General features: G+C 34.9%; 15 protein-coding genes, 1 non-coding gene and 1 pseudogene across 30 annotated transcripts in view; 4 read left to right on the forward strand and 13 right to left on the reverse strand.

Moving 5' to 3' along the window:
• Window positions 1-19160: 19160 nt before the first annotated feature.
• On the forward strand, window positions 19161-30556 carry LOC133315580 (histone H2B). 4 transcript variants are annotated; one of them, XM_061517226.1, is made up of 2 exons: window positions 19161-19674; window positions 29892-30556. In XM_061517226.1, the coding sequence occupies exons 1-2, from the start codon at window positions 19227-19229 to the stop codon at window positions 30326-30328; spliced, it is 885 nt and encodes a 294-aa protein (XP_061373210.1). In that variant the 5' UTR covers window positions 19161-19226; the 3' UTR covers window positions 30329-30556. The 4 variants fall into 4 exon arrangements, with proteins under 4 accessions (XP_061373210.1, XP_061373211.1, XP_061373213.1 ...); XM_061517227.1 differs by lacking the exon at window positions 29892-30556 and having other exon boundaries at window positions 19212-19274; window positions 19326-19925; XM_061517229.1 differs by lacking the exon at window positions 29892-30556 and having other exon boundaries at window positions 19227-19241; window positions 19305-19925.
• On the reverse strand, window positions 21292-23330 carry LOC133315600 (glycine-rich RNA-binding protein 4, mitochondrial-like). Its single transcript, XM_061517253.1, has 5 exons — window positions 23200-23330; window positions 22984-23052; window positions 22785-22891; window positions 22628-22651; window positions 21292-22529 (listed from the first exon to the last, which is right to left on the reverse strand). Exons 1-5 carry the CDS (start codon window positions 23312-23314, stop codon window positions 22503-22505), a joined length of 342 nt encoding a protein of 113 aa, XP_061373237.1. The 5' UTR covers window positions 23315-23330; the 3' UTR covers window positions 21292-22502.
• A 3381-nt stretch (window positions 30557-33937) lies between the features above and the next one.
• On the reverse strand, window positions 33938-34878 carry LOC133315604 (histone H2A-like). Of its 2 annotated transcripts, none has more exons than XM_061517256.1 (2): window positions 34557-34878; window positions 33938-34377 (listed from the first exon to the last, which is right to left on the reverse strand). In XM_061517256.1, the coding sequence occupies exons 1-2, from the start codon at window positions 34797-34799 to the stop codon at window positions 34138-34140; spliced, it is 483 nt and encodes a 160-aa protein (XP_061373240.1). In that variant the 5' UTR covers window positions 34800-34878; the 3' UTR covers window positions 33938-34137. The 2 variants fall into 2 exon arrangements, with proteins under 2 accessions (XP_061373240.1, XP_061373241.1); XM_061517257.1 differs by having other exon boundaries at window positions 33945-34377; window positions 34587-34878.
• Window positions 34879-37804: 2926 nt separating this feature from the next.
• LOC133315593 (uncharacterized) lies at window positions 37805-40104 on the forward strand. Its single transcript, XM_061517246.1, has 3 exons — window positions 37805-37958; window positions 38030-39428; window positions 39519-40104. The coding sequence occupies exons 1-3, from the start codon at window positions 37805-37807 to the stop codon at window positions 40102-40104; spliced, it is 2139 nt and encodes a 712-aa protein (XP_061373230.1).
• Window positions 40105-44505: 4401 nt separating this feature from the next.
• On the reverse strand, window positions 44506-46584 carry LOC133315594 (uncharacterized). Its single transcript, XM_061517247.1, has one exon. It carries the CDS (start codon window positions 46582-46584, stop codon window positions 44506-44508), a length of 2079 nt encoding a protein of 692 aa, XP_061373231.1.
• Window positions 46585-48238: 1654 nt separating this feature from the next.
• On the reverse strand, window positions 48239-49227 carry LOC133315601 (histone H2A-like). The gene is made up of 2 exons (XM_061517254.1): window positions 48954-49227; window positions 48239-48702 (listed from the first exon to the last, which is right to left on the reverse strand). The coding sequence occupies exons 1-2, from the start codon at window positions 49164-49166 to the stop codon at window positions 48463-48465; spliced, it is 453 nt and encodes a 150-aa protein (XP_061373238.1). The 5' UTR covers window positions 49167-49227; the 3' UTR covers window positions 48239-48462.
• A 7371-nt stretch (window positions 49228-56598) lies between these two features.
• On the reverse strand, window positions 56599-56672 carry TRNAV-AAC (transfer RNA valine (anticodon AAC)). The gene has a single exon. It is a non-coding gene; the product is annotated as a tRNA-Val (tRNA).
• Window positions 56673-56807: 135 nt separating this feature from the next.
• On the forward strand, window positions 56808-64322 carry LOC133315579 (THO complex subunit 4A-like). Of its 7 annotated transcripts, none has more exons than XR_009752106.1 (6): window positions 56808-57016; window positions 57117-57272; window positions 60549-60617; window positions 60700-60881; window positions 62885-63779; window positions 63882-64322. XR_009752106.1 is itself a non-coding variant. In XM_061517224.1 (6 exons), exons 1-6 carry the CDS (start codon window positions 56858-56860, stop codon window positions 63072-63074), a joined length of 726 nt encoding a protein of 241 aa, XP_061373208.1. In that variant the 5' UTR covers window positions 56808-56857; the 3' UTR covers window positions 63075-64322. The 7 variants fall into 7 exon arrangements, 6 of the variants coding, with proteins under 6 accessions (XP_061373208.1, XP_061373205.1, XP_061373204.1 ...); XM_061517224.1 differs by having other exon boundaries at window positions 62885-62964; window positions 62995-64322; XM_061517221.1 differs by having other exon boundaries at window positions 62882-64322.
• A 270-nt stretch (window positions 64323-64592) lies between these two features.
• On the reverse strand, window positions 64593-80540 carry LOC133315583 (uncharacterized). Its single transcript, XM_061517235.1, has 11 exons — window positions 79981-80540; window positions 79735-79819; window positions 78973-79169; window positions 67626-67708; window positions 66673-66718; window positions 66492-66548; window positions 66303-66357; window positions 66123-66223; window positions 65942-66005; window positions 65715-65848; window positions 64593-64928 (listed from the first exon to the last, which is right to left on the reverse strand). Exons 1-11 carry the CDS (start codon window positions 80059-80061, stop codon window positions 64755-64757), a joined length of 1077 nt encoding a protein of 358 aa, XP_061373219.1. The 5' UTR covers window positions 80062-80540; the 3' UTR covers window positions 64593-64754.
• A 3970-nt stretch (window positions 80541-84510) lies between these two features.
• Window positions 84511-92533, reverse strand: LOC133315607 (UDP-glucuronic acid decarboxylase 5). 3 transcript variants are annotated; one of them, XM_061517261.1, is made up of 13 exons: window positions 92296-92533; window positions 91594-91705; window positions 91083-91169; window positions 90827-90914; window positions 87549-87640; window positions 87209-87273; window positions 87015-87103; window positions 86536-86613; window positions 86309-86402; window positions 85545-85611; window positions 85395-85458; window positions 85236-85276; window positions 84511-84987 (listed from the first exon to the last, which is right to left on the reverse strand). In XM_061517261.1, the coding sequence occupies exons 2-13, from the start codon at window positions 91678-91680 to the stop codon at window positions 84802-84804; spliced, it is 1038 nt and encodes a 345-aa protein (XP_061373245.1). In that variant the 5' UTR covers window positions 91681-91705; window positions 92296-92533; the 3' UTR covers window positions 84511-84801. The 3 variants fall into 3 exon arrangements, with proteins under 3 accessions (XP_061373245.1, XP_061373247.1, XP_061373246.1); XM_061517263.1 differs by having other exon boundaries at window positions 92400-92521; XM_061517262.1 differs by lacking the exon at window positions 92296-92533 and adding an exon at window positions 91934-92268.
• A 2664-nt stretch (window positions 92534-95197) lies between these two features.
• LOC133315606 (UDP-glucuronic acid decarboxylase 5-like) lies at window positions 95198-100632 on the reverse strand. Of its 2 annotated transcripts, none has more exons than XM_061517258.1 (13): window positions 100471-100632; window positions 99809-99923; window positions 98932-99018; window positions 98737-98824; window positions 98248-98339; window positions 97871-97935; window positions 97694-97782; window positions 97095-97172; window positions 96886-96979; window positions 96499-96565; window positions 96341-96404; window positions 96223-96263; window positions 95198-95631 (listed from the first exon to the last, which is right to left on the reverse strand). In XM_061517258.1, the coding sequence occupies exons 2-13, from the start codon at window positions 99896-99898 to the stop codon at window positions 95446-95448; spliced, it is 1041 nt and encodes a 346-aa protein (XP_061373242.1). In that variant the 5' UTR covers window positions 99899-99923; window positions 100471-100632; the 3' UTR covers window positions 95198-95445. The 2 variants fall into 2 exon arrangements, with proteins under 2 accessions (XP_061373242.1, XP_061373243.1); XM_061517259.1 differs by having other exon boundaries at window positions 100341-100472.
• A 1496-nt stretch (window positions 100633-102128) lies between these two features.
• LOC133315595 (uncharacterized) lies at window positions 102129-107196 on the reverse strand. The gene is made up of 3 exons (XM_061517248.1): window positions 106681-107196; window positions 104137-104304; window positions 102129-103850 (listed from the first exon to the last, which is right to left on the reverse strand). The coding sequence occupies exons 1-3, from the start codon at window positions 107194-107196 to the stop codon at window positions 102129-102131; spliced, it is 2406 nt and encodes an 801-aa protein (XP_061373232.1).
• Window positions 107197-111951: 4755 nt separating this feature from the next.
• LOC133315585 (uncharacterized) lies at window positions 111952-118541 on the reverse strand. Of its 2 annotated transcripts, none has more exons than XM_061517238.1 (7): window positions 118411-118541; window positions 117466-117850; window positions 115990-116159; window positions 113947-114042; window positions 113174-113430; window positions 112759-112979; window positions 111952-112508 (listed from the first exon to the last, which is right to left on the reverse strand). In XM_061517238.1, the coding sequence occupies exons 2-7, from the start codon at window positions 117823-117825 to the stop codon at window positions 112140-112142; spliced, it is 1473 nt and encodes a 490-aa protein (XP_061373222.1). In that variant the 5' UTR covers window positions 117826-117850; window positions 118411-118541; the 3' UTR covers window positions 111952-112139. The 2 variants fall into 2 exon arrangements, with proteins under 2 accessions (XP_061373222.1, XP_061373221.1); XM_061517237.1 differs by having other exon boundaries at window positions 117466-117845; window positions 118411-118521.
• A 7448-nt stretch (window positions 118542-125989) lies between these two features.
• Window positions 125990-134770, reverse strand: LOC133315596 (disease resistance protein RPV1-like). Its single transcript, XM_061517249.1, has 8 exons — window positions 134606-134770; window positions 134304-134533; window positions 131422-131841; window positions 130144-131242; window positions 129730-130011; window positions 128312-128950; window positions 127342-127518; window positions 125990-126049 (listed from the first exon to the last, which is right to left on the reverse strand). Exons 1-8 carry the CDS (start codon window positions 134768-134770, stop codon window positions 125990-125992), a joined length of 3072 nt encoding a protein of 1023 aa, XP_061373233.1.
• LOC133315569 (disease resistance protein RPV1-like) lies at window positions 126290-132895 on the reverse strand (annotated as a pseudogene).
• A 1740-nt stretch (window positions 134771-136510) lies between the features above and the next one.
• Window positions 136511-137161, forward strand: LOC133315572 (uncharacterized). The gene is made up of 3 exons (XM_061517208.1): window positions 136511-136635; window positions 136747-136909; window positions 137024-137161. The coding sequence occupies exons 1-3, from the start codon at window positions 136511-136513 to the stop codon at window positions 137159-137161; spliced, it is 426 nt and encodes a 141-aa protein (XP_061373192.1).
• A 956-nt stretch (window positions 137162-138117) lies between these two features.
• LOC133315571 (ubiquitin-conjugating enzyme E2 7-like) overlaps window positions 138118-142347 on the reverse strand; it is a 5467-nt gene continuing 1237 nt past the window's right edge. The window contains exons 4-6 of the mRNA XM_061517207.1: window positions 142316-142347; window positions 140627-140704; window positions 138118-138428 (exon numbers count right to left, since the gene is read on the reverse strand). The exon at window positions 142316-142347 is cut by the window's right edge and continues 69 nt beyond it. Coding sequence (XP_061373191.1) covers window positions 138351-138428; window positions 140627-140704; window positions 142316-142347 — 188 coding nt within the window. The 3' untranslated portion in view covers window positions 138118-138350. The remainder of the gene's footprint in view (window positions 138429-140626; window positions 140705-142315) is intronic.

A 142347-nucleotide genomic window follows, 5' to 3' on the forward strand; every position in this document is an offset into this window, starting at 1 on the left:
AAAAAAGCTGTTTGGTTCGGCAAAAGTTTACCGGAGAAATTGGGTTAAATTTTCTGAGTGTATGTTTAGTTGAAGATAGAATTTTGATGGAAAAATTGTTTGAAATTACAAAACTATCCTTATTTAAAAAACCTGTTATTTTATTACAAAATACGAACCACAATAAAATGGAGGAGGGGTATATTTGTCACCCCATTATCCACCTTTTTCAGATATCAGATTTCCTCACACAATTCCACCCGTTGAAAGGTAATCTCCAACAGTGCTAAAATCTGATTTTTACACTTCCTCTTGCATTGCAGGGCAAGTGGGATTGATGGCAAACTTTAACAAAAATCCCCAACCAAACGTTGATAACTCACATTCCCACCATCACTTGGCCAGGAAAGTTTTTCCTTCTCCCCAACCAAACACAACCTAAGAGATTATTACATCACTCTCACTAGTTTCATTTGATTTTTTTATTGTACACTATAATAATTACTGTATAACTAGGTCTGAGCTTGATATTATTGGTTTTTGTTTCAGTAAATTTAGTTAAATTATTATGATTACTTAATGAAGTATTATTATATATTTTTAAAAATTTAAAATAATGAATGACTTGGTATTAATAAAACCCATTCTCTTGAATTTTAAAAAGTAGATATAAAGAATTGTTTGTCTAATGGCAATCGAGTTAGACTCCAAGATTTGACCTACTCAAATGGTAGTGGGTTTAATTTCTTAGGGTCATATTTTCTCTGAAAAATGAAGAAGCTCAAACTCGAAATCGAATTAATCGGCCCAATTAGAATATCAGAACCAATTGTTATCTACCAAAAATAAACTTAAGGTGGTGTTTAGTATATGGTATTATTTAGAAATCCTGGGAAAGTGGGATTGGGAAAAAAAGTTTCCCTCGTTTGGTACAAGGAAAACTAAAAATTTGTCGGGGTAAATTTTAAGACACATAATTCTCGGACTGAAATACCCTCGTGAGCTATTCTGATATGTTGAGATCACAAACATTGACTTGTGTTTTGTGTCCTTGTTGGCAGTTTCCCTTTCTCCAAAAAAATGAAAACAAAAACGAGAACGAAAAGGAAAAGGGTTTTGAACAATGATCGTGTGGATTCCACGTTGTCGAGGTGCCCATCTGATTTGATTGCTCTGTCATTGTTCTTGTGGTCTGGCCAACGACACGATCAACTTCGGGACTTTGATCGAATGGTCCTTGTGCTTCGTCGCCTCACTCATCGTTACAAAACCATCCAAGCTATTATCTTGCAGTCTGTCGTCTCAAAAACCCTAAACCCTCGTGAGTTTTTTTGTTTTTGCTGGAATGATGGATTTGGGAGATAAATTATGATGACAATAACATCTTAATGACTTTGGTGAAGATCGATACAGTGTTGGAAGAGGTCACGGTCGTTCGTTGCGCAACTGTGTATTTTTTTTTGTTTCTAATTGTGTGTTTCTAAAAAGCTGTGTTATGAGGTTATTTTCGTAAATTCATCTCATATTCCCAGCAAAATTTAATCATCTACCAAACATGCACTTATGAAATTTAGCTAATATTCTCAGTAATATTTTGACCTACAAAACAATTTTTTCATTACATTCTCAAAAAACTAACTTTTCCACCATGTTCCCAGTAATCGTGATTCCCGAGTAAAAATAAATTGCCAGTAAACGCCCCTCTAGAGGTTTTGGTCTAAGTTGTTGACCAGAAATGTATATCCCGTGAGGGGATGGGTTATTGCTGTCTAGGCCAACTTAGAGGGTGTGTTTGGTACACGGTATTTGTGAATATTACTGGGAAAGGATCATTGGTAATCATTAAATGACATGTTTGGTACAAGATAACCGAAATTTTTACCCAGATATCTTTGTTTACAGGTATTTTCATTTACAAAGAAAAGTGTCATTTGCGATTACCAAAAAAATGTGGTATTTGACAAATCTCACTTCTACGGAAAATGGAAAAGCAAATCTGAGACAAAAATACCCTGCAACTGGTATATATTCAGCAAAACTTCCCTATTTCCTCGCTCCTTTTGTTTGTTGGCAGTAAAGCTTCACAGCTGGTGAGTTTACTTTGATTTGTTGGTCAGCAACAAACCGATTTTGTTTTACTGGTTCTCGACGGTGAATTGTGTTACTTGGCTCCATGAGTTCAATTTCTTTTTTCCCCATTTTTTAAAATTTCTAGTATTGCATGTTTCGTCTTTATATATGAAAAAAGGAACGACTTCTTCCTAGTATTTTGTCATTTTAGTCCTGAGGTTCTGATGTGAGCTTATGAAATAAGTCATTTTAATTATTTTTTTGGGAAGGGAAGCTTCGTCTAAAGCGTAACTGAGCTATACACCAGCGCTACAAAAATGGAACTCGTTTTCTAGTCTGTGCTTAGATTTGTACAAATGGGTCATCTTTTTATTTAATTTTTTTTAAAATACTAAGGGGTTATTTTTGTAAAATAACCCATATTCCCATAAATATTTTCGGTAATATTTTGACTAAACAAGCAGTCTTTTGGTAACATTTTCAGAAAACTCAATTCCCGACCATATTTTCAGTAATCATGATTCCAAGATAAAAAAAAAAAAATTCTCATGTACCAAACGCCCCCTAAAAGTGTTGGTACAAGAATAATTAGTTATTTGTGAAATCGATTGAGGAGAATGTATGATGGTTTCTGTCATATATACAATGTAGAAAATAGGGTGGTGCATGACGTTGATGCTGAGGAAGAAGATCCAAATGCAATTTGAGATGGAGAGTAGGACCCAGACGTGTGGTGAAATGTTACAAAAAGTGATAGAATATTTTATCAAAAATAATTACTTGACATGATAGTGGAAATATTTTGTGAAAAATAATATTTTTGTCATGTAGTGAAAAATGGATATTGAACTTAGAATGAAGCTCAATGATCTAGTTCAGAATAAGAATTTGAATTCGAGATATTTAATTAGGGAAAATATAATGCTTGATCATCTAAACTTATGTTTGTGTGTAGAAATCAATCTTCAAGATGTAGTTGTTTCATTATATGTTCCCTCTTTCAGCTCAAAACATAATAGATTTGCTGATAATTAATTATTATAGTTTTGTTATACCAGATAAATCAATATAATAATATTTGATTTATATATGAAAAAGTTATATTTATAAAAAAATTTATTTACAAACTACATTATGTACTAAGAATAGTATATTCCAACAATTGCGTACTATCACTGTTACATAATGTAATTTGTAAAAAAAAAAAAAATTACTTTAGATTTTAGAACTTTGAGCGATGTGGTTGAAGTCTTGAAGACATAGAATGCGACCTCTTCTCAAGGGCCAGAGCAGCTGAAAATGAAGTGTAACACCAGTTTTGATCCAAACCGATAAAGACGGATACAAGTACAACCTTGAACTGGTCAATGAGGACAAAAATATGAAACATTCTCGCCGATACAAGGACCATGGCTAGCAGAAGAACAATCCTTATTTTCTTTCGTTTTAAGGAAACCGGGGTTTTGGTCTGATTTTTCAGGTCTATGAATGGAACAAAAGCAAGAAATTGTTATTCATATGGAACATAGAAAAATTGATGCTATTGTTTTTTTTAATGCTTGAGTAGGTTTTCTTCCATAGCCATAGGAAAAGTGCAGAAGACCCCAAAAGCAAAAGAACAGTGAATTAACAGTCCTATATAATGACATTAAAAGTATAGAACATTACAGCTAATCCGAAATGAATTAGTTTTAAATTATGGGTTTGATTACTATAATGTTACATGATATAAGAATATTTTCCTACCCTCACAATAAAGAAAAGAGAGAAGGTGGAATGATGAAAGAGAAAAAAAAATATGTGGACACCACCTCTTAATTGTGTGTATAGAAAAATTTTTATGAGTTATGTAATATGATAATAATAAAACCCTTAAATTATTTAGATCATTCATTGGCATGAGCCGCATTACCATGAGGACTCTCCTTAAAAAAAACAAAAACAAAAAAAAAACACACACACACAACGAAATATTACAACTATGTGCGCTATCGACTGTTGTTCTTACCCGCTATTATTTTCATTTTTTATACTATTGCACATTCTTTTTTATTTATTTTGGTAAAAAATTGTACATTCTTTTAAGCACCTGATTGGTACGTTCGGCATCTACCTTATGCATGCTATTGCCAAAAAGATAATGCCGTGCCAAACACTGAACTCTTCAAATTCAACCATCTTGTACTTGAATATATTTTTTGTCATTTTTGTCAGCATATGTTTTTTGATTTTTTTTCCAGACTTAATCAGCTAGTTCATATGAAAGCAATGGTTGCTAAAATTCAAAGCCACGTATATTCGCACTTAATGTCCATTTGTACGCTATCTGTTGGGCCATATCTATTAATGTCAAAACTAGTAGCTGGTCTTGTTAGCTGCCAGCCTGCCCACTTGCACCGCTTTAAAGAAAAGGTTATTTTAAAAATTGTTAAATTGAGCATGTAAAAAGTAAAAATATATTTTAAAAATGAGCATCATCATTATATTTATAAAAAAATTTATTTATAAATTTTTACAAACTACACTATATATTATGAGTAGTATATATTATTTAAACATTTACTATTCATAATATATAGTATAATTTGTAAAAATTTATAAATATAACGTATCGCTTTACAAATATTTAATCTTTTGTGTTTGAATATATTTTTATATTTTAACAAATCGATTAAACATATTAGTTGTCGTTGAAGTTATTTTTTTTAGAAATCTTTTTAGTTAGTTTCCCTCAAATGAGAATAAAGAATGAATTAAAAAATTTAGATTACTATAAGTCCAACTCCAATTCAATGAGTCGATTACTATAAGTCTATAAGTCATTTGAGGGACATCCTTAAAATCAGATTTTTTTAAAGCCTCAGAGATCTTACTCGCTGCACAACTCACATACCATGTAGTGTATTTGTCTCACACACTAGACAAAAACAATTATGACGCATTATGTCACTCATCATCATAGAAATTTCCCTACTTATTTATATCTCTCTTTAACGATTGAAGTAACACATTTTATACAATGATTTCAAAAATGTTACTATGTCAAAATACACTAAGACGTGTGCCGTTTGACACCATCTCTCTTTGCTTTTAGCGTTTGCCTAAAACTACGCGTGACCCTCTTCAAGAACTTTGATCTATACAAATACCTCTTTGAGCACTATTACATTGAGATACTAAGGAAAAGAGACATAATCTCAACACACAAACCAGTTGAGACATGATTAATTTGGTGCATTTAAAAGACTGTTACCTTAACTTTCAAGAGTATAATTTCACTGGCCTCTTGAAACTCAAATTCCTCAACTAACTCGAAAGTTTTTTTTTTTTTTGAGATATTTCAATCGGTTTATTATTTCGTGACTAGTACGATTCGAGGAGGATATTAGAATTAAGACTTTAAATCCTTCCCAAAAATAGTACTGGAAAGGATCGAACACATTCTTTCACTCCACATTTTCAATTCTCTTACGCCAACTGGGCTACCATATCTGGTAACTCTGGTAACTCGAGAGTTAATATTGTTAAACTTCGCCACTAAACAAGTGATTTGCTGGCTTCAAATATATCATCCCTGCAGTTTACATAAAATTGACAACAAAAGAAATTCTATTCTGCAGGAGAGTTTTTCAATCTTCACATGATACTTGCAATTGACCAATATAACAATAAGGGCAATTCGATTCTCATGTTACAGCAAAATAAAATGAGTTTCTTGCGGAGACATCTCAGGTGGCGCCAACGAAATTTTTTCTCTCACCTCTATTTCCTGTAATAGTAGAATCATATTACCCTAACAATAAAGCTCATTTCAAATGGCATCGAGGGTTATGAACAAAACAATCCCCTTAAAATGACGGACTCGTGCTCATGCTATTTAAGTTGCAATAAATTTTTCAATGCATGCAAAAGTTAGCCAAGGAAGAAGCAAATGTGTCTGTATGCAAAAACTTGTTGTTACAGATATATAAAGATATTAATATAGTTTTTGGGTTGAATTAATTATTTATATTATATCAGAGCCTCAATACAGGTTGAATCCTCACCGCCCACATTTAATTAATAATTAAGTAAGTGTTGTGAGTTTCTTAGCACATGTAGGTGGTCGTGAATTGTCCATCCTTTAAGTTCATTGAGCTATCGTATGAGGGAGACGTGTTACATATAGGGGTGTAAATGGGCTAGACCGGCCTACATGGGTCAATGGTCTAGCCTATATTAGGTCAAACTTAGCCTATTATAAATAGTAAAATAGAACAGGCTTAGGCTTTTAAAAAAATATATTTAAAAAATAGATCATAGGCTTTTTTGTACATGTTGGACCTACAAGCATTCATGTCAGCTTATATCATATTATTTATTTTAAATAAAATAAATAAAATTATTATTTCAATAATTTTGATTAATAAAGTAATATTATTTTAGTTATTCTTTTAATTGTTGAATGTTTAATAGGTTTAAACTGGCAAACAGGCCTAGGCCAAATATTTTATTTTTTAAATATCTATCAAACCAAACTTGTAATTTGAGGTCTACATAAGCTAACAAATCAGGTCAGACCTAATATTTTTTACAAAGACATGACCTATTTAAGTCAAAGTCTAATCTAGTCTAGTTTATTTATACCCCTAGTTAGAGATATATAAAATTATTAATTTAACCTCACCAAACAGCTTAAACTTTTATGTTGAATTAATTTATATGTTACAACATTAATTAATTGGTGAGTGAATTTCAAAATCAAAAGTTGGAATATGTGGTCCTATTACTTAGTCTATAATTGTGCTTCCAATAGCTTATTCCTAGATTCTTCATAATTGACTTAGTATGAGCCTTATCCAACCGATGCGTGCCATGTGCAATTGAGCACCAATCAAGTGCTGTCCATGACCCTTTTTACCTTTCCTCTTTAGCAAGGAGAATCAGAGGACCCATTTTTGGCTTTATCATTTTGTCATCTTTCTGTTTTGAGGTCACGATTTAAGAAGCAAATTCAGTATCGGCTCTCAGCAGAATGACATTCCAATCGCATGAAAAATAAATATTTCATAGAGTGAAATCCTAGACCACATTCTTTTTTAAAAGAAGAAATAAAGTTTGGCAACAACTGCAATGTGTAGATGCATTCACATTCAACAATATAATTATATAAATTCATAGAAAAGATGCTAAAAGCATATATGAAAAGAATGGGCCAGCAAGTTAATGCTCCAGGTATATGCTTAGAAGATCCTCTTTCTCGGCCACCACTAACCCCATTCCAAACCCAAAAGGAAAAAACCTTCTCCTTTATAGTTCATAAAACTCACCCTCCCTTGTTCTCTTTGAGCAATCATCAATTCATAGTCTTGGTCTCATAATTGGCTAGCTAGGTGTTCTATTGCAGTTTCAAATGGGGATTTGGATGGCAACAAAGACATGCAGCTGCGAGATCAATGATGGTGAAGACGAGGACGATGATACAGAGTTTGTGATCAACCAATGATAACTGCAAGTCGCTGAACTTGTTTGATCATTTGGGCAACTGAAGATCCTTTGGCAATGGCACCCTATAGGAACAGGATCACATAGATGATCCTTGCTCCTACATACCTTTATTTTCAGAACAAAGACAAGGTTTTTAAAATATTTTCTCTTTGTATTCAGCTCCATGAAACAATATTAAGGATGTTATGGTTGCTTACTAGAGTTTCTAAGCTTTTTATGTGTCCTATTGTAAACCCTTTTGCAATGCTATCGTCTTTTTTGCTGATTTTTTTTTTAAAAAAAAAAACTTTTCATATTATAATTTTGATCTGTGTTCTGGCATTTAATAAGCTACCTAGACAATGGGATTAATTTGCGAGATATAGTATATTCTTAGGTTTGCATCCTCTTTTTCAGTAATAACGTGTTGTGATGTTTCAGTGTCTCTGAATATGGTTCACTATAATCTTCTTAATATTCAAGAAATATTATTCGGATATATGAACTATCAATGATTAAATATGGTCTAATTGTATTTACTGCTGCTAGTTATGAAATGGCAAAGCTAAAGTCTGCACTCTTTAATTTTTTTTAGTTTCGGGATAATTCTACCGAGAGTTTAAAGTTGAAACACTTCTAAAGTTTGGAACTTTCATCTTGATCGTTAACGTCTTGTTTATAGTTAAACCAATAAAATAAAATAAAATGAAAAATAGAGGATTCAGCCTGAACTAAAAGTTTCTAATATTTTGTATTAAAAAAAAAAAAAGTTTCTAATATGACATTTTTATTGGGCGTTTGAACGATATAATACATAATTTCTTCCAAAATCCAAAGCTTTTTGACAAGAACATTCATGATGAAAGTGAAATATCAAACTAAGAGCCCACTACCTTGGATAACAACTTCCTTAATTTGAGGATCTGACGCAACCTTGTCATTTGTAGATTATATGCATCAAGCTGTGGCTTAAAGAAGACAACAATGTCACTGTTTCTTTGTTTTCATCATAGCCAAAACCCCATATGGCACAAATAAACAAATAAATTTGTGAATTTGCTTCTACCAAAGTTTATCATCCAATTGGACCTATCCTTTGTATTGTTACTCCAAGTCTCTAATTGTGTAATTATTGAGCTGGACGAGAAAGACGGAGTAGAACAGACACACTTTGTATAAGTTGCATAAGCATACCTGAGAGACGCCAGTTTTGCAGAAGTTAGATTTTGATCTATTCTCTTATGTGTATGTACTAATACACTATTACTAGTATAGTAGCGTTTGGTACCCATAAATAAAGAACAGGTTATGATCTGCTCTTCACAGGGGTGTTTGGTACTCGGATTTTATTTCTTTTCCCGGGATAGCTTCCTATCAGGCAAATGAATCCATCGTTTGGTTCGTCAAAAATGAAAAAAACCCCGAGTTGAAATCATTTTCGACAAATCCTATCATGTGTTATCTACAGTACAAAAATCCGAGAGAAATATAAAACAAGGCTTACGATATTTGACGGAACTATCCTTAAAAAGTAAAGCAGGTACGGACCTCTTTATTAATATCAACTCAACCTTCCCACTAATATAACACAACACACCCTTTTCTTTTTTTAAAAAAATAACGTTAACCTGAGGTCAATTTTGTCAAATAACATCTCTTTCCCACTAATATTTCACAACTAACCAAACACATATTCAGTAAAATTAACCATATATTCCCGAAAAAAATTTACCATACCAAACACCTTTTAATAATATTCCGGAAAACATATATTTTTCACTGTATTTCAGTAATAATTGTTTCTTGGATTTTAAAAAATTTCTCATCTACCAAACGCCTCCTTAATGTTTTGTTATGTTCTACTCCTCCTAGTGGAATTAAAATTTACTGGTTTTTAACTCGGAAAAAAGAAGTATTATTTAAAAGGACACAAGTTGTGTCCTTTTAGATAATTTACACAAAGTATGACTGATCATATTTTGTGTAAATCTGAAAAGTTACTTTTTTCTCTCTCCTCAGTCACATCGCTAACGTGTAAAGTGAAAAAAAAAAAAAAAAAACTTTTCAGAATTACACAGTATGACCGGTCATACTCTGTGTAAGTCACTAAAAAAACACAACTTGTGTCCTTTTAAATAACACACACTAAACACTTTTAACTCTATGTCACGATTTGTTTTATTTTTAAAATACATTAAACACATAAATTATATTTTGTCCCATTTTAACACGTTTTTCTCTATTTTAGGAGCCATCGGACATGGACAGCAGAAAATCAGAAAAGGTGAACTTGGGTGAGGGGTAAAAACTGGCTAATCTAATTCGCACCCACCCGCAACACATTGATTATTAACGAGCCAGATTTGTATTAAACAACCTAAGTTCACCACTCCAAAAGCTAGTTCAAAGGGTGGGAGTGTCCAAGGCCTTATAAAGGTCATATTAGTTGCTCATCTAATTAATGTGGGACTATATATCTCAACACACCCCCTCACGCAAGAGCCTTTTTAGGCTAGAAGCGTGGAAATTGCACAAGCCCATTTTTGGTTTACCTTTTTGTGCTTTTTTTTTTATTTTAATTCCACTTTTTAAAGCGGGGGACGGTGAGGCTCTGATACCATATTAAAGAACTTTGAGGTCACCACCCCAAAAGCTAGCTCAAAGGGTGGGAGTGCCCAAGGCCTTATAAAGGCCATATTAGTTGCCCATCTAATCAATGTGAGACTATATATCTCAACAGATTGACCCTTGTTATATATTAAAATGCTAGCACGGGCCTGTGTTGGCCTATAGACCGGTGAGCTAGCCCACCAACCTTTTTATTTGTTTTTTTCTTTTTTTCTCTTTGTCTTGTTAAGAATTTCGTTTAAAATTTCTTGGAGCTGTAGACTTCAAGATTATCGAAGTCATTTGGGCTCGATAATTTTTTAATTATTGGGCAAGAAAATGAACTGAAAAAAAAAGTTCAAATAATATTTAAATAGTATACTTTATAAATTATTTATTAAAGTGATATAATTTGTCATACCAAAAAAAATATTGATCTAATTTGTCCACTTTTAATTATTTTTCATTATATGAATCATACGAGCAAGATATGTACCGTTACGATATGACTAACACATGTCATATTTATCGATCCCACGTTATCAAGCTCAAATCGCTTGAATAAATAATTTGATTTATGGATCATATACTTGAATATTATAATCTATATACTCTTTTAAGATTAGATTTATACCTCCAAAACATAAGCACAGCTTGGAACGCCTTCTCAAGTATATGAATTTCCACTTCATAACTTCTCAATGATCTCTTCTTGGATTACCAAAAAACCTCCCCATCATTTAGCATGAAAAGACGTAAAACCTTTTATTTATTTCATTATTAATAATCGTTATGTACCTGATGTATGCTTTATGTTAATAATCCATAATTATCTAAATTTAATGAAGATCTTGTGATAATAAAATTAAGGAATCATTTAATCTCATGTTGTAGAAGATACTCCTCTCATGTTATAGACCCAACGCATGGTGGGTCCCATCATGTGTTAAAAAATAAAATAAATAAAAAACATGTTTATCGATATATCTACAATATAAGATAACTCTCTCCTAGTATATGAGAGAATAATTTCCCTAAAATTAATTAAAACGTTAAAATTATAAATTTAATTTAGTCGTGACGGCTTGTTAATCTCATGATTTGTTGGGTCATTTTAGCTGTGACGGCTTGATGACCCATGATGATTTGAGTTTATTAAAAATCTTATAATGATAAAATAATGAAATCAATTTACATAGGGATGACTTAGCCGTGACGACTTATGGACCCTGCATGTTTGTATTCAGAATCATTTTAGTTGTGACAGCTTGATGGTCTGAAACTTATTTTAATTTATCATAAACTCTATAATAATAAAACATGTAATGTTAAAATTATTCTATCATATAGAGATGATTTGGCTGTGATGGCTAGTTGATCTCGCGTATTTTATTTTGGGTCATTTTGGTTGTGATAGCCTGATTACTTGAAATTCCCAAAAGCAAAATCCTATCAGACTATTTTTAAAAATCAACCAGCACACATTAATATTTTCTATAGAATGGCGTAGTTTTAAATTTTCTATTACACTGAGGGATACGTTGGAGCCGAACCCTTTCCGTCAAGCCCTAAAATAAAATTTTAATAATTTAGTTTTATTTTTGCCTAAATAATCATATATCTCTTCAGGAATAAAGCAAATACTTTTAACAGCTATTAATAATTTGCACAATTAATTAAGCGTAACTGTTGTTTTAATCGGATGAGTAAGGGGTGCAGTGAGATTAAGTTTCTACCTTCCCTATACATAATTAGACTCCTGAACCTTGATCTAAAATTTTAAAAGACCAATTTGCAAAATAAAAGGTTTTTCAATTTTTTCCAAATTAAATAGAATTGGTGGTGACTCCGTATTTTTTATTTGTTTATTTTCAAATTATTTCGGGTTGTTACACCCTAATTACTTGTGCTATATCATGTCGTGTAAAAATCACAGCATACATGAGACTATCAACTACATATGAGTATGGAATAGCTAACGTGTCTTTCTTTTCTTCCTTGGTAGATGGACATGACTTCTTACTCGATTCGATGTGAGTGCTAAGAGGAGTGTTAACTGATTTAGCACCTTGCATGTTGAATTTTTAAAACACTCACTCAATATATTTTTCCTATGACAACCATGGTTTTCTGGTGTTCATGTCACGAACAATTATCATGCCCAAAATTTGCATGGTTGGTCTTAAGTCCTTTGTATCAAAGGATTTGAATAACTGCTATATTGCCCCACAATCAACATATCATCAACATAAAGCAAAATAATAATGAATTTATCATTAGGAAACTTGAAGTGCACACTATGCATGAGTTATTTTACATCAAATATCCACCATAAGTGAATCAAACTTCTTGTACCACTGTTGCAGTGTCTGCTTTAGCAAATAAAGACTTTTCTTCAATTTGCAAACCATGTGTTCCATTCCTTTAACTTTAAAACTTTCATGTTGCATCACATAGATTCCTTCATCTAAATCACCATGAAGAAATGCAATCTTCACATCTAACTTATCAACCTCGGGTTCCAAGTTAACTGTTGAACCCATAATTACTCGAATATATGTCATCTTCACAATTGGAGAGAATATCTCATCAAAGTAAATTCCCTTATTCTATGTGAAACCTTTTACCACCAACTGAGCTTTGTGTTTCGCCAGCTTGTCATTAGCATCCCTCTTGATCTTATACGCCCATTTTATTCTTCAATCCTTTTTTACCCTTGAGAAGTTTTATCAAGTCATAAGTGTTATTCTTATACAGGGATTTCATCTCCTCCAGCATAACATGTATTCAATTGCCTTTGTCATTATGGATAACTACTTCATGAAAGCACTTAGATTCCCCTATCAGTAAGAAAAATATATTCATAAGTGAGATATCTATGTGATTTTGCAATCTCTGCTTGTGGAGGATGTTCGCCCTGCTCAATAATCTCATGATCAATATTATCCATTGTCTATTAACCATCATTATCAACATGCTCTTCGTGAACCTCTTCACCTTCAATGGCACCATGTGAAGAATAATGAACGAATATAGGATCAAACATGACTTCTTCCTTCTAAGTAGGCTTCACAATTTTCTTTAAGTGTGTAATATTCTCAATTTCGAGGAATACTATATCTCTACTTCTAAAAATCTTCTTCTTTTTAGGATCTCATAGTTTGTAGTCATTTTATTTATTACCATAACCCATTAATATGCAAGGAATAGCCTTGTCATCAAGCTTTGACCGTTGCTTCTTTGAAACATGTGCAAAATTCTTATAACCAAATATTTTTCAGAATAGAATATAAGGCATTTTTCCTTCTTCATACCCTTTCTGAAATATCTGAGTTTAACAGAGCTGAGGAGATTGTTCATCAAATAACAAGTTGTGCTAGCTGCTTATCCTTAAAAGGATTTTGGCAAAGCAACTATCTTCAACACACATTTTGTTGGGAATTCAAGTGCAAGTAATAAAAGTCTCACATCGGAAATGAATGGGCTAAGCATGTATATATAAGTGAAACGACCCATAAACCCAAAACCTTGAGGTTTTAGGTTGAGAAATGGTGTTAGATCCCCTCGTTGTGAATTTGTCGTCTAGGTTCATTTGATGCATAAATGGTAGTCTCCCCTAATTGGGCTCCCCTTGCCACTGCACAACAGTGGTATCATAGTCAATGGTTGATTGGCCCGAATGTACCGAGTATTTGGATATAGTGGTTTGAAGACTTCGCAAACTCGTGTTACCCACTCTTGGTTGGTAACCCCATTAATAATCGAAAGGGGAGATTGTTAGAAATTAAAGTGCGAGTACTCAATACTCTCACATTAGGAAGGAATGAGCTAAGCATGATACATATAAGTTAAATGACCTATAAAGCCAATGCATGAAAGTGTTTGGTTAAAATGTGGCATCAGACCCCTTGTTGTGGGTTTGTTGCTTAGGCCAATTAGATGCGTAGATGGTAGTCTCCCCTAATTGAGATCCATTTAACTGTTGTCCAACACATTTGATCTTGTCAATAACAATGTGGTTGTACCTTTCTGCTATCCCATTGTGTTAAGGAATTTTAGGAACTACCTTCTCATGTTTGATGTCCTATCTAGAGTAGTAACTTATGTCTTCATTTTCTTTAATAAATTAGGGCACCTAGTGATGAATAGGCCATTGGCCCACCAAATTAAAAGGAGGGTCATGGTCCCCACACTTTTTTATAACTATTATATTTATGAGAATAAAATTAATTTAATACACTTTTGAGTTAAAAATATATTTAAAAAAAAACTTAACAATACAAGTTTAAACATTTATTTAACTACGTATCAAATGTTAAATCAGATTGTAGACACTGTAGTATAAGAGTGACTCATAAATAAATTATTGCAACTAAATTTAAAATTTTAGAAATAAACAATGATTATTCATGAGTTATAATTGAATATATAATAATGGGTGAAATATGAAGAAATAGAGTGATATGAAATTGAATGACATAAAATTATTATCTCATTATTTGAATATTTTAAAAATTAATGTAGTGAAGTGTTTACTTTATCATTTAGAAAGCAGAACGAGTAGCAAAAAGATTATCAAAATCATTTGACGAAATGATATATAAAATATTATGTTAGGTTACATTCAATTTCATTCAGTTTTAAATAATTTTAATAATAATAGCTAACATTGTTTTATTAAATTTTCCTTTCATTGTATCTATCTTCGACAATTTAAGCATAACCTAAAGCTAGACATTTAAAGTTTCCTAGTGAGTAGTGACTACTCAAAAGTGCTAAAAAGGTTGAATATGTGACTTTCATATTTAAGATGAAATAAATTAAATATTAAAACTATTTTAAAAAATGTCCCCTTATTATTTTTTAAATGCACTTTCTTTGATAGGTTGATATTTGATTGATTATGGATAAACAAGAATAACATACTTCACACAATAACCGATTAAAGTATTGAAATTAAATAGTAATGGTGAAAAGAATTGCAAACTCAATGTATCCTGATTCAATCGTCATCACATATGATTTATGTCTAATTCACAAACTTCTAAACTTTCGAATGCTTTAAAACTTTATGATTTATCCAATTTCATGAGTGTTTAATAATATTTTCAATTTTCACGTTCCACCACTCTCAAATGTGAAAAATATGGTAAAATAATAATGCAGGAATGTGCTCACATCCTCAAAGTATTGATATAGGACTTGAAACATTATAGTATATAAACTCAAATTTGCTGGATATGCGTATGAGATTTCAATGAATGTTTACGAAACTCTCTGTACTATGTAGTATATAAAAAATAGAACTCCTCGAATGCGTACAATAACCATTCAATATTGTTTCGGGCCACAAGTAACATATTTATATTGTTGGAAACGCACTACCAACAATGTATTTAACTACATTTCCATATGTATTAATTTTGTACATTACTTATGTACTCTAATATATTATTCATGTATCTTGGTAAATTTCTTGAATATCCTGATACATCCTTATGTATCTAGATTTATTATTATATAATGCATATAGTTATTGAATATTTTTTGAAAATGTGTTGCTATTAACACCAGAATAATTTCTAAACATCTTTTTATACATTTGTGGGAATTAAACACAACTTAATACACTAAGAAGCATCAAGACTTTGTGGGGGAAACAACAGGGTGATGAAGCCCGAGAAGTAACAATAAATGAAGCTTAAAACTTGGAGGATCATGTTGAGGACACTTACTCAAGCCCAAAGGTTAGAATGCCTAAAAGGAACAAGGTTCAGCCCAAGTGGATGACAGATTATGTGTTAACTAAATAGCTGACACACGAAATGGGTAGGAAGGGTGTTGATGGAGAGTTGGTGAGTGGGGGAAAATCTGTTAAAGGTAGTGCTGTGAGGCATGTTCTTCTAAGCATTTTAATGTCAATTTCGCTTCTCTGTTAGTGGGTGTTGTTGGTTTTGTATAAAATGTTGGTTCCATTTTCCTAAATGGCAGGGAGACGTTTGTCAGCAACCTTTGGTTGAAGGAGGAGCCTACCCTTGAAGAAAGGCATTTTTTAGTGTTCTTTTTTTTCCTTCTCTTTCATCCCTGTTTCTATCAATTAGTACTTTCATTGAGAGTTTATTTTCTTTCTTTCACCATGCTTTCATTCTTGATCTCAACCTCCATCAACAACGCTCACCAGCAATCATTTCAATCTATTTTTGCGGAGATGAAATCTGGTTTTGCAACGATAAGAGCCACATGTGAGAGTGATATGTTGTTTTTTAAATCAAGCTCTTCAGTTTCATCTAGAGGTGTTGTTGACCTTGCTTCAGTTGTTAGGAAGATGGCTTCTTAGGATTCTGGTATTTGGCAGAATGAAAAAGATGGTTGTGGTGATGACGTTATTGGACAGGCCCAACAATTCATTCAAGCTCAAAGTAAGGTTAACATCATCTTACGGACTAGGTTCATGGCTCTAATTGTGCACATTGTGATGCTTTGGCTCTTAATTTATGTATTAGATTTGGCTTAACTGATGCAACATTGGCATTTGATATCACGAGTTGGGGAATTTTTGTTGTGGGTTAGTGTGAGGATGGATGGAATGGATTAACATGGTTGCTTGTTATTTTAGTTGTTGCCTCATCAGATGAACCTACTTAGGAGCTTGCCTTAAGCCAATGGGATGGTTTATACCTGGAAGATTCATCCTGTGAATATTTGACTGATGTTTGCATGCATATCCACAATTACACCTCGAGGAAAAGGTATTTGTGAAATAGGAAGGTGATGATAGGCATCAGGACTTTATGGGGCAACAACATGAAGCACAAGAAATAACAGCAGATGAAGCCCAAAAATTGGAGGATCATGTTGAGGACACTTACCCGAGCCCAAAGGTTAGAAGGCCCAAAAGGAACAAGGTTCAGCTCAAGTGGATGGTAGATTATGTGTTAACTAAGTAGTTGACGGATGAAATGGGTAAGAAAGGTGTTAATGGAGAGTTGGTGTGTGTGGAAAATCTGTTAAGGATAATGCTGTGAGGCATGTTCTTCTAAGCGTTTTAGTGTCATTTTTGCTTTTCTGTTAGGGGGTGTTGTGGTTTTTGTATAAAACGTTGGTTCTATTTTCCTAAATGACAGAGGGACGTTTATAAACAACTTTTGGTTAAATGAGGAGCCTACCCTCGAAGAGAGGCATTTTTTAGTGTTCTTTGATTTTTTTTTTGCTCTTTCATCGTTGTTCCTATCATACACCGAAATGATTTCTAACATTTTTGGAACACGTAATTGAATCTATGAAAATAGTGTATGATGTTGAAACCCTTAAAAATATTTTCATGTATCTCGAAATAATTTATGAAAATGACGCAAAATAGAGCTTGCATTTTAAAATTCATTAAGTGTTTGTGCTTTTATGAGAATGGGTAAGATATAGTATTACTGAACCATTGTGAATTTTAAAATAGATTCATGTTAGTCATTTTGAGAGACTAATGTGAGTCTTCTTTGAATTTAAAAGGGACCACGAGTCAACTTTTTTATTCTTAAAGTATTAAATTGAGTACCGTGATTTTTTTGTTAAGAACACAAAATATACTTTACTCTTTTCCCCCGCAAAAAATTGTATTTGCACTTGCACACAATTACCTTTGAGTCATCGTCGTCAGGGATGTTCAAAATATCAAAAAAAAAAATGAATTGTTTTAAGAACCACATTTAACTGAATCAAAAAAACTGGTTTTTTAAAACAGTTCTTGAACTTGAATTGGTTTTAACATTTAAAAAAAATTCAATTATGATCCAATTTAAAACTTGTTTGTAACCGGTTCGAACCGAACCACTCACGCATTATATCACAGTATCTTAGTAAATCAGTTTTTCGCTGCTCTTCAATCTGCACTATGAATAAGCCAACAAACAAAGACTTCCAAGTAAGAATTTTTTTAATGAAAACCTTAATCATGAAAACAAATATTAATATCTCAGTAAATCAGTTTTTCACTCTCTCTCTCTTCTTCCATGAAATCTTCCAAAATGGTTGGGTTTGGTTATGTAAAAAATCCAGTTCGGTTCGACCCACGCCTATCCCGAATCATCGTCGATCGTTATTTTGCTCTTCTAATCTTTTCTTGTTACTTGTAATCTTTATCACAATTCATATTTTTCAAAATAACCATATAATATTATCTCAATAACTCGTAACAAAATTAAATGAATAAAAATGAAAAACCTGTCGCCGTGCATGTCCATTTACTAATATAATATAATATATTTGTTACAAATAGCATTGTTTTATTAAATATACGGATTTAAAATTTCGATGATCATTTTTGTTAAATAACATATTTTTCGAATACACACTTTAATAAAAATTGAAATGATTTTTGAAAAATTGAAATAAAAACAAGAGTAAACATCATTTTTAGTCCCTGACAATATTTACGAAGTCCTTTTCAGTCTCTGACAATATTTACGAAGTCCTTTTCAATCCCTGTCAATAAAAAAGGACCAAATTGGTCTCTGAAAGTACAAGAAAAGGGTCACTCTACATATTTGGGAATTGACATAAGGACTAACATGGCCCTTTTTTTTGTAACTTCAGGGACCAATTTGGTCCTTTTTTATTGTCAAAGACTAAAAAAGACTTCGTAAATATTGACAGGGACTAAAAAAGATGTTTACTCTAAAACCAATTTGGTTTCAAAGCTAAACCGCGCTAGATGAAGCGGAAATGACCATTTGAGCGCGCACCGAAAACTGAAAAGTTTAAATTTTAAATTAAAATTTAATTAACCTAGAGTCATTAATTCCACTACCTACCAGAAGCGATTCCATTCAACTTGCAAAGCAATCGCCAGCTCATCAATCCCCGCATCCAAGACGAGTCAAAGGAAGATCTTGACCGTCCATTCTCGCGCTCTTTCTAGGAATATAATTTAACGGACAAAGAAATTCCACGTCATCGATCCGCGTGAAACCTCATTAGCCAATGAGAACGCGAAAATCCTTTTATATATCAATCACCGCAAGCACCATTCGATACGCAATCCAATCTACTTCGTTTCTGCAATCTCATTCCCAATCCGAATCCCTAACGTTTTTCAGAGTTCCAAATTCCTAATGGCTCCCAAATCAGCAGCAGAGAAGAAGCCTGCGGAGAAGAAACCCGCAGAGGAGAAGAAATCCACGGTGGCGGAGAAGGCACCACCGGCTGAGAAGAAACCAAAGGCCGGCAAGAAGCTACCAAAGGAAGGTGGTGCCGCCGCCAGCGACAAGAAGAAGAAGAGAAACAAGAAGAGCGTGGAGACTTACAAGATCTACATCTTCAAGGTTCTGAAACAAGTCCACCCAGACATTGGTATCTCGAGCAAGGCCATGGGAATCATGAACAGTTTCATCAACGATATCTTCGAGAAGCTTGCTCAGGAATCTTCTAGACTCGCTCGCTACAACAAGAAGCCAACAATTACTTCAAGGGAGATCCAGACCGCGGTCAGGCTTGTGCTGCCCGGAGAATTGGCCAAGCACGCCGTGTCTGAGGGAACAAAGGCTGTAACCAAGTTTACAAGTTCTTGAACAATCTTGTGGTTTTTGTGTGGGGTTCTTGTTTGTTCCCCCAAATCTGTTTTAGGTGTCCATTAGACTTAATGACCTATGTTTAGATTTTAATTAGTGTTTTTTTTTTTTTTGGAATTTGCATCTGAAGAAATAGGGTCTGGTCGATCCTTTTGTGTATGGAAATGGTAGGATTGAGTCATTGACGATATAGGACCGTATATTGTTCGTATGTATTAGTTATTTGAATTAATAGTTTTTCTATGAACTCTGTATTTTAGTTATTTGTGAAATAATTTACTTTTGCTTCGAATGATTTTTAGCGGAATTGATGCATCGATTCGCGAAATATTATTTTTGGTAAGGAATCATATGTCTAGTCTTTTTAAAAAAAAAAAAAGCGAAGCACTGACTTGTTTCAAGTCAAGCGAAATTGGGAGTTTAGCATTGGCTAGTTACTCGTGACCTAACTGTCTAAACTTTTCAAAAGCAGATTCATCCCTAAGGTTGTAGATTCGCGTTTCGAGTACTTCGTAAGATTAAAGATTCGTTAAAGACTCAGCAGAAAAGCTATTGCTTGATGAGGCCTCACTTGCTTTAGTTTAAAGCGCTCTTTAATCTTTTTAACTGCATTGTTCTTCATGTTTTAATAAGAATTTCAAAACTAAACCATGTATAATCCCAACGAACATTGTGTTCCCAGCATATCTTCATTTTATTGCTTTTTTTTTTTGTTAATGAGAATTTTAAATACATTTTTGATTCATGAGAATTTCTAGTTTAGTAGCATGTTATGCGCTTGTACGCAGCCACGGATGTGACAAACAAATTTTACATGACAATGACGTCGCCATGTTATAGGCTGAATCTAGTGCATTCTTTCACCCCTGCTGTGCATATCACGGAAGGCCGGTTTTATGCAACCTGTAAATACCATAAGACCAGGAAAAGATAAAGATCTCTTGAATCAATCGGTTAATTTATTTATTATTTCCATAAAATCACTTGTGTATTGATATATTTGAGATGTCGAATGTCACTAGATTAACGAAAACAAGGGTTCATACATTTTCCATTATATGTGTCGATGCTTAGCTCTTAGCATGATTTTTCTATGCATTAGTGCATCCCATTCTGACTTGAATAGTAAATGTCAGACATGCTATCTACCTTTTTCACAGCTGAGGGCAAACTTAATAGGATGTAAGTTTGTTTGGACTTTGCAGATCAAGGGAATCTCTGTATTGAGTGTTGTGTAAGATATTTATACCAATTAATTTGTTCAGCGTTGGTAATTACTTATCAGTGAGAACAGATAACTAATCATTCCAATTTCCACTATCCGTGAATTCATATAACGATCAAAGTATATTAAGGCGAACAGCCGAACCGATTTTCAGTACATAATCGAGAACAGAAAATGGCGAACAAAGCACAAGTTTTAAACTGACTGCCAGTGCGGCATTCATCATTCCGCTGCTAGTAACATTCTACGGCAAAAAAAGAACAGATGAAGTAACAAATAGCAGAATCCCAAATTAAAGATATCAGGTCAGTGATTGTAGATTAATCTTTCAAGGTCGAAGAAATTCAATTCAAACCATCCACAATGAGACTATCTACAACGCCATTAAGTAAACTAGCGTTGGATGGCTAAAAGCTAAGAATATTTGTATGTTCTAAAAATAGACAAGATCAAATAATCAACGAAATAGAATGGAGAACGAAGTGATTTACTTTTAATTTCTTCACTGTATTGATAAATGACAAGTATGCCAGTTGAGGTAGAGAATATGCACAACTGATCATAGAAACCGCAATGTATGGAGCTGATTAATGCACGCAAAATTACGTAGCTCAGGCCTCAGGTAGAAGTACACAGTTAACAGTTTAGGGAACAGCAGTACTAAGTTTGGCATGTAAGCAACCACACCCCCAGCTTCCACATCCCTTTGCATCCTAATGTACCCTTCTTCACCCCACTCGGTTCTCCATGAGTTTTTAACCATGAGTAACCAACCAATACTTGGTACCATCATCACCGATACCATGATCCACAGCAAGTCAGAGCGACTGGCATCAATGCTCAAACTTTGGAACGTAGGGTGTGCCTAAGTTTAACACCTATAAATATAAAGGTGCTCATATGCATGAGATTATTTTGAGTCTTAAAATTTAAGATATAATATAATACATTCTGCATTGTCTAAGCAAATTCCAATTTATCACGGGGCGAGTATGGCTGGAGTAAAGGTAAATTTGTAAATTTCCCACCACCATTCGTTGGATATATTCAAATTATGGGAGTACCTTCCATTGTCAAACCTAGCAGGAACCTAATGGCAGCTTTTAGCCTATTCATTAAATGTATGTATTGGTGGTGGAGTTTGGATGGGAAATCCACCACACAGCCCACGTTTTCAATCCTACCAAGATGATTTACTCCTCATCTTGGAGCCCTTCCTGTGATTATGCATCCGTTGATCATAGGCTCCAAGATGAGGGGTAAACCTTAAGAGGATTGAAAGCATTGCATTGAGGTGTATTTCCCATCCAAACTCCACCGCCAAAATGAATAAGAATGGCCATAATTTTACACAATGATTATTTCCAAGAGGAAGAATATAACATGAAGCTCTAGTGGTAGGAAATCTATCTTTAATCAAGCTATAATCACAGGGTAATAAATTGGAATTTGATCAAACAATTTTATAGCTGAATGCATTATATAATATCCAAAAAATTTAAGACTTAAAAGTTAAAACCAATCTCATGCACATGAGCACCTTAATATCCGAAGGAGTTAAAGATTAAGCCCAATTGACTATCTCTCACCCTACTTTACAATCTTTGAGCCACTAACACCATCTGTTAGGAACGTACAAAATGCTCAAACTTCAATACTCAAAAGTCCATATTCTCAGTTTTTAGCGTACACAAAGCTATTATTTGTGCGCATAACTCACCCGAATGAGTCTGCCATCCAGTATCTGACAAATAATTAGGAATAAGTTTCATAACAATGTTGGGTGAAATAAAAGCAAACTTTTTAGCCAGAAAAAAAAAACCATATATTTTTAGGACAATGATATTCATATCAAACAACAAGGGAGGAAAAAAAACCTGGCCGTGCATTTCTTTGCGAGCTGTGGCTGCTGTGGTTTCAGAAGTGAACCGCACGAATCCGTATCCTTTTGATTTCCCAGTCACATGATCACATATTACTTTAACTGCAAAATAAAAAAATAATAATAATAATTAGTTGCAACATAACCAATTTGGGAATCCAAAGTAAAAGGGGGGAAAAAACGTTGATTTTTACCTTCAATGATAACACCGTGTTGCTCAAATGCATCTCTCAGAACAGTTTCATTCGTATCGTAGGAAAGCCCTTTGTCCCAGAACAAAAAATAAAGAAAAAACTAACGATTAAAATTGAAACGCGGAAATCAATTTCGGCAATGACTATTTAATCAAGAATCGAAAGATGCAATTATTATTAAAAAGTAAATGAGAAATGAAATGAGTTGGAAAATACCTGCGACGAACAATTTGGTAGATGAATGATGGCGCGCGCATAGCAATCGCGGTAAGGGAGAACTCTGAAAAAGAAGAAAAGCACTTCCATTCGCTATTGCAGTAGCTATGCGCATGACTGAACACTGTCGATTGATGTCGTAAACACGGTTAGCGTTTTCTGCATACCAGATCACAACGACAAGCCGTTTTAATACCAAGTTCGAAGCCATCCTGTTAACCACGTGACCAAACAAGGCCCATGAAGACTAAAGGGTGAAACTCAAAAGATTAAGGACCTTGGACTTGGAGTAGATTATTGGTCATAAGAGCAATGTTACACTTCACCAACCCAAAAAATATGTAATGGCTTTGTTCATTTTTAACACTTGATTTTAAGAGCAATGTTATACTGTTTGGGGGGAAAAACATATTAGTTTGGTTCATTTTTAAGACTTGATTTTAAAAGCAATGTTACACAACTAGAAAAACAAAAAATAAAATAAAATAATAATTTTTGGGTGAAATAAAATAACAGGGATGCAACAACATTTTAACAGAAATTATAGGGACTTCTTGAAATCTGTTTCGGAAAACTATTTTTTGAGTTTTACAAAGAAAAAAAAAATTAATTTGATAAGGCCTATTTTGTAAAATTAATTTCAAAAATTGTAACTTATTTTGTTTTCAGAATCAAATTTATAGAACATATTTGAGTTATTTTTGTTTTGTGTTTTGACGGTTAACTTTAAAAAAAAAAAAACACTTATTTCATTAACTATTTTACAAAAATAATTTTAAGAATAAAAAATTAGAAAAAACACAATCAAATATACTCATAATTCTCTATTTTATTATTTTAGAGGGGAGCGAGTGAGATAATATTTTTCTAATTTTAATGGATGCAACTTGATTGACTTTTCTTCTTTTACTATATCGAAGGCAGAGTTTTGATAACTTTCATTCAATTGTGATGTTAATAGCTGAAACCTTCAATTGTACCACGAGCAGTTGCCACATCTACATTTAAATGTTGTGATAAAGATATCGAGTTTCAATTCAAAAGACCAGACCAACCATTTTGAACTTCAAAGTAAAAGTGAGATAGAGAGATTTTAATCTAACCATCCAAACTTATATCAAGATAAAACCCTGACGCTCATTGAGGTGGTTCTTAGTTTGTTTTTCATTCTTGTTTTCAAATGATGTGATATTATAAAAAAATATTTTCACTTTATTTCCTATTTTCAACATCATGATATTATGTTCGTTAGGTGATTTTGGGGATACTTTTGGTTTTGATCTGCTCATTCAAGCATAAAGTTAGATTGGTATAATAATTTTTTTTCCTACACCCAATCCAAACCCGCGTAGACCTGCACATACATGAAAATTTGTTAAAATACCAAATAAGACACAAAGTCTAAACATAAGGACGTTAAAGAATAACAAAAATATGTCTTAATGTGCTACCAGACATGATGTGGTGGTATATAGGTTGGGGCCAGCTCGCACCTCCTCCAATTCTCCATCAAGTTGCGGATGAGTATCTCACAATTCTTCACGAACATCAAGATCAGTCACATTTATTGAAGCCTTACCTTTGTCTACCTCTACAATATGGTATCTAGGTTTTGGTGGTGTACTTATTTTGAGGCTAACATTGTAACAGCTCCTGGCAAGCTTTTAGTCACCTCTAACCGTCGTTATTCTAGCTTGTAGGTCTTTGAATTTAATGAGTAGATGCATAGTAGATATTGTTGCTCTTAGTTTCACTATAGATGGTCTCCCCAGGAGGATGTTGTATGTTGATGGTTTTGGCTTTGGGAATGATTCCAAAGGTAATCTGTAAGTCAATTGTTCCTTTGGCTTGTACATATTCACCATAGAATCCTAACAACCCTGTTTGGTAGGGAGTTATTTGTTCTTTTGGGATATTCATTCCTTTGAAAGATTCTTATAAGATGATGTCGGCATAACTACCATTATGAATAAATACCTTTTTTATGCGTAAGTTGGCCATGTGTGCTGATATGATCAATGGATCATCGTGATCTTGCACCATGTCATCGTAATCATCTTCATCGAAAGGTATCAAAGAGTTTTTCTTGGATGTGGTGGAAATTTTTTGTGGTTAGAGACTATCATGATGGCTTTTAGATGTCACTTTCTATGGGAGTACAATTCTCCCCCACCAGCTGCACCTCCGAAGATACTTGCCAAAATTCCTGTTGCATTTTTGGGAAGTTGTGTAGTGTTTTGTTGTGCAGTTGGATGTTGTGGTTGGCGTCTATTTTGCTGGGAAGAAGATTTGCGTTGGCCATCTCACTAGTAGTTTGTTCGTCCATAATTTCTTTTATTTTTTATAATTTATCTTAAGGGAGTTTCTATCTTGATCAAAACTTCTGTCTCGTTTTCTAAATTGTGTCTCCTTTTTGCAGTTGGCCACAAATTGTATGAGTTTTTCCTATTGGATTAACATCTTGATGGTGTTTTTTAGGTCAAAACATTATTATGTTAGATGACCATAATTAGCATGGAAATCGCAAATATATGGTTTTATCAAGGTTATCCCTGTGGCGAATTGGGGGTGGCCTAGTGATATCCATAAATTCTGCTGAAAAACTTGTTTCAGGATGCGAGATCTATAAGTATTCGATAGGGTGAACTTGTCAGACTTTTTGGAGTCCCTGCATTTTCTTTTTAATTCTTTTATGGTGTCGGCCATCTCTGGTTTTTAAACTGGCTCCTCGCGAGATCTTTGATAATCTTTTAGGTTTATGATTTTTTTTTTATCTAGCGTGCAATTCTTCAACATATTTTGGTCTTTGCTTTGCCAGGGATGTTGAGAATGGCCCATTTTGTAAGCCATCCGTGATGAGATTCAAAGAGACTTGCATATCTAAGTCTCTTACCAAAAGGGCTTCGTAAAAAAAAAATGTTTGAATAATCTTGTTATGGACCCATATAAGGGGGCCATTACGTGATAGGCCCAATAAGGGGCAATCCAAGATCTGAATCAATTGTAATCACGGATATATATCATTCAAGGATACTAATCCTAATACGACAGCATAGCAAGCAGGCATGTGCCCTTACTAGAAGCTCCAAAGGCCTATCCACACTACCCGCAGGTAACCTCTATAAATACAAGGTAAACCCTAGAGGTACGTTACGCTCTCTCTTTTACTGTTATGCTGTTACTGTGCGTGCACACACACCCCATTGGCTAACGCCATTATAGTATTATTTGCACAGTGATCTGCTTGACTCAAGGGCATCTCCTTCATAGATACATTGGAGAGGGCACTAGATCCAAGATAAACATACCAGCCTATTGGGCTGGACATTTCTGTCCCAATGACAGAACATTGGCGCCGTCTATGGGGAACATCTTCTCTGAATTTGAAGTTCCCCCAATCTGACAAAGGATGGCAATCCAAACAAGGAGCAGTAGCCAGCAGTTACCCCAAAACTAGAATCAATCGCTGGATCCAGTTATGGAAGAGGTAAGTCAGCCTCAGAACCGGCTAGGGAACGACGTGGATTATGATTACGTCCATGTTAGCGAAGATGTCTTCGACACCGCTTCATATCATGATAGGGGTCCTGATCCAATCATGGCTCCAGTGAGGAACAACCCTCCCCAGCACCCCGGGGATCTTGCTGCACGTATTGCCAATTAGCCGATCTAGGAAGCCTGTTAATGTGGTTGAACTCGACATGAGAGGAAATAATACCGAGACCCGAACCTGATGAAGAGCTATAAAACTTCACATTGGGAAAAGATCATGGTCAATTTACCCGAATTGGTAAAACCATAGATCCTCAAATTAAAGAAGAATTAGCCGATTTTCTCAAGAGCAACACGAATGTGTTTGCTTGGAAGTCGTATGAGATCCCGTGCATCGATCCCGGCTTCTGCTACCACAAGCGGGGATATGATGGCCAAACAACAAACAACGGTCAAGTATAATAAAAAAGTGAGACCAAGAATCTTCGAGAAAAATGACTTGGTACTCAGGAGAGCAGACATTGGCAATAAAAATGCCAGGGATGGAAAGCTAGCTGCAAACTGGGAAGGCCCGTACCGGGTTAAAGAGAAGCTCGGAAAGGAGCTTACGTCCTAGAAACAATAGAAGGCAAAAGAGTTAAGAGAACCTGGAATGCGGATAAGCTGAAGATATATTACAATTAAATCCGGAATCCACCTTCGCCCATTTGCAGTAGTTCTATTCAATTATATTTTCCTCTATTAGGGATTTAACTAAAGCCGAATATGCTGGCAAATTCATTTAGTTCTCAATTTGATATCAATAAATGAGAAAATTTTCTTTTTAAAGATTTATCCTTGTCTATTTCTGATGCATCAATACAAAATCCGAGGTACAGATACAATTTGTCAGTCACTCTGATCAAGTCAAAATGCTCCCCAGTTTTGGTCAAGATACCAAATGGGACAGATGACAATATTGTTTTTACCTCAGATAAAATTGAATTATGAAGATCAAATTCAATCAAGTGGTTGAGTCAGTAAAGACGAGATCCATTATTAATACAGGCTTACCAGAATGAGTAAGTCAAAACAAACATGCATCATCGAGAATGACATAAAGCGAAATCCGTACAATGCTTTGACCTCGGCCAGGTCAACAATAAGAACTCGTAAAATGCACAGGTTTAGTTGAGTTGAAAGATTACAGCAATGAATGGTGTAAGACACTCGAATATAATTTAATAGTATAAAGCTCGTAAAATGCACAGGTTAAGTACATGTATCCAAGTTTAAATTACAACCGATAAACACGGGGTGCAACTTGGATAGAGTTTATTACATAACTCGGAAAATCTCGGGTTTCAAAAGTACAAACAACCCAAGTTGCAACTCAGATATCACGTCGAGTGGCAACTCAGACAAGGTTTGAAGTATTCATTGACGGTGGGTCATTTTGTTGGGGAGAAGTTTGTGAAACAAATGAAGCTATTCATCGATGAGATATCTGACTATAATTTTTGGATTTGTTATGGGATATAGTCATCTTGCTCTTGGTATCAACCACACTTTTAATCTGTTTGTAGTGAGTATCGAAATTTATCGTCCCACAAATGGTGCCAATGAAGATGTTGAGCTGGATGACACGAGGTTGAACTTGAAGATGTTGGTGTAGAAAAAAAGGTATTAGGTGTTTAGCGGGATGAGAGAGGTAAATGCGAGATATTAAAGGTGTTGCTTTCATGTATAGATTGGTGGAGATGAGGGTCGAGAAGTCAGTGGTTTATAGTGATCGTATATTTTTTTACTATCTTTAGTAGCCAGAGCGAGATGATTTTGCTAAGGTTGAATGTTGTGATTTTTATTGTAAAAGTGTGTCTTCGTTTATGTTGCTTTTGTGTGGCTCTGTCCATCCTGTTGGTGGAGAGAGATAGCCTAGTATATGCTTTGCTAGGCTATGTCAAAGGTACTGATGCATTTGCTTTACATCTTTGAGTATGTTTACAGCAAGTACGTGCTGGAATGTTACGTTGGATCTTGCGGAGGCCCAATTGCATTGAGCAGCTAATCTCGCCGTCGTGTTCTCAGTTATCTTATTAGTGTTTGTTGCGAGATATTCAGTTGTACACGAGATAAATGCATTTACATCTGGATTAAGCAACAGTTTTGGACCTTTATTGAGCTGGGCTTCAATCTCGCATTAAGAAGGTCTATATCAAATACAAAGTAACAAAAAATAGTAATATTACAAGTGAAAAATAAAAAATAAAAACCAAATAACTTATGAATTTTTTAAAAATTTTCTGCGAAATGACATTTTTTTTTTTAAGTTTGTGAATCATGACTTTGTCAATGAAGCACTCGACCTTTTCCTCATGTGTTTGAATGTTTTTTTTAAGCTTTACTCAATCCCTGACTTATTTAGTTAGCTTGAGTCATAATTTATGAATTTACGAGTTAACCCTCTAACATCGCTAATTATATTTACGAGTTTATAGATTACAAAAAAAAATATTACGAGTTTAGATGAATGTGTGAGGAAAAAAAGCCAATAGCAATAAAATTTGTGGCCAATAACATTAAATTTAAACGTCAGTAATAAATATTTATGGACTTAATATTTTATGCTTGCAGGTACGTTATGATTTTAAATTTGAATACTGTTGTAAATGTTTTTGAATCTATATCACATAATTTTCTGAAAATATAAAACTTATGGTTTTCATGCCTTTGGATTTTCGAAAAGTTTGGGGGCGGGTTTACTTCATTTTACTAAACCGCGCAAGATGAAGCGGAATTGTCCATTTCGGCGCGCAACGAAAACTCAAAAGCAGAGGAGATTCTAAAATTCCAATTTGATGAAAAAGACAGATCAAAAGCATCTGAACCGTCCATCACGGAGTACTCAAATGAATTTAAACGGTCAAGACAATCGCCAACTTATCGATCCACATGCCCAAAACCTCACGGAACATCGTGACCGTCTCTTTTCGAGTACTTTTGGAAAAATTATTAGACGAACGAAGAAGACCCACGTCATCAATCCGCGTGAAAACACTTTAGCCAATCAGAACGCCAGAAACTTTTATATATCAATCACCGCAAGCAACCATTCCGTATCCAATTCAGTTCACTTCGATTGTTGCAATTTCATTCCCAATCTCAAACCCTAATCTTTTTCCGAGTTCCAAATTCCATCTTCCTAATGGCACCAAAGGGAGCAGAGAAGAAGCCCGCGGAGAAGAAACCCGCAGAGGAGAAAAAATCCACGGTGGCCGAGAAGGCACCACCGGCTGAAAAGAAACCAAAGGCCGGCAAGAAGCTACCAAAGGAAGGTGGTGCCGCCGCCAGCGACAAGAAGAAGAAGAGAAACAAGAAGAGCGTGGAGACTTACAAGATCTACATCTTCAAGGTTCTGAAACAAGTCCACCCAGACATTGGTATCTCGAGCAAGGCCATGGGTATCATGAACAGTTTCATCAACGACATCTTCGAGAAGCTTGCTCAGGAATCTTCTAGACTCGCTCGCTACAACAAGAAGCCAACGATTACTTCAAGGGAGATCCAGACCGCGGTCAGGCTTGTGTTGCCCGGAGAATTGGCTAAGCATGCTGTGTCTGAGGGTACAAAGGCTGTAACCAAGTTTACCAGCTCTTGAACAAAATCAGGGTTTTGTTTGGGGGTTGTTTACTGCAGACTTGTATCCCCAAGTCTGGTTTAGTTTTCCATTAGAATCATGTTTAGATCTGCTCCAGTATTGCCTTTTTTTTTTTTTGCTAAAAAAAAATTTAACTTGTAAGTGAAGAAATGGAGTTTGTTGGATCCATGTGTATGGAATAGCTTTTCTTTGAATCGAATATATTTTGGGAGATCCGTTTGAACATTATTAAGTGCTGTACTTATTTTTTTATTTGCCAATGGTTACAATTAGATTATCAAATAGGTTCTTCTATTTTATTTGAATTTTTAAATTGAGAGTCAATTTCCTTTTATTTTCCTCTGTAGTACACAATTTCTTTTTAGGCAGATTGATTTTTTATTTCCCTCTTGTCTGCCTAGAGGGCTGAGATTGACCTTCTTTGTTTCCCTTGAGAAATAAAAAGAAAAAGAAAAAGTGATGTTTAAAATTGAGTTTTTTTATTTAAAATTTTAATTTTTTATAAGCTCTTTATTCTGGTTCGCAAGTTCCATTTGATTAGAAAAGCTGAGATGTCACAAATAAAGCGAAGCAGGTTGTTGATCGTCACGCAGGCCTCTTGCTCGTAGTTCCTCAGCCACTGTTGAAGATTGCTCGTAGTTCCCCAAAGGATTGCTCACTGCCCCCCGTTAGGTATGGAATCAACTTATTCCTTGTTCCTGGAGAGACTAGTTCTTTAGCACCACTCTTTAGGACTGCTTAACACTCAACCTTCAACTTGCTCACCATAGCATCCAAACAGATCATTGGAGAACTCTTTTCTTCACTGCCTGTTGGAGTCTATGAAACTGCAGGAGCAAGCAAACTCATGGGCCGAATGTTACGTCCACAAAGCATTGTCCCACTATCGTTCATAATATTAGCAGGCTTGTAAATGATATTTCGAGGAAGCAAATTCCAAGGGTGGCCTCAGCTGTACAAACAAGAATGTGTCTGAGATGAATATCAAATGACACCCTCGAGATCAAGGGTAGGTAAAATAAAACACAGCTTCTCCAAGACCAGCACCATACGTAAAGACTCTCATAGCTACTGAATTAGAGGATTTAATTGTACAGTGGATCTCAGTACTCCTTACACTGCTGAGCTTTGGGGCATCCTCAAATTTATGGAATTCGCCTGGTCAAAAGACTTGGCAAATCATCATTAAAAGTGATTCTTTAGCAAAATCACATTGTTTACCAAAACTCATAATACTGCTTGAGAGTCTCATATGTTGACTCAGCATTTAAACATTGTTGGAAAAAGATTGGGTAATGCTTTGGCACATATACAGAGAAGGCATTTTTTGTGCCAATTGGCTGGCAAATTAGATATTAGATCAAGAAAAGTAGGTGATTTCTATTAAGTTTATTTCTGTTCTAGTTCGGCCGGATGGCCCTGCCCAACCAGTTAAATAGCTGCCAGTAGGGCCACCACTACTTAGCATGTGGAGTGTACGAGTCCCTTATACATGTGTACCCTCATGCTTCCAATGCACACATGTCTTTTTACACGTCAGAGATCATGCCGTCTCACACCTAGTGGGGCTCACAGAGTCGTAAACGGTTATGACATCAAACTTTTCACACTTCAAGGGAATCTCCAACTTCTTATATAAAGGGACCTTAACTCCCCCGAAAAAATTATTCTTCATGCCATAATCGTTGTCAAAATTCACCTCACTCTTTTCATTCTCAGCCACTTTAAGGCTAGTATGATGGCTCTATAGAGATTTGGTTTAGAGATAACAAAACTGGTTGAACCTGTTAAATCAACTTGTCAACCTATCAAAATGGGGCAAATTGGATTATAAATACCAACCCAGTAACCCGATTCAACTCGCTCCGTTTGTAGGAGGGTTAAAACGAGTTAAGGGCAGGTTGGGGTGGGAAGGGTCAGCCCGTGAGTTAGGAATTTTTTTTATTTTAAATCATAAAATATATTATGTATTATTAGGTTAATTTTTTTATGGTAGCTGTATCTAATCAGCATTGAGCTAGTAGGTCCAAGAAGCTAAATATTCAAATAGAATAAAATACATAAAATAAAAAATAGAGGTTGAAGAAGAAAGCACAAGTGCAAAAAACACTATAAATGAGATTAAATTTGTGGCTGGAATTTGAGCATTTACTTGGTGAGCCTTAGAATAGCAGTTCTGTTTGCAATTTTGAAATTTTATGCTTTGATCTTTAACTGTTTAGCATACAGTTGCCATCAAAATATTTAGAATTTTGGACTATTGCGGGCAAGAATTTGATGCTTGTGTCTTAGGTAGTGTTTGGTTGAAGGTTTATTTTGGGATTGATGGGAAAGTGTAAGTGGATATTAGAAAATACCACGTTTGGTTCAGGTTTTTTTAAAAAATACCAGTCAAATAGGATAGGTGGGAAAATGACTTTTGTGTTGATTTTTGGATGAAATTCACTCTTACAGAATACCACTTGAGATGTGGTATTTTGAGATAACTGGGAAGTGAAAAAAACAGGTGCAAAGTTTCTCCCGAACATAGATTTTGCATATTTAAATAAATTTCCCTGATAATATTTGGGTCAACCAAACAACTTTTTTTACATTTTTCTACCAAACTCACTTTCCAACCATTTCTCTGGTAAAAAAAAATTTCTCCGGAACCAAACACTACGTTAGAGATTGTATTTCTCCTAAACCAGATAGCTATATGGTAGGTGTTATCATCTCATATTGTCAATTGGCTTTCAACCAACTCGAGAGTATTGTTTCCTAATTAAGGAGACTGTACAACATTTCAATCCATGTTGTTTGTAATAAAGGTCCAATATGATTATATTTTATTTTTTTTGATAACAGATTATATTTATTTCACTCAAAGTACTGAGTGCATGGTGCTCATTGTTGGAATATTGAGGCAGTTGCTGACAGAGAGGATGTCAACTTAAAACAATACTTCAGTGAGTGTTTTGATTTTGTTGTACATTGTTGAAGACAATTATTTTTATTTTAGACAAATGTCTCAAAATAACTCATTTGAAGCCTGTTTTAGAAGCAAGTTTTATTTCTTAATCACTTGCAAAAGAAATTTTGGTTTAAATTATCTGGAATGCTGTTTCTCGAGCAATAAATCGGCAGCTACATGTAGCTTATTACACTTTCAATTTTACGGATCGGCCTATTCTGCCATCTTTACTTTGATTTATACCCCTCTCTCTTGTATCCATCACATCGACGTACTTCACTCTTACCAAAAACAAATCCATACCTCATGCTGGAATTCAGTTCAATATCCTTACTTCATGGCATAGCTCTCTTTTTTCTTTTTCTTTTAGTGGTCTTTCTTGTCCGTGAGTAGACCAGTTTTTAGTTTTCCTTTGTTTTCTTGAGTGTCTTGCCCTTGCTTTTAGGGGGGTGAATTGTTGCCATTGGTTGGTGGGAGCAAAACAAAATGAGAAATAATCTTACAAGGAATTTAAATAATTACATGGTAGCATGGCAACGCCTCCACATTATCAGTTAAAAATTTGCCCTGGCGTATAAGTAGGCGTTTTGCACGAGTGATGCCACACTCACCCTCATAAATAACTTCAATCAAAACACTTAAAAACTAGACAAAGTTAAAAATCTTTTAACACACGAACACACAAGGAGGAGAACTGAGTGCCAAATCCTAAAACGAGCCGTCTTAGCCATTCATTGAAAAATCCTAAACAGAGATATGATGTGATGCGATCATCACATTCTTTCAAAAGCATTAACTTATACGTTACAAAAAAGGCCTAACAGAACATTTACAAAATAACAATCAAAAGCTACTATCAAGCTTTCTTGGGAGACTTGGTAGCCTTGGAGGGAGACTTAGGCTCTTTAGCAGCCCTTTCATTCTTCTTAGGCAATAGTACAGGGTTGATATTAGGAAGAACACCACCATGAGCAATGGTGACACCAGCAAGCAATTTTCCAAGCTCCTCATCGTTCCTCACCGCTAACAGAACATGCCTAGGTATAATCCTATTTTTCTTATTATCTCGAGCAGCATTCCCTGCCAACTCCAACACCTGCACCCACAAACATAAGCCAAAACAAAACAAAACAAAAAAAATCATTCATATTCACTACCAATTCAAAAATCAACAACTAAGCCAAATCCATAACACAATATTCAAACATATTTCATAAATTTCTTTACTTTATTCCATCATCTTTTAAATCTGAGAATTCTATTCAACATAACAACACGAATCAAAGATCTAGTAAGTGAAATTACCTCAGCAGCGAGGTACTCCATGACAGCAGCGAGGTAAACAGGAGCACCAGTTCCCACGCGCCGAGAGTATCTTCCCTTCTTCAAATACCGACCGATCCTTCCAACTGGGAACTGAAGACCAGCCTTCACGGACCTTGACACGGGCTTCTTCTTGGGCCCACCTCCTCTCCTTCCTCCGGCACCTTTCTTCACCTTTCCGGCACTTGCTTCCATCGGAACCCTACCGGATATTTTGGGACTCGAGAGAAATGAAATGGAATAGAATGGAATGGAATGAGAAGTGTTGGGATGTAAGAGTAAAAACGGATATGGTGGTAGAGATGCGGGGACATAGATTTATGGAGCTTTGGACAGCGTAAAGTGACACTATGGATATACAAGTAAACACATTTTCGACGTTGGATTCAACTTTATCTACGGCTGTCGAATGTTTTGTATAGTAATCCGTGTGACCTCCAAGTGGACCAATGTAATTGAACGCCGCTATAGTAATGCAATATACCACATTCCTTGGGAGTGGATCGTGAGATTTTAAACTGAAGAGATCATGTGGAAGGATTTTTAACCGTTGATAGACAAATCAATGGTTATAAGACATGACGGAGAAAAAATATTGGAATAAAAAATAATTGTTGATTATCAAATTGTAATAATTCAATTGATCTACTCGAGCTGAGTAACTAATACTCGGAGGATATTTTTACTATCAAAATTTTTTACCATTAATTTATTACTTATCTAATCACCATTGAATCAAAGAGAGAGAATGCTAAAAAAATTTTGAAAAAAAGAGAAAATATTGATCCAATAATAATTAGATAGGTAGTGAGTTGGTAGTAGAAAATTTTGGTAGTGAGTTGGTAGTAGAAAATTTTGATTTTATAGCCTTGATTTGATTTTCACCAATCTCATCTTTAGAAGGGACATAAAATCTTAATATGTGCATTATCTGTATTTGGAATTAGTCTCGTAGTCGATTCAAAGAACCAAAATTTATAAAAATACCCAAAAAGAATTCTTACCTCAAAGAAATAATTAAAATTGATAGAAAAAAAATATTGTTGAAAAAACCCACTCATGCACACTTGAAATATCACATGAAATGATCCATTTTGCACGTTGGTCACTTGAAATCTCACATGAGATTATCCATTTTGCACGTTTCTGTTTGCCATCTTCTTTCTTTTTCTTTTTTCTTTTGTTAGGGTGTAACTCTTTGCCATCTTTTTTTTCACAGTGAAATAGTATTTATGAATATTAAAAAAAAAGGGACTCATGTGATATCATCATTCACACGGATGTTAATAAAATTCATGTAAGGAGCCAATTATATTTTTCTAATTTTAATAAGAGTTTCACTTTCTTGCTACATCAAAACATAAAGTTTTTTCTTATAATCTTAAAATAATATCGTTTTAGGATTTGAGAAAAAAAAATGTAGATATTTAAGTATATTTAATGATATTAGAATAAAGTAAAATTTATAAAAAAAATTAAATACTAAAATGATGATATTTTGAAATTATCGAAAATAACTTTATCTCCAATTGTAAAATAAATATTTTTTCCTTTAAATAAATAATATACCGAGTCTTTAATGCTATAACATTGAAAATATGTTGTAGATTTATTTTGTGATTTTTGTGGGATGAATATAATATAGAATTTGGTCTGTTTGAAAGCGATGGTATAATGACACATGGTCATATACTGTGAAGCACGGATACGCAATTTTGGGGAGAAAATGCGCGTCCGACACGGACACGCGTCCGACACACAGTAGACTTTTTGGGACACGCGAATTTGACCATGTCGGACACGTAGTCAACACATTTGGACACGTTTTGGGACACGTTTTTACATTTTTTTTGGCAAAAAAATAAATAAAATTACAATTAAAAAAATAAAAAATATTTAAAAAAATTTAAGAAGTGTGAAACTGGAACCCTAGCCTTCGTTCCTTTCTCGTTTGTTGACGGCTTGACGCTGGAAGTGGAGGCTGCTGCTGGTCGTTCTCATCTCCGGTGGCGGTAAGTCTCTTTCGATTCTCAAATCTCTGGTCATCTTCTTCGTCGTCTACATCTCTCCTGGAAGTTGTGTTTACTTTAGTTATATTTATTTTCAAGAACTGTTTGCCCAAACAAAGTATAAAGAAGCAGCTGAGCTTGCTGCTGAATCTCCGCAAGGAATCCTTCGTACACCTGACACAGTTGCCAAATTTTAGGTTTCTTGATAAGATATATAGCTACCCATGAATTTTCTAATGCTTGTATGTGCTTGAACTCGGAACAAAATGGTTTTTATGAGCTTGGTTTTCCTTTTCAGGACAAAGATGAAAGAAGCATTTGAATAATGGCAATGTGCATTAAAGAGGACTTATTCTTCTTCTTTTTTCTCTTTTTATCAATGCGTTGAATATATATGTTGCCCTGCTTAGTTACTGTGCCACAACCAAATGTTCTGCATATTCATACCAAAAATATGTATAGATTTAAGGGCTGTAAAAATGCATTTTGTGTGTGGCTGAATGTTCCTATGTCTACCAAATATGTTATTAGTCTTGTGCAATGATGCTATCAAATATGTTGTTTTGGTTCCTCATTGGTTTTCCGTGGCTGAGTAGTTAGTTTCGTATTTCCTTCAATTTTTGCATTTAAATTTTCTTAAATTCATCAACAACAGCAACTGCAACATAAGCCTCCCCCTTCTCAAATTCATCAAATTTGGGGGACAAATTCACTTTCGGTGGTTGGTAACCCAAGTAATATGCATGTGAAGCATACTTCACATTGGATAAACTGGAATGTAAGGACTACAATATTGGATATCCTGATAAATTTGGTCTTATTTGGCATTACTTGTTTTCTTGTTGTCGTTTATTTTTCAAGCATTATTAAAACTTGTGTCTTGATATGCCTTCATATAGTCCTTCTATTTTTATTTTTTTTATTTATGTATTTTTATTTAGAAGATAATAAGAAAAAAATGTAGGAGCAACGAAATTACAATTAACTGGTCATTTACCACATTTTCCTAGTTTTCTGGTTAAGGTTGGGTTGCATTAATTTTTTTGAAGAATTTAGAATTGTTCTGTTACAGATTTGTATGTTCAGTCCTTGGTTGCATTTTTTTTAGTCCCCTAACTGAACATCTATTATTGTAAACGGACCTGCACTGTATCTGATGTTTTTTGTTTGACACATTTATAGAATAACAAGATGGATCATTCAAGTTCTGCCTCGGCCAGTGCCAGTAATAGTGCCACTGCTGCTACTAGTGCTTCTGATGCCAATGAATTATTAGATAAACCCTTATGGAAATATGTTACCAGAATAGATGCTATAGTGGAAGAGGAGGAAATTTATCTTGGCTGTGCAACTTTTGTAAAAAAGATTATAAAAGTTCATATACTAGAGTGAGGGCTCATTTGTTGAAACTATCAGGTAAAGGAATTGGGAAATGCTTAATGGTGCAAAACAGAGATCTGATAGAGATGGAGAAATTAGAACAAGAAGCTGACCAGATAAAGCAATCTAATGCACCCATAAAAGTACCTTTACCTCCTTCTAGCTCTTCCACGTGCCCAAAAAAAAGAAAAACTACAGGTTCTCTTGAGATGGCATTTAATGTTGGGGAGCGAGAAGAATTAAATTACCTGATTGCTAGAATGTTTTATTCAGCAGGATTGCCATTCAATCTGGCAAAGAACCCTTACTTCCAAGCTTCGTATACTTATGCAGCAAATCATAATATTGGAGGTTATTTGCCACCGGGATATAACTCACTGCGAACCACTGTGTTGCAAAAGGAGAAAGAAAATATTGATAAGTTGTGTGAACCTATTCGAGAGTCTTGGGCTCATAAAGGGGTGAGTATTGTAAGTGATGGGTGGAGTGATTCACAAAGGAGGCCACTCATTAATTTCATGGCAGTATCTGATGGTAGAGCAATGTTTTTAAAATCAGTTGATTGTTCGGGGGAGATAAAGGATAAAAATTTCATTTTCAGTTTGTTTGAACTTTTGTATTCTATTTATGTGTTTATTTTCTCGAGGGAGACTAATGATAAAAATATCATTTTCAGGTTGCTAAAGGAAGTTATTCAAGAAGTAGGAGAGGCGAATATGGTTCAAGTAATCACAGATAATGCTGCAAATTGTAAGGGAGCAGGGCAACTTATTGAGCAGGAATTCCCAACTATTACTTGGACACTGTGTGTTGTTCACGCATTGAATTTGGCTGTGAAAAATATTTGTGTTGCAAAGAATGTGGAGAGCAATCAAATAACGTATGAGGAATGCAGCTGGATTTATGATATTGTAGGTGATGTTGCTGCAATAAAGCATTTCATTATGAATCATTCTATGAGATTGGCCATCTTTAATGAGTTTGTGAGTTTGAAGTTGCTTTCTATTGCTAATACTTGTTTTGCTTCAATGATTGTGATGCTGAAGAGATTCAAGTTAATAAAGAGCGGTCTTCAAAATATGGTGATAAGTGAAAAATGGAATATTTATAGAGATGATAATCTTGGGAGGGCCAGACATGTGAAGGAAAAACTATTGGATGATTGTTTTTGGGATTCAGTTGATTACATACTTGCATTCACTGCTCCTATTTATGATATGATCAGAGCTTGTGACACTGATAGATCTTGTCTTCACTTGATATATGATATATTGGATGCAATGATTGTGAAAGTGAAGAAAGCTATATACCATAAAGGGGGGAAGAGGATGGAAGAGAGCTCCTCTTTTTATGATGTGGTGCATCGCATTCTTGTGGATCGTTGGACAAAAAACTCAACTCTACTACACTGTTTGGCACATGCTTTGAATCCCAAGTAATTTTTTAAATATGATTCAATTTAAAATTAATACTCCTCTTTATATAATTTGACAACTTGTTGATTTTTTTTTTGCTTCTCTTTTAGATACTATAATAGTCAACAATGGCTTCAGGAAGATTCTAGTCGAGTTCCTCCACACATGGATTTAGAGCTTACTCAAGAGCGACAAAAATGTTTAAGGAGATTCTTTCCTAGCATGGAGGATCGAAGCAGGATTAGTTTGGAGTATGCAGATTTTATTAGCAATAGTGAAACCTTTGACGATTTTGATGCCATCAATACTCAATACACTATGGATTCGAAATCTTGGTGGCTACTTTATGGTACCTTTACACCGATGCTTCAAAAAATAGCATTGAGACTTGTGCAACAACCCTCCTCTTCATCATGTGCTGAACGCAATTGGAGTACTTATTCTTTTGTGCATTCCATCAAGAGGAATAAAATCACTCCAAAACGTGCTGAAGACTTGGTTTATGTGCATAGCAACCTTCGACTCTTATCAAGAAAGACTCCTAGTTATGCACAAGGAACAAATCAAACGTGGGATATTGCTGGAGATACATTCGATTCACTTGATGATATTGGAAATCTTCAATTTGCTAGCCTTTCACTTGATGAGCCAGAGATAGAGGCCATGATTATTGAAGATGGAGATGAAAATAATTGAACTGTGTGTAATCATAAGTAAAATAATTTTTCTATTTTTCTACACTCTACACTCTTGGGATGTTCTATTATTTTTTTTAATATTTATGTTATGAAATTTAAATATTTTATTGGTTATATGACTTATTATGAATTCTTATATGTATTAAATATAAATTATATTATATATTAAAATTTTTATTTAATATCAAAACGTGTCTCAACGTGTCCAAATATGACATTTTTTAGAATTAACGTGTTGGCGTGTCGTGTCGTGTCGTGTCCCGTGTCCGTGTCCGTGTATCATTGGTCATATATAAGATCTTATAGAAATCTCAATATTAATAGTATAGAGTATTTGATATAACACTGTATAAAATAATATGATTTGGAAATGGTAGTTTATCTCAATTTACGAAATATTTTAGGTACATCTATCGCATTACTAACTTGGTGTGACGGACCAATTAGAATGAGATATTTTATGTAGTGTGTATATGGAAAAGAAGAGAGAGAGAGAGAGAAATTTAATCCAAATGTCAATTTTTGAATGAAAGTTGCATTTACATGTCGTGTGTACTGAAAATACTCTCCTCTTTTTATGGATGGCAACAATGTTTAGATGAAAATACCCTATGGTGTATTGTACCCAAAAAAAAATAAAAAAATACCCTATGGTGTGATATTGATTTTAGTCTCCTTCGAATGTTTCGATGGGTGAGGGTGAGAGGGTAATGAATTCGACACTCAAACAATATGGGTAGAACACAAAACTGAAGATTTGAATTTGTATTTACCAGAAAAGGAGATCATTTATTGCTAAAAATAGTGAAAATAATCATAACGAAGATTGTGTATAATTTTGTAAAGCTCGTATGTCTAAAGATTGCTTCACTTCAAATTTATATTATTGTACACTTCAAATGATCATTTGCAAAAAGAAAAAGAAAAAAACAAATCTAAAGCAGTCCCGTTAGTCGCACTAGTATGATTGGTCTTGCAGACTGAATGAACATGACTTATTTTTATTGGGCCATATGACCAAAAAAAAAAAAAACCTGGCCTTTTGTGTGATCTTTCAAAATGCAGCAAATTAAAAAAAAAATTATAACAAAAAATGTAATTATAAAGCCACTAGATTTGATCTAACGGTGAGGGACTTGGTAGTTTATATTAGGTTATGTGTTCATAATTTAATATATATTTTTTTTAAAAAGTTAAGAACTTACACTGTCCACTCATAATTTAATTGATTCGCAAGAGTGCCCAAAAACGTAATTATTAAAACTTATTTTCTTGGGCAACAAATTATAGTGAATGTTGAACAAAATATCATTTTATTTGCATGGGTCATATACCTCATTAAGTTGTTCGGTTCCATATTGTTCCTCCACTTAAGTTTTTTTTTTCTTTTTAATTGTTCCAAGAGAAAATTTTATGACTTATTCCCTTGTACTTATTTTTTCTTAATCAGATGCATTCCTTATGTTTTTCTTTCCAGTTAACTTAGGAAAAATGGATAAATTAATCTTAATATTTAACGGCATTCAAGATGAACTTAGATGGAAAAAATCATGAGAAGGTAAGTGATAATAAAATAAAAAATACAGGAGATTAAATGATTTTAAAACAAATCACATGCGGTTTTAAAATCATTGGCCTTTGTCTGGTCAAGGTGTTACATATTTGAGGTTAACGCCCATTCAATGCAGTTATAAACTTATAATAAGTGTGTTAAGGGACGCGAACCCTTAATCGGTACCAAACTCAGTCTCAAAGAGAAGATGATAAGAAGAAAAGAGGAAATCAATAGTATATTTCAAAATACCAAAACCAAAATGACAGATAGGTGCTTTTGTAATACACGTGTAGCTTTCCAAGCTCTATTCCTAACAACTACACAATGTTGTATCTGATTACTAACTCTCACATACAACTCATTGGGCTTGCTAACACTTACTAACATAATCCCTGGCCCATGAAGGGGCCCCAACAAACCTCCTACTCTTGGGCCTGCTATCAGTTACCTTAACATTCGCCCCTAGTGCAACAGAAAACTTGTCCTCAAGGTTTGATGTAGGCAAAATAAACTCAGGATAATTCAAGATGAGATCTTCTTCATTTTCCCAAGTAGCATCTTCTGGAAGAGCATTAGTCCACTGAATGAGCCACTGTATATGATTGCCTTGGACATCCTAAGTAACACGCCTCATCAATGCAGCCAATGGTTGCTGAATTGGACGGTTCTCATTGCTGTCAGCTGGTAATGGTAGAGCTACAGTCAGCCCATCACCTTTGTAAGGTTTCAGCACCGAGATGTGAAAAGAAGAATGAACTTGGCACCCTTCAGGCAGTCCAATTTGATAAGCTACATGGCTTAATACCCTTACCACTGGAAATGGCCCAAAATACCTCTTGGCCAATTTTTGATTCTTGCGATTGGCTACTGAATTGCCGGAATGGATGCAGCCTCACTAAAACTAGATCTCCTACTGCAAAGCTAGCATCACGTCTGTGTTTGTCAGCTTGCGCCTTCATCCTATTCTGCGCACCTTGCAAGTGAGCCTTCAATCTCCTCAATAACTCATCCCTGTTGACCAGAGTGGTATCCACTGCCTCAACTCAGACTGACCCTTTTGGATATGGTGGAATCATTAATGGCACCTTGCCATAGAGAGCTTGGAATGGTGTCATTCCAATTGAAGAATGTGTAGCTGTGTTATAATGGTATTCAGACCATCCTAAAACTCCAGCCCACTTATGATTTTCATCATGACAAAAAGCTCTAATATATTGTTCCAAGTAACGGTTAGTTACCTCCGTTTGTCCATCCGATTGAGGATGGTAAGCTGTGCTCGTCCTCAAGGTTGTGCCACTGCATCTGAAAAGTTCAGACCAGAATTTGCTAACAAAGACTGCATCACGGTCTGATACAATAGTTCTAGGAAACCCATGTAATTTCACCACAATCTCACAAAACAGAGAAGCCACCTTGGCTGCTGTGTAGGGATGAGCCAAAGCACCAAAATGTGCAAATTTTGTTAAGCGGTCAACAACTACAAGGATGACAGTATAACCTTTGGAGTGTGGTAAGCCCACTATAAAATCCATGCTTAAGTCCTCAAACACCCCATTAGGAACAGGTAGCGGCTGTAATAAACCCATGGGAGGAGAAGTTGATGTTTTTATCACTTGGCAAGTGTGACACCTCTTGACAAACTCTTTCACATCATTCCTCATGCCAACCCAATAAAAAGAAGCATTAAGTCTCAGAAAAGTTCTAGTTATACCTGCATGACCACCCATGGGTGTGGAATGTGCCTATCTAAGCACCACTTCCCTCAATTCTGAATTGGGTCCCAACAAAAATCGCCCCTTATGGTAAAGAATTCCATCTCTTTCTGTGATATCATTACTCCCTAACTCCTGCCTGTGCAATTTACCATGGATGCTAATCAATTCAGGGTCAGTAGAGTTCTCAACCTTGATCTGCTCCACTAGCTGAAAAATAGCCTCTGAGACTAAGGACAAAGACATATCACTGTGGTCTTCCTCCATACATCTAGATAAGGAGTCAGCAACAATATTAGTTGTACCAGGTTTATATTCTATGACAAAATCAAACCCCATCAACTTACAGACATATTTTTGTTGCTCAACTGTCTGGACAGTTTGAGCGAGTAACTCCTTTAAGCTGCGATGATCAGTACGTATAATAAATTTGGACCCCAACAAATAGTGACGCCATTTCTTTACCGCTTCCGTCACTGCATACAATTCCCTAACATAGGTGGATGCCACACTCATTCTTGGACCCAACTTCTTGCTGAAAAAAGAGATAGGGTGATTTTCTTGTTGAAGGACAGCCCCTATGCCTAATGATGAGGCATCAGTTTCCACAATAAAAGGCTTGGTGAAATCGGGCAGAATCAAAACTGGTGTCCTTGACATTGCTTCCTTTAACACCTCAAAAAATTTTGCAGCCTCTTCACACCAATGAAAGGCATCAGATCTCAACAAATCAGTCAAAGGTGAGGCCATGGTAGCATAATTCTTAATGAATCGTCTATAATACCCAGTGAGACCAATGAAACCTCTCAACTGCTTAAAAGTCTTGGGTTGCGGCCACTGCATCATTGCCACTATCTTCTTAGGATCAGCCTTAACTCCAGCCCTGAAACTACATGTCCCAAGTAATCAATTTCAGCCAAAGCAAACCCGCATTTACTGAGCTTAACCATAAACTGATTTTTCTGTAAACAGCCCAAAGTGACAGTGAGATGATGATAATGTTCCTCAAGAGATCCACTGTAAACTAACATATCATCGAAGAATACGATGATGAATCTTCGAAGGTAAGGACGAAACATATGATTCATGGCCGCTTGGAAAGTTGAGGGCGCATTGGTAAAGCCAAAAGGCATCACCAAAAACTCATAATGCCCTCATGAGTCCGAAAAGCAGTCTTGGATGTATCCTTAGGCACCAAAAGAATTTGGTGATATCCACTACGCAAATCCAATTTGGAGAAAACCTTAGCACCATTGAGTTCATCAAGTAATTCATCGATTGTGGGAATGGGAAAACGATCCTTTATAGTGATGCTATTCAAGGCACGGTAATCAATACACATTCGCCAAGAATTATCTTGTTTCTTCACAAGCAAAACTGGAGATGAGAATGGACTCCTGCTTTCCTTTATTAAACCTGAACCCAACAATTCTGATACCTGCTTCTCTATCTCCCATTTCTGATGGTGTGCATATCGGTACAGCCTCACATTAACCGGCTTGGCACCCTCAACCAGATGAATAGCATGGTCACAGCCCCTAGGTGGTGGCAGCCCTGTGGGAAACTGGAAAACAGTGTGAAATTGCACCAAAATATCCCATATGGCTGCAGGAATTTGAGCCTTCAATTCCTTTAATTCAGGTGAGACATCTGAGACTCCTTCTCCTGCCAAATGAAAACAGTTTGGGGCCCTTATATTTCTGGCCACACCAGAATTTTCACCTGACAACACCACCCTCCCTCCTTTGAACAAGAACTCCATAGACATGTCAGTATAATCATGAATAACTCGGCCAAGGGTACTTAACCAAGACATGCCCAATATTATGCCCAAATTGGCTAACTCCAGGACCCACAAATCCACAGAAAACTCATACCCCTGAATATTTAATAGAACCCCTATGCATTTTCTTTCACAGATTAAAAACTCCCCATTGCCTAGAAACACACACATCTTAGGCACCTTGACAGTAGCTAAACCAGAAACATCAACTAACTTCTTTTGGACAAAACAATGTGAGCTACCAGAATCCACAAGAACAGGTACTAACCTTCCCTTAATCTCCACATGGAACTGAAGTGCTCGAGGATGTCTTTCCCCTGCCAAAGAATGTAAGGCTGCCACATGAGACTCCTCAAGAATAGGGTCAGGTTGCCACACAATATGCTCTTCTGCCTCAGTCTCCAATTCCTCAGAATCACCTAGCATCAAAAACAACTTTCCCTTACACCGATGGCGAGAGTTCCATTTTTCATCGCAGGTATAACAAATTCCCATATCTCGCTTCTTCTGCATCTCCTCATGAGACAGTTTTCGATAAGGAGTTGAAGAAGGTAAAGCAGGAACACCTGGTTTCTGAGTAGGTAATACTGTAGAAATTGGACTTGGTTGGTCCACAGTATAGGTGTGTTTAGCAAAACCTTTCTTAAGCCCTGAAGAAAAAGATGAACGCAGCTCCACGAAGTGTGCATCATAGGTAATAGCCAGTTGCATTGCTTGATGGAGTGAGGTAGGAGAATGAAGTTGGATGGCTCGACGCAAATCAGGCAACAAACCGGAGACGAAGAAACACATCAAAACCTCATCACTAAACTCAGTGACTTGATTAATCAAAGCCTCAAAGTTTCGGATGTACTCACTCAATGCACCTTCCTGAACCAACTTGGAAAGAACTCCACGTAAATCCTGATAAGCAGTACCCCCAAACCTCTGACGAACCGCAATCTTCAGATCCTCCCAAGTATGAATGGATCCTCCACTGAAAAGCCACTGAAACCAAGGACTAGCTAATCCCTCCATTTTCATCCCAGCCAAACGGACCTTGATGTTCTCCGGCACTTGCTGTAACCCAAAATACAACTCGGTGCGAAAAATCCAGCCATTAGGATCGGTTCCGTTGAAAATTGGAAGCTCCATCCTAACCGATTTCAGCCATGAACGCGGATCGTTAAGATCCATGCGTGGGATATGTATTCCCCCAGACTCAGTAGAAGATGAGGCATGAACTCCTTTCGAATAAGCATGCTCTGTAGCATGAACCTCAGCCCCAAGCACCGCTGCATGAATCTGTTGGAGTTGAGAATTGATGCCAACGAACTGGGTTTGATGATCGAGAAATCGTTGTTCCACCCGCGATTGCAGATCCTCGAAGTTTCGTTCGATTCGGAGTTGGAAAGTGCCAAACTCCTCAGCCAATTCCTGAACCCTCATTTTGGATTTCCAAAGGAGCTCTCAATGAAAGCACCAATGTTAAGGGACGCGAACCCTTAATCGGTACCAAACTCAGCCTCAGAGAGAAGAGGATAAGAAGAAAAGAGGAAATCAATAGTATATTTCAGAATACCAAAACCAAAATGACAGATAGGTGCTTTTGTAATACACGTGTAGCTTTCCAAGCTCTATTCCTAACAACTACACAATGTTGTATCTGATTACTAACTCTCACATACAACTCATTGGGCTTGCTAACACTTACTAACATAATCCCTGGCCCATGAAGGGGCCCCAACCAACCTCCTACTCTTGGGCCTGCTATCAGTTACCTTAACAAAGTGTAGGCTTGACAATTTGTTTTTTTGTTTTTTTTTTTTTTATTACTTTGGCTGTGTGATATTTTTAGGACACTACTTCCATCTTAGCATTGTTAAGAATGAGAGAAACCAAAAAAAGACGAGAACATTTCTATCGGGTCAATTGAAATACCACTAATAAATTTAACATTAAGACGTTGGGTTTATAGATTTTGTTACTTGTATTTTTATTTTTTTTGGAATACAAGATTTTGTTACTTGTATTATCATATTCATTCTGTAATAATTTAGTGTGAGCCATGTAGAATATCCTAATGAACAAGGAGCACGTTCTCACTATATCAGTATTTTTATTAGATGCTAAGTTCATAAATTTCGTAACTTTGTAAAGAGCAATGCTATGTTGACAGCTTCTTACAATGCCCATCACGAGTTGATAATGATATTACAACACAAGTTTCGATGACTTATTGACTCTCAAATTTTTTTTTTAAAAAAAAAACAAAAAACCATCTTCCATAATAAGCAATTTAAGATGTGTTTAATTTCACTTTTACTTATCTATAGTCACTTCATCCTTATTATTTTTTCTTATTATCGTGGGATACATTTCATCAAATAATTGAGTCAACAAACACATAACTGGCTTGTGCTTAAAATCAAAACTATTGGTAACTTTGACATGCTTAATGTGAATCGAAACGATATTAGTATCATTAAATCCTCCATATAAATGATTTCACACATTGTGCTGTTCGATTCTGATTTTGGTAAACTCTTCTTCTTTTATAAACCACAGGTATCTTGAGGAGGTAATTATGTTCTGATAAAATAATCCAAAATAAAGACTTTAAATCTTTCCCAAAAATAGTATTAAAAAAATTAAACACGTACTCTCACCCCAAATACTCAATTCTCATGCACCACTAAACTATCATCATTTATCATTTGGTAACTCTTACTCTTCTTTGTTGTCTTAGCATTTTTCTACCGTAACTGATCATTGTTTCAATAAAAGTTATTCGTTTCAGTTTCAACAGTAGTTCAATATTCTCAATATCCCTTTGAATTTTGAGTCTTCGAGTATCAACATACATAACCATTCCAGTAAAACAACTTGTCAATGATGTCACAAAAACAGTGGCGAAATAGAGAGCTGCACTACACCGATTCATATCAAGAATTGATGTGTTCTTTTGGCTTAGTTAAAAGATATAGCAAAAAAAAAATGAAATAATAATGGTTAAAATCTTTAGCCAACATTAAGGCGCTTAGGACAAACAATGCCATCATCATCCTCCTCATAAATAACACACCCAAATAAATCCAAACACTTCAAACAAACCGAGTTTTAATCTTAAACAAACACATATGCGCACATCTGAGTCCACGTCTTTAAATAAGCTGTTTCCAATGATTCATTAAAAAAAATCCTAAATTAAGATGATGGAATCATCATTACATTGTTTCAAACGCATCAACCTTTTCAAGTTACATAAAAAAGGCCTAATAGTAGATTTACATATAGAAATCAAGAACAACAAACTCAAAATTAAAATCAAGCTTTCTTAGGAGACTTGGTGGCTTTAGATGGAGACTTGGCCTCTTTGGATGCCCTTTCAGACTTCTTTGGCAACAGCACAGGATTGATGTTAGGCAAAACACCTCCATGAGCAATGGTAACACCAGCAAGCAATTTTCCAAGCTCCTCATCATTCCTCACTGCTAACAGAACATGCCTAGGTATAATCCTATTTTTCTTGTTATCACGAGCAGCATTCCCAGCCAACTCCAACACCTGCACCCACACGTACACACAAAAGTTAAAAAACAAAACCCTAATTCCCAAATCAGGTTTCCATAATGTCCAAAAATTCCTTTCGTGCAAAATCAATAGATGAATTAAACAATTTAAACCCATTTCATAAATTTCTTCCCTTTTATTACATCATATCTCAAATCTGAATTTTTTAAAACAACACAACGAACCCGGTTTGTTTTGCCGCAATTTTAACAAACATGAATCAAAGATCTAGCAAATAGAATTACCTCAGCAGCGAGGTACTCCAAAACAGCGGCGAGGTAAACGGGAGCACCGGTTCCCACGCGCTGAGAGTACCTTCCTTTCTTCAAATACCGACCGATCCTTCCAACAGGGAACTGAAGACCAGCCTTCACGGACCTTGACACGGGCTTCTTCTTGGGCCCACCTCCTCTCCTACCTCCGGCACCCCTCTTCACCTTTCCGGCACCAGAATCCATCGGAAACCCAACCTGAGATTTTTTTGTTGCGAAAAGAGGAAATGAATTGAATTGAATTGAATTGAGAAGTGTTGAGAAGTAAGAAGAATATACGTGGACATTTATTGAGCTTTGGACAGCGAGAGGTGACTCCAAGGATACACAAGTAAACGCATTATAGACGTTGGATTCTACCTCATCTACGGTTGTGGATAATTTTGTGTAGTGATCCGTGTGACTTCCAAACGGACCAATGGAATGGAACGGCACTATAATTATATGGAAAAAACATTTATTTATTAATTAATTAATAATAAATTGGGATAGGATATTGTGACAACCAAATAATATTATTACCAATGTTACTACCACATCTTAACCGTTGATTTCCGTCAATCAACGGTTATCATTTATTGCGTATTAATAATTAATTAATGAGTTTAATTTGAAAAATGATAACTGTTGATTGGTGAAAATCAACGGTTAAGATGTGGTAGTAACATTGATAGTAACATTATTTGGTTGTCACAATATCTTATCCCTAATAAATTTGGCCCAATAAATTTCATAAAATAAATTATAACCGATGATTGACGGAAATCAACGGTTAGTATCTAAAATAAAATAAGTTTTCTTTCTTTCTTTATTTTTGTCATTTTTAGGGTTTTGTTGAAATCAGATCAAAATATTTATTTTTTGATTAGATACTGGGCAAAAAAATTTATTTATTGCATTTTAATTAAATAATTACGCATTTATAACAGTTTTGTAAAAAAATACAAATCTACTGCACAATGTGACGCCACTTTTGGGAGTCACATGTGACGCCCCATTGGGGGGTGAGACGCCCCAATGGGACGTCACATGTGACGCCCAAAAGTGGCGTCACATTGTGCACCCTATATAGTCCCTCACCCCTCTATTCACTCTTCACACCTCTTCTCTCACTCTTTATATATCTTCTCTACGAAAATTCCTAACATTATACATACTTATCTTTAATTTAGTATTTGAATTTTATTTCTTATTCTATTTAAGAATGAGTTCACGTCCTGATTCTGTTCGTGTTGTGTTATATTACAATGGTAGGAAGGTAGAAGGTCAACGAGGTGTCATGTTTGAAGGTGAAAAAAGCCCAACACGTATCTAATGCAATGCAACTATTGGCGAACTGCATCAGAGAATTCGGCAGAAGTTAAGTCTTCAAGGCAACCAATGTATCACTCAGATCACGACAAGGTTATGGCAATGTGATAAATACATTAGTTTGCAAGTGGTTGACAATGAAGACGTGGAGATAACATTGGAAGAATTTTTCAACCAGTTAAGGACAGATTTTCTGGAGTTGTATGTCAACATCACCGCAACCGAGAATGTTCCCTTACCGGTGAGGTCAGTTGATTTAAATTCTCCCCGTCTTCCATCTTCGTCTGCCGCTCATGCGTCTCCAGTTGGTAACTGAAGGAGATGAAAATGATCCGACTTGGAAAATGCACGACGAAGACAACGACGATGATGATGAAAATATCGCAATGGAAGAACGTCTTCTGACAGAGGATGTTAGTGCTTCCGAAGGAGATGAAGGTGCTGAGATAGGTGCTTCTCAAATCCCAATATTCCATGAACCAGTGGTCGCGCAAATGCCGCAATTGCATGACGTTGCGTCTACCCCATTAGGTATTCTTCATGAAGGTAATTGAAATAATGTGTATATAGCTGAATAGATACCTGATTTAATACCTGAATTGGAAAGTTTGTATTAAAAAGTTATAATCCGCAGTTGCAGGTGCCGAAACTGTTATTCCTTTTTGGGAAGGAATTTCGCATTATTTCTACATTGATTGGAGTTATCAGAGCGAACAAGAATCATGCACTGATGGTTCGGTCTCAGGATTGGGTTCAATACAAGGTCAGTGGCAACTGGGTGACAAGTTATTTGTCAATCAAGAATTTGCAACAAAAAAAAGATGTCCAAATGGCACTTAAGCACCACCTCATTAGGGAGCATCAAGAAGCAATGGTAATTGAGAGCACGCCTGCAAAGTTATCCTTGAAATGTTGTGCGTATGATAAGGGTTGCCCGTGGCGCGTTAGGTCCATGAAACCAGTGTTTGGTGAAAATTGGAAGATTACGAGATGGGGTGGAGATCACAATTGTTTGAATGAGCACATTTCCTAGGGACATAGACAGCTCGATGCGGACGTTATTGCAGATCTCGTCATAGGTACGTATTTATTTATTTGTATGACATGTCAACGTTTACGTACTGCTGTGTAATTAAATGTGTTCGATGTTATCGAGTCTGGGTCCTCTTCAATGCAGGGATGATAAAGGAAGAATCATTTGTGTCAATCTCTTTGGTGCAAGAAAGGATAACATCTAAATATGGTTTTGAAGTTTCGTACAGAAAGGCATGGTATGCGAAGCAGAAAGCGATGACAATTATGTACTGTGATTGGGAGGAATCATATGCTTTTTTGCCAAGGTGGTGTGAATACATGCTTCGCTTTTCTCCAGGTTCATTTTATCATATCCAAACAAATGATCTTTATGCGGAGTAGAGCTTAGTTACTGGAAAAAAGGTGTTTCATCGCATATTTTGTACGTTTAGACAGTGTTGTGAGGCGTTCAAATTTGCCAAACCCGTCATACAAATTGATGGAACACATTTATATGGAAAGTACAAAGGCAAATTGTTGGTGGCCACAACCTAAGATGGTAATGATGAATGTTTACCGATTGCTTTTGCCATCGTTGAAGGCGAGACCTTGGAAGCATGAGACTATTTTTTTGTTAATATTCGTGCTCATGTTACTGACATGTTAAACATATGTTTGATATCCGATCGGCATCGTGACATAATATCTGCTGTGGAGAATAACCCTAATTGGCAGCCACCAAATGCATATCACGTCTTTTGTATTCGTAATATTGCAAGCAACTTCAATCAAACGTTTCGGAATTAAGGTTTGAAGCGGATGTTAAAGAATTTAGGTATACTCATTGACACGATGCGTATTTATTTCTTTCCATTATGTTTCTCAATTTATGTTTAATTCGATGATGTCCATTATTTGCAGGTTATACTCCGGCCATGGTTGATTTTGAAATGAATCTTGCGAGCTTCCGTAAAAGTAGTCCTCAAATTGCTGAGTGGATTGATGCCATCCCTAAGGAAAAGTGGTCGCGAGCCTACGATAGTGAAGGACGGAGGTACGGTCATATGACAACAAATTTGGCAGAATCTGTGAACAAAGTTTTGAAGGGAGCCAGAAATATGCCTATAACTGCATTGGTTAAGTACACATATAGCAGATTGGTTCATTATTTTGTTGAGAGAGGAACAAATGTTGTTGCACAACTTGAATCAGCTCATCATCACTGCAAAAATGTTGTTGAATTGGTCAAGAAGAACCAGGTAGATGCAACAGGCCACCACATTCGTGCATACAATGTGGAATATACTGTCTTCGAGGTTGACGCAGGTTGGGAGCGTTCATATTATGTCAATCTCCCACAGAGATTCTGTCAGTGTGGAAAGTTTAAGGCCTTTAAGTATCCGTGTAGTCACGCCGCTGCTGCTGCTTTAAGTGTTAGGCAGAGTCCGTTCACGTACGTAGACGATGTCTTATTGACAACTAACTTGGTCGAGGCTATTCTTTTCCGTGGGAGTCAATCGGAAATGAGGAAGCAATACCTGAAATTAGTGGTCCAAAGATTATTCCTGATGCCACTATGTTGCGTGCAAAAGGTCGTCCAAAGTCAACTCGCATCCGCAACGAAATGGACGAAGTTGAGACAAGTCAAAGCCGTATCAGGTGTGGACTTTGCAAGGAACGGGGCCACAATCGTCGAGGATGTCCAAATCGTGGGAGAAACGACTGAGATACTTCGTAATTTTTTTCTACATGGATATTTTATTGCTTGAATTGTAATGTACGTTATGTTGGACTATTTCATTTCCCTTATGTATGTTTTTATTCTCTTAGTATTAACCGTCTTGATTAGTTACTGTAACATAAATGCAATAAGGGTGACCAACAAAACATAAATACTAAAGCATAGTAAGTAGTCTAAATAATATAATAATGTACCGTCCACAAAATAACAATATGATAATGTGAATAACTAATACAAAAAAGCCCAAAATGGCAATGAAACTACGACCACGGAGGCCATGGCCTATGTCGTGCATCCCTATCTGGCTGTATACGTCTGTCCCAAACTGGGTCTCCCTGATGTGCCTGTGGTGGTGGAGTCTGGAAGTCATCCATCGTTGCACGCATGAAATCATCTGCCGATCCGTGCCCACCAATATCTAAAGATTGGCTTGGATAATGTGAATAAACATATCCTGCACTACTGCCATACACCTCAAATGGCGTGTATCCCTGACTGCCAAGATCTGTGGCTAAAGTCTCCTCACTGTCATGGCTGTCTACGACAAGGCCTAGTGCATGATACACGTCCTCGGTATCCTTCACAGACCAATAGGGCACATCGGCATCAAGTCCCTGTGAAAACTGCTGGAAATCAGGCTGTGAGTATGCCTGATCCGCCCCTGCCATAGCTAAGGTTGGCAAAACGGGCCAACCCGGCTCAACCCGACCCAACCCGCGTTCAACCCGAAAAAAACGACCCGGGTTAGGGTTGGCATATGAAGAGGAATTGTTGGATTTGGAAAATAGAGCAAAACAAAGGTAGTAAGCTAGTAGCCATAAGAAAGATGATGATTAGAACATTGTTGTTGTAGCATTTGATGAGGCAATGTTATTATTTTTTTGTGAAGATCATTGTTTGCATGTGTCAGATAACCAAGTTGAACGATTGATTGATACATGAGCTTCTTATCATGCTATTTTTACTAATGATTCCTTCACTAGGTGTAAGGTAGGAGATTTCGGAACTGTGAAGATGAGTAATATTAGTTTCTACAACATTGTAGGAATTGGTGATGTTTGCATAACATCAAACATTGGTTATACACTCGTACTAAAGGATGTACGACATATTCCTGAGTTACACCTCAACTTGATATCAGTGATTGCTTTGGACAAAAAAGGTTTTGAGAGCACTTTTAGGAATGGAATTTGGAAGCTCGCTAAGGGGTCTTGGTGGTTGCCAGAGGAGATGTCCGTTGCAATTTATACAAGGCTATAACGAAAAAATGTCCGAGCATATTGAATGCAGTAGAGGATGATTCTTCACCTGGTTTGTGGCACAAAAGATTGGGTAACATGAGTAACAAATGTCTGCAGATGTTGAAAAATAAGTCTATAATTTCCTTTGCCAAAGGTATGCATTTAAATACATATGATTTATGTGTTACTGGCAAGCATCACAGAGTCTCATTCCAAAAGTATCATGATATGAAATCTAATATATTAGACTTGGTGTATTCTAATGTTTGTGGTCCATTTGATGTTCCGTCATTAGAAGGTAATAGGTATTTTATTACTTTTTACTACGATGCTTCATGAAAGTTGTGATTATTTCATATGAAATATAAGGATCACGTGTTTCAGTATTTTCAATAATTCTATGTCATTGTAGAAAGAAAAACATGAAAGTTTCTAAAATGTATTCATATTAATAATGAAGGCGAGTATACTTCAAAAGAGTTTGAAATTTATTCTTCTAAATATGGCATCACACATGAGAAGATAGTTTATGGAACCCTTCAACGCAATGGGGTAGCAAAGAGGTACAACCGCACAATTATTGAGAAGATCACATGCTTGTTGAAGATGGCTGCATTGCCAAAATTCCTTTGGGGAAAAACTACTATCACCACATGTTATTTGATGAATAGACCTCCCTTAGCTCTGTTAGGCTTAAATATTCCATAAAAGGTATGGAAAGGGAAAGATGGTTCCAACTCTACTCTGAATGTATTTAGTTACAAGGCTTTTTCACATATTCCAAATGAGTAACAATCAAAGTTTGATGACAAGGCTATTCCTTGTATATCCCTAGGCTATGGCAATGAAGAGTTTTGCTACAAACTACGGATCCCATAAGCTATTTCTTTAACCAGAATATTGGTGGGTGTTATTAGCTTGAACATGAATAAAAGGTCCAATTTAGTGTCTTATTGCAACGTAAATTGGACAAGCCGATGAAAGTAGCCAAAAAACTTGAGAGGTGAACTACGTTTTTTGAATAGAGTCAAAACATACTTGAATTCGAATTGTGAATGCTTCTTTTTTTCAAATTGCACAACTGCAACAAGGTTTGTTGGCATTTGGATGCTTAGGATGGCTATTTTATTTTTCATTATTCTCATGAAAATGTGAAGCTGGACTGATATTCAAGATTTTTACCTCATCATTACTTACTATGGTACTGCCTTTCTTGGCTGTGAAACTACTCATAGTAGTGGTATGCAATGCAAAGTATATATTCAGCGTAAAGACGCACCCATAGGAAGGTATAGTTGAGGTGGTGAATGAATGTTGTGTTGTCTAAATGGCTCTTTGGAGTCACTGTCCTTGGCAAAGATGATGTTGTAGAATTGTTGAATCTGAGTTGCAAGGAGAGCAATTTGATTTTGCTGATCATCAAGTCTTGTTTAAAGACGCTGCATTTGAGCTTGATTATATTCTCATATTCACTAGTATGCTTTATAAATACTAAATAAAAATCATCATACATTAACTATGAGTTTTGCCACTATTTTCTACTCCTCTAGGATTTTTTTTATAATCATGTCTTGTCATTATTTATAAGTAATTAAAAGTAGTTATTATATGTCATTTAACCAACGCTCTTCGGACACCCACTATCATAGTTAAAAAGTAAAATTACACTTTATTTTCTCAAGACAAGCTCAAATTATGTTGCTTTCCCTTCTATTTCTAAATGTTACATTAATCTTTTTTTAATGTGAATAATTTTTATTTTTGATTATATTTGATTTGAAAGATTTTCATGTAGAAGGTTATAAAAGTGGAAAAAATTCTTGCATGTGTAAATTTCACCTGATTTAATCATATGCAATCTTTATGTTTACTTCTTTCCTTACAATATTAAATAGATGGAGTTGAATTAATATTTATAAGTCATGAAAAGAGAAATAGAAAGTTAATTTTTATAGTAATTTAATCATGTGTAACTTTTACGTTTGCTTCTTTCCTTACAATATTAAATAGACGAGCCCAATTTATATTTTTAAGTATTCATGAAAACAGAAATAAAAAGTTAATTTTTATAGAATAATCTCTCCTATAAAATGTTAATTTTACCGTTGCAATAACTGATTTTGAAAGAAAGTCTCATGAAAGAAAATATAATATCTCCCATTAAAAGTATAATAATACTTTAGAAAGAAAATATTTACAGGCGACCAAATACAAAGTTAATTAGATTTGGCATCAAAGAATTCTTCTTGCCGCAGTAAATAGTTGAATTTGTCATTAGAATAATAAAATTTGAAAAAAAAACACTGCTAAGAGGCGTCGCCCGGGTTCGAACCGGAGACCTTCAGTGTGTTAGACTGACGTGATAACCAACTACACCACGACACCAATTTGAAAACCCAAATCTCAAAAATGATAAATTACTTTTAGAGATACTTTTTGTTTCACTGGCAACGGTTATAACCTTTATATCCCTGTCACTACACCACGTTCACTCTCAGATCCTTTCTTTGCTTCGCTTCGGTCTCGTTGTTTCTCTCAGCGTTGAAGGTTGAAAAGATCAATACGCAAACATGTCTGCAGCACTCGATATGAGCCTCGACGACCTCATCAAGAGCAACAAAAAGTCTGGATCCGGAAACTTCAGAGGCCGCGCCCGACCCGGACCCGGACCCGCTCGCCGCTTCTCCAACCGTGCCGCCAACCGCGCCGCACCCTATGCCGCCGCTAAGGTACTTTCATTCCATCTATTTCTTTTATCTTTTATTTTAAATAAAATTTCATGGAGATTAAACCTATTTTCCGTTCGATTTGCTCCATCGTCGCTTTTAGCCGCCAGAGACTACGTGGCAGCACGATTTATATGCAGATCCGCATCTGGCTATGGCAGCTTACCCAGCTCAAGGTGGTCGTGCATCTTCCATAGAAACTGGAACCAAGCTTTACATATCTAACTTGGAGTATGGTGTTTCCAATGATGATATTAAGGTACTATCTCTTTTTTTGTATAGCTCAATGCTTGCACATGTCTTTGTTTGGCGTAACCTAGAACTTTGATCATTTAATTTAATATGAGACATGACAATTAGTAAAGCGATATTTGGTATTTTGTTAGGAATTTTGATTGTATGTTGTTAATTTGCGTAGTTTTTGCACAAAACACACGGGTTACAGTGGGGCTGTGGTGCTATCCAGTAGCCTGCCTGATGGTATGTGAGGAGTGTGTGAATGTACATTTGTGCAAGCAACATTGATCTTTAGCATAGTTGATGCATTATTATCTATGTTATCAAATAATAGCTGCGCAATGGCGCTGTAGCGGTACATAGTGCACTCTTTTTGCGAAAAACACTATGTGACCTGATGGTTTAGTGTAACGGTTGTAGTGTGCGGCCCAAAATTGCTGCCAAATCATTCCTTATAGTGAAGAAGGGGCAAGCCAAGCAAAGAATGGTTACGCTAGTTTGGAGCACTGCGGTTTCTAATATTACACTAGAGAAAACCCTAGTTCACTTCTAAAATGAAGCCATTGCTCCTTCTTCTCTGGCGTTTTCTTTTCAACTCCATCAGCTTTTCAGTTACGCTATGCAACAATTTTCAGTAATGGTTATAGGGGCTGGATTGTGGCCAATCGCAGCACTATAGTGAAGGAAGAGGAGATCTCATATTTTCCCCTGTTGTCCCATGCGCATATTAAGTAAGGGGGTATGATCGACTTTATATGCTCCCTTTTTTTCCTAATAATGTTATTGTTTGATATTGGAATCCTATCTCTCGACTCCTACATCTCTCCACTCGCTCCCTTGCCTCTGTTTTTTCTTGACCCACTCAAGTATTTTCTTTTCTGTTTTGCATCTTTCAGGCAACAGGTTTCTTTCGCTCTGTTTACTGTAGGGGCTATACTGCTACCCGTTATAGTGTTTTTAGGGCTGGTCCGCGATTGATACTCTTAAGTATTTTGGAAAAGTACTCTAATGATTTTGCATAAGAAGCATTTGACTACTAGTTGCAAAATAATCAATGAAACCTAGCAACTAATATTATTTATCACTACTAGATTTGGATACTGCAATATATATAGATGATTAATTGATACATAGATATTTGTCTGTATTGAAATGGTATAATGATCAGTTATGATAGCTAGTGATGGGGGGTGGGAAAAAAGGATGTGTCAGAGACAATTTATATGGTATGTATCCGTTTAGAAGCATTAATCTTAAATGAGATATTGACCAAATAAAACACATAAGGTAATTGATTTAATAGGTTTTAAAACCCGCCAAAAAAAGGAAATATTAGAGTAGTTTTGGTTATAGCCAACAAATAAATGATAATAAAATGAGTTAACCGTAGTAGTAATGATGTCATATTGCTCCGAAGAAAATTATTTAGCATGTGATGTAGTATTCCACAAATTACAATGACGAGTCTTCCAATCACTGTCTTGATCTGGTCCTCCATTATGTTTGCATGGATACATCCATGAATATACTGTTGGGAGTTAAATAACAATAGTCACCTAATTAAAACAAATCTTTAAATTTTTAAAATTCAATTATTGAAATAGTATTTTAAATCAATGAAATTTATTATAGTTTTTATGATATTAATAAATAAATATTCATACAATAACAATGACAATCATATGTTTTAAATCAATTATAGGATTAATGGTACCAAATGCTGCACGTGCCAGGACTCCAAAGGCTTGGTGATTCGAACAATTTTTCCAATGGATGCATGCATATTTAAAACAGACACAGTTCATTGTTCTGTTTTTTTTTGGGTTGGAAGTTCCATCTTAGGTGGGCTGGGCCTAACTGACATGGGTCGAGGTTCTTAAACCCTACTTGTTTCTTCTTCAACGTTTGAAACTTCAACTCTAGACTGGCTTTTCCTTCTTTCCACATGCAACAATGGTGAAATCCAATTCCAACAGCTCCAAAAATCCAGAGGGCATAGACCTCCTCAAATCTGACTAGCCTCTTTCGCTTCTTTGCTACACTGATTAGCTCCTTCCTTGAATGTGAAATTTACTATGGAAATGGTGGAAATTTGTATTTGACAGTATTTAGTCCCTTCCTTTATATTCCTTGAATTTTGTTAGTATTTGACAGTATTTGTATTTCAATGAATTTCTATTCCAGCCTTTATGTTTCACTTATTTTTTGAAGCTTTTATTTATGTGTATTATAACTCATAATTTAGTATGGCATTTATGTGGGCTTCACCCGTAGTGGCTATACTGCTACCTTCCATCCTGCAATAGCTCATTTTTGGCTGCGGCTGTAATGCACTGCTGTCTGAGATTGATAACTATGATTATTTTGTAGTTGTAACTTATAAATCGGCTTTATTTTGTTACTGTTACTTGTTTTAAAAAATACGAGGATGGTTGTATACTTATAGTCATGACTTCATGCTTCTAGGTAGGGTTAGGGTCAGTATTTAGTGAATTTCATTTTAAATCAATTTTATGATATTTGGTAACCTTTTTTTTTTTTTTTTGTTAAACCCATTGTACAATTAAAAATTTTCACCTTTGCAACAATATAAAAGACTACATAAAGAAGTTAATGTCTTGGTATCTGCTTCAAGGTAGTCAAAGGCAAAACGTGCTTTTAGAGCTCTAGGGGTTTTTAACGTATTGAGGCGTGAGGTGCCAAAAGGCACATGCCTTAATATTAGAAAAAGAAAAAGTGAAACATTTGACTATTTTGCCTTGATTTTCGTTTTCCATATAAATTAACTACTCAAGCATATCATTATTTATAGTAAAATTAAAAGACTTAGATGTTCAGTTTTCAAAATCATAAGCTGCTTGTTGTTAATAGCACCAAAGATTGACAACTACTTATACTTTTAACATTCTTAGTATTTTACCCCTTCTAGCATCATAGTTATGTAGTTAGATGGCTGGGATTCCGAAAACCTTTTTTATTATTTTTTTTCCTGTTACCGGTATAAGATGCTAGTGTCATGTCTCTCACTTGAACTAGAAAGGCACTCCTAACGCATCAAGAGATGCTGATCCCTTCTAGTGCCTCGCCTCAGTGTCTTAGACATGCCTTTTGGTGTTTTTGACTGGACTACTTTGCTTTTACTCTACCCAGGAACCTAATATGCTGAGTTTACTATTTTATTGAGAAAGGAAGGCAAATATTTAATTACAATTATATATTCTTATAAAACAAGAGAATATGTGGTACAGACTTACAGTTTTACAGTCAATGTTTTAAATTTTATTTTCATACTGTGCAGGAATTGTTTTCTGAAGTTGGTGACCTGAAACGGCATACCGTTCATTATGACAGGAGTGGCAGATCAAAGGTATCTTGTCCACTGGCATAATCTGGTCCTTCTGATCAATTCTTTCTGTCCTGCTGTTGTTTAGAAAAACTCTTTTTCGTAGGGTACGGCAGAAGTAGTCTTTTCGCGACGAGCTGATGCTATAGCTGCTGTAAAGAGATACAATAATGTTCAACTAGATGGCAAACCAATGAAGATAGAGATTGTGGGAACAAACATTTCCACACCTGCTGTGGCTCCTGCTGCAAATGGAGCTTTTGGGAATTCAAATGGAGTTCCTCGAAGGTATGCACTTGCTTAATGACTTTGTGCTTTAATAATCTGCTCCAATTTAATCTGATTTTTGGTGGCGTGAACCTTTCTCGCATTCTATGTTTAATTTGGATTGTCTATTTTTTGGATGTTTGAATGGTGTTTTTGGGCTTGCATATATTGCTGTGTGATTTGATTTTTTTTTTTTTAATTTGGTGCAAAACTTGATTGAGTCATGTTTTTTGATGTTATCAATTAGTTGATGACTGTTATTAGTTGTCCCTTTGTTGCAAGCTTTTTTCAATCTTCAGAATGGCTTAAAACTTTTGAAATTTGGAATTTTGAGTCAATTACTTATTGATCTTTTGACATAATGGAAGTCTCTCAACTTCTGTGATGCCTTGTTGCAAGCCTGCTCTTGAGATGACTATCCTGTCATCATGTTTGTGAAAGTGTAAAGAACCACTTCAACCCAAAACCTTGAGGTATTGAATAAAGGCTTTTTTTAATGGACACACCCCCTCACGTAAGAGCCTTTTGGGCTTGAAACGTGAATATTGCATAGGCCCAATTTTTTTTTCTTTTACCTTATGCTTACTTAATTCCGCAAGTGGGGGGCGATGAGGATTGAACTCATGACATTATGGTCACTGAAGCTCTGATACCATGTAAAGAACCATTTCAACCCAAAAAGGATGTGTTAGAGAATAATATAAATTATTAAAAAGACCCTTACCCAACGTCTTAAGGTTTTGGGTTGAAATGATTCTTTACATGATATCAGAGCTTCAGTGACCATAAGGTCACGAATTCGATCCTCACCCACCCTCCACTTGTGGAATTAAATAAGCATAAGATAAACAAAAAAAATGAGCCTATGTAATATCCACACTTCAAGCCCAAAGGGCTTTTGTGTGAGGGTGTGCGTAAGAGAATATATAAACCATTAAAAAACCTTCACCCAATATCTTAAGGTTTTGGATTGAAGTGATTTTTTACAGAAAGTGACCTGGATCCGTACTTGTCAAGATCAGCGTTTTAGCTTGTAGGACAGTACATCGTACGATCCTATGAGTTTTCCACTATGGACGAGCCAACTCGGTCAAAGGATCGTGAACGAATGGTATCACATAGGATCATCGTTCAAACTCGTAAAAACATTAAATCATGTGATTCCTTTGTCGGAGAAGAGTGTGTGAGAGAGAAAGAGAAGGGACTGGAGTGAAAGATGATGGAGCGGTAGTCGTAGGAACCCATCGGCGATGAAGAAGGAAGTGCGAGACATCGGCCATTGATGAGAGAGAGAATGCGTTCCTTATTAGAGTTCAGATCGGCGAAGAAGAGGGCAGTGGAGTCCTTCGATGGGCCACTGAAGAGAGAGAATCGGTTTCCTTACGTGTGTGTTGAAGAAAGAGAAAAGGACGGAATTGTTATTTTTGATTTTGTATGGCACAGCCACCCATTTCTTATCTCATTCCTTTTCAAATTTTTTTGTTATTTAAATTTGCAGTTTTTTATTTCCACTATTTTTCAATTATCAGATTAACATTTTTAATTTATTTATTTAAAACTATAATTTTTGGTAGTTATAAAAAATGGAATGTTAAAATATGTTTTATAATTTAATTTTTTTAATTAATACTGATTTAAGTATTACTTTTTATTTGTCATTAATTATATAAATATTTTAAATTTAATTTTATATTTTAAGTAAGATCTTACAATTCGTGCCAATTTTCCGATCCTAAGTAATATCTGAGTTTGATAACTTTGCCTAGATTAGTTAGTTGCTGCAAATGAATGTTGGTTGCTAGTTCATTCTAAGTGCAATCGTTGCCCATGGATGCAAGGAGATTGTGTTTTTTGTTTCCCATTCAAGATCTTGTAGATATTGTCCTTTTTTCATTTCTGGATCTTGGATTTAGCATTTTAATTTATTGTTAATCAATAAATAGTTTTTTTGGTTTTAATTATTGAGTTGGTTGTCTTTCTTGTATTAAAGATGATTGTATGTGTCATTGATCTGAATTGAGCAGTGGACAAGTACGAGGCGGGGCAATAGGAAGGCTGGGAGGCAGAGGGCCAGGCATTCAAAGGGGTCGAGGACGTGGAAGAGGTCGAGGTGGTGGAAGAGGTCGAGGTGGAGGTCGTGGCGAGAAGTTATCTGCAGAAGATCTTGACACTGAATTGGAGAAATATCATGCAGAGGGAATGCAATTGAACTGAAGGGATCACCCATGTTCATTTTCTTGCTATATCACATCTGTGGTTTTTAGGGGCATGGTGATGGAACACCACATGTTTATGTATCTTTGTCACAGCCTCTACCTTTAGGGAAAGGGGAAGGATTACTTCTCGAGTGAAAACTGTTAGACTTTATATATGGAGTTTGGGTTTCTGTTGTCTAATATCCGTTTTTCTTGGGTATGAATATGGATTAAGAAAGAGAAGTTATCATGTAAAAAGCACTCAAGCTTGGTTTCATTGACTTTAATCAATCAACAAGTGGAGTGATCAATTCACAAAGAAATCTTTGGTTGCAAAATGTGGGAGGCTGCAGATTTCACCTACAGCTGCCTTCTTGTTTTGGTTAAACCATCACAGTGGAATCTTCAAAGAAGGTAGACTGGAGCCTCTTCTGTCCTGTCCCCTCATAAAAAAGATGAGTCATGATCACTTTTTGTTACTAGAATGCCTTTTCCTTGTGCTGTAATTATTTGTTCTGATATATTCTAATAAGGTTTGTTATCTTGAGATGTTCGTACTTGTTATTGGGGAGCACATCTTTCATCTTTCCTGACTGACTGATAATGCTTATTATCTAGTGAGATGGAATATATATCATCTGTTCTAACTTGACTTTACCGGTTGAGTGCACTGGTCAAGATACAGACTTACAGCTGAAGATAGCATTCCCGGATAGGGATGCGGGTTAGTTTTCATCTTACAGTTTCTCGTCCTGCTGAATTCAAATTCTGTTCTGTGCCGTGAATTCATATGCACTATGACCCTGCTTTCTTCCACACTTCTCAGAACAGTCGCTGGGGTCAATGTTACGGTCTTGGTTTTACTGATTGAAATTGAAAGGGACATAGAGGGAGCTGATAGAAGTGCGCATTACTGATGCTTGTCAGAGTGGCTGTTGAAGTTAACAGGCCGTGGTGACATTATTGGGCATGATAATTCGCCCTCCCTAGCTGGGGAAAGGGTAACGTATACTTCCCTTAAACCAAGTGTAATGTTTGTCCTTTATTATGGGTTTTTTTTGATGAACTGAGTGGTCCGATTGCCAAATAATATTATATTCATTGGAGCAGTTGCGGAATAATCCATAATGTGTGGCTTGTTCTCTTTAACGTAAGGTGCAGTATCACTTTGCTCATAAGTTGTTTTTGACAGCTGACCTGAAATTGACAAGTGATTTTTTCTTTGGTTTGTATTGTGATTGTGATGCCAGTCCTTGGTGTTGCTGCAGTTGGAACTAGTGGAAGCTTTGTTTCTAACTTGTGATTTAAAATTAAAATAAAAATTAAAAAAATCTAATTCTTCCGCTCACTAGTGCTTTTGTAGCCCGAAGCCCTGCGGGTTTTTTGCCACGTAGAAGGCATCCTAGTACAGTGTGCTATCTGAAGCGAATTATTTACGTACTTTTGCTAAATGAATTGCAGTTCTTTGTTTTCAGCGTCTTTTTTTAATTCCCTAATGTGGAAACCATACTGAACATTTCTTAAATAAAAACCATAGCGAACAAAATATACATAACATTAACAAGCTTGTTTGTACACAAATAGCCCCTCGCGACAACAAAAATAATCAGAGGGTCACTGCGCTAGGCACTCACGCTGGCTGGCAAGAGATGATGCGATATTTCTATGATGTATATAAAATACTCTCAAAAGTGGGAATCTATGGTGATTTTGGCTTGGCAATCTTTTCCCACGTAGAAAATACCAGCCTCAGCAAGGAGTAAAAGATTGCCTGTATGCAAGAAATCGTAAAGTTCCAACAGGATGAGGGCCAATACCACGGATACAGCAACCTGAAGAACAAGCTTATCAGATGCCGAGGGTAACGTCCCACCTGTACCATTGTAGATCAATTACATCAATATTTACATAGCAGAAATGACTTGTTTATGCAAGTAGCTCGCTCCCAAGAGGTGTTACGCTTCTTATGAGAAGTGCTATATAATTAAAACATGGATGCTGCGTATTTAAACATGGAATTAATATTTCTAATATTATAAGAGATAATTTTATCTTTTACACACAAATAAAAATATGTGGAATTCATATATTTTTGTTCTCTCTTTTCTTTTCACGTGAGTCCACATAAGCTCTATACATTTTTATGTATGTACAGAAGATAAAATTATCTCCTACAACATGAGAAACATTAATCCATTTAAACATAATCAACTTGCCCTTTAAGAATTCAGTTCAAAAACCAAAAAGAAACAAAAAGACATCATTAGTGTTTTCCTTTATCTATTGGCAGTTTAAACAGTTTTGCAAGATTGATTAATCATATAATACCATCTGTACAAAAAATTAAAAAGCCTTCTAATCAAAGTAAATATATATATATATATATATATATATATATATATATATTTAGAGTTAACTCAACTCTAATTACCTCTTGATTAATCATACATACCATCTTTACAAAAAATTGAAAAGCCACATAATCCAAGTAAATACTCTTGTTAACAAGAATGCGCCACTTCCTTATTTATTGGTACAGTAAATTTTATTCTGACAAGGACGCAACTAAAATTAACTGGCCGTACATTATTTAGGGACAGAAAGAACAAAGCTATTGAAATTGATAATAAGTGGGCTTACTAATAAAAAAAATACTAACCGGAAAGAGCAAATCTAATGCTTCCCAGGCAGCATGACGAACAGCTCTAGTGGGATACATTGGACCACCAGGAGAAGTAAAGCTATATAGACAACTTTTCAATCGCGTACTTGTAGTCATTCTCAATTCCATGCCTGTGCCATCAGCATAAACACAAAAATGGCATAGCTAAGTCAGGTTGAGATAAGAATAGTCCAACTATTGCATCTGAATGATTGATATTGTACCCTGAAGGACCTTAATTTCTGAAAGGTAATGAAGCAGCACCGGTTCCACCTTTAACTTTAGAAGCTGACAACAAAAAAATTTCAACACTATACATTAATGGTGATATCTTCATTTCCCGACATGACTTCATATGAAAGAGGATATGGCTCTCGATTATTAAAGGGTATAATTCAAATATACCTGATCAGTGAGTTCAGTGACAAATATATCTGCTGGACTGCCAACAAAGAAAGCAGTTGGGAAAACAGGACATTGTTTCAAGAAGCTATCTATTTTGTCAGCTGCAAAGAGAAGGGTAATATATTTTAAAAGACTAGTTCATTGTCATTCATAGGCCAATCCGCTACTCCGAATGTCTACCTGAGTTGTAAAATAGAATGAATCTCGAGAGCATAAGATACATATCTCGCTGAGCCTGATCATTCAATGAAAAGTAGAGAAATTCAGAAACCATTGCTAGCAACTAATACACTAACTCAAGGGTCCCATAATAAATTGTTGGCAGCATTCATCTAATGTCATAAACTAAAACTGATAGGGTAATCAAACCTGGACAGGAATTTTATTCAATCGAGTGTGGTCTAATGCAACATCTGCCAAAAGGTACTGAACTTGAGGGGAACACAAGGAATATGCAAAAGAATTGGAAAAAGGAAGCAATAATCACAACATTATTCCGATGATACGTATCAGTACAAATAAACATAAGATTTTCCTATAGGACTCTTACACGGAATAGAGACTGGAATCGCCTTGTATTTGTTTGTATGTCAATCCTGTACATGGCACCAAAAATTATTATTGCAATATCATCCCGGATTGAATTTGAGAATGTTAACATGTCCACTGTATCATAGGAGGTTCTAGCCCATGGAGATACTCTTAATAACATTTGCCATTGTTTTGCTTTATATAGAGGGGATAGGCTGGGATGGATGCTATTGAATTGGCATGGGAAAGGCTATTGATGTTGGGCACGAACCGAATCTTAACAAGGGGAATAAAGTTTGGAGGTTATATTTCACGGGGAATAAACAGTAGAAGTTCAGTGGGTTAGATAGAGGAAATTAGGAGGTTAGGTAGTTAAATAGGGGGAAATTGTAGAGGGAATTCTAAGTGGGAGAAGGGGATACCCCTTGGAAGTTGGAAGGGGATTCTTCCTCTTGTAATCACCATTTTCAAAATATAGATATCATTCTTTCTATTTTCCGCATTCTTCCAATTCCTTTCCTATTACTGTCACTCCTAGTCAGAAAACCTATCAGTTGATAAAACCACTTAAAGCAAAAACAAAAAATCACTCAGCAGGGAGGATGGCATAAAGGACAATCCTTGTATACAACCTTATCCTTACATATTTGCAAAAAGGCTATTTTCCGAATTCGAATCCGTAATTTTTCAATCACAAAGGAGCAGTTTTACCACTTAAAGCAAAAAATAAAAAATAAAAAATTTCTTTTAAGAAAAAGAAAAATAATGGAGACCACAGACAGATATTTTATTCTTCCCATTTGAAAGGGGAATAGAGCATGAAAGGAAGTTCATATATTTTTTCCAAGCATGATATATGAAAGTCAATACAATTGTAATTCATAAATGCTAGCCAATCCAAATCCAAGCTTGGCTTTTGGAAGTTATAGTCAATTAAGTACGATTTTCATTTATAGCAGCCTGTATTCATACCAGAAAACATTTGTGGCGCCTTGAACCAGAGCAGATGAATACCGGAGGAGAACTTCGTGATCATCAAGATGAGCTTCAAATAACTGCAAAAAGATATGAAGTTATTGTGCAACGTGCAGAAAGCAACATGAAAAATGTTTTATTGATGAGTATACCACAATGTTGAGATATATAAAATCATTAATGCAGCTTTTGGGTTGAAGCTACATAATGATTTTATATATCTCAACACGCCCCCTCACACGAGAGCTCACTGGGCATGAAGGGTGGACTATGCACAGGCCCACCTACCTATGCGAAGAAATAAATTCCACTAGAAAGAAAGTGAGGGCGGTGAGGATCAAACCCGGTACACCAAGACTTTGATACCATGTAAAGAACCAATTTAACCCAAAAGCTTAAGCTTTTGGATGAGGCTACATTAATGATTTTATATATCTCAACATTATATAACTGCAATTCTTAGGTCTTTTAAGAATAACAAAGCCACAAATCATTTCACTTGTATTGAATAAATATTTATTCCATATATTTGAAATAGGGAAAAATGTTTGTCATTTTCAATGACATAAAGTTATGTCATTTTAAGAGAGAGATAGATACAGAATAAATTTTTTTATTTAAATTTTAAATTAAAAAAAAATCACCCACTTTCTCTCTCCCATGATTTCCATTTTCTGTGTCTATCTCTCTCCTAAAATAAGATAACTTATCTCATTTAAAATGAGAAACACCAAGCCCATTTGAAATAACATGTATTGGGTTCCTGAATATTAAATCTGAAACCTGCTCCAAAACCCATTAAGGATTTGACAAACAGGTTCTATCAACAGCTCACAAGACAAAGAAATTTGGGACTAATATAAGGGAAAGCATTAGCTTTAGAAACCATTGAAAAAGATTATAAGTACTAAATAGCATTTCAAGATTTAAATAAACAAGAAGAGCTCCCAGGTATAGATGCTATCCCTTTTAAAGATAATAAAATGTAATTGGCAGTAAAAAAATCTGCATAATCATTATTGTTAGTAATTAATGTTGAATCTGCACTTATATTTTTATGGGTAATTCTAAATCCTCATAACCAGTCCTACCAATCACCAAGTGAAGAAAGTACCTAACGCTTTTTATGTTCCCAAGATATTGTATGCATCTATTTTTTCATTAAATACATTCTTCGTTGAGTACTAGGAGGATATAGCAAATCTCTTATACTACTCAAGGATATAACAAATCTCTTATACTACTCAAAGAATTCTGAGGAAGACGAGAGAGAAAGGAGAGAGACAGATTGAATATTTCATATCATTGTTACCTGAGAGAGAACAGTACATGAGAGCTCTTTAAAGAGAAAATAATACAGTCAAGTCATCCTATTCTGTTGTAACAATATTCAGTTAACTGAACTGAATAATGAAACTAAGCCACTTGGCTATTTACAGAAATAACCCTATGGACAAGTGCAGTATATTAAGTACAGTTTATTTATTCTACACTAATATGCCCCCACAAACTCAGGGTGGATGGAAATGAGCATGAGAGTGAGTTTGTCCCGTAAGATAGCAAAGCGCGAGGCAGAGAGACTCTTGGTGACAGTATTAGAAACTTGATCCAAAGCTGGTTGTATGTCTTTCGCAATAACATGCTCTCTGACGAAGAAGATATCTAGCTCCATAAGCTTTGTACGGGCATGCAAAACAGGATTGTGAGAAAGAGAGACAGTGCTCAAGTTATCACAGAGAATGAGGGGGGTACTGAACTAAACTTAAAGCTCAAGAAGAAGAGATCTAAGCCAAAGAACTTCAGCTGTAGCTAGAGCAAGACTGCGATATTCGGCTTCAGTGCTAGATCGAGCCACCAGATTTTGTTTCTTGGAACACTAAGAGACTAGGTTGGAGCCAAAAAACACAGGCTCTGAGGTAGACCTATGATCATCCGGATCATTAGCCCAATCAACAAACATCACAAAAGGCTGTGATAGAAAAAAGGTGACTGGGATTGCAGGGTTTCGTCAACATTCCATGATGTTGAGTACCATTAAAATAACACAAGATTCTTTTGACAGCAGCCCAATGTTTTTCAAGTGGCTGAGCCATGAACTGGCAGGCTTTATTAAAAGCATAGCTGATCTCAGGCCTAGTGAGAGTAACATATTGTAAAGCTCCCACAATGGAGCAATAGAAGGAAGGGTTTGAATAATAACTGGACCTAAATTTTGAGAGCTTGCAACCAGATTGAAGGGGAGTGGAGATGCCTTTTGCCTAGGCCATATTGGCTTTGAGAAGTAAGTCCCTGATGTATTTTTGATGAAATATAAGACTGAAATGTATTTTTCATATATTGATTGACACCCAAAGGGATCTTTATATACAGATTACAAGGTAGTTAAGGAGTTGAAGTAATAAATAAAATACACAGTAACCGAAGAGGCATCACACTACTCAAAGGAACAAGTAGCTAGAAACAAGTAGAAAACTCTAGAATATTCTACACTCCCCCTCAAGTTGGGAGATGTATATTGATCATCCCCAACTTGCTAATTAAATCCTCAAAGATGGGTTTGTGTAATCCTTTGGTGAGAATGTCGGCTGTTTGCTCCTTGGTAGGCATATATGACAAACATACACTACCCTCCTCCAATTTTTCTTTGATAAAATGACGATCAACCTCCACATGTTTGGTTCTGTCATGATGTACATGATTTTGAGCAATACTGACTGCAGCCTTATTATCACAATAGAGTCTCACAGGTAGAGAATAAGATATCTTTAATTCTCCAAGGAGCCTTCTTAACCAGATTCCTTCACAAATGCCATGGGCTAGCGCCCGAAATTCTGCTTCTGCACTGCTTCTGGCAACAACAGTTTGTTTCTTACTTCTCCAGGTCACAAGATTTCCCCAGACATAGGTACAATATCCTGAAGTGGATCTTCGGTCCATAGCAGAGCCAGCCCAATCAGCATCTGTATAGATTTCTATCATCCTCTCGTGTCCCCTTTTAAAGAGCATTCCTCGACCAGGGGTGTTTTTGAGGTACTTGAGGATTCTATAAACAGCACTAAGGTGTTTTTCCTTAGGAGAATGCATGAATTGGCTAACCATGCTAACCGCAAATGTAATATCAGGCCGAGTGTGAGATAAGTAGATCAGCTTCCCTACCAACCTTTGGTATTGCTCCCTGTCAACATCTTTTCCATCTTCAATTCCCAATTTAATATTGGGTTCAACTGGAGTTTCTGCAGGCTTGCACCCAAGCATACCTGTTTCTTGCAGCAGGTCTAGAATATATTTCTTCTGAGATAAGGAAATTCCCGCCTTGCTACGAGCAACTTCCATTCCAAGGAAATATTTGAGAGATCCAAGATCCTTTAGTTCAAACTGACTAGCTAAACCCCCTTTTAAAGATTTTATTTCTTCCCAGTCATCACCTGTGACAATTATGTTGTCAACATAAACAATGAGGATAGCAATTTTGCCACTATCGGAGTGTTTAAAAAATAAAGTGTGATCAGTCTGAGCTTGGATAAATCCTCTTTCTTTAACAACACGAGTAAACTTTTCAAACCACTCTCTAGGGGATTATTTAAGTCCATAAAGAGATTTCTTCAACATGCATACAGAACCATCTCCCTGTTCAAAACCAGGTGGTGGATCCATGTAAACTTCCTCATGTAAGTCCCCATTTAAGAAAGCGTTCTTTACGTCCAATTGATGCAAGGGCCAATCAAGGTTGGCAGCAAGTGATAGTAAGACTCGGATAGAGTTAAGTTTGGCAACGGGAGCGAACGTCTCCTGATAGTCTATCCCATAAGTCTGAGTAAATCCTTTGGCAACCAATCTGGCCTTATATTTGTTGATGCTGTTATCTGCATTAAATTTTATTGTGAACACCCATTTGCAACCTACAGTTTTTTTTCCTCTGGGAAGTGCCACTGACTCCCAAGTTCCATTTTTTTTAAGAGCATCCATTTCTTCAAAGACTGCATCCCTCCATTTAGGGTCATTAAGTGCCTCTTGGATATTTTTTGGTATTTTTGTACCGTCTAATATAGTGTTGAAAGCACGAAAACCTGGAGATAACTTTTCATATGAAATGTGATGAGAAATAGGATGAGCAGTGCAAGATCTAGTACCTTTTCGAAGGGCAATGGGCACATCTAGGTCAGCTGTACCAGTGTTCTCAAGTGGATTGCTGGAACTAGGACTCGGGTCAGAATCCTGGCAGTCTAGAGGATCTTGAGGAGATTTTCGCCTGCTGTAGAATTTTCCCCATTTACCGGGAGGATCTCCAGTCTCTGGTACAATTGCTGTCCTTGTCTCCTGTACATTAACTCCCCCTGACTCCAAAGGTAAAGAAACAACAGATGTTTCCAAGGGTAAAGGTAAGACAGTAGAATTATTTGGATTCCAAGACTTGTCTTCATTTATACCAATAGACTCCCCCTGAAGAGAAGTCGAGGGAAAAAATGATTGTGTTTCACAAAAAGTAACATTCATAGAAACAAAGACCTTTCGAAGAGAAGGTGAGTAGCACTTGTAACCTTTTTGATTAGGAGGATATCCTATGAAAACACATTTAACAGACTTATGATCAAGTTTGGACCTTTGATGTGGAGGAATATGAACAAAAACCACGCAGCCAAACAACTTTGGAGGAAGGGAAGAGAGAGCCCGAAAGGAAGGAAAAGAGCGGGTAAGGCAAGATATGGGAGAATGAAAATTCAGGACGCGAGAGGGCATCCGATTGATGAGATATGAGGCAGTCAAGACAGCCTCCCCCCACAGGTATTTAGGGACATGCATTGTAGACAAGAGGGCTCTAGCAACTTCAATTAGATGTCTATTTTTCCTTTCAGCCACCCCATTTTGTTGAGGGGTGTTAGGACAAGAACTTTGATGGATAATACCTTGCTTGGTTAGGTAATCACCAAGAACAGAATTAAAATATTCAGTACCGTTGTCAGTTCGCAGGATTTGGATAGAGGTCTGGAATTGAGTTTGTACCATAGCATGAAAATTTTTAAAAGTGGCTGCAACTTCAGACTTATCTTTTAGAAGATATACCCAGCATACTCTAGAATGATCATCAATAAAGGTAATAAACCAACGAGTTCCAGATATATTTTTTTCACGAGCTGGGCCCCAAATATCACTATGAATCAATGTAAATGGAGACGAAACATGATAATCTCTAGGGAAATAAGAAACACGAGAGTGTTTTGCAAACTGACAATCATCACAAAAAAAGGAACTTGGTTTTTTGTTGATAAATAAGTTTGGAAGCAGCTTTTGAAGATAAAAGAAATTTGGGTGTCCTAAACGACGATGCCACAACAAAACATCATTACAATCGTCTGATAAACATAAAGAGTGATTTGCAAAAAATCTCTTTTCATGAGAATCTTCTTCAAAATAGTAAAGCCCTTCTTCCTCTCTAGCACTGCCAATCATCAGCCCCGAATCCTGTTCTTGAAAAACACAGGTTTTGGCAGAGAATTTAGCAACACAATGCAATTCAGAGGAAAGTTTACTAATAGAGATAAGGTTACAAGTAAGAGAAGGGACATGAAGGACAGAATTCAGAGTAATATGTTCAGAGAGCTTAATGGATCCCTTTCCCGCAATATTAGAGAAACTACCATCAGCCGTCCTTATTCGTGACTGGTGATACTAAGGGGTATAAGAACAAAACAGGGATGCATTACCTGTCATATGATCAGAAGCTCCCGAATCAAGAATCCAACGACTACTATGATCAACATGGAATGCCATACCTTGTTGAGCAACATGACTAGTTGCCTCAGCAGATTGAGACCACCTTCTGAAATTGCTCATAATTCTTACCGTTTAAACGGTGGTTAGTAATCTGTATAGCTGGGTTGTCTCCGGAAGACGAAGAACAGGGAAGAGGAAAGACACCGGAAACATTACCGGATGATTTTTCAGAATGCTTATTCTCAGCCTCAATATTTTCAACTTCCATTGTTCAAAATAAAAAAACAAAAAAAACAAAAAAGGAACTCCAATCGTTCAGAACTGAAAAATCACGAAGAGGAACCAACTGGACCCAACAAGAAGAGTGCTCCAATCGTGATTTAAACCCTCAGAACAGGAAGAGGAAGGCCAGGCGAGCCGTTCTGTGAAAACCGTATGACAAACGGAGGCCGGCAGGGCGGCGCGTGGCTCACACGCGCCGGAGAGGCAGTTCTGCAGTGGCGGCGCGTGGCTGACTTTCCGGCGACGGGGCTGACGTGGGTCGACTCAGAAATGGCTTCTGAGTCCAATGGTGGCCTGGTTTCGTGATTGGAGGGGTCCAGATATGGTTTCTGAGTTATTTTAATAAACAGTGAAAAATGGAAAACGGAAGGAAACATGAAGGTTTACAAGATGACCACAGGATAACCTGCTCTTGATACCATGATGAAATATAAGACTGAAATGTATTTTTCATATATTGATTGACACCCAAAGGGATCTTTATATACAGATTACAAGGTAGTTAAGGAGTTGAAGTAATAAATAAAATACACAGTAACCGAAGAGGCATCACACTACTCAAAGGAACAAGTAGCTAGAAACAAGTAGAAAACTCTAGAATATTCTACAATTTTGCTTGAGAAAGAACCAGTGCACCAGAAGAAGTTTTTTGAACCTCTATGCCAAGGAAGAAGTCCAGCTCTCCAAGATCTACTAAAGCAAAGGAGGTGTGCAATTGCTGAATCAAAGACTGAATAAAAGAAAGATCACTGCCAGTGAGGATTATATCATCAACATACACTAGGAGAAAAAACCACTGAGATGACTTCCTGTAGATAAACAATGAAGGGTCACATCTGCTAGCTACAAAACCAAGATGCAGTAAGGATTTTTGAGTTTATCAAATCAGGCCCTTGGGGCCTATTTTAAGCCATAAAGAGCCTTATATAACCTGCAAACAAGAGATTTAGTAGGTGACTCAAAGCCAGGAGGCTGTTGCATATAAACCTCCTCCTCAAGGGTGCCATTGAGGAGTGCATTATTAACATCCAACTGTCGGAGTGTCCAGCCAAAAGAAATTGCACTAGTTAGAACAGTTCTGATAGTGATGGGCTTCACAACCGGCGAGAAAGTTTTAGAATAATCAGAGCCTGCTTGTTGATGGAAACGTTTAGCCACTAACCTAGCTTTGTACCTATTAATAGATCCATCTAGGTTTTTTTAACCCGAAAGACCCACTAGTAGCCAATGGCTGTCCGATTGGGTGGAAGAGAGACCAAAGACCATGTGGAGTTTACTTGGAGAGCATCAAACTCTGACTGCATAGCAGAAAACCAATTGGGATTGGCCAAGGCTTGTTTAATCGTGCTGGACTCGAGAGAAGTTAAAAATATTTGAGGCAAATGAGCAGTCTCAGAGCGAGTGGTGATAGAATGAGTAGGGGAAGAAGGAAGAGACCAGATGGAACATATTCAGACCCAGAGCTAGAGCTAGAAGAAGAGGAAGGAGACGGACTAAAAGAAATAGCAACATGGGAACCTGGACTAGTGGTGTTGCCACTGCTGGAAGTTGATGAACCTGAGAATGTAATTGGACCTGAACCAGATGATGTAGGTGCTGGGAGAGGAGTTTCTTGTTGGTGTGGATGTGGATGAGGTGTTGCTTGGAGAACCTGGATTATCTGAGTTGGAGCACTGTGGCAATGAGTCAGAACTTTGGGAATGAGCAATAATTCTGACTTGGTGTGAGAGGTCAGAATGAGTGAAATCAGATGTAGAGATCACCAAGGGAATTAAGTTAGAAACAGGTGGGGAAGGATCAGTTGAAGTAGGAGTAGGATTCAAAGAAAACCAGGAAGGATAAGGAAATTTGGTTTCATTAAAGAGTACATCCTTTGAGATAAAAAGTCTCCCAGAGGAATTAAGGCATTTGTATCCTTTGTGTGACTTGGAGAATACCCAAGGAAAATGCATTCACTGCTTCGAAAGTCCAATTTATGATTATTGTATGGTCTTAAGAAAGGGAAGCAGGCACAACCAAAAACTTTGAGTGATTTGTAATCAGGGACAATTTTGTGTAACTTCACAAGGGGAGCTTCAAAGTTTAAGGCAGCAGTGGGTAGAGAATTAATGAGGTAAACAACAGAGATAAAAGCATGATCCTAGAATTTGATGGGGAAAGATGCATGAGCAACAAGAGCGAGCCCAGTCTCAACAATATGCCTATGTTTCCTTTCTACCACACCATTTTGATGATGGGTGTGGGGGAAAGCTATTCTATGAACTATACCAAGCTGTTTGAGATGTTGATTGAAGGAACGAAACCCTCGTCCCCTAAAGTTAGTTTGAAGAACCTTTATGGTGAATTGAAAGTGGTTTGACACAAGTGCTCGGAAATGAGTAAATATAATTAAGGCTTCTGATTTCTATTTGAGAGGATAAATCCAAGTGTATCGAGAGTGAGCATCTACAAATGATATGTAATATATAAAGCCCATTGTAGATTTAACAGGGGCTGGTCCTCAGAGATCACTAAAAATCAAATCAAAAGGTTTTGCATACACTTTGGTTGAAGGAGCTGAATGTAAATGATGTATTTTACATCAACAATAGGCAAAACAGAATTCAACATTCGTTTTATTAGGAATAGGAACATTACAGAGCTTTAGAACAGTTGAGTGCCTCACTGTGAGGGTGCCTGAATCGACAATGCCAAAATGAGTACATATAGTTAGAACCTACAACTTTTGCAAAACTAGAAGCAACATTATCTGTGCACTGTGTGATTACATTAGTGGGAACTGTACTAGAAGAAATTGAGCTACTACATTTTGGTGGTGGACTACATGAAGTAAGGTTTGAAACAGAAATGGGAGAATGTTGACTTGACTGTTGACTTGAGTTGGGAGAAAGTTGAACTCCTTGAAAGCAATATAGTCCATCTGATCCTAAGACACCTTCCAACAGAACTTTATGAGATGCCTGAGATTTCAGGCAAGTGAGAGGGTGAAATTCGAAATAAACACCATTATCTCAAGCAAACTGACTCACATTGATAAAATTTTTAGTTATAGAAAGAACAAGAAGCAGATTGTTAAGATGCAAATGAGTGTGTGGTTTAAGTGGAGAAAAGAATGAAGAACAACCCATAGCATTCAATTTCAAACCTTGGCCATTCCCTATGTAAACCTGATTTGCACCTGACGGTTGTGTGCTTTGCAACAGGTTCAGAGGATTGGCAGTTACATGATGAGAGACGCCTGAATCTTGGATACCACTCTATGGCCTGAATATTCGAAGGAGTTGGTAGAAATCCTTGTCCTTGAGGTTGATTGGTGGTTAGCAAGGCTTAAGGTTGGCTGTGGGCAGTAGATCTGACATATTGATATGGCCTCTGGAATGAAGATTGTGCTGATGGAAAATACTGAGGAGCTTCAGAGGGAGGGAGTTCAGGTACAAAGTTCTCATCAAACCTGTACCAGCAACTCTAAACTCCATGTCCAAATTTGTAGCAGAGCTGGCATTGAACATTGAACATTGCTACGTCCACAACCTCTAGCTCCTCTGTTGTTTCGAGGATAGGATCTACCTCTACCTCTTACATAATTTGGACTATAAGACCTCTGGTTGTATGTATTTTGATCTAGATTTGGTTGCACAACGTTAAAAGGAGATCTGGCAGGTGCTGATTCATATCTAGACGTTTCTTTTGGATCAGTAGAGGTCTTCTGCACAACATTCACAGTCATTGAATTTGAGAGAAGAGTTTCATTTTGTCTTGCAAGCATCATTTCATGAGACATCAGTTCAACTCTCAAGTCATTGAGTGAATACGGATTTTCACATGCTCTAACAGAGGTGACAAAGGCATTGAACTTAGCAGGAAGGCCAGCTAGTATCACAACTCAGTTTGTTCGTCAACTGGAACAGGGCTTTTGATTGCTTTTAGTTCATCACAGAGAGATTTAACGCGTCCAAGGTACTCAGCAACAGATCTCCCACCTTTCTTGATGGTGCGGAGTTCAGATCTGAGTTGGTGAGCTTTAGACTTCATCATTCCTTGGAAGAACTTAGTGGACCTGCTCCAAGCTTCATACACATGGCTGACTCTGAGGATTTCGTTCAAGAATTCTTCTGAAATAGTGCAAAGGATCCACGAGAGAAGCATCCGATCTTGACAAAGTCATTCAGTGTACAAGTGATTGATGACTCCATCAACACGATCTTGCTCCAATTCAAACTGAAGTGGTACTTTAGGGTTAACAAGGATGTGCTGAAGTTGGTGAGAAGTGATTGACGACTCCATCAACACGATCTTGCTCCAATTCAAAATGAAGTGGTATTTTAGGGTTAACAAGGATGTGCTGGAGTTGGTGAGAGGTGATTACAGGTTCTACAACCTGATTCCAAAGAAGAAAATTGCTCTCTGTTAGTTTAACAGAGACTTGATGGCTGAACAGCGACAAAGAAGATGAGCGATTCTCTGTCGATGCATTTCCGGTTGCGTTTCCGGTTACAGAAGGAGACAGAGACTGTGATGGCAAAGCGAAAGACATAGCAAGAAGTTATCTGTACCAGGCCCTCAGAGAGAGCTCTGATACCATCAAAGAATTCTGAGGAAGACGGGAGAATAGGAAAGAGAAAGACGAGAAAGAGATTGAATATTTCATATCATTGTTATCTGAGAGAGAATAGTACATGAGAGCTCTTTATATTGAAAAATGATACAGCCACGTCATCCTATTCTGTTGTAACAATATTCAGTTCACTGAACTGAATAATGAAACTAAGCCACTTGGCTTTACAAAAATAACCCTATGGACAAGTGCAGTATATTAAGTACAGTTTATTTATTCTACACTAATAGCTACACACAGAACAACAATTATGAATTTTTTCTAACATTTATTTGGAAAACTTGATAATTGAACAGGTAAGGACTAAGCATAGATTAGCTTATGCTTAAAAAAAACTTCAAACCTAATAGATTTAGAACAAACATCCGATTATTATCAAAAAATCTTTATTTTAATTATAAAAAGCCAAATTAGAAATACAATGGCAATATTTTGAAGGCTTGGAGAACAATATCAAATATATGGACAAAACCTATACTTTTGATGATCACGTCAACCACAATAATAACGGTAAAAAATAATGTCAGAACTGGCTTCTAGTTGTAATAAGGGCATAGTGATCATGGTGAGAACAATGACATCTATGCACCTTACATACTTGCCTTTTTTTAATAGAATTTTCAAAATGTTAATGAATTTCAAATCCAAAACCGGCAATGAAAAATTATACAATCTCACACAGAAAATGTCAGCAAGAAACCAATAAGACAATAGGGTAGACACAAGCTCACATACCCATTTGTGAAACAGGAGGGCAAATATATGTGAAGCAAATGATTGGCTCCAGAGTTGGACAATCAAGTCAAGGATAGGTTTTCCACTATCAGGCACTCGCACAAAATAATCAGCAAGCACATCATAGAAACATAACAGACCATCATTGACATCCTCCGCAGGAGAAATGATATCTTCTTCCTTGTTGACAATTACATCTGTTATTGGGAAAAAAAGAAAAAGAAAAAGAAGATTTGTACTTGGTAATTCTTGTTTGGCAAATAACAAATAAAAGAGAACACACACATCCTCCCCCTTCTAGGAAAAATAAAATAAAAAGGTTCTTGACACCTTACTAGACTCAAATATCCACTTGTTAGTTCTGAATCCCATCGTTCTGTATCCTACTCATTTGTTTAAAATAAAAATTCTCAATTATGTGTCCTCTAGCATCCAGAGAGAAAAATAACATAATAGACCAGCTAATTAACTTAACAAGACATATAATCCCACATATGTTCTTCACAAAGGATTTTCTATATGGTAGTTGACCTTAGATGAAAATTTGATTTTAAGCAAGAGAATTATTATCTTCCAAAAAAAAAAGGAAATATAAACTTTAAGCATGTAAACAAGGTGAACCATGAACAATGATTCCAATACCATGCTCGAAGCACGAATCTTAGTGTTCAATAATAATTAGATTGTAAGAATTAAATATTGCACCATCATCATCATCAAAGTGAAAATGGATAAGTTCTGAAGCTACCGTTTATAACTAACCTTTGGCTCGGTCATCCACTTCTAAAGCTATGTCTGCAAACAGCTCCTGCAACAAATTGCGCCTTTGAGAGGAATTAGCCAGCGCCTGCAGCACATTTATCACACACAACCCTAATGTGTTAAAGGAAAAGCAAACAATTCAATACAATACAAACACAGAACAACCAATTGCTAGTTCCACGTGGCTACATTTTCTCGACATCCAAACAGGGAAAAATAGCAAGAAAATGGAAGAAAAAAACGAACCCGCTGGAGCTTCTTGTGGATCGCTTGAGAGAGAGCGACGAGATAAGCGGAGCTTCGGGGCGTTGAATTAGCTTCGGACATTTCCGATGGAATCCGAATCTGAATAGGAAGCAGCAAAACCCTAGAAATACTAATCCCCGATCCAAATACGCTTCGACATTTTCTAGGATCTTCGTAGCAGAAATGAAATGAATATTTAAATTTAATGTTGATTATTTATGATATGAAGCATAGGTTCTTGTATTCTAGAGTTTGGTGCCTTAACCGAACAAAACCGCTCTTCCGTGTTTGTTGTTTATCTTGTTTTTTTTTTTTCGTTTATATTGTTATTTAAAATTGGATAGAATGAATAGCGTAGAAATGTGGAAAACACCACCAGGGGTGTTTGTGTTTGTGGCGTTGAATTGGCGTTGTGATGAAGCGTGGCCGTCAGATAGAGTTACACAACACAACACAAACAATAATGTTTTTCTCGTTTATTGGATTTGGATGCGGTGGCACGATGGGGTGTTTTGGATGAGTATGGAATTGGATCGTGCAATTATCTGATCTAGCTTTCGTCCTACACGTTCTTTACTCTTTCTATTGTCAAATGTGAATTTATGAATTGAATGAGACTCTTGGACATATTGCACCGCCTTAAGGTTGCCGACACTATTACACCAGAATCGCTTAGCACGACAGAAAAGAATAGTGTATGTTACTTACTGTTTTTGTTTATGGGATCAATTAATTTCACCTTGCACGAGATAATTATTTCATTTTATTTATGGTAGAGAACTAGAGATGGGGATTTACGAGGAAGAATCTTTCTCTCTCCCCCCCCCCGAAGTTGTCTCCGAGGTTGAAGATTTGTTTATATTTGAGTATACTAATACGGTCTTTTACAACTTTATATATATATATATATATATATATATATATATATATAGGGATTGTAGTTTGTCCTTTAACATGACACCATCAAATTTCCTACACACACAACATTTTGTGGGACCCACACTTTTTAAAACAAAAAAAAATTAAAAAAGTTAAGGCACGCAAAATGAATCTCTATAACATTACACAATCATTTTTCCTACAACATAACACAATCATTTTTCCTACAACATAACTCTTATAAAACCTATATATATATATGAGGTAGGATATTTTGACTACTAATTTTTTCTACTACCACTCTAATCACCATTGGATTATAAGTTATTTTTCTTTTCTCTCATTCATTCAACTTTTTCTCTAATCCAATGGTGATTAGAGTGGTAGTAGAAAAAATTGGTAGTCAAAATATCCTAACCCTATATATATATATATATGAGCTTATCATTTCTCAAGCTGCAGGAGATAATTTTATTTCCGGCTACTAAATCATAACCGTACAAAGATGGATCAATGATGATGAAGGAAGAGAGAGAAAAAGGGAATCATAACCATTCAAAGGTGAATCGGTACATATAAGGAAATAAATAATCAAAACGACGTAGTTTTGAGGTGACCGGAGATAAACTTATCTCAAGCAGCTTGAGAAATGTTTTTTCCTATATATATATAGGAAAAAACATTTCTCAAGCAGCTTGAGATAAGTTTATCTCCGGTCACCTCAAAACTACGTCGTTTTGATTATTTATTTCCTTATATGTACCGATTCACCTTTGAATGGTTATGATTCCCTTTTTCTCTCTCTTCCTTCATCATCATTGATCCATCTTTGTACGGTTATGATTTAGTAGCCAGAGATAACTTTATTTCCGGCAGCTTGAGAAATGATAAGCCCTATATATATATATATATGAGAATAACATCTATCCTTTTAAAGGATATAAACTTGGAAAAAACATCTATCCTTTTAAAAGATATAGGTTTATATCCTTTTAGATCCTAACTGTTGATTTCTATCCATCAACGGTTACAATCTATTGGGCCAAACTTAATTGGCCAAATTTATTATTAATTAATTAATAATTTTAATCCAATAAATTATAACCGTTGATGAACAGAAATCAACGGTTAGAATCTAAAAAGATATAAGTTTATAGGGTTTGGTGTTTGTCATTTTAAATGACATAAGTTATGTCATTTTAGGAGAAAGATAGACACAGAAAAACGGAAATCATGGGAGAGAGAAAATGGGTGGTTTTTTTAATTTAAAATTCAAATTTTCTGTGTCTGTATCTCTCTTAAAATGACATAACTTTCTGTCATTTAAAATGACAAACACTTTTCCATATATATATAATTATATTTTTGTAATAATAATATATGATAATTCTTAATAGTTACCTTACCCCTTCTTTGAAAATATTTGTAATAATTAATTCTTTCTATTGGTCTTAAGGGAGAGTTATACTTACCACTAGCTAAACTTACCATCCTTACCACCAATCTAATTATCGTTAGATTAGAATTAAATTTAACGGTGATTAGTTACTCTTTATAATTTTAATTTTTTCTCTCACATCCCCTCTCTGTCTGCTTCTCTCTCTAGGCTTTCATTCCCCTTATGTCTGCTTCTTTCTCTCTCTAGATTTGGAAGGAACAATGGCAGTTTTGATTCAATAATTTAGAGATCGACTTCAGGAAAACATATATGAGAGCCTCGCCACTTTTAGGTAAGGAAGAATAATGGATGAATATATATATATATAAAAAAAACTCTAAAGCATTTGTGGTAAAGGCTTCCAACACCCTGAAAGAGAAATTATTCGGATACTTGGACAACATAATATCCAAACTGAGAATGTCCATGGATCCTAAGAAGATTAAGAGTATATTGCAATGGTTTGAGTTTGTCAAAGAAAATAAAAAATTTGTTAAGTCATTCGTTAATCTTTCTTAAAAATGTTTTTTTTTTTTTTTTTTTGTAAATTAAAAAATGTTTTTTTTATTACCCAGTTCGCTGATCTGGAGGGGTCTTCTCCTCAAATCTGGGCTGCTGCACTTGATTAGTTTATTTCTTCTTACTGTTTTGTTTTTGCTTTGTTGTTTTTGGGGACATTGCCCATTTTGTTTACCCTAAAAAAGACTAGACAGAGACACAGAGGGGATGAAAATTGAGAGAGAGAGGCATACAAAGAGGATGTGAGAGAAAAAATTAATATTATAAGACATAATTAATCACCATCAGATTTAATTCTAATCTAACGATGATTAGATTGGTTATAATGGTGGTAAGTTTAACTAGTAGTAAGTATAAACCTCCCTTAGTTTTAATAACATTTATAACTTTAATATTTATTTTTGCCTCCTCTCATAAAAAATTCTGGGTCCGCCATTGATTTTGGGAGCGAATGTAGATAACTTATCTATATTCATGGTAGAAACATTAAATATATATATATATATATATATATATATATATATATATATATATATATATATATATATATATATAATATGGGGCATGATCTTTTTACACCAGTGTAAGACTAACAAGTTTTACACCGCATCTCAACAGTTGATGGACAAAAATCATCGGTTGTCATTTGTAGTGTAATTATTAATTAATTAATATTAATTAATTCGTATAACTTTCTAAATTATAACCGTTGGATGCACGAAAATTAACGGTTTAGATGCGGTGTAAGACTAATAAGTCTTACACCGATGCAAAATGATCCTGATCCTATATATATTTATTTTTAATATTTTCAACTACTACCTTAGAATATTTATTAGAAAAATACATGGCGAATTTAGAGAATTTTGTAGAGGGAAAAAATTACAATTTTTTTTTATATAATTATGTTGTCAAGACTTTACTAATATTTAAATAATTTATTGGGGAAGGATATACTTACCACAAAAAATGTTTACTACCCTTTCAACTAACTCAATCACCGTTGATTTCCGTCGATCTAACGGTTATACTTTATTGAAAATTATTGGGTTGTACTTATTAATTAGTTATTAATTCTCAATAAATTATAACCGTTAGATTGACGAAAATCAATGGTGATTGGATTGATTGTAAAGGTGGTAAACAATTTTGGTGGCAAATATATCCTGCACTTAATTTATTTAGTTATCTATTTGAAATTTTATTTGTAAGTTGTGAGGAATACTAAGTTTGAAAATGACATTTCGAATCTGTAAAGATTAAGATAAATATCTCGAGTCACTTTTCCTTTTATTAAGTTAAAACCGTTAAAGGCCGTGTTTTCATCAAATCAGGTGGATTAGTAAATTAATAAGACAGTCAATTAAATGATTTCTCACTCATCCCATTTTCTCTCGAGTTTTGACCATGCTCCATTATAAAAGGCAAAAAGCGAACAGTTTGTGTAAATAATCTTTTATCTTTCCGGTCCATAATCCCTCTTCACAAGTATTATGCTATTAATGCCACCAAAATAAGCATATGATTGTTAATAACATCAAAAGTCCGAACCTAACACCGCTGATGTATGACAACCAAGAATAATTTTAATCACGAGTGCACTTTAAAAAGTACTCGAATATCTACCGAAAAAAAAAAAGTAATGGAATAACAAATCATGAATATATAAAAGAAAAAGAAATTTCAACTCTAATAATTCCACCGGCAAAATTTGGACAGACAGACAAGAAAATGGTCTTTGATACTAATGGAAGCCAAGTCATAGGCACCCAACTTCCTCAGTATCAAAATTATGAAAAGGAAAAAAACATGAAAACTGATAAACTAATCCATCCCACTTATTATCTACTATTTTGAGAGGGAATATGATTTCTGCTTCTAAAGCAGACAAATTTGTCTCTGCCACAGAGACAAAAAAATGATGGGAGCCACTCTTTTTATATCTCGTTGGCAATCATATTCCGATTTTGAAATTACACAAAATGTTAATTTTTTTTGTCAACCCCAAGCCTCAAACGGAAATCCTCTTCCATAAGAGGAAGGCCTTCCCTTAGCTTGACCTTTGGTTCCCATCCAAGCACTTCTTTTGCTTTTGTTATGTCCGGTTTTCTCTGTCGTGGATCATCAGGAGTGTTCTCCACCATCTTTATCTCCACCTTAGGATTAACAAGCTGCACATCAATGCATAAATTAGAAACTATTTTCTAAGAATTCCATTCTCATGCAGCAGATAAATATATAGATGCCATGCATTAATTTTGCGTTGTGCATATGCAATCTTCCTCAGAAAAATAGCTCCATGGGTTGGTAACTATGTTTCAAATCGAACTTCACTACTCATAAGCTTTAACTTAATGAGTGTAAACCAAACTATGAGAGGTGAATGCTATTGAAAAGGATAAAAGCTTATAGAACTAACCTCCTTCACCGTCTCAGCAAGTTCAAGCATTGTAAATTCACCTGAAAAAGCAAAAGACTCAATTAATTAAACAAGGGCAAAGAAAGTAAAGGTTTTTTTTTTTTTTTTCACGACTCAAGAAGTAAATACAGGCCTTGCAATAGATTATAGAAATCTAACCTGGGTTTCCAAGGTTGATTGGACCAGTGTCCGATCCTTCCATTAGACGGATAAGGCCATCAACCTAAGAAATCTCACAATAATAAACATAATAAGCTCACAATATAATAGTAATTCAATGAGAAAAAAAGATGCAAATGGGCTATATACCAGATCAGAGACGTAGCAGAAACTGCGAGTTTGTGTTCCTGGAGATTGGACCGTCAAGGATTCACCACTGAAGCACACCAAAGAACATGTAAGGAATGACGGTTAAACTGATAAAGCATCAATTTAGAAATAGGGAGAAGACAGAAAAAGAAATCACAGCTAGTCAACAAAATCAAGCTATTAAAATAACTAAATCAATAATTGATGCAAGTGAAGAACAAGTTGGAATAAGTGAATTTGACACCATATTTCAACTAAAAACCTTAAGACAGTAAATTTATGAGTCTTTTCCACTTATATGATCCTCACTTGGTTAATTTCTAACCAACGTAAACTTCTTACTCACTTGAATTTCATTTTCAATATTCTCCCCTTAGTGCGAGTCATAACCATATGCTCCCCCTCAAGGGCAATTACACTAGCCTAAGTGAGGAGCCCAAAAACCCTTGCAGAGGGTACCTCCCATATATGGGCTAAGCACCAAACCATAATAAGTGAGTTTGACACGCATTTTAACCCAAAACATTAAAGTATTGAGTCTATATGCCTTTTTTGCTGTCCTCAGTTGGTCTATTTCTAACCAATGTGAAACTTCTTGCTCACACTTGAATTTCATTTCCAATAGAGTATGCCCATTGCCGACATTTTGCTTTCTGATAAAGGCCTCAATGTGGTGACCGAAACCATCAGAACAAATCAAACAAGGCATGCAGAAATAACGCCGCAGCATATATACTATATAGCATAAATAAAAGTCTTATTACCGAAGTGCTTGAGCAATGAAGTTGCTGACAACACGTCCATCATCAATATTCATACGTGGTCCATATGTGTTAAAGATTCTCGCGACGCGTATTTCTATGTTGAAAGAATATAAACAACTTAGTTAAATTACAAAAAAACTTTTTACAAAAAAAAAAAATTACAAAAAAACTTCTACCAGTTATAGCTTAGAATGAGAGGCAATTATGAAGAAAAGATCAGAAATTACCTAGTCCATGCTGCCTATGATAATCAAACATCAAAGTCTCAGCCACACGCTTTCCCTCATCATAGCAGCTACGAACTCCTGTTATGGACATATAATAAAGCGTTTAGACTACTTCATAACTACTGTATGAATTAAAAAGAAATTCTTTGCATCAAAAAGGCAAACCTTGCGTTAAGGAGCTAAAACTTATGTGGCAAAAGAAAGGGAAATGCCATAGTGGGAAAGCTTATCAGAGTAATCAAGAGAACACACACATACACACTCTTTCAATGCTTTTAGCTTCTTAAGTCCATAACTAATTATCGTTTGTCATGAAAAAGAAATTCAAACAATAAGCCACTTCATAATTCACAAATTATTAAGTAAGAAAGTAGGTCTTCATGGTTTATACAGTACAGATATCTTTCATAATATAGCAAAAATATAATTTCATTTAAGCAGCCCAAGATACAGATTGAGACTGAGATAAAAGGATGTACCGATAGGGTTAACATTGCCCCAATAGCTTTCAGGTTGAGGATGCACTAGAGGATCTCCATATACCTCCGAAGTTGATGTAAGCAAAATCCTGTCAATAAAATAAGAACTCAAACTCCACAGAAAAGAAAAAAGAAAAAAATAATAATTAAGACCAACTGATGGTAGAAGCTGAAATTATCTTCTTTTTCCCAACCTTGCTCCAACTCGCTTTGCAAGCCCAAGCATGTTCAGTGTGCCAATCACATTTGTCTTTATTGTCTGTAAAATTATTATTTCCTTATGCATTAGATAGTCTCTCAAGGATCAGCAGAAAAAGAGAACTTTCAAGCAATGATGCATGACAGAAGTAGATATAAATATACTGCAGATGACAGAAATTGATATGGGGTTCTATATACTTTTATATAAAATGGCCAACGTCAATGACTTTGCAATGAATGTTAACAGAAAATTCTTCAACAGTTAACATGAATATGTTTAAATGCCAAGCAAAAGGTAAATGATTAAAGACAAAATAAGACTCAAAACTATACCTTCACAGGATTATATTTGTAGAAAATAGGAGATGCAGGGCATGCAAGATGGTAGATCTGATCAACCTCAATCATCAAAGTTTCAGTGACATCTACAATTGGATCAGAATGATAATGTGCATCAGCATCCCTAATTTACCGAAAGACTTCAAGGCAAGCTGAACATAATATACTAAGTACTGTACACTAAGGTATCATTGTTAATGTTTCATGAGAACAACTTTCATATGACTAACTAGCTGATCAAAATCGTGTTTGATGAGGAAACAGCTAAAAACTGAAATATCAATTACTTCGGTTGGAAATTCAAGTGCGAGGGAGTCCTAAATTTGTTGAAATAGACTACGTAAGGACCACATAAGGACTCATAGACTCAATGTCTTAAGTTTTTGGATCAAGATGTGATATTGGGTCCACTTATTGTGGTTAGTGTAGTTTAACCCATTGATAATAGGTATCCATACCATGGGATCCTCCTGAACCACAGTAATATCAGAGCCAAAGGTTCGGTTTGGGCTAGCTAGGTGTTTGGATGGTATTTGAATACTCGAGAGGCACCCGCTTGAGGGGAGCATACTACTGTTGGGTCTCATACTTGAGAAAGAGATTGTTGGATAGTGTGAGAGAGTTTCACGTTGGTTGAGAATGAACTAAGTGATGATCATATAAGTGGAAGGATCCATAGACTCGATGCTTTAAGATTTTGAGTCAAGATATGGTGTTAGAACTACTTATTGTGGTTGTCATAAGAACTGGATTAGATATAAGAGTTTAGAGCAAACAAACACCAAAATGGCCCAGAGAACTGGATTTTCTATAATATATCAGTAAAGGAAAAGTACAATAACAGAGACAATTTGGTAGTAATGGAAGAAGAAATAAACTAAAAAGTAAAATGTTTCTGGAGCAATTCGAGAGGCTCCAGAGGTCTGTCTGACTCTGGTTTCCCAGCCCAAAATAGTCACAATTTCCCACTCTACCTCATCCCCCATGCCTCACCCTTCTTATATCCACTTAACCAACCAATTCAGCCACGTCAGCACTCATAACATGTGCCTCCCCTTTCCTCTAACTGAATTCCTTCCATCTAGAATATTCCCTGCCACCTCAGCTGATCCTGATCCTCTGTGACACCTTCTAGTATATACCCTTAGAGGTGTCCTATCAATACTCCCCCTTTAAACACTCACCTTGTCCTCAAGGTAAGGTTCATCCCTCAAGAGCCCATTGCTTGAAATGCAAGGCCAATTAATATGCAGTGCATGATGAGCTCCACCTGGATCCATTCCTATATTGCAGCAGTTCCATTGTTCACAAGAAATTTTTTATCGAATTCCAAAAGCATGTCTTCGAGGTCCTTCCAATTATTTACTAACCCATTTGGCGCACTTTCAGTCCATTGAGGGTCCACCAAATATCCTTGACAATCATCAGAAATAGCCTTAATTGCAAAGCGGTGTGGATCTCCCCGTAATACCACTTCATGACCATTAACATTAACCTTCAACGTTACCTGGTTGAAATCAACCTTTATTGTCCCCAAACTCCTTAGCCAATCCAACCCCAATATGACTTCAGCGCCTCCCAATTCAAAGGATGAATAAATCTTGTTCATTCACCAACCCCTGAATCTGAAGTTCGATTTGTCTGCACACCTCGTGACTTTGAACCTTGTCACCATCTCCTACCTCAACTTTGTAATTTGGGGTTTCATCGATCCTCAAATTCAAACGCTCAGCTCGGGTAAAATTACAGCGATGCTTAGGGTTCTATTTCTCTTCACATTTCAAACACAGCCCCCTTCACATTCGATCTTGTAGCTCATTTTGTGTCATTCGTCACTCTTCATTCTTAACTCTGTTGCTACCAACGCCTTCAACAACGTTAGATTGTGTGGAACTAGCGTTGACACGTGTATTAGAGATCGTACGCGTGTCACCAGCTGGCACAGAGATGGGCGCTCGTGATTCACTAGCCTGGCCTCCCTGATTTAAGGTAGTCACGTGTTTAGCACCTGCTGATGAATAAGAGCTTTGGTTGGGCGGCATAGAGCGACCAGACCCAGCCCATCTTCCACTGGATCCAACCCCAAACCCATCGTTGACCCAAGCCCGATTTCTCTTTTCAAGGAGAGTCGTCTCCTTCATCATCTCTGTCAACGTAGGTGGGTTTTTCTGCAACATCTCTGTATGATAGCTTTCTGCAACATCCACACCATTGCATTGAGGAAACTCCAGCCTAGGAGTTGGCCAATCAAAGTGGTGAATGTCTTTGTTGAAACTCTCTTCTGATTCCGTCGATTCAGAACTCCTTTTGTAAGAGCGACCCCGCCGATGATGACATTCACGAATAGATCTTCCCCTGCTTTGCTGATCTTGTTGCACGAGCTTCACAATCTCATTCAATTTCTGTTCTGTTCTGCGGAAGCGTTCTTCTGTCAGCTCCTCACTCCTCCTCCTCATCTCTTCTATCATCTCGAAGCGATTTTCCATGTTGCATATAAGAACCATTCAAAGCACCCCTACGATCGGAGTGCTCTGATACCAGTTGATAAGAACTGGATCAGATATCAGAGTTTAGCGCAAACAAACACCAAAATGGCCCAGAGAACTGGATTTTCTATGATATATCAGTGAAGGAAAAGTACAATAACAGAGACAATTTGACAGTAATAGAAGAAGAAAGAAACTGAAAGATAAAATGTTTCTGGAGCAATTCGAGAGGCTCTAGAGGTCTCTCTCACTCTGGTTTCCTAGCCCAAAATAGTTCCAATTTCCCAGTCTACCTCATCCCCATGCCTCACCCTCCTTATAACCACTTAACCAACCAATTCAGCCACGTCAGCACCCAACACTCACAGCATGTGCCTCCCCTTCCCTCTAACTGAATTCCTTCCATCTAAAATATTCCTTGCCACCTCAGCTGATCCTAATCCTCTGTGACACCTTCTAGTATACACCCTTAGAGGTGTTCTATCAGGTTGGTATAGCTTAACCCATTGATGGTAGTTCTCTCTTACGATTATATTAACAAAAAAAAATCTGTGTAGTTCTCCCCCAGACCACAACTTAAATCTGTGATGTAACAACTATAAAGCTTCTGCTGTTGGCATGTTCTTTTCCAACCTTTTTAAGTTAAGATAGATCAGTTTACAACCTAGACAAGTGTTCAGACATGTACTACCAAATAGGACCTAAAAATAAATAAACCTCCGGTTTATCATATGCACAACATATTAATGCATAGATAGTTGAATAGTAAACAAAGATGGACTATACCATGACGGATAAGCTCAAATCTTGGATGACCAATCCATTTTTTGAGGTTGTCCTTTGATCCAGTGAAGTAGTTATCAGCAACAATGACCTGATTAAAGACGTGGATGTTGCAAAAGTTTATCATATCATACTTAGTTATGTATCTATTTTATCACATATAGGATGATAATGCTATGTAAGCAGAATAAATTAGTGAAAAAAAACTAATAAACACAATAACTACTCCATTAAATGAAAAAAAGGAAAAAGAGCTTACCTCATTTTTTTCATTTTCCATCAATCTATCGACTAGGTGAGAACCAATGAACCCAGCTCCGCCAGTAATCAAGATTCTCATGTTGGACTATTGTCAAGAATGAAAGAAATGTTGGTGAAACAAGGCATCAAGACAAAAAAAAATGTTATATAAACTATGTGGTTCTGACAAAAGTCCTATTCATGATCAAATGACAAATTTCGATCAACAGTTGTAGGATGAGCGTATGTTGACATACACACAATTCTGAAACACAGGTATGGAAGAGAATGAATGGAAAACACTTTGAGTTTTACTGATCAGTATCAGTATGAAATAATCGTATTATGAAATAATGCACAACTTTTTCTACCATGTTAAAAAAAAAAAAAAACTACCGAGTCAGGTAAAATGACTATAAAATAATTGAATTAACATGAAGTTTTTATCAAATGATCCAGATAACAAACGAGAACAGCAATGTGGAAAGTAAATTGCTAATAATAATAAAAAAAGAGAGGCGACAATTCACCTGAAAGAATTTGGAGAAACGCAAGGGAGACGGCAAGGGAGGTTGCTTTGATGAGTGGTGATCATCATTAGAAGAATTCTCTGCCATTGCAAGGACCTCTGAAGTTCAATTCCTGCACCAATTTCAGAGAGGTCAAATTATTTTAATCTTATTGCTCCCTCAACGAGTCTTGCACGGATCACATAAATTAGATGGGTTATCAAAATTTTCGTTGACCAAATCAAGTGGCTTCAAATCCATCAAATAAAATGGGCCATTTGGGAAGAGACAGAGAAGGAAAACAGCAAAAGCTAGCAGCAGATGAAATGAAAGAGAGAGAAAGAGATGGCAGGTAATGAACCTGATCTCAAGCTTCAGAAAAAGGACCAACCCAATACCCTAACTAGTAACCACTCTTCTGATCCAAACACACCATGATCATAGACCCATTATATAGACAGAAAGAAAAATTAGATCCAAAGATAGAACATTCTTCTACCAAACGCTAAATTTAGAGGGTGGAAAAAAAAATCGAAACTTTTAACAAATTTACAATAAAGAAAACGATAAAAAGAAATAAAAATTTGAAAGCCTTGAAACTCACGCAAAGTTGAATAGACAACGACAAGAGTGATGGAAATCACACCAAACTGAACATGCAAAGAAAAACCCAACCCCACCTTGAATTTTATATATCTACGGAATCAAATGCGAGTTAATTACCCAATCGATATGAAAAAAATGAATATTGGGGGGGTCCAATTGCAAATGGAATTGAAGGTTAAGCAAATCTGAGAATGATTTATGAATGGGATAGATTAATATACAAGCAACTCGAGCCAATAAGCAATTTGAGTCCGAATGTGATCGTTGTGAAATATATCAGAGTATTTTGAAATTCGAAATGAGGTTAAATCCAAATATTCACACGCTTTTTTGTTCTCTTCCTCTTTCTCACTCACAAATTGAGATAAAGGAGAGAATAAGAAGAATTCCTCAGCTTGTTTTAGACGATACTGAATTTGCGGGCGCTGAATGTACGAGATTGCCCATGTCAGAATGCCACGTGTCATGCGAAGAGTTGCTTGGGCCCACGTCTTGCTGAATTGGAGTGGGAGACAAGAGCATCATCCAACAGAATGAAACGACGGGATGTTCATCTCATCTATCTGAGGTTGTCCGTGTCTCTCACTCTCAGCTGAATCCTCACCGTCGGGTAAACTTTTGCATAAAATAACGGGTTTAATGCCGTGAGATTCAATTTTTTTTTTTTTTTTTTTTTACATGTTCCGCGTGGGTTTTACACACCAATGTTATCAAATCCATATGGATCCGGTTGGTTTGACCTGAAAATCAAAAAATGGGTCATATAACCGATTTGATTTTCATATTAGATCCATATGTAATGAAATTAGTGCGACTCGGCTAATTTTTTATAAAAATCGATGACCCGACTCGGTTCATAAAAAAAAAAATTAGTTTGTTCTTGTCAATTGATGCTTTTTTTTTGACTCACACACATAAATGATTTTATTTCTTTTAAAATATTTGAGTGATCTGTTGCTTATTGATTTATATAAGTTATATATATACAACACTGATATTATCTTGGTTAAGCAATATGCAGAGAATTTTGATTTGATTTATAGTTAGAGATATCGTCTATTGAACCTAAAACATTTATATGTTTAATTGATCTTTTGATGGATAATGATGTGTAATTTATTATTTTTTATATTAAAATATTTAAAATTAATATTATTTTTTACATGTATTTGAATATATTTATAATTTTTTTAATATAAATGATAGATTTATATGTACTTCGAATCATGTAATTGAACTACTGATTACGTACCTTGACCAAGTTAATAACCAGGTCGGGTTTAATAACATTGCCACATACTTTAATATGTGTGTGAGACATAATTTTATCTTCTATAATATGTGAAACATCCAACCCTAAAATAATTATTATTTTCAATTACGTTTTGACTAGTCCACATCTTGGAGAATATCCTTGGTGCTATAAATGCATTATTATCAACTCATGATGTGATACATGTCTTTTTCTTTTGTCAATTCACTCTCTCATATGATTTTAAAATAAATTATTTATTAATAATTTGATAAAAATAAAGGGTTTTATAATTCTCATTCAACATAAGAATTGAAATCTCCTTACACATCCTTCAATTTTCGTGCTGACGTGGATTCTACAAATAATATTTTCTAATATATGGGTCTCATATACTTTTTGTCTCTACAATATAAGATTTCAATCATCATATAACTTGAGAATTATAAAACCCAAAAATAAAATACATATCACATTATAAATAAAAGATATATTAAAAATTCAGTGCATCCATGCACCGAAGAAATTTCCCACATCTTGGGAGCGTTTTTAAATTGAAGTCTACATGCACTGAATGTTTCTCAATTCACATTACAACTGTAGTTATAGAATGGAAATTCCCTCGTTATAATTACAATTAAGGAAATTTCATTTACAAAATAATAAATGGGAAAAATATTTCTATATGTAGAAAGTATTTTTCTACTACATTCACATGAAACTGAATGGATCTGTAAAGAGGAAAGAGAGAAAAAAATTAATAGTACCTACTCACTTTTATGTGAAGCTAGCATATAAATATTTTTTATAGTTAAATTGAAAATATTAAACCCATAATAAATACATATAAATAATAGGTTTATCATTTATCATGTTATAGGAAATAAAGTTATCTCCACCAATCCTACAAGTTACTTTTTATTTGTAATATAGTTCTCAATTGAATTCTTCGTACATCAAATTTTGTCGCTCTCTCTCTGTTTTTGTTTTTTTCAAAAATAATAATATTGTACTATAATCTCTAATTAAAGTTTAACTTAATATAAATCTTTTGTCATCAAGATTTGCGTGGAAAGTTAATGTGGACTTCTATCGGTATAAAACCACATTGCAAAAATTGATATGTGAAGGATCAAATTAAAAACATACTTATAAAAAAGGAGATATCTTCAATTTAAAATGAAGGATAAAGTTTCCCAAAAAAATGAAGGATACAAATATCTTCTATTCAAAATAAAGCATAAGAATATCTTATCTTCTACTTAAAATAAGGGATAAAGAACTTAAAAAAAAATAAGGGACTTCTATCCCCCCCCCACCACCACCATATGAAGGAAGATGGTTGACCGATTGTGTGTAGAATATAAAAAAAATTAAAAAATACAAGATACTATACTTAAATAGAATTTCTGTCCACAGCATTTCCCTATTACCATAAATCCATAATAAAGTGTGGTATGACTTATGAGACAAAGTTTAGTTTCTTTTTCATTTTATCATTAAATTATGGGAAAAATATTTCTGCTGTTAAGTTATCTGCATTTATTCCCAAAATGACGTCGTTTTGGGATTGAAATCTTAAAAAATTATAAATATAAAGACTATTATAACCCTGAAATAAATTAAAATTACAAAAACACCATGATTTCCGTACCGAAATGACGTCGTATTGACTTACTGCAGATAACTTATCTACATTAAGTACAGAAAAAGCGAACCCTTAAATCATACACAATTATAAGTTTATAACTAACAAACCATGCCGCAATAGATTTATAAGAATTCATTGACATGTAAATTATTCATACAAACAAAGAGATCCACTCAAACGAGATGAATATACCCTGGAAGCAAAGAGCTCAATACACAAGAAACGCCTTTTCAATGGAACTTATAACAGACCATTATAACTCCCTCCCCATAATTTTCAATATGAAATATCTAACACTAAGAGACTCATCCCAGTTACTATCGAAATATCCATTATGACACGAAGTGAATCAGTAGAAACAAGTTTAGTTCTTCTTGGCAACCCCAAGCCTTTGACGGAAATCCTCTTCCATAAGAGGAAGGCCATCGCGCAACTTGACCTTTGGTTCCCAACCTAGCAATTCCTTTGCTTTTGTTATGTCTGGTTTTCTCTGACGAGGATCATCAGGAGTGTTCTCAACCATCTTTATCTCCACTGCTGGATTAATCAGCTGCAAAAACATATATAAAGCATTAGCTAACTTCAATTGTTTCACCTAAGGATCCAATACTAATCCACACTATAAAAATAACATGTATTGTTTTTGATATTATGCATAGGTTCATTGATTACTCGCCTAGTCTAGTTCGAACAGGGTATAACCACACAGACAACGAAACTCTCCCTACCAAGTTTTAACATAGCTATGTTTCTAGAAATTTGAACTCGAAACCATTAGTTAAGTCGAAACAACCCCTTACTAGTTGATCCATATGCTTGGTGGTATAACATGTATTTCTTTTTGGTCATTATTTGGATTCGAACCCTTGACTTTTGAGTTATAATCACTATTCCAACCCTTCGTGAAAAAATATAAGGGTAAGGTTGCATAGAAAGATTTTCATCGTCCCTACTCTCGTGAGTTGGGATTCATGAGTTTTTTTTTTGTTGCCATTATTTTTTTAACTGCATATAGCACATACACAATCCCTCACAAACTTTTATTCAGAGGTTAAGGTTAAAATGGAAACAAAAATATAACCAGACTCACACAGGAGAGGGATGTGGGATTCTCAAAGACTTAAAATGGCTTACAACTAACCTCTTTAACATTCTCGGCAAGTTCAATCATTGTAAATTCACCTGGAAGAATAAAGTATCAACTCATATTAGTACTTGACAGAAAAATCAGTGCACAAAGGTCTTAGTTGTAATATAACCTGGGTTCCCAATGTTGATTGGACCAGTGTTTTCCCCTTCCATTAGACGGATAAGGCCATCAACCTTATAGATTTCAAACGCATGACCATAGTTAGATCACCTATAGTACGTGAATCAAGACAATAAATCACAAATGAGAAACATGTATTGTATATACCATGTCAGAGACATAGCAGAAACTTCGAGTTTGAGTTCCTGGAACTTGGACTGTTAAGGGTTCACCACTATAACACAAACGATTGTGTGAGAAGTAAAAAATAAAGAGTCCAGCTTGAAATGATACAAAAAGAAATTGAGATTAGTCAACTAAATTAAGGTATTTGACATAAGTGTCGTAGGAAATAAAAAGCATGCTCGTGAAGTACACAATTCATACAGTTATAATGATAATGAGAAATTTCTCATTATCGCTGTCAGAATAAATTGTTATTTACTTGCTTACACGAGTGCCCCTATGTTTTCTTGAGGGTTGGGATATATAAAGCCACTCTAAATTATCAGCATATCCATCATGCCTATAGCATTATAAAGTTTATGGACTTACCGAATTGCTTGAGCAATGAAGTTGCTGACAACACGCCCGTCATCAATATTCATGCGTGGTCCATACGTGTTAAAGATTCTTGCAATGCGTATTTCTGTGAAAAAAATGAAAATAAACATCACACTGAGTTAACAACAGGGCCAAAGTTGTACTAACCATGCCCTCAATCAATAAGAAGATATTACAAGGAAAAAAAGATAAGTCATTACCTATTCCATGCTGCCTATGATAATCAAACATCAAAGTTTCTGCCACACGCTTGCCCTCATCATAACAACTGCGAACTCCTGTGTGCACATATTTTTATGTTCAGGGAATATCCTCATGGATTTTAACAGAGCATAATATTTTGGTTTCAGTAATGAAATCTAATACAATATCACACACTAAATAAGTAATTAAGGAGTACCAACCTCACATCAAGAGGCCAAAACTTACTTGGAAAAAGAATGTTTCTTTCTATCCCCTCCTCCCTCCCTTCTGAGGGAAGTAAATTTTACCAGAGCATAATAAAAGTACAGATATGGCACATATTAAACTCAATGTTCATTCCCACAGGTTTCAAAATATATGAATGCCATGGATTTTTATCAACATATAATTCAAAGAAAACATATGTTTGCAGCTTTCAGCTCTGTATGTTCATCAATAAATTCATGTTCAAAAATGACAAACCACCTTGAAGTACCGTAGTTAAACATTGGGGTACATGTTTTAGTTCTATACAATTCAACAAACTCAGATAAATTAGAGTTAGCCCCATTATGATGCCATTGATACACAAGTTTGGATTGAGATATGTATGTACCGATAGGGTTAACATTGCCCCAATAGCTTTCTGGTTGAGGATGCACAAGAGGGTCCCCATATACTTCTGAAGTAGATGTAAGCAAAATCCTGTCAATTAAAACTACATCATGGTAAAACCAACAGATGGTAGCAGTTTAAATTATCAAATTAAAAAAAAAAAAAAAAGAGCCCCAACCTTGCTCCCACACGCTTAGCAAGCCCAAGCATGTTCAACGTTCCAATTACATTTGTCTTTATTGTCTGTAAAGTTATTCCTTTAACTGTTATATAATTTCTCAAGATTCACTAGACAGATATAACAATCCACCAATAAGTAATGACATGAATGAAGGTCATAAACACAATTCAAACTACTAGGCATACAAACCATTCAAAACAGCAAAACAATATACATGAAATCCTCATGTGAAATCTGCACACATAAATTTGAGCAGGATTGGAGATTCAAGCTACTTTTGTTTCTTTAGTGGTGAGCAAGGAATAAACCATGTAAACAGTTTACAGGACCATGGTAAATGATACAAATACAAAAGCAGACTCTAAAAACCCCACCTTTACAGGATTGTATTTATAGAATATCGGAGAAGCTGGGCATGCCAGATGATAGATTTGATCAACCTCGATCAACAATTGCTCCGTGACATCTGCAGAGGGGAAAAGAAAAGTAAATACATTTGAACTGAAAAAAAAAATATAAATTAAAAGACATCTGGAAATACAGAAAAAACTTAGTGCACATGACAGCATCATCATTCATGTTGTGTGTGAACAATATCATAGGGCTGGCTGCTCTACGTTGGTGGCTGAATAAGGAAATTTGACATATCTGTCAGTTTAATATCTTATTTAATAATAAACAAGCTTCTGTTGCATCATTGCATGGTCCTTCATACTTCATAGTCTTGAAGACCATTTATAATCCAGATTTAAACCCATTACAAGGTGAGAAGAAAGGACATAAATTTTAACCTCAAATTACATTTTATATGGAACAAAGTCAGCCTGTGGATGATTGCAGTGGAGAAATTAATAAATTTATACCATGACGAATCAGCTCAAATCTTGGATGACCAATCCATTTTTTAAGGTTGTCTTTAGAGCCAGTGAAGAAGTTATCAACAACAATGACCTGATTAGACAAACATACTGTCACATGTTGTACCAAAATTGTATCACATTTGTTGTATCACTAATAAACTTGAAAACTATGAAGAGAAAGATATCAAGCATGCTAACCTCATTTTTTTCATTTTCCATCAATCTGTCAACTAGGTGAGAGCCAATAAATCCAGCTCCTCCAGTAATCAGAATTCTCATATTGGACTGTTGTAAGAAATGAAAACAATATTGGTAAACCCAGAATTCATGTAAAGAAAGAAAAGAAATGCTCATGTAAAAAGTGATATCAATGTTTCGGAAATCAGAGTTCTCAATCATGACATGTAAGATGATGTTGTATGCACATATCCCAAATGATCTCAACCATGTGCACGAGAATAGGTAAAGTGAAATGTAGTAGTGAAAAGGCAAATTATTTTAATTGACCATCAGACTACAGATGCTGAAAAATAAGCATTAAGTTTGCAATCATAAAATATATTTTGACAAAAGTAAGCATCGGATTAAATAATAAAATGTCAAAATCTAAAAGATCCAACCCGCACAATAGTCGACATTAAGAGATACTGAATTTAGGTACTCATGTTCCCAGCAGATATTAAAGTACAGAATTACGATAAGATATTACACCCCCCCCCCCCCCAAAAAAAAAAAACAATGATTTCATAAACTGTTTATAAACCACAATTGAATATATAAATATATTATCACCAAGATTTTAGGCACATTAGAAGAAAAATAAAGATTCATTCGTAAAAGCAAAAGGGGGAATCTCACAACACAAGCAAGTTATCTGCAAATAAATGATTTTATATTTTAACAGGTCATGATCAAATAGCATTATCAATAGTAGAAGTTAACATGTAACAAAGGCGAAAAACATGACAACAACAAAAGTGAATTAACAGGAACTCCGCATAACAGGATCCAGACAACAAAACAGGCATCAACCAGAATGACAAAATGGCACGAAGAATGCTATGCGAGAGTTCACCTGAAAGAACTTGGAAAAACGCAAAGGAGATGGCAAGGGAGGTTGCTTTGTTGCTTTTTGATGGTCTCCATTAGAAGAATTCGTTGCCATTGTCAAAACCTCTGAATTTCAAATCCTGAACCAATTTCCAAACAGTCAAATTTTCTTACAAATAATGAGTCCTTGCACACATAAATTAGGTGAGCTACAAAATTTTACACATTCAAATCTAATAAAAATCCAAATAACAGTTATGGTCAGAATAAGAGAAAGGGAGAGTGAGAGAGCTGACAATGGACCTGGTATGAACTCAAAGCAAAGAAAGACGAATCCAGAATCCCAAATCACAGTTATAGTCCAAACCATGTATTATCAGAACACAATTTATAGTAAAAATGAAGATCCAGAACTTGAAATATCTCCCACCAAACGCTAAATTATTATTATTATTATTATTATTATTATTTTAAGTTACTTAGTTAATTCCATACCAAAAAGAACTAATCAAAACGATAAAATAACAAAAATTCATTTTGGGATCCTTCAAACTCACGGAAAGTTTAAGAACATCATGAAAGCTCCTAGGCAACGGCAGACACCAAAAAGCAGGCATCATACCAAACTTTAAAAAAACCCAAAAACCAAAAATTGAATCTTTTTATCGCTACGGCATAGTTAAATACCTGTTGGATACAGAAAAAATGTGTATACAGGGATTTAGTACAAGGGCTTTTCTGGATAATCAATTTTGAGGTCTAGGAATTGGGTGATTTTGAAAGATACGAGGAGGTGATTATAACACTAAACAAGGTAAGGATAACAAAGCATTAAGTCAAGGTTATGTAGTTATGTGCAGTGGCTGAGCTTGATTACGTTGTTAGACATACAAAACAGTATCTCACTCTCCTGAACCGAGGAAATATTTTTTTTTTTTTTTGGTACATTGTCGGGAGGCATCCCCATTCACCATGCCCTCGGGGTACAACCCGTTTGGGCAGCCCCTCATTGTAATATGGGTGCACTAAGTTTCGCAATCGGAGAAAGGACGAGACTAATTCCCCAACCGAAGATTTTTGACTCATCCTCTGGCCTCCAAAGATTTTTTAAGAAACTGCTTGAGGCATGATTTGATCCCTGCACCAAGCAATCCCTTGGGAGCTCAGCTGCCAACTGAGCTACCTTTGGAGGTTTAACCGAGGAAATATTTAACATGCTCCAAGGCCACCACGAAATCTTTTAGTACTCCTCTCATGTCATTAATTTTTTCTTTTCTTTTTTATTCGTGTTATTTTTTTTTTCTTCTAATTTTACTCTTTTATTTATACTTAGGGACCACTTAAAGAATGATGGTACCGCTTAAAAAAATAATCTCATGAACTGAACCTCAATGAGCTGTCTGTATGTACACTGCACAAGTATTATGTCACTGTTTTTTTGAACTGCCACGTCTAAGTGTTTTCCCTATTGATATATGGTTTGGTGTAAATATTATTTTTTTTATCCTTATTTGCACATGCAACTTGCGTAGAGTGCACGGGCAATCTGAGAGTGAGAGCCCAAGCTTCACGTGGTCATTAATTGGAAGATTTGGATTTTGTGACCTCTATGGTTGAAATGTATCAAAGTAAGTATAATGAAATTATAGCTTGTTTTACTATAATTAACTTCTGTCTTTTAACGTGAGAGTAAGACTCATCAAAATGTTCAAACAAGGATTTTCAAGTTTCATAATTCTCATAAGAGCGATTATATTTATTATTATTTTAGATTTATTATTTTTATTACTTAATTAGTTATTATTAGATCAATTTAAAATCAATGTGTCGTTAATTTTAAATTGATTAAACGATAACCAATCAAGTAGTAGTAAAACTAAAATAATAATAAGTATAACCTTCCCTAATTTCATATATTATTGTTCTTCTTTATTTATTAATATCCTTGATATTTGGATATTTACAAAGTATTTTTGGATAATAATTTGCAAAAGCATATTATTTACACGGGAGGATATATTTATTACCATTTTAGGCTTATAACTTTTACTACTTGATTGGTTACCGTTGTATCAATTTGAAATCAACGACACTTAATTTTTCTCATTTTTTAATTGTTGATTTCAAATTGATCCATCGATAATTAATGAGATAGTAAGAATAGTAAGTCTAAAATGGTAATAAATATAACCACTCCGTTATTTATGTTTAAAATTCAATTTTACACTCCTCAACCTAGCATTTCAGATGCGCAAATAGTAATCTTCGTTCATTTTCTTCAGAAAATTGCAATGAATAGCATCTCGTCCATTTTTGGACTTAAAAATGAGTGTAGATTCAAATTTTCATTTGTGTAAAGCATGTAGTTTACATGATATATCGTACAAATTAATTTCGCTAGATGGATTCTCATATTGAACAAGTTCCTTGATTGCTTCTTCAATTTCTACTGTCTCTCGCACAAGTGCACTCAAGCAAAACCCCAGAGCACTCAAACACAGAACAACTTGGTTCTTCACCTCCTGCTCACCTTCAACACCATATAAGTTATCAACAGCATTTCTTGATTGTTGGAGATAACATCCAATGGTTTTTTCAATGTCATCTTCGCCTAGACCAGAAACCATGCAGATACCACTAGACTTTGGTGACCTTCCCAATTCAATATCACAAGTGATGTTCTTCTTCTCAAGCTCCTCCTCAAGAAACCTGAGTGATTTCATTCTAGAAATCTCCTCAAATCTTTTTATAGAAGAGCAAATAAGTTCCTTCAATTGTGCAACTTCACCTTCTAGCACACTCACATACTCTTTCCAAGAGGCCTCACTTCTTTGGAATTCTTGTTGGAGGAACTTCAAGGCATGATCTCCAAGGTGCAATGTATCAGCCAATGTGGATAATGACCCAATAAGCTTATTATAACAAGCACCATGAAAAGGTAAGAACCAAAAATTGGGCTCCAATTCTGCTTCAACAACAAATTTCCTAAGCTCGTTAATTTGCATCTTCAGCTTCCTATGGTTTTCTTCCAAGTCTGTTTTGGTCCCAACATTAAGTAGGCTCAACGAGCAAATGGATTCATAAAGTGTGGCAAAACTATTAGAGAGCTCAACTTTTGCACACGTAGAAGCTCTTTTGGGCATGAAGAGAAGATCCACCAAAATCGAACAAGTTAGCCCAATGTATGTTTCAATGATTCTCACAGTAGCAAACTCACTTGGTGGGCCAAAATTTTTCCTACCCAATATTAGAATGGCCCCAATCGTTGCAGAAATACCACCAGCTGGGCCATACATTTTGCTTTGCTTAAGGAAACTGGTGAAAATGAACCATGGAAGAAGAGACAAGAATCTTATTGGCAAGAATCTCTCAAAGACAAAACAGCCCAATACTCCATACACAGTTCCTAACACAGTCCCTTGAGCTTTCACATTTGCAACTCTAAATGTGGCTTCCCTGCCTGATGCAAAGGTTATAGCCACAGGGAGTGCTGACCAGAACCCACTCTCTTTGTTGTATAGTAAGCCCAAGAACACTGCAAGGCCCAGTGAGAGTGAGCATTTGATTGATGAAATAAGTTTTGGGCTTCTTAATGTCGTCACCCAGTTGGCCCATTTTTCTTTACCCTCTTGAGAATTTCCTTTTTTGTGAGTGGGCTGAGGCTGCTGGTCTTGAATGTTAATTTGGGCTTCGCCCAATGATTTCTTGTGGAGGAGTTTGGTGCAGAATAAGTAGAAATAAACGGGTAAATCTTGGTGGGTTGTTGGAATGGTTTGAAGGGATTGGAGAAACTTGGTTATGTTTCTTGGATTGGGTTCAGGAACAGTTATTGAACCACCATGAAAATTGTGTTTAATTTCTTTTATGGTTAGGCTAACATGCTGCTCTAGCATATTAAGACCTTGTTTCATATCTTCGTTGAGTATGGTGACTGGAAATGAATTGATGTTCCTTAGAGCCAATTCCATTCCTCTCAAGGTGGTATCTATCTCTTGAAGTTTCTCTTCAGGGCACAAGCAATATGATCTCAAAAATTTAATTGGAGGTATCTCCCACCTCACGCTATTCTGTTCAAGGGAAAGAAAATGAAGAAAATAATGTTAAAGCACTTTGCCCATTGTAGTAGCAATGTAAATATTTAAGTGTTATATTTATCTCATTCAACATGAGATAAATCAAATTCCTATACACATATAATAAAGATGAATTCCACCTCTCTCTTTTTCTCTCTTCAATTATTTCTAAGTTCCTTTTATAATTTTGTTTCACTAACATAAGATAATTCATCTTCAATTAATATAAGAAAAACATTTTTCAGTATGAATTTCCATCAACTGAGTTTGTGGGGCTTACTTGGTATTTTGTGATGATTTGGATTAACTTAGTTCGTGTAGTTGCCAAAGACTTGGCATGAGAGATTGATGTGAGTGCTAAAGTCTTGTCCTGTTCACATATTGCCTTCACAAAAAGCTTCAGCCTTTTTAAGGTATTACGTGTTAGTAGCTTGTAATTATTTCTCACCTGCACCAAATAGGAAATAAAATTCAAACATCAAATCAGTTAGTTTTGACAATTAACCACTTTTGTAGTACTGATCATAACATTGAACTAATTGTTATTCTTGCATCCTTAGTGGTTAGCCCAGACAATACCACCATAATTATGCTACAAAATAGTGGGCAGGCCATGCTTCTATATAACGCTATTGAGTGTAAATAGCTAGTTTTCTCTATCAAAATACTAATAATTATATTTCATTTTTTATTTTTTGTCCAAATTAATTTTAATATAGTAATTTAAAGTGTTATGCCCTATCCGAATGTGTTTTAAAAATATATATTTCATCACTTGAATTATATTAATACTATAAAAACACCGAGCTACTAATAATTAATGTTAATCTGAAAATAAAAATGAAATTGTCATATGACTCGTATCTACAAACTTTTTTCTTTGTCAATAATTAGTAATAAAGTGGGTTTTTTTCTAATAATACCAAATATATATTTCATTTTTTCTATTCACAGCAGATCTGATTAAAGGAACAAATTTTCTTGAATCAATATTTGTCGGTAATAATATTTTTATTTTGGTGAATAATGAGAAAATAATTCGGGAAAGGTTTTATATATATATATATATATATATATATATATATATATATATATATATATATATATATATATATATATATATATATATATATATATAGGGGAGATATTTTGACTACCAAAAGTGTCCACTACCACCTTACTACCTATCAAATCACCATTGGATCAAAGAGAGAGAATGTTAAAAAAAATTTGAAGAGAGAGAAAATGTTAATCCAATGGTGAATAGATAGGTAGTAAGGTGGTAGTGGAAACTTTTGGTAGTCAAAATATCCTCCCTCATATATATATATATATATATATATATGTGTGTGTGTGTGTGTCTATATATATATATATATATATATATATATATATATATATATATATATATATATGAGGCAGGATCCTTTGACACCGGTGTCAAAGAAAAAGTTTGACACCTCATCTGAGAATCATTAGATTAAAAAAAATCAATGGTGTCACATGTTTACAAATCAGAAGCGTTGATTTTTTTTAATCTAACGGTTCCCAGATGAGGTGTCAAACTTTTTCTTTGACACCGGTGTCAAAGGATCCTGCCTCTATATATATATGTATACACACATATATATATATACATATGGGGTAAGATCATTTTATATTGGTGTAAAAATAATGTCTTACATTAAATTTTAGCCGTTAATTTCCGTGCATTTAATGGTTAAGATTTACTAGGAATTAATAATTAATGGGTTCATTTTTTCTAAAGTTATTTTGGATAACTTTATCTATATTCACTGAAATGACGTCGTTTTGAGGCGAAAACCATGGTGCTATTTGTAATTTTAATTTACTTCAGTGTTATAATAGTCTTTATCATTCTAATTTTTTAATTTTTCAACCCCACAACGTCATCGTTTCGGTAAACATTAGACCAAGTGTCTAAAGTAACATTAGATACTTTTTTTCTCATAATTAATTAAAGAGTGGACGAAAATCAACAGTTAGATGCACGAAAATTAACGGTTAAGATGCATGGTAATAAACGAATAAAATTTGGTATAAAACTTATTATTCTTACATAGGTGTATGTCAATGTCATCCATAAACACACATATATAATCTCTTATATTTATTTTATTATGGTTGGATCAAAATTAAATTAATAGCATTTATTTAATGTTATTTTGATTAAAAAAAATATGAGAGATGGTAAGAGAATGAGTAGGATCTTTTGACACGGTGTCAATTTTTGAAATTTGACACCAAATCTTAACCGTTGATTTCCTTCAATCAACAGTTATCATTTATTGGGAATTAAACTTATTAATTAATTATTAATTCCCAATAAATGATAACCGTTGATTGGCGAAAAATCAACGGTTAAAATTTGGTGTCAAATTTCAAAGTTTGATACCGGTGGCAAATGATCCCATTCCTAAGATAATAGACAAGAGAGGCATAATAGATTCTAATTAATATTACATGCAAATATTACCCGGTGACATGCAAGACGTGGGTAGAGAAATAGCAAATCAAAATTAAATTAATAGCATTTATTCAATGTTTATTTTGATTAAAAATAATTACGAGAGATGGTAAGAGAAGAGACAAGAAAGGCATAATAGATTCCAATTAATATTACGTGCAAATATTACCTGGTGAAACTGACATGCAAGACTTGGGTAGGGAAATAGCAAATCAAAATTAAATTAATAGCATTTAATTAATGTTTATCTTGATTAAAAATAATTATGAGAGATGGTAAGAGAAGAGACAAAAGAAGCATAATAGATTCCAATTAATATTTACTTGCAAATATTACCTGGTGACATGCAAGACGTGGGAAGGGGAATAGCAATGCTAAAACGCAAGCAAAAGCTCCAAGGGAGGTGCTAGCTGCTACGCGGAGAGGGTGCATGAGAGGTTCAGTGTGAACGCCATTGATGTAAGCGATGACATAAAGTATCACTGTCTGACCCAATGCTATTCGTTTAGCTATCAAATGTGTTGTCTCTGCTGGCAGCACCACCATAAATGCAGCAATCGCCACCGCCAAAGCCGTCGTGCCCTTCGAGAACTGACTAGGTCCGATGAACCACAAGATCAATATGGCAGGGACTATGCTCTGTATTGTAGCATAAAGTACGAGCCAACAACCACGTAACGTGTCTCCCAAAGTGGCATCGTTGATAATGAGAATCACAGTCACATATGAGAATGCAGGGAAAGCTATAAGGTCTTGAAAGGAGGAAGGACCATAAAGGGTGACACAACCCACTATGGTGCACCCTAGTGCTGTTCGGAATGCAGAGGCTAGACATGCTTTCCACAATGGCATCTTTGAAGCAAATTAAGTGATTGTGGTAATTTGCTCAATTTGGTTTTTGGCTTAGAGTGCTGAAGATTTGAAGCCATCCTTGGGTTTTATAATGAGAGAATGAATGAGCAAGCACATATAACAAAGTGGAACTTTGCTTGTTTGGATGTGTGGGACCATTGTGCGGTTAGTGAATTATATCAATAAGAGTCATTATTATTATCTATGAACCATTTGAATAACTACTGTGGCATTCTTTCTCCTTTTTGGTACAATACGGACCACTATCGAAGTTATGACTTAGTCCATGATGAAGGCGGGGATTGGTGTTGGGACCAACCATAAATACACACTAAACATCGCAAAGTAAAAAAGATAAAGGAAAGAAAATGGAGACACATAATTCACCCTGATTCACGAGTTACGTCTATTAATATTCACTTATTCATTTATAAAGAGAATATAAATAGGCTTAGAAAACTCTAAACAACAATACTTATTCATGAGTTAAAATTCAACCTACTAAAAAAAGGAAATAAAATAAGCTTGAGACTAGGGGTGTAAATGAGCTGAGTCGAGTCAATTTTTAGCTCAAACGAGCAAAGTTTATGAAATATATTTTGAGTTTGGCTTGACCTATTAGCCTGGTAGGAGCTAAATTCTAGGTTTGATTTGACTTGTTTTTGAAAAATTAAAGGTTTGACTAATTTATAATTGTAATATTTATTTTTTCCAAATTCACATTTGTCCAAATGTTGAGATTATTAATGCATCAAATTTTGTATTCGATCCCTTATAAGAGAAAAAATAATCGTAGAACTCACTCAATTCACATATAATTACATCTTTCACATGCTATCTAGCCGGAACAAAAAAAAAAACCATTTTCAATACATTCAATTATCCCATTAGAGATTCGATTCATGGGCTAGTTTGGAACCAATTCAAGATACATTAAAGCTGAGATGATCGAATAATGAGTTCTGCAATTTCTTCTTAAACTTTGATCCAACTCATGAATTGAGAAGCACACATACCCACTCACATGGAACTTGTATAGGACCCAAAGTTTCCCCTCTTCCGGGGCTTTCAAGCCAAACCTCATTAAATTAAGCTTGGACTTATTTGCTAAACATTTTTTTTAAAAAACTTGAGTTTGTTCTATTTATTAAGCAAGCTAGGCCAAACTAAACTTAAAACAAGTAAAGTCTTGAGCTCCTGAGAAATCGCTTAACTGATTTATAACCCTACTTTAAGGCACACAACAATATCAGATCTACATGGTATGGGGAGCGCCCTATTGTATTCAACAAAAGGGGTCCACATATGTATAAGATTAATAACATAACGAGTGACGTGACAATAATTCATCTCTGTTCAGTGGAACCCCGACTCTTTTTACACTTCGTTTATTTTTTGGAGCTCATATTACCACTTCAACCAATCATGAGGATTAATGGTTAGCTATCACTTATTTTTTAATTTCCCACATTACACATTATATATTACACATTTTATTGTGGCAGTTCTTCTTACTTGTTGATACAAAAATTAGAATCATATATATTTTTAGTGATAAGCACCCTCAGTTGATAAAACTCATATATACCACTGAGACGAGAATTTTGTTTTGGCTGATCTAACCGTAATTAAGTAATACCCAAATTGTAATTTATTTATAATTTTTCAAACAGAAGTAAGTGGAGTCCACGCTTTATTTGGTCACATATTAGGATTCCATGTAAAATGTTAGTTGATGACCGTCGTCAAGCTTTACCTAATTCAGTCATGTTTCACAATAGTACAAGAAACATCATATAAATCTTAAAGTGTGTGCTTGTGGGCGTTATTGATTGGTGCCATTTGGTTCAACCCTGTTAAAATAAGAAATTATAGATGTTTTTAGAATAAAAGAAATTCTTTTGTTTTATATTATTGAATGTACATTATTTAAATTATATTTTAACTATATTTTTCAAGTTATTATAAATAATATATATTTATTGATAGACATAAAACGAGGGAAAAGTTTTATTCGTAGAGTATCTGAATTTTTTTTTAAAGTTTTAAAACAATAGATTTAAAAAAAACTAAGCAATCAAATTAGACAAACAGATTTGTTTATTTATAAGCAAGAAACACTCATAAGATTTAGATTCAAATTTTGTATAAAGTAATTTTTCTTTAATAGGTAACTTTAAAATACCACAATAAACTTGTGCCTTAATTTATAGTATATCCTAACTTTAAAATATGCTAACCTGTCTTTTTTCTTAACTTAAAAAAGAAAAAAGAGCAATCAGAACATTTAATGCATAATGGGATTAAAAGTGGGATTGTCCTAGATCTCCACTCAACCTAATTTTTCAGTTTCAGTTTCAGAATTGTTTCCCTTGAGAAGGAGGAAGGGTCAAGTCAAGTGGGGCAACATTAGTGCACTTATCAAATACAAGTAGTCATATATTGCTATGATCTCGGATAATCAAATATCATGATATGATAAAGGCTAATATGTAAGGTGTGTGTTTGCTCATCTTACACTAACTATGTGTCTGGTACGGAGAGCTTTGTTGGGGAAAAACGCAAAGGAGAGTGAATTTTTATTTTAAGTAAGTATTTTTACATTTACTATTTTTTTTAGAATGAAAGGTATAAAAAGTAAATTATTGTAAATTTTTTTAATTATTCCTTATTTATTTTTATAAATACTATATAACCCTTTTTAATTTATAGCTTTTTGTGCTGACGGAATTGGTGCAGAACTAAGCTCGTTACTCTGGAGCTTCACTTTTATTTTGTTTATTTTTTGGAGGGAGGAACAATAGCACCCACCTACTCCTCCACACAGCCCGGCACCATCTCTTTTTTTAAGGTACAACGGCGGTATCATATCTCTTTTTTTAAGGTACAACGCGGTACCATTTACTTAATGGGAAAAACCAATTAAAAATAGAGAAAGAAAATAAAAACGGGATAAAAAAAATAAAAAATAAAAAATTAAACCAAGGAAGTCGCAATTCGACCGTCGCACCAAAAGTGGCTGACGTCGACAAAAATTCATTTCGGTTTAGAAGAAACTCATAGGTGCTACTTTGGAAATAAAATAAAAAAGTAATAAAATCATTTAACATGTATCATCATTCATCATATAAGATGTTATCATCTCTAATTTAATATATATTTTTAGGGTTAATGAGACTCACATATTTGTTGTGTATGTGTATAGGAGAAGATATTCTTTTCATATAAGTTGGAAAATTCTTAAGCACGGATCTATGAATAAGAGATGTTGTGGGAGTATCTATAGGACCTAAATTATCAATAGACTCTCCAACCCATATTTTTAATATATAATCGAGATAGTACATAATAAATGTCTCATACTTTTTTTCTCTATGAACGCCTTAAAATTTCACATGTTTAGAAAGGTTTTCTTGGAAAGTAGGAAGCAGCATTTCTATGACCATTTGTGTTATGATGGTGGAATCCTATGTAAGAAAGTGGTGTAACCTTGTCTTTACTTCATAAAAAACTAGTTCTCTTCACTGCTTGCTCTTCATTCCCTGTTTTATTTCCCTTTTCTTTTTAAAGGGCGGCGTGTGATGTAGTGCGCTTCTTAATTTTGTATTTCAAAATCTAGAACTCTATATGTTTCTTTTGAATATTCTTTTGGATTTTAGTTACCTGAACTTAGCCCCCCTCAAATAATAGTATTTTTTAATCTAGCTTCGCCACTGGTAGTATTTTGACTTCTAAATGTTCAAAGACGATTAGCAGCAGCCAATAGAACTAAAATTAGGGAGAAGAGAAACGAAGCGAGATGAAAGAACCAAGTTGTGGGAAAGTTACCAATTAACGTACCGTGCAACAGAATGCGAGAACTTTGGTTTCATTTTGGGCGTTAAATAAAGAGTTCGCTTTTTATCATCAATACAGATAATTTATTTATATTGAACCCGAAACGACATCATTTTAGGACAAAAATTAAGGTACTTTTGTAATTATAATTTATTTCGGAATTATAATAGTCTTTTTTATTAAAATTTTTAATTTTTCAACTCAAAATAACGTCGTTTTGAGAACGAATGTAGATAACTTATCTAAGTGTAAAAACATTAAAACCTTGAATAAATTCCACTTATTAACGAGAACTTCGACGGTAATGCCATATCTTCTTATTTTAGATGTAACTATATTTTTGTGTATCATCCGCTTAAGGTAGCTTTTTTCTTCTGTAATTGGGTCAATTACCCACCAGTGTAAAATTGCTTTTAAGAGGTTTCCATTTTCCTATTCGGGAATTATCAATATCATCGATATCATTTTTTCTACAGCTAACTCAGAACACCCTTTAAAGAATGCTAGGCACAGTTAAATCATTCAGCTAAATCATTTAAGCTCCCACGGACAAAACTTACAGCTAGTGAGGAAATTATTGAGAACACGGCCTCAATAGCTGTTAATGAGGGAAGAATCTGAGAAGTTTATTGCCTAGTACAATTAAAAGTACTTCTCATCCATAGTCAATACTACTACCGCTATATAATTGGGGGTTCATTGTACAAGTCCTAGAAAATCGAAGAGTTGCGCATGGCTACCTATGCTGGATATGGTCTAACGTATAACGACCTCAATCAAGTTATTCCAAATCCCTTTCCTATTGCTAATTTCAATTTAGAGGATCAAACAATATTATAATCAAAGAAGTAATTTTCTACCTTAACATGGAATCTTTGATATGATTCCATTTGTGACAATAAAATTATAATACCCCAAAAAGCTCTTGTAGTACATCTGTGCAAGCCAAAACTTGAGATCTTTTATCTAAAGAATCTGAAAGAGTATACCTTTACTGTTTAGATAACGCCACCTCCTAATTCAGAAACACAATTTCATACTAGAAGCGTTCCCAAAAGATTTATTCAACTAGGGAAGGAAATAAAACTAATTTGACCAATCTTACATTATGAGGACAAATGACTACTACCAGGATCGTATATTCCAGCACCAAGAGCTACGAAAACCCAAAATACGATTATACTTATGACAGCAGTTCTCAACAATTGGTCATAATTGCTGTTTTGGCGTCCATCTAATTCATTAGTAGATGGATGCAGAGATGGTGAATCATCGTTCTCACTGATGTCCTCCTCCCTATCAATCCTGCTGGTCCCAGTCGCATGAGATATGTCCAACTTGCCAATTTTAGAACATTTCATGCAAGTGCAGCAGCCTCCAAGATACGATGGTAGTATCGGCAGATTTTCATAAAGAACCTTCTGATACATCTCCCCTTCTATTTTCAACTTTTTCCTAGTACCTGGCTTTAAAACCTATGACTCAAACGCATCAATTAGTTAATTTAAGCAAAGCGCAAATTTTACAGTGATAGTTTTGTAACAAGTAAGAAATTGCATAGGTTGTTATCTGGATTTGATGCGCTCCAAGGGTAAGTAAAATTGCATTTAGTCAAAACAATTCTTTGAATTGCCATACACTTCATGATCACCAACTTCATGACTACTTTAACTCTTGTTACTTTCTTTGTCATTTTTGGCTAAATAAACGAAAAGAAGAATTTACCTGAATAAAAGTCTGGGCAATAACACGAACAACTGCTGGAAGTCTTATGACAAACAAACAACCAAGACGATTAGGAAAGTGATCTTGCAGAAGGGAGGAACAAGATCTCATCGTTTTCATGGGAACTCTCAATGGAGATAACCCTGCACAGTCCACCAATACTGTAATTTGAGAGTTGTCTGCATCAACCAAGTGCAAGACTCCATATTCTACCTGTGATACTGAAGTAAAGACCATTGGTTACCATTAAACTAAAGCATGAAAAGTACTAAGCATTACAACTGAACTTGTTTATTATGTTCGGTAGACAAAAGCGAGGAGAGGTTTTTTTTTTTTTTTGTGTGTTGGTGGGGAGGATTCCTGTCTCAAAATAAAGCAAATATGAGAATTAATGGGAAGAAAAAGATATACATACTTATTGCCTGAGCAAATTGAGGTCTATCTTTAGATGCCAATGAGCTGCAAGCTAACCCAAGCCTTACAATGAGGCAAGGTCTGTGTAAAAAATCAGACCCATGCCAGAACACCACATTTGACCATTTTTCCAGCTCTTCTCCCGAAAGAATTCTGTAACTCTCCCGCCAGCATATTGTTTTCTTGATTGAGGTAAGGAAGCATGAAAAGTCATTATTAGAAGCTGAATAAAATCTGTAGAGCTCATCCTCATCGATTCTGCATAAACACTAATAAATCATGGTCCGCCGCAACAGAACAAACCAAGAAATATGCAAGTAAATATGCTATTGCTATCTATTAAGGCAACTCTGGCCAGGATTTCAAAACTTGCCTCAAGAAACAAAACAATACAAAATCAAAATAGAATACAATAGACAAATAGCATCAATTTAGCAACCATTATTAATAGCTGGATTATCTACAACTGCACTGTTGCATATGTACAAAATTCAGAAGTTGGTGATGAATATCCAGAGTTAACAAAAAATATTTAGCATATTCAACTATGTGAAAAGAGACCAGATGCAATTGCAGATAAATTATTACATTTTTGAACTTCTCTTTTTTCCAAAAACAGGAGAAAGGGACAGATCCACACTATCAACATAAATTACAAAATAACAGTAATTGTATGAACATTTACTAGCCTAGTTTGAAATGGAATTCTGAGAGTATCATGTCATGGTATTTTTTGGAATGGCGCAATTTTGCAGATAATAGAACCACAAATACCTTTCTGGCAAACTAATCCCTTGATTTTCCAGCTCTTGATTGAGTTGAACCAAACAATTTTCATATTCTAAAACTTTAGGAGCGCTCTCGCAATGACTGCAAAAGGCAAGAAAAATATATTTGTAAGAATTAAAGAAGCTTGAAAAGAGAAATCAATACATGAAAAGTCCAAAAATCTCAAATTTCTCCGGAAGATGAACCTGGCAGCACTTTATTCACCACAAGCTTTAGTCAAAGAATGAAGTCACTACTTTTGAGATTCATATGTGTAACATTTATAAACACTAAAAGACTAAGGTTGATTTGGGGTCAGTTCTTCACCATTTTGGATCAATAAACATCAATATCCTACATTACTTTTTGAGACCAGAGGCCTATGCTAACAACAGTTTTGAACATAAAAAGGAACGTGTTTTTTTTTGTGTTCAAGATTGATACTTTTACTGAATTCACAGTATAACGAACTTCAACAATCATTCATGTTTAAACAAGAGGAATATGCATACAGACAGACAAAATTTTCATGTAACAACTAACAAGTTTAGGAAACGTCCCAAAAAAGGCAGACCCCAAACATCATATTCAAATGGCAAACTTCTTATTATCGAAAGTTTTTCAGTTCCTGTGTGTCTTGTGCACGCGGGCGTGTAATTTTCTCTAACCAGAATTTCCAAAGTGGCATTTTGATAGAATTTTCAGTTCCTGTGTGTCTGGGTAAGAGAAATTTTGATAGAATTTGGCATTTTGATTTTGCTAATGACATATAAAACAGCAACACAGAATTAAACTCTTAATCTTGCAAACTGCATCAAGTTTGAAATTAGGCACTGAGCCTCTTATCTATTATCAGGAAAAAAGATGTAGAAACTGGTTCAGTGATGTTCAATCATTACTTACCTTCCATTTTGTACAATATTTTATGGATGGATTATTGAATTCATAGACTACAAGACTAACAATTCTCACCTAAAACAATCGTACTCAGAACTGCAGAATGATGCCAAAAATGTTTGTACAAATAAATTTGAAAACAGTGACTTGAATAAAATTATTAGAAACTTAGGAACCTGAATGAAACCTGGCAGACATAAAGATAATAATTTTCCATTAATCCTATTATCATTTAAGAAAAAATTCCAAAAACAAAAACTGAGTGGCGAAACAAATCTAGTTTACATGGGATGGCTAAAAGTTTGGTTTAGTTGTTGCATATCAATCATTTGTGAAGCTAAATGTAAACCTGCAACTTAATAAATCTCCAAACAGATTAATGTCAGAGAATCATATATTAGAAAAAAACCATCTAGCAATTATGGGCCAGAAGTTTGATACTAACTGATAAATAACCATATCACCTAACAGCTGAAGCTATTAAGTGAAGGTCTAAGAATCGTTTTATATAATATCTCTATAACACATCCCCTCACGTAAGAGCCATTTGGGCTAGAAACATAGATATTGCACAAGCTCTTTTTTTGGTTCTATCTTGTGCTAACTATAATTCTACTAGAAAGTGAAAGGCGGTGAGGATCAAACTAGTGGCCCCGTGGTCACGGAGGCTTTAATACCATAATAAGCAATCAATTCAACCGAAAACTCAAACTGTTAAGTGACGAGCCTTTAATGGTTTTATGTTACATCTGTCTAACATACCCTCTCACATAAAAGCCCATTGGATTTGAAAGGTGGACAATGCATCAGGCCTGTAACTATGTTAAGAAACTCCACAATATTTAATTATATTTTTTTTAATAGAATGGGGGAGATGAGAATCGAAGTTGTGATCCCGTGGTCACTACTATGATAAAGGAACCAATTCAACCCAACATAGCTTGACTGATGGGCCTTCAATGGTTTTATATTATATCTCTCTCATACTAACTCAATAAGCAAATGTTACTCTACTCATTACATTTTTAGACTAGAAAAATATGGATTTATGATGTTGCCATTCTTAGCTCATAAAGGCATGTATTTATAATCAAACCACAATAGGGTTAAATATCACAAACAAACCTTAGCATGAAGCTTCAAATCATATACCTTGTATTCAAATTAGACTGCACAGGAGACAGTTCCGCAGATACTTCTGAATCACGTGAATCAGTAACACGATTTGAGGTTCCATCATTTACTGAGGTTCCATCATTAAATTGTTGTTGATCATTAAAGACTGTAGCAATTGAAAGGACTAGTAATGGTCTTGACAGTACCTGGTAGCAGAAAGATTTATTAGCTATGGGCTTCACGAACATAGCTAAAGTTGGGATATTAGAAGAAGGGATAAAAACAGATAACAACTAGACAGAAAAGAGAGATATCCTTAACCAATTTGGTCCTCCTTAACCTAATAGTAAAAGGGGGCTGGAAAAATATCACATTGTGTATCTTACGATTGCCAATGATGAAATAATACTATAAGGATGAATAGCTTGTAAAAGCGTCCATACAAAGGCAATAGCAATCTTTTTCCATGTAAAGCAAAAATGAGGAAGAAGAAGAATTAATTTCTGACAAATTCACCAAACAATATATTTAAAGAATAATATAAACCATTAAAAAAAAGACCTTAAGTGATCATAAGGTCACGGGTTCGATCCTCACCGCCCTCCACTTGAGAAATTAAGTTAATAAGCATAAGGTAAAAGAAAAAAAAGAAAAATTGGGCTTATGCAATATCCATGTTTCAAGCCCAAAGGACTCTTACGTGAGGGTGTGTGTTAAAGAATAATATAAAAAAAAAAAAACCACTCCCCGTTAAACCCGACTAGTGAGTGTGGGGTGAAGAGAATAATATAAACCATTTAAAAAAAAGACCTTCACCCAACACCTTAAAGTTTTGGGTTGAAGTGGTTCTTTATAGATATATCTAGAAGCCACCCACAAAAAGCATTCCCAGACAAAGACCTCCCATAAGCACACAAATATAGACGACATGAACCAATTCCTAATCTTCAAAATGATGCTCCTTCTTAATTCATTTTTATAGAAAATGATTTTCCCAAGATATCATACTTTGCTACCTATGTTACACCAACACTGACATGGGATACGACACGACACGACACTCTGACTCGTTAATTCTAAAAAAAAAGTTAAATTTCAACACGTTAGGACACGTTATGATAATAAAAAATATTTTTAATTTATGTAGTGTATATTGTATTTAATATCCAATAATTTAATAAAAAAATAAAGCTAAACTTATAATATCTATAAATCTTGCAAAGAAACATAAGATATCTCAAATATTTATATTAAACTCAATAAAATAGTAATCGTAATCCAACGAATCTAATAGTTGGAATTAAAAAAGCAACGCAACGCAACTTTTAAACCCTCTTTTGAGTCCCTGCAACACTTGTTGGAGTGTCGGGAAGTGTCGGAGTGTCGAGAAGTGTCGGACACGACATGTGACATGTGAGGTGTTTTCAAGTGTCAGGCATCATAGTTTGCTACTTCAAAATGTCATTCAATTATATTTTTTATGAAAACTTCAGAAAATTTATAATCACAAACCTGCATGCTTTTGACCAAACCCCTGAAGGGTGCCCACCTCTGAATCCATTTAAATGGTGGATAGACAAGGATTTGTAGACCCTGCAGGCCTCGCCATATACATGGGAATCTACTCTTGGAGAACCTCCTCACGGTCTCTAATGCAGCAACTTTAAGTAAAAAAAATGTGACACGACCCACAGCACTGCTTCCAAAGTCACCGTGGGTCAATGAAACAAGGTGTTCATAATTTCTCTGTGCAAATCCTTTAGGGCGTGATGCAACCAGCAGTTTCTTGTACGTTTTTTTCCCAGTGATTGCACTGCTTTGTTTAGAATTAGAGCTCATACTGCAGTTAGAATTATCCACCCTGTCTCCCATGTAAACTGATGGCAGGTCAGCTTCCCTAGCAAGCACAGCAACAAAAATGTATCTTTTCAGATGCAAAAAATTAATATAAATTAAAATGTCTTCCAAGTAAAAAAACTATCTATTAAACCAAAATCACCCATTTGCTCTAGAACATAACGCGATCCTCATCGCTAAATTGTGACACTAAGGCGTTCAAGAGAACAAGAAGAAATTACTCTTACTGCATAGCTACAACTCAACACAAATCCTGTACTTTAAAATGGACTCTGCAAATCTTGACGCAGATGCGAAGCTTCTTAAAATTAAAATGAGAAGCATGTTACCAAAAATAATAAATAAATAAACAAAAATGTAATGAATACCCGCCTATATGAATTAGCATTGTAATTTGTAAACACTCTGCAGTTACAAATCACTCTGATATCAAAATTTGCAACAAATTGGTGTACGAATATAACACCAGTAGTTTTCCCTAATTTACAGATGATAGCAATAATCGAAACAAATTACAGGAGCAAATAATGCTATGCATAATTGTTGTTCGATCCAAACTCCTTAAACCGATTGTTAGGTATTCCGATCAAGATCAGTTACCTGAAATAAATATAGATTTATCAGCTTCGGAGGTTAGGAATGTGAGTGCAACTGATGAAATGGTTGGATCAGTCTCTGAGCTTGTTCTTCTTCTTCCTTCGTCGCCGATTCCACCAAATGCTCCTTCACTTTCCGAGTTACGTCGCAGTCTTAGATCATTGGTTTGGAAGAGAGACCGGAACCGAACCAGATTTTCAGCCGTTGATCGGGTACGCGACCACGTGGACGGTGAAGATCCGCTGATTGATCCATGTGCTGTACAATCACCTTTTAGCGCAGCGCATAAACTTGCGTAGACTGAATTACTGAATTAATTAGTAGTTAATACATTACTATCTTAAATATAAATTCATTACTTCAAATTGGAAATGTATCTTCTAATGTCAAAAAAAAAAACATGACATGGTCATGTGAGAAGATCATAATTATACAAAAATAAATCAACAGTTATGATTTTGTAACTACATATTTTAATATATTTTTTCTCTTCTCTTTTATTATCATTAATCTATTTATATATGGTTATGATTTCTTCACATGTTCAGGTGATTTTTTGATCCAGATCCTTCAAATTACACAAGAATATGCTTGTGATTAATTGGTTTATGACATGAAGTTTGTTTAAGTGGAGATCCGCTTATTGAGACGTCAATGTCAATCAATGTCACGGACGGGGGCACACATGGAAAGCTTATAAACTTGCGTAGACTTCTTACTAAATTAATTAGTAATTATATCCTATTAGATATTACTATTGTGCGGAAGGATATACCATCATTAAAATAAATAATAATATGTTAAGGATATACCATCATTAAAATAAACAATAATATGTTAATAATTATTTGGTTTATGATATGTTTGTTCGAGTTTTTCTTTATCAAAAAGTATTTCTTTTAATTAAAATATATTTTAAAGTTTTTATAATAATTAGATAAATTGAAAATAAAAAATAAAAAAATAATTTATAATTTTCTTATAAATTTTAGATAAATTTCAATAAGCTTCAGCATAAAAATAGTTTTGAATATTTAATCTAAATACATCTTTAATTTGCATAACTTATATAAATAAAGTCTAACTACGATTTTCTCGCGCTGCATTAACAATTTGTAATTTCCATTTATTAGTTTTCTTTTATTTTTGCATTACCTTTTTTGGCAACAAAAATTCTGAAGAGGGAGGGCTGTTTGATATTGTTAGTTAAACTTGTAAGTTGTAACTAATTAATGACAAATATTTAAAATTCGAGAGTCATAATAATATTAGAAATTTGATATTTTATGAGGTTATTTACTCTTTCTCCTATTCAAGTAACTTCATGTTTAATTTAGCATAAATTATTTAATCAAATATTTATGAGAAAAAGACCACTATAGCGTAACTTAACATAGAAATCAGATTCTAGGTTTTAATTTAATTCATATAGATAGTATCAATATAAAAATATCCTAAATGCTTCTTTTTTTGGGAATAAGAATTTTTTATTATGTATCATTTAATGTATAAGATTTTGATTACATATGCCATTATTACCTTTTATTTTAATAATATTTGTAACATTATAAATAAGATGACACATATAAAATGACATGGATCAATGTTTTTTCTATTTTAAGAATATAAAAGAATTGTTTTAAAAATATTGATTTTAAATTTTACTAATAATTTTTTGGAAAAAATATTTCTGTTTTTTCTGTAAAAAAATTTCTCTTCCATACTCATAAAAGTGAGTGGATTCTATTGTAAAGAGAATAGAGCAAAAAATTAATGAAACTCACTCATTTTTATATGACTGTGGCAGATAAATTTTTTCTACAACAAAAAAAAGAAACATTAAACAATAATTTTTTTATCAGTAAATCATTATAAAATTAATTGAAATTTTTATGAAATTTTGTGATATACAAATGACGCAAAAAAAAAAAAATCGGGAAACTTTAATTAAAAATTGAAATTCTTTTTAGTTTTTAAGTCTAACAATACCTGATAATTGATATAATACAAATATAGTTGGATTTCATAAATGATAAATCCATAATGAAATGACCTACAACAATTTGTAGAGATTATTTTGGAGATAATTTTATTTTCTACACATATAAAAGTATGTATGACATACTTTGTTTTCCTCTTCTCTTCATGACCCCATATAAGGCCCACACCCTTTTATGAATATATAAGAGATAAAATAATTCCTAATTGGGCAATATTACTCTTATGCAATAGGAATTTTTTTTTATCTTATGTCCATACATCGATATTTGTGTCAATTATTTTTTATTTTTTTTATTTTTCTTTCTATTGGACCCCACTTTAAATTGAGTGTGTAGGAGATAACAAAATTTTTATGTGACATGAGACTACAATTACCCTTCCTAATTTATATAGCCATTTTTTCTAAATTTGTCCACGTGGATTGTTGCAATACCCATGCCAATTTCTTATGTGGATCAATGCGGATCTGGGTTAAAGAAATATCTCTTTAATGCTATTTTTGCCAATACTAAATAATGATATTTCAGTTGGAGCTAGAAAAATAAGCAAGTGAGATGAGAACATGTATTTGATCCTTCTTATTATCATTTTAGGAGGGGTTTAAAGTCTTAGTCCCTGGATTCGCTCCGAATCGAACTAATCTCAAAGCAATGAACCGATTAAAATATCTCTACACAAAAAAATGCTATCTTTGCCACTTCCGTTGTTATTTTTTATATATAAATATTTTAATTATTTTTTAGGGCTAGTCGTTCACTCGGAAAGTCGATAACTAATTCTTTAATTCTGCTAAGTAACTAGCCATATTTGATCGGAGTCAACTATGAAGCACCGACACTTCAAAAACCCTGACTTGTCGTGTCCGATATTTCCCGACACTCCAACACGCATTATAGAAATTCAAAAAAAAAAAATCAAAGATTACGTTGCATTGAGTTTTTAGTTCCAACTATTAGATTCGTTAGATTACGATTACCATTTTATTAAATTTAATATAAATATTTGAGATATCTTATGTTTCTTTGCAAAATTTATGAATATTATAAGTTTAGATTCATTTTTTTGTTAAATTATTGAATATTAAATATAATATAGGGTTTTATAAGAGTTATGTTGTAGGAAAAATGATTGTGTAATGTTATAGAGATTCGTTTTATGTGCCGTAATTTTTTCTTTTTCTTTTTTCTTCAAAAAGTGTGGGTCCCACAAAATGTTGTGTGTGTAGAAAAGTTTGTTGTGTCATGTTAAATGACAAATACAAATCCCTATAATATATACTACATAAATTAAAAATATTATTTAATATCAAAATGTGTCCTAACGTGTCGAAATCTAACATTTTTTAGAATTAACGTATCAAAGTGTCGTGTCGTATCGTGTCACGTGTCCCGTGTCGGTATCGGTGTTATATAGATTCGCGGCATGTCAAGCCTTGGTAAGGTTCTTCGCTTTGCATCAAATTAAACTACATCCTCCACTGCTTGTGCGGGCCCCCGTCAATTCCTTTGAGTTTCATTCTTGCGAACGTACTCTCCAGGCAGGATACTTAATGCATTAGCTACAACATTGCACGGGTAGATACACACAGCGCCTAGTATCCATCGTTTACGGGGAATCAAATCAAGTTTGTCCCCCTCCTTAGTCAACCTGCATTTGTTGTTCTAGACATGCATTTGGAACTATATCTCTACAGTTCGTATTTAACATTTAAAGAAACGGGGATTCGAGCAATGAACTGGAATGGGTGGAATCAATTTGTTGAAGAGGGAGAAAAAATTGAGAAAAAGAGATTTTGGAATGGGTGGAATCAAAAGATTCAAAACCGATTAAAAATCAGAACTGAACGGTTTAAATAATTGTTTGAATTTAAAAATTATTTATAAAATTTCAGTTTTTGTTCAGTTTCCAATTCAAATTGTTACTTTTAAATTTTTTTGCACACCTTTAAAGTTGAGAAAGTTTTTGTACCCTATGTGTGACACTTTAAAAATTTATTACGACTTCAGTAAATATACCAGTTGTATAAGTAATAAAGTGATAATAGTAAGGTTGTCGATCCTACGAAGATTGATTTATCAAATAATAATTTATTTATATAATTAAAGTTAGATTGACCATAAATTATTTTTGAGAATATGTTTTAAATCAATAAAAGTGATGTTAACATCCTTTTAGAGTGACAACCAAGGAGTCTTGCAGCAACCCATACTTTTCTAAATCTCCACTCCAAAGCAAGGTCGTTACCAGTGAGGAAACCCCGAGCTCAGCCGCTAGCGAGTTTCCCCAACCTAGATTTATGGAGAAACTAACTATCCATCTGCCTGAACTGTTCTTGATAATTCCTCCCAGTTCTTTTGTCCTCCTATTCCAATCGAACCATCAATGTTTATCTTTAACAACAGTTCATAAAAATAGTCTAGACTCTTTTTTATAAATATAAGTTGTATTTAAAACTTTGTCTATAAAAATAAAAATGCAGTGTGCAAAGTGTTAATCATTCAAGCAAATAAAAAAATAAAAAAAAATTCCAAAAATCTGCAGTTGACATATGAAAATGCCACAAATCTATGTTTCATATGATATCTATGTAACAAGTATTGTTTCGAAAACAACTAAGATAAACAATGAATAAACATCACTTAAGTAATACGCTAATACCTAAAGCATAATTCAACTTGACACATCCATGTTTATTATCTTTTCAAACAAGATATATCAGATTATGTAGCGCTCGGTACCAAAATTAAGAATAGAAGAATCTGCATGGATCGGTTCAGAATCAGTTTTGACAAAAACCGAATCGATTTTCTTTATCCAAACCGGTTTGAAACCGATTCTAAAATCGGTTAATGTTTCACCACCGATTTTGATTAAAATCAATCAAAAACAGTTTAGCAATTTTAAACCGGTCATGAACCATAAACCGGTTTTCAAGTTCAAAACCGATTTTATAACATTTTCAAAACCGATTTTTGATGAATTGTGCTATTTTTTGAGAAAATAAAAAATACCTTTAGTATTTATTTATTTGCTAAAAATATCTAGCTATTTTGATTAAACATGAAAATGCTCACTATTGAAACCATTAATCATGGATTCATCCATATGGCAATGATGCTCGCAGTCATGAAAATTCTTGTTTTTACCATATATATGCTCACAATCAGCAAAAACATAAAAGATAAAATTACATTATCAATAATTTTAGTAGAAACCAAACCCACCATATTTGAGAGATAGAATTAATAATTCATAATAATTTTGGGCAAAAAAATTTATTTATTGCAATTTAATTAAATAATTACGCAAATATCACAGTTTGAAAAATATTTACGCATTTATTGCACGCCTCACTGGGGCGTCTCTCGTGAGAGGAAGACGCCCAAATGGGGCGTCTCTCATGAGGTGGTGACACGTGTCACTTGTTTTTCCAAAAAATATATTAATTTAATCGTAAAACTTCTAAAGGTCATAACTTTTGACTCGAGTATCCAAATTAGGTAATTCTTTTTTTGATTCCACGTAACTTTTTGAGATCTACGCAATGACATCTCGTTTGATATATTTTATTTCTCACCAACATAATTTAAATTTAAATCAGGTAATCCTTCTTCCTTAGATATTTAGAATATTTATTTAATTATTTCCTTTATTAATACAGATTTTTCAAATTGATTTTTGAGTTTAAATCACAAATCAAATCTTTATTTTGTTTTCCTTATTAATAATAATTGTTACTTGTGAGTCACAAATCAAATTTTTGAGTTTAAATCACAAACGCAGAACTCAGAGGCTTCTGAGTTTAAAAATGTGACGCGTGTCAACACTTGTCAAAACCTAACACATCACTAATCACGTCTAAATTGGGTTTCAATCAAGAGGAAATCACGCCTAATTTAGGTAATTTTATTTTTGAAAAACATTCATAAGCCATCATTAATTTCAGACCACAAATAATAACCTAGAAGCTTATAGCATTAATCATTAATTTTAAAAATGATATCCTTCTTCCTTAGAAATTTATAATATTTATTTCATTATTTTCTATATTTCTACATATTTTTCAAATTGATTTTTTTAGTTTAAATCACAAATCAAATCTTTATTTTGTTTTCCTATTAATAATATTTTTTTTTATTTTGAATTTAAATCACAAACCAAAATTTTGTTATAATAAAGAAAATTATTATAAAAAAATTTAAATCACAAATCAAAAATTTTATTTATTTTTTTATATTAAATCACAAATCCAGAACTCAGAGGCTTCTGAGTTTAACCGCTCTTATAATACCATTCTTGCAAATTAAAATTGTGTTTTTGAGAAATAAAATATGTCAAATGAGATGTCATTACGTAGATCTCGAAAAGTTATGTGAAATCAAAAAAAGAATTACCTGATTTGGATACTCGAGTCAAAAGTTATGGCCTTTATAAGTTTTATGATTAAATTAATTTTTTTTTTGAAAAAACAAATGACACGTGTCACCACTTCATGAGAGACGCTCCATTTGGGCGTCTTCCTCTCATGAGAGACGCCCCAGTGGGGTGTCACATGTGATGCCCAAAAGAGGCGTCACAGTGTGAAATAAATGCGTAAATATTTTCCAAAATGTGATATTTGCGTAATTATTTAATTAAATTGCAATAAATAAATTTTTTTGCCAATAATTTTGAGCAATAGATGTATATAAGAGATAAAATTATCTTCTATAATATGAGAAACACTAATGCGATAAAAGTATTATGAGAAACTCATTGAGTCAATTTTATATAAACCGTAATATTAAAAAACCAGATAAAATAAAATATTATAGAGAGAAGGGGAAAAAAAATACAAAGATCAGAGGTAAATTAAAACGTAACCCTCAATTACTTAACTTCTTTCATGGACAACTTTGGCAGAGGAACAGGGTCTAATGAATCTCAAGAAAAATTATTTTGGCAGGTATTTGTGCAATACAATCTACCAAACTTGCAAACGTTATGTTAGCAGGTAACCGTAAGACAAATTGGGGGGGGGGGGGGGGGGGGAATAGATATGATTTAGTTATTTTGGATATCCAAACTGTTGTGAAAATAGATAACCAAACCAAAATCAAAATTATAAAACTGGATTGATTTTTTATAAAAACCAAACTAGTATATGAAAACTATTTTATAAAAACCAATTTTTGGAACTGATTTGGTTCAGTTGATGAATTAGTTTGGATCATTTGATTTTTTTTTGAACACCTCTAAACAGAAGAGAAGAGAAAAGGAACCTAGTATAAGAGGAAGAACTATATAGGGAGAGAGAAGTTGTACAATTTTCATATGTTTTTTCATTGCCACTTATGCTAGTATATATACCGTACCACCCATGGGTTTAGTAGTTTGTTATAACAGAAAGCTGACACAATTTTGAAATAGAAAATAACACGATAATAGGGAAAATAACACGTGTGTTAACGAGCCGAGCTTTGATCTTAACGGATCAAACCTGTATTTAAACGTGTCTGACTGACCTTAACCTGTTACGAACATAATATTGGCCTGTGGCCTAGTTTATTTACAAAAAATAAAAGCCTGTGTGAAGCCTATCTTAGCTTGTTAGCATGTTAAAGAATAAAAATACGAGAACAGAATTCCACAAAAAATCAATTTCCAGATAGAAACCTTAGCTTCCAATTTGCAGCAATAATTTACAAAGTCTACAATAAATAAATAAAATTAAAGTGAGAGAAGGTAGATAACAGGTTATATTATCTTAGCCCATTATAAAAAAAGTGTCAACAAAAAAAATAAAAAAAAAATAAAACAAAAAATAAATTGACACAAACGAGCAATGTACACTGGAACGAATGAGTTTTTATGGATTTGTTTGTGTGAAGGAGGATGAAGGATAATATAGAACAGCACTAGTAATTCCATAAATATACATAAATTCAATATATATCCAAATAGCATAATATAGAACAAAACATTCAAAAAGTCTGTTAAACCAATAAAATGGGGTGAAATAAATTGATGAGAGAGTTATTACAAGTAGTATAAAAAATATAAATAAATATTTATATACTAAGCTAGCCTGGGAGGCTCTAAGGCCGAGCTTCTGAATTAGAGCCTGAGGCCTTTTTATTAAACGAGCTTTTATACAAGTCCAAGCCTAGTTTCAACACGAGCTTTTATTAAACGAGCTCAGGCCTTTACGAGCCGAGCCAAAGGCCCCTGGCTCGTTTACCACCCCTAAGAATAATATGCTATTGCACGGGTTTAGTATAATTGTTTGTCCGCATGTAATAATAATTTAAGTTGCAGTTATACTCTAGCACTAAATATATTCTCGTTGAAAAGACTACGGTCTTGTAGCGAAGACAAAGGGGATGAGCCTTAGTAATTACTTATTAATTAATAATGTGTCATAGCTTTGGAAATATAATTACCTTAGGACTCCGGGAAGATGTTGTGTGCTTAACTTGTGACTGCCCCATCTAAAGACCTAGATTAGAGAGATTATTTTCTTTTGCCTCTGCTTCAAAATTTTCGGCTTCCTCTTCCTCGGTGACCAACCAATTGTAAGGAAGCTGGATTTTAGGGTTAGAGCTGTTGCTTTCTTCAACATTATCAATGACGAGGACATGAACGGAAAAATGGACGATTTGTAACCGGATTTAGGAACGCCATTCTCTCATGATTGATGAGTTTGCTTAACCCCCATTCCTTTATCATCAAACCTGGACGGGTTTTAAATGTAATATGTGCTCCTGCTTCCAAGAAATGGTAGTGCTCCCGAGAGATATAGATTATCCAAAAATATTTTGAGCCATCAATCTCTTCTAGTTTTAAAGTAAGTGGCATATCAAAGCGTTCTTCTGTGTATTCACTTTCAAAAGAGAGATAAAAAGGATGCGGAAGTGGCAAGGAGGATGACTCTGAAGAACCAGAAATGTTTACCTCAAAAGCTACATAAAAGGCAAAACCAATCCAGTTGCGATCCACATCAGAGTTTACTATCCTTATTATTTTACCCCCATTAAATCGATGATTGAACCAATCTGGAATTAACATTTCATTGATTTTCCCATCCCAAGGAACAACAATGTCAAAGCCACAACGAAAGTGACGGGGTTCCTAGTACCAAAAGAAAAAAAAAACAAATATGAAAATCAGAGCAAGAGAGAGTGCAAGGGAAGCATGCAAAGTGTGCACCCCTACTAATCTTATATATAAGCCACGAAAAGTACTAAGTACCATTAGTGAGACGCAGGCAGTCAAAAATATATAATATAACCATGAATTAAGATTACTAAATTGGGATTAGGAAAATTTGAAAATACCTTACAACTGATGAAGCACTATCTAATGGGAGATTAGGAAAATATTTAAGCTCATGAAAATCAACATGTTTAAATATGTTGTGTCTATTTTGGAGGATTTACATTACTGAATATCTAAGAGGGATAAAGATAAAAAGTTTTCATGTAACCAAGTCATATAATTGAATTTACACACGAAAGAATCTACTCCCAATAGATTGTAAATCCTTCGGATGGTACAAATATCATACGAAAAAAAAAAAAACCATAAACGTTTCAGAGTTTGAGAAAAAGTGACTGATTGATAAACTGGGAAGGAAGATATGCATAGCACGCACCTGAACTAGTCTTCCTAGCCAAATACATACCAACCACCACCACTGATTCTTTAAGGATACTTTAAAATCTCTGCACAATATATTGGCCAACTTGGGGCAGTCAAAGATATATAATCCTGACCTATGATTACGAGATTCCGATGTCATTTTAAAATACCTTCCCACTGATAAAGCACTTTTTGATGGGATCACAGGTAAAGATTCAAGCTCATGGCAATGCGCAAAGTTTAAATATGCTAAACTATGTAGACTCGCCATGGTATAAGGTACTGAAACAAAATTGTTTCCTTCTAGATTCAGTCTTTCCAAACACCTTAACTCTCCAATAGCATCAGGTATTTCCCGTAGATTGCAAAAGCCCAAGTCCAGATGAATCAAAGATTCCAGAGTGGAAGAAGAAAAATTGAAAGTTCGTCCCAAGGGCAGTTTCATAAGTTTCAAGCAACCGGATAAATCTAGAGTTATAAGAGACGTCATCATGTTAATGGTATCGGGTATACTGACAAGACTTGTGCAGTCTCTCAAACTCAAGAATCTAAGCTTTGCAAGAGCCCCAATAGATTTATGAATCTTGTATAAACTTGTACATTGATCAATATCAAGGTACTCAAGATTTGAAACCTGTGCAAAATCTGGCGTGCTTTCAAGTTTTGTACAACCAGAGAGGTGTAGAACCCTTGGAGAAATTAAATTAGATGAAGTGCCGAAATCGAGACAGACCAGATTGCTACAGTTTCGCAAACTCATGAAAACAAGTTTTGTAAGAAGTCCAATGGATGGATGGACATGCCATAAGTTTATGCATCCTGCAAGATCTAGTCTCTCAAGTTCTGGAATCCCTTTAAACATTGGAGTTTCCATAAGATATTTGGAGTTGCTCAAATCCATCCTTTTCAAATTCGGAAGATCCTATCAGGAGAGAATATATTAGCAACTAATTGTTAGCATGTTGTATTAAAATTTGAATTTCATAAATTCACTTTGGTATACGCCTTCGACCTTAGAGTGAAAACTTAGAAAAAGCAATTTTTTATTTATATAAACTCACTCTCATTAACTTGGAAAAATAGTATTAAAAAACAGTTTAATTTTTGTTTATCTTGTACAAATTTTTTTAAAATCTAAGCCAATGATGTAGGTCATTAAAATAGAGTAAATATGGTAGCAACTACCTTAAAAAGCAAACTCTTAATGATTCGTACATAAATAATTGAACAGTTAATAGTAAAAAAAATTTAAATTCAAAATTTATCAAAATTATACAACTTTTTTTCATATTTCAAAATATTGATTTACTATATTTTAAAGTAAGAAAAAATATTTTTTTAAAAAAAATCACATCTCACTCATTTATCATTTTTAAAATAGCTTTTTTAAATTTTTTAAAGAAAATAAAACTCTTAAAGTAAATTTTTAATTTAAATTTTTTCCATATATACCATAGAATAAAAAATAAATTGTGTATGCATCTGTATAATTTGTGCTACGTGTTTTAATAAATATTTGAAAACACGATTCTTTTAAGCCTTTCGGACATATTAAAAATTTTATGTAAATAATATTCATTTTGAATTTCAAAATGTCACTATAAAATAAAATAAAAATCCATCTATAATGCCATTTCTCATTATTTCTTTAAACCAATAAAATATGAAAAATAAAAAATAAAAAAAATAACATTGAAGTACCTTGGAGCCTTCCCATAACCGTTGTATGCTGCTATTAGGCATATTCAATTCAACAAGATAATACGGCTCTAATTTTGCTGGCAAAGAAGCAAAAGGATAACTGTGCCACAAAAGATACCGTAGATTGTTAGAAAGAAAGTTTAGCTTTCCTGAAAAACTCTTATGATACAATATGAGCAGTCTAAGACTTGTCATCATTGATAATCCTTCAGCCCTTAACTGAGGACATTTGGAGACATCCTCTTTTTGATCTAGAATTATGGCTTCAACCATGTCCGTTCCCTAAAAAAAATAAGAATAAATATGTTAGAAAAAGGGGAAAAAATGAAATTACTTTAATCAATGAACTCCTTTTTTGTTAAAAAAAAAATTGTCTATATATCTTTAATTTTGGAAAGGTATTTAAATCGTTACCGTTTCTGTCATCAAGACATGATGGAAATCCTGAAGAAGCCACAATCTACTCCATGATCCTGGTTTCTCGGGAAATTGTTGCTGAACAATTAGCTTCCCCAATTCTTGCAACAATTCATGCATATGAATTTCCTGGTTTCTAATGGTTATGAGGGATTTTTCAGTGATAAGTGGAATTCCAATATCAGGGTTTAATCCACAACAATCTAGAACTCGCCTTACATAATCCTCCCTCTCTCCTTTAAAGAAACAAGCAATGTGCAAAAATATTTCTTTCTCATTTTTCTCTAACCCTTCAAAACTTATCTTCAGCACTTGCACAATTTTTTGGTCTGGATTATTCCGCAGTCTATCCAAGGTAGCTCTCCATTGGGTGGCATTTCGGGTACATAAGAAGGAACCCATAACTCTAATTGCTAATGGAAGACTTTGAGCATATTGTAGTATCTTAGGGATCAACTCCACAAAATTGCTGCTTGAATCATAACTTTTGAAGGCTTTTCTGCATAAAAGTTTGTGAGCGTCATCATCATTCATCAAGTGAGCCTCATAAATTCTATCAGCTCCATACACTTTAAGAATATGCTCATCTCTAGTGGTTATGATTATTCTACTTCCTGAGCAAAGAAATTTAGGACTTATAGCTAATTCTTGCAATTGTTCTGATTGATCAACATTGTCAAGAACAGCAAGGATCTTTATGTTGTGTAGCCTATATCTTACAATCCCAGATATTTCAAAAGGACTGTATGTCTCTAGATTTTTTTCTTCTAGAGATTGACGAAGAATTTGTTTCTGCACAGCAATAGCACCTCCATCTCTATAAATTTTGCTTATGTCGTGAATAAAACAACAAGCATCAAATTGATAAGAGATTCTGTCATATAAAACAGTAGCAAGAGTTGTCTTTCCTATTCCACCCATTCCCCAAATTCCTAAAACTCGAAAAGCATCATCCTTTGAGTTTAATTTTAAAATGCTTTCTAATTGTGCTACATGAGGTTGTATTCCAATAAGGTCATCAGCAAACCCTGAGAATCTATGACCCAATATTTTTATCATTGCCTGAACAATATTTTCAATCTCTCCAAACTCCGGCCTGAAAGAGATAGGAAAAAACATAAGACTGCTAAATTTATCCCCAAAGAAAATAAAGGGACAAAAAGAAGAAGCAGAAATTCATATTAGGAAAATAAATTATTGGATAAAACTTTTGTTCGTAACCAGACACTCATGTTAAGAATGTAAAGCAGCAAAGAGAATAACCTTAAAACTTACTTATTCCTGACATCCCAACCAGCTGATTTGGCCAAATCCGTCATAGCTCTCTTCCATCCATCAACCTTGCCTGGATGTTGTTTGAATTTCTCTGTTTGTAAAATAAAGGCATTCTCATACACCCCATTCATTTTCCGTACATGAGATGGATCCACATCATAGAAAACTGGGAAAACAGTTTGTTTCAATTCTTCACGGCATTCAGCTATAGTAGTCATTTCATCCAAACACCATGATGAGGCAGCATAATCTTTTGAGAAGACAACAATAGAAACCCGTGAGTTTTTAATTGCTTGTACAAGCTGTGGTGAAATGAATTCTCCTTTCTGGAGCTTTTCGTCATCTTTAAAGGCAAAAATACCTTTTCGGGTGAGATGAGCATAAAGATGATCAACAAAAGTGTTGCGGGTGTCACTACCTCTAAAACTGATAAACACGTCATATTTACGGATCCACTGAGATGGAGGGGTGCTTTGGATGCTATTGGAATCCATGGAAGAACTGGAAGCCATACCTCTCTGGCCCAAGGGGCTGTGAACGCAAGTTGTACCTCCTTATCTCGGATATGGATAGGAATCTTATCAATCAATGAACTGCAGTCAGTTCCTCAGTGCGTAATATGTAACATCATGATTTTATTTGGATTGTTAGAAAAATAATAATAATAATAATAATAATAAAAGAAAGGTGCAAAAGTCGATGAAAGCTCGCACATGAAGATTATGAAAAAGTAGAACACATAATGCTTACTGTCGAGAGCATCTTTTTATGGTATAGAAGAGAATCAGTAATAGATTTGGTTTCCTTTGGATAAGCTATTATTTGCATCATTATTGTGGGTATGAATCAAATTGAATATGACAAGCATATAATACAAAGTAGCAGGCAGATCTTTTCCGAAAATAATGTTAAAAATCATCAATAATACGGATATGAGTGATTGAGGGCCATAAACTTTTAAAATTTTTGGACAGAAATATAAATTAAAAAATATTAATAATAAAAGGAACCATGAAATAAATATCTTGTTAAGGCATTGTTAGAGAGCGTGCACTTCTAAATTAGCAGATATCAAAATTCGCAACGAATCGGTGTATGAATATAAAACGAGCAGTTTTCCCTAATTTACAGATGAAAGCAATAATTGAAAATAATAATAATAATAGAAGCAAATAGATTTATCAACTAAACCCTAACTCCTTAAACCGATTAATAGATATTCCGATCACGATCAATTTCAAAAGCTTACCTGAAATAAATACAGATTTATCAGCTTCGGAGGTTAGGAATGGGAGTGAAACTGATGAAATGGTTGGATCAGTGTCTGAGCTTATTGTTCTTCTTCCCTCGTCGCCGATTCCACCAAATGCTCCTTCACTTTCCAAGTTACGTCAGAGTCTTCGATCATTAGTTTGGAAGACCTAACCAGATTTTCAGCCGCTGGTTGGGTACGTATCCACGTGAACAGTGGAGATCCGCTGATTTTGATCCATGTGCTGTACAATTACCCTTTCGCGCAGCGCATAAACTTGCGGAGACTGAATTACTAAATTAATTAGTAGTTAATACGTAACTATCTTAAATATAAATTCATTACTTAAAACTAAACAAGAATATGCTAATGATTAATTGGTTTATGACATGTTTGTTTAAGTTTTACTTTATAATTAAAAATGTATTTTAAAAAACTTTATAATAATTTTATAGATCAAACAAAAAAAAAACTTTAAAAAAAGTAATAATTCTCTTATAAATTTTAGAGTAAAGACCCAAATTGGTCCCTGACCAAAAACTCGGTACCCAAATTAGTCCCTAACAAAAAAAAACTCGTTAGATAGTCCACAATAAAGTGAAACAGGACCCACGTTAGTCCTTCTGTCAATCCAAAAGTGACGGTGTCAATGACGGTGATGATGTGTAACGGTAAGTGACATGCTGAAGGTCACGTGGGTTAAGGAACGACGTCGTTTTGAGAGAAGCATACACGTTGGACAGACCATTTGTAATTAAACCCAAAATTGCCCCTCACCTAACCGTTAGACACTTTACCATTTCCCTCTCTTCTAACTTCGACGGGCCATTGTTGAGAAGGAAGGAAGACAACCGTGTAGTAAACACTCGGCTGCGTTTGGATTACGAAGCTTTTCAACAATCGGAGGGAACCAGTGGAAGAAACGTTCTTTGGTTTTGTGTGAGGTTGAACCTTCCGTACAAAAAGGTAAGAGACTCTTTATATGTTGGAACATTTTTTCATTGTTCTTTGTCATCCTTTGTTTGTGGTCCCCATGTTGTTCCCCTTTGTTTAATACTTGTTTTGTTCTGCGTGCTAAGTGGACATTGTGATCCATGTTTCCATTTAGGGTTTTGTGTTAAAGAATGTAACTACCGGGTGGTGTGGTCCCTGTTTTACAAAAGGGGACATGGTTGACCCAGTAACAATTAAAAACCCATGGTAATCGTTGAAAAAAAAGTTAGCATCCATAAAAAATGTTGCTTTTTTTATTGCTTTGTATTGTTTAAGTGGTCTAAAGTCTGTGGCCGTTGGATTAATGATAGGTTCGGTTTTTTGGTTTTGAGAGATGTCCGAATACATAGTGATTGTTTATCATCATGGTGGTATTTTAGTCAGAGATGAAGATGGAGTGATGACCTATATAAATGGAAGGGTGGACTCATTGCTAGAGATGGACATTGACTACTGCAATATCTGTGACCTTGACACCCTGTTCAAGCAATATGGGTATGAAAAATGCAAGAAGATGATGTGGCTACAGCCTGGGGTACCCGATTTGGAACAAGGGCTGAGACCACTTAGTACAGATTCGGATGTGTGTGCCATGTGTGAGGCTGCTTTAGGAAATGGCAATGAGATACATGTCTACATCTTCAATGATATGTCTTCAATCTTTATACAGTGCTCATGAATCTTCTTTTTGTGGTCATTCACCTCTAGCTGCAGTTCATCATTGAGCTTCATGTCCAAAAAGTTCAACTTGAACTCCATTTCAGCAACATTCAACTCCAGCTTGTTAATTGTCCAATCTTCCAACTCCATGGTATCAGATGTAGCATCATCTACCCATGTAAAAAAGTTACAGTGTGGCTTCTTTTCCTAAATCAAATTCAACTATACAGTTAATAACATTGACATTAGAAAAATAACACATGAAAAAATCAACCTCACCTTGAAGTTAGGGCACCCAAAAAATGATCTATTAGGGTTTCTAAGTGTCTTGGAGGTGTAAACAACACTGTTCCTCCCACATTTACACAATGGAGCACCTCTCCTTCTTCCACTTCTGGACCCACATGAACTACTTGAGCTTCCCCTTCCAGAAGAGATATTCATGGCATAAAAACTAAGAAAAACCCTAAATTGTACAGTATAAACCCACCTTCACTAAACCGTCAATCAATTCGCCCCAAATTCATGCGTTCAATCTTCGATTCCACGCCATGCTTTCTGGTTTAAGATTGAACCCTAACAAACAAACGACGATGTTCCTTGGATGAAAGAGAACAGGTCTGTCCAACGTGTATGCTTCTCTCAAAACGACGTCGTTCCTTAACCCACGTGACCTTCAGCGTGTCACTTAACGTTACACATCATCACCGTCATTGACACCGTCACTTTTGGATTGACAGAAGGACTAACGTGGGTCTTGTTTCACTTTGTTGGGGACTATCTAACGAGTTTATTTTTGTTAGGAACTAATTTGGGCACCGAGATTTTTTGTCAGGGACCAATTTGGGCATTTACTTTAAATTTTAAGTTGTGATAGCTTTGATGCAATTGTTATCTGATTCTGTCGGTGTGCGCTCTTCTTGGTTATGCCATTTCGGTTTCGACCATCTACTGATGTACGCATAACGCATGTAGACATGTACCAAAAGCAAAAGAAGTTAACATAGAAGTTTGTATTTTTGATTACTGATCTAGATAACATATAACTTCATAAGGTTTTAAGCCCCAAAAAGGTCCATGAAGGTTTATTGATCTTATTAATATACACACCAAATATTGTGCGAATTATCATATAAAGTTGCCTTATATAACTTAAAGACTAAGAAAGATCTTAGTAACAAATTGAGTTTCACTGCGCATAAGAGGTAACACAAGTAAGACAGCTCCAGCTTACTACTATTATAAGAAGACAAGTTATTGTATATATTTGTTCAGAAAGAAAATAGCCAGAAAAGCAGCAACCCACAACAATCAATAAGAAGGTATGTCGCCTACATAAGGCAACAGAAAGCTTACTATAAATATGAAGGGAACAAACTCACGTATGATAATCTGATTCCAATTAACTATAACATATTATATACTGACTTGAGAGTCAAAGTGTCTTTGCAAGTACCTCCCTCAATCATTTCCATCGCGCCAAAATCTCATTAATGCTCTCATAAGGAGAAGTACATATCACTATAGATTCAAGCACACTTATTACAATTTTAAGTCCAAAATTTTCAACCTTCAACCGTGAGTGATTTAGCTCAACTTATCTTGAACCGATCAGATCAATTACAATTGAATAATTGGGGAGTATATTTATGCATGTCTCTTCTTTTCTTTTCTTTTCTTTTTTTTTTTTTTTGGAGAGAAAAGCTAAAAAAACAGAAAAACACTAGATAGTTACATGCAGGTCTCTTTTTAGTTACATGTCATAGAGATATATGAGAATTGAGAAACTTCAACTTACCCAAAAGAATAATTAACGCCGTAAAATAAAATCAGCTCCAATAATTAAAAAAACATATGAAGGCAACAAAATTTATTAACAATAATAAGCAAAAACATAACCTGCACACTGGGTCCATTAGAGAGGTTGTCACTAGAATGCTGATATCAGCTTTCCTTGAAAGTGCAATCCCGCCTCTTACTCATGTAAACCCAAAATAAAAAAAGAAAAAGAAACTAGCAAGTGACAACGTGCATGAACTCCACGTGCGACACCCGATGAATTCCACGTACATTGAAAATTGACTCGTTCCACGCACGAGGCTTGGAGGTTCAAAACTGGGAGTGAGGGTATGAATGTGATGAGAAGAGGAAGAAGAAGAGCGTATCAATAATCTCAAGTCATCAATGGCATCGAATCTCAACCCAGTGTTAGCGTACGTGGTGCTTTACGTAAAAGACGTAGCCAAGTCGGTAGCTTTCTATGCCAAAGCATTCGGCTATGCTGTTCGTCGCTTAGACGAGTCCCACAGGTATATTTTTCATTTTTCTATTTACTACCATTTTTCATCGTCAAATCGAAATCACAAAACAAGGTGATGTTATTAAACATTGATTCATTTTTAATCATCTCTTCAATATAGATGGGGAGAGTTGGATACCGGCAACACAACTGTCGCTTTCACTCCGATTCACCAGCACGAGACCGATGATCTGACCGGTGCTGTCCACACCGCTCGATCTAGTCGAGAAAGACCACCGGTCGAGGTTTGTTTTGTTTACCCTGATGTTGATGCTGCTTACAAGGTAAGATACTTCAATTAATTTCATTAATTAATATAATTACTTTACAATAAGTAATTAGTTGTTGATATATAATTCATCATATGTATTCTATGGATTTTGGATTTAATGGATCAGTGGGCGGTGGAGAACGGAGCGATTCTGGTGAGCGAGCCTGAGCTAAAGGAGTGGGGCCAGAAGGTTGGTTACGTCAGAGACATCGACGGCAACGTGGTGAGAATGGGAAGCCATATGAAGCCACCAAAACAAGATTAGTCACGAACCTCGATCGTCCATGCATTCAAGGGGACATGGTAGCAATAGGCAAAATATGCTATCATGTTTATGTTTGTGCTTGCGTTTGCGTGTAAACAAGACCACTATATGCGATATGTATTTGAAATTGACAATAAATAGAGTTTAACTTAATGTGTATACCTGCTGTGTCTATATATATTCAAAGAGTGTTCGATGCATGTAGAAATAACCTATAGTTGAGATGCAAGAGTGGTTTATAGAAAACAGTGACAAAAACCGTCCACAAATATATATTTGAGTGGAAATGGATCATCTGATGATGTGAGAAAAAGCATGAGATGATTACGTGAGAAGATCACAACCATACAAAGTTAAATCAATGGTTATGATTTTGTAATTATCTATTTTACTATTTTTTTCTCTTTCCTCTTTTATTACCATTGATCTACCTTTTGTCATGTGATTTTTCACATCACAGAATCTGAATCCATATTTTAGTACTTCTCCGCTTCTTAATAGCATTCGAACACATGTTTCGATGACCATATGCCTAGTAAGGCATCAATATCGAAAGAAGTAGGTACTGATCTCTCAGAAGACGTAACAATCATTCCCAGACTCAGGATCCCGCTGCGAAGTTGCTACTTTGCCACTCAAAAAGAATTTCTTAAATAAAGTTAAAAATACGAATTCTTAGTTTGACATGAAACATGGGCTAACCGTGAAGGATAATTTTATGAAAAAGGCTGACCTTTTAGGAGGTAAGAGTATTTTCAGTTTTTCATCATTAAATGCACTTTACTTCAAGATTCACATACAACATTTGTATCTTATATAGTAAAAAATAATTCAACCAATCAGAACTAAACCTTTTGAGATCTTGAACCGCCCAATGCCAAATCCGCAATCACAATATTTCAGCAAAAAGACCAAGCATAGCACCTAAACTCAAATTTAAACAAAGGCAATGCGAATGAACAAAGTGAATTTTCAATAAACTAGTCAAAAACAGCATCCAAAACACTTAGAATACAGCTTGTTTTCCAAGTCATGACAAATGGCCATGCAAAGAACTGAAGAAAGAAGGAATGTGGACAACTTCCAATGCCATTCTTACACGGATCAACAGTAACAGATGAACCAATCCATTACATATTCATATATCCTCCAGTTCACAAAAGCAGGATGAGGCGCAGTGGAAGAAGAATCACAACATTTCTTGTGACTTCCTTACACATCGGCTAACTTTTTTCTTGAAATCATCTCTTCTATCTCTCCACTCCTTCTGCAACATAAGATCATATAGGTCAGAACAGCCTCAAAAGAACTTTCAGACTATCTATCGAAGATCACATGTACAAAAGAGTATGGTGTAAAGATATTAGGAACAGCAGTGTGAAATTTCAGAAAGCAGGGTGCCTTGGAATAAAAAATTAAAGGACCATAAGGTGTAACCAACCCACAAGCAAAAAAGCTGAGAAAAATAGAAAAAACGAAAACAAATAGATTTGTTGAATCTTAACAGAAAAAAGAAGAGAATTCTCCTTCCTCGGGTTTACCCTTCAACAAAGAGTTTTCACTTTCACAAGAGAAGTAATGCTCAGTTTTCCAATGCTAACAATTCAAAATGACCCTCTTTTCTACCCCCAACCTACAATTTAAGCTAAGCCACAGCTCTAACAACTCTAACCACCAAACCAATTCTATAACTACGTTGCAACTAATTCTATAACTACTATGTACTGAGTCAAATTAATAATGACATATACATTACACGGTAACTTTTAAAGAGTCCAAAAGGATATCAAGAAAGCCATCATGATAAACAAGAAACCAAGTTTTCATATTGCTTGAAGTTGATATCCCATCAAATGGATGCTTCCTGCAGGAACTAATTTTTGTAATGGAAGACATAAAACTTACATGCTAAACTATAAGAAACCGATAGGTGTTGTTCCAGGGAGAATACCCGATTAGGATTTCAGGGTAGACCTAAAGACCTTCTGGCTTGGGCATTCTGGACTTAGCATGACTCTTCAGCCCTTACTCCCCCCCCCCCCTCCCCCAAAAAAAACAAAAAACTTTAACCTTGTCCTCAAGGTGAAGATCAGTCCTTCGTAGGCTCGTAGCCTTCTACATGGATTTCATTGCTTGAATTGTACGAACCCACGTATGCCTAAAGCATGATAACTTCCACCTAGATCCCATGTACCTTGTTTTCTTCCGTAAACGGAGGTCCTATGCTCAGCCATTGGATAGTTTCTTTTTGACAAAATTTGCCTTGATACTTCAGTTCGAAACCTTCCTTGGGTAAGATTATCTTGCTTAAAAATTTAATCGTTAAGTCTGCTGATTTTGTCAGTTAGAAACCCAATCTTATCTTCATGGGCATCCAACAATTCAATGCTCATGTTATATCCGTTCAAATCCAAACTCTCAAACACCTCTGTAATTGCTTTCATAAGGGTAATTGCACTCCAAATAACCCCACATAGCCTACTGTACCATTACCCACAAATCCAGAAGCACCATGATCATCTTCCCAGATCTTCTCATCTAGGTGGGGAAGAAATGTTGTTACACCGCACCTCCCCCTACGTCCACCATTCGTTCGCCATCTCTGGTGACTGCATCCTTGCATCGCAATATTGGAGATATGGGTACGGGGATTCTTGGGAATCTCATTTTGGACTTTGGGGAGATAGGAATGACCAGCATCTAAGTGCAGAAGTGAGTTATTGGTTTTAGGTTTTTTTAGCCCACTTAGTTCGGGCCCAATTATGGTTTTTTCTAGTCTCTCCCAATCCCAAGTCTAATCCCAGATTCCCAATACTCAAGACTTTCTCTTCATACTCCTATTTATTCTGTGAAATTCCCTACAATGCCCAATTCCCTAACTGCTTTCTGTTTAGCCTGCTCTAGAATATTCTTTAACAAACTCACTGTGTGAAAGGTGGGGACGTATCAAAAACACACTCAGATTTTCTTTGCTCCTGTGCTTCACAAGTCAACACATCAAACTTCAGGATTTTGTTTAGACTAGGGAAATTTGCCACTGTATTTAGTAACCCGTAGAAATCATCCATATTAATCACAACACAATGTATGATGCAATTCAATATCTCAGTATCTCACCACTCACACCCACTAGCTATCAACTCATAAATCTAAGATCATATATATCAAAACTTGACAATATGTTGAATACCTAAGCATAATGGCATACAAATTGAAATAATTAAAGATATACAGGATTAAAGAAAATTAAGGGAAAATTATTTACAGTCCATAAGATAAAATCATTGACTACAACAGAAAACGCACTATACAATTAAGTTAATAACACTTGTGGCATCTTTTGACTAAGTCCAGTTAGCATTTTCTTCTCTAGGATGCAAATAAATACAATATAAGAGGAAAGAAAGGTAGGTTCTACGTTGCAGTGAAACAATCAAGTAAATAAGAAAAAATTGCCAAACTTACTGCAGCTTCAACATTTGCAGGAGATTCATCATTAGGACTAGAAAGCATTGATATGATACTCAATACTATACTCTCTACCTGCAAGATAACATATAAAATAATTTATTCATAAGTAGGTTTCCATAGCTTATAGTTTCACAAGAAGCGAGTATATAAAATCAATAGTGGTGGACTAGAGGTGGCATACCATTTGCCAAGGACATCCAGCAAAGTTATTAATGGCAAACCCAACTTTAAATTTTTAACATTCCAAATTAGTTTTAAGACATTAAACTTTGGAAGTCTTTACAAACATTTCAGCTTTTTCTGTTTGAAATATTATTCTGGAAAGCTCTTGATTCAACCTTAGTCTTTCACTTTATAGCTCTGCAAGCCATTACAAACTTGAGAAACTCAAACAACTAATGTGTCTGCACTCTACCCCTATTCAGAGACTAATGATAAATATAAAAAATATAACTCCAACAATAGGGTTTGTATTTGGACAATTGGACTAGTAATATCTAACAGCTTGGCAATATTTTTTTTTTTCTTTAGCTATTAATTTTATGCTACACTAATCTCCAACAACAATAGTAAATAGAAATTTATAATAAGTATTTTATACATTATTGAAATGAAAGCATAGAAAAATGAGCCTCATCACGCTTTCTTGCAGTATCTTCAAAAGAAAAGTTCAATTTTATTCTTGTGATGATTATATTACCAAAAACTCAAAAGAAGATAAGTGAATGATTTAAATTAAAATTAATACCCCTTAGATGAGATAATTAATACCCCTCCACAATAAATGGGATAATTAATCAAAATTCAATCAAACTCATTTTAAAATTCAAAATAACAATACAAAAACCAGAAAACTACATTTAACGGAATTCAATTAAATTTAATAACATTAATTTCAACTTTACTCTTTTGTCTTTTAAAATTCCTTTAAGGAAACACAACAATGGCTGGCTGCCAAGTTAAGTCATCTAATTTGGGTTTTGGGTGATGCCTACCCTTCATTGTAGCAAGGCGATTTCACCACTACGCACATCTATGGCGTGATAGTGGCACAATCTCGTGCTATTAATAACTTAACTTTATTTGACAATTGATTCAAGGTAATATATTATGCCCCTCCATTTTTTAAATAAGGGGAAAGGGGAGGAGGAAGTGTGGGATATTATGAAGAGCTCCATTTTGACACAACTACTCAAACCATCCCACGCAACTAATAACCTAGCTTTATTTGACAATTGATTTAAGGTAATATATCATCCCCCTCTATTTTTTAAATGTGGGGAGAGAGGAGGAAGTGTGGAAGGGAAGAAGTATATTATGAAGAGCTCTATTTTGACACAACTACTTAAAACCGTCTTTAAGTGCAATGCAGATATTGCAGGAGATCATTTCTGCGCAAAACCATTCTATATACATAACATGCACATGGCAAACCACAGGGAGAAAATCAGTACAAGAATTGCATCATATGGTTAGCTTCTGGTATATATTTAGACATTTTAATGTTTTAACTTGATTATTAAACAAGAGCACACTGGATTTGGAGGTCTTGAAGATAACCTAAACTATCAAAACCAAGCCACAGGTTTAACAATGAAGAGTGATATTCTCATATACAAAATGTCCGAACCCTCTTCCCCCAAAGAAGAAAAACCAAGCTTTTGGCTTTATATTTTCATGTACCGTATGAACAGGTGTCCAGCGCTCACTTGCAA

This window comes from Gastrolobium bilobum, unplaced genomic scaffold (genome assembly GCF_033153095.1).
Source record: "Gastrolobium bilobum isolate Gb01-03AN ecotype WA unplaced genomic scaffold, APGP_CSIRO_Gbil_v1 utg1559, whole genome shotgun sequence".
In the NCBI taxonomy this organism is placed as follows: domain Eukaryota; kingdom Viridiplantae; phylum Streptophyta; class Magnoliopsida; order Fabales; family Fabaceae; genus Gastrolobium; species Gastrolobium bilobum.

Coding starts and splice junctions, on each gene's coding strand:
- LOC133315580 (XM_061517226.1), top strand. CDS start 19,227: ATGGCTCCCAAATCAGCAGCAGAGAAGAAGCCTGCGGAGAAGAAACCC. Junction 19,675..29,891: donor GGCTGTAACCAAGTTTACAA/GTTCTTGAACAA, acceptor CACCAAAGGGAG/CAGAGAAGAAGCCCGCGGAG.
- LOC133315600 (XM_061517253.1), bottom strand. CDS start 23,314: ATGCGCATAGCTACTGCAATAGCGAATGGAAGTGCTTTTCTTCTTTTT. Junction 23,053..23,199: donor TACCAAATTGTTCGTCGCAG/GTATTTTCCAAC, acceptor TCTGGGACAAAG/GGCTTTCCTACGATACGAAT. Junction 22,892..22,983: donor ACACGGTGTTATCATTGAAG/GTAAAAATCAAC, acceptor TTTATTTTGCAG/TTAAAGTAATATGTGATCAT.
- LOC133315604 (XM_061517256.1), bottom strand. CDS start 34,799: ATGGAAGCAAGTGCCGGAAAGGTGAAGAAAGGTGCCGGAGGAAGGAGA. Junction 34,378..34,556: donor TTACTAGATCTTTGATTCGT/GTTGTTATGTTG, acceptor TTGTGGGTGCAG/GTGTTGGAGTTGGCAGGGAA.
- LOC133315593 (XM_061517246.1), top strand. CDS start 37,805: ATGGATCATTCAAGTTCTGCCTCGGCCAGTGCCAGTAATAGTGCCACT. Junction 37,959..38,029: donor GGAGGAAATTTATCTTGGCT/GTGCAACTTTTG, acceptor TGAAACTATCAG/GTAAAGGAATTGGGAAATGC. Junction 39,429..39,518: donor GCACATGCTTTGAATCCCAA/GTAATTTTTTAA, acceptor CTTCTCTTTTAG/ATACTATAATAGTCAACAAT.
- LOC133315594 (XM_061517247.1), bottom strand. CDS start 46,584: ATGAGGGTTCAGGAATTGGCTGAGGAGTTTGGCACTTTCCAACTCCGA.
- LOC133315601 (XM_061517254.1), bottom strand. CDS start 49,166: ATGGATTCTGGTGCCGGAAAGGTGAAGAGGGGTGCCGGAGGTAGGAGA. Junction 48,703..48,953: donor TGGAGTACCTCGCTGCTGAG/GTAATTCTATTT, acceptor GTGTGGGTGCAG/GTGTTGGAGTTGGCTGGGAA.
- LOC133315579 (XM_061517221.1), top strand. CDS start 56,858: ATGTCTGCAGCACTCGATATGAGCCTCGACGACCTCATCAAGAGCAAC. Junction 57,273..60,548: donor TTTCCAATGATGATATTAAG/GTACTATCTCTT, acceptor CATACTGTGCAG/GAATTGTTTTCTGAAGTTGG. Junction 60,882..62,881: donor TCAAATGGAGTTCCTCGAAG/GTATGCACTTGC, acceptor ATCTGAATTGAG/CAGTGGACAAGTACGAGGCG.
- LOC133315583 (XM_061517235.1), bottom strand. CDS start 80,061: ATGTCCGAAGCTAATTCAACGCCCCGAAGCTCCGCTTATCTCGTCGCT. Junction 79,170..79,734: donor AGTGGATGACCGAGCCAAAG/GTTAGTTATAAA, acceptor TCCCAATAACAG/ATGTAATTGTCAACAAGGAA. Junction 66,224..66,302: donor CATTCTATTTTACAACTCAG/GTAGACATTCGG, acceptor TTCTCTTTGCAG/CTGACAAAATAGATAGCTTC.
- LOC133315607 (XM_061517261.1), bottom strand. CDS start 91,680: ATGGCAGAGAATTCTTCTAATGATGATCACCACTCATCAAAGCAACCT. Junction 87,641..90,826: donor ATTTGAGCTTATCCGTCATG/GTATAGTCCATC, acceptor ATCCAATTGTAG/ATGTCACTGAAACTTTGATG. Junction 87,104..87,208: donor GCAAAGCGAGTTGGAGCAAG/GTTGGGAAAAAG, acceptor TTTTATTGACAG/GATTTTGCTTACATCAACTT.
- LOC133315606 (XM_061517258.1), bottom strand. CDS start 99,898: ATGGCAACGAATTCTTCTAATGGAGACCATCAAAAAGCAACAAAGCAA. Junction 99,019..99,808: donor GTTTTTCCAAGTTCTTTCAG/GTGAACTCTCGC, acceptor TTCTTACAACAG/TCCAATATGAGAATTCTGAT. Junction 95,632..96,222: donor TTGCCGAGAATGTTAAAGAG/GTTAGTTGTAAG, acceptor ATGTTTTTGCAG/CTGATTAATCCAGCAGTGGA.
- LOC133315595 (XM_061517248.1), bottom strand. CDS start 107,196: ATGCCATTGTGGAAAGCATGTCTAGCCTCTGCATTCCGAACAGCACTA. Junction 104,305..106,680: donor CACGTCTTGCATGTCACCAG/GTAATATTTGCA, acceptor TATTTGGTGCAG/GTGAGAAATAATTACAAGCT. Junction 103,851..104,136: donor AAATCATCACAAAATACCAA/GTAAGCCCCACA, acceptor TCCCTTGAACAG/AATAGCGTGAGGTGGGAGAT.
- LOC133315585 (XM_061517238.1), bottom strand. CDS start 117,825: ATGGGAGACAGGGTGGATAATTCTAACTGCAGTATGAGCTCTAATTCT. Junction 114,043..115,989: donor CAGTCTAATTTGAATACAAG/GTATATGATTTG, acceptor TGCCTTTTGCAG/TCATTGCGAGAGCGCTCCTA. Junction 112,980..113,173: donor TCAATTTGCTCAGGCAATAA/GTATGTATATCT, acceptor TCTTTACTTCAG/TATCACAGGTAGAATATGGA.
- LOC133315596 (XM_061517249.1), bottom strand. CDS start 134,770: ATGAATATCTCTTCTGGAAGGGGAAGCTCAAGTAGTTCATGTGGGTCC. Junction 134,534..134,605: donor TTGGGTGCCCTAACTTCAAG/GTGAGGTTGATT, acceptor AATTTGATTTAG/GAAAAGAAGCCACACTGTAA. Junction 128,951..129,729: donor GGTTATGGGAAGGCTCCAAG/GTACTTCAATGT, acceptor CTCTCCTGATAG/GATCTTCCGAATTTGAAAAG.
- LOC133315572 (XM_061517208.1), top strand. CDS start 136,511: ATGGCATCGAATCTCAACCCAGTGTTAGCGTACGTGGTGCTTTACGTA. Junction 136,636..136,746: donor CGCTTAGACGAGTCCCACAG/GTATATTTTTCA, acceptor TCTTCAATATAG/ATGGGGAGAGTTGGATACCG. Junction 136,910..137,023: donor ATGTTGATGCTGCTTACAAG/GTAAGATACTTC, acceptor TTAATGGATCAG/TGGGCGGTGGAGAACGGAGC.